The sequence below is a fragment of the Hemiscyllium ocellatum genome, chromosome 2, assembly GCF_020745735.1.
Source record: "Hemiscyllium ocellatum isolate sHemOce1 chromosome 2, sHemOce1.pat.X.cur, whole genome shotgun sequence".
NCBI lineage: Eukaryota > Metazoa > Chordata > Chondrichthyes > Orectolobiformes > Hemiscylliidae > Hemiscyllium > Hemiscyllium ocellatum.
Window position 1 is genome coordinate 148,415,296 of NC_083402.1, and position 104,193 is coordinate 148,519,488.

Genomic DNA, 104,193 nt, shown 5'->3' on the forward strand with positions numbered 1-104,193 from the left:
ACTGAAAAGGAATAATTATTTTGCGGAGTGGATAAAGACTGAGAAAGACTAGTGAAGAGACTGGAATTAACATTGCAAAGAATAAGAGGAGTGGGACAAGTGAGAAGGAGAGAAAGAAAGGGACTTTCACTTTAGAAAACAGTTCTGTAAAGAGACTTCAGATGTAGAAGAAAATATTGATGAGGAAAACCATATCAATAAACTAAAGTCCCATAAGAAAATGTTTAAATTTGCACAGATCTTACTAAATTGACATAGGGAAGAATAAAAGGTATTGAGGTGTTGACAGTCTTAAAGGTGGCTGCATCTCCAAGTCTAGATGAATTACATCCCTGGCTGCTATGGGACGTAGGGAGGAAATTGCAGGGTTACTGACCCAAATTTTTAATTCCTCCCTGACCATGGGGGAGATGCCAAAGGACCAGACAATAACTAATGTGATTCCCATATTTAAGAAGGGTTGTACAGATAGGTCAGTGGTGGGAAACTATTAGAGAAAATTCTAAAAGAAAGCATCTATCTCCACTTGGGAAGGCTTGATAGAGATAGTCAGCGTGGCTTTGTCAGAGGGAGGTCATGCCTAACAAGTTTGATTGAATTTTTTGGGAAGGTGACCAGATATCTAGATGAAAGCAGTGTGGTTACTGTAGTCTATATGGATTTCAGCAATGCCTTTGATAAGATCCCATGAAAGAGACTTATCAAGAAGGCAAATGCACAAAGGATGCAGGGTAATTAAATGAAGTGGATTCAAAATTATCTCAGTTGTAGGAGACAGAAGGTGATGACAGATGGCAGCTTTAGTAACTCCATAGGCATCTGCGCTGGGTCACCTATTACTCGTCATTTATGTAATGCACATATATTCCTATAAATAGATGACCATATGGGGATTGGATTAGTAAGTGTGCAGATGACCCAAAGATTAGTTGGGTGGTTAACAATGAGTTTGATTGTCTTCAGTTATAAGAAGATATAAATGGATGGTTAAATGGGCAGATAAGTAGCTGATGGTATTTTCAGAATGATTAGCCTAACCTTACTTGTGGGTAAGATCTGAGAATCCATCGTGAAGGATGAGTTTTATGAATATTTGGAAAAGTATGGTAAAATAGGGTAAAGTAGGCATAGTTTCATCAAGGGGAGGTCATGTCTGACAACTCTGCTAGAATTCTTTGAGGAAGTAATAAGCAGGTTGGACCAAGGAGAGCCAATAGATGTTATCTATCGAGACTTCAAGAAGACCTTTGTCAAGGTGCTGCACAGGAGGCTACTGAGGAGTAGGGTCCATGGAGTTAGAGGCAAGGTGTTACCATGGATAGAAGCTTGGTTGTCTGGCAAAAAGCAGAGAGTGGGATTAAGGGTCCTTCTCAGGATGGCAGCTGATGACAAGTGGCAAGGCTCAGTGTTGGGACCATAACTTTTCACTTTATACATGAACCATTTAGATAAAGGAACTGAAAGTGTCATGGCTAAGTTTGCAGATGATACAAAGATAGGTAGAGGGACAGGTAGCATTGAGGAGGTGGGGAGGCTGCAGAAGGGGCTTATGCTCGAAACGTCGAATTCTCTATTCCTGAGATGCTGCCTGGCCTGCTGTGCTTTGACCAGCAACACATTTGCAGCTGTGATCTCCAGCATCTGCAGACTTTATTATTTGCAGAAGGATTTGGACAGGTTAGGAGAATGGGCAAAGAAGTGACAGATGGAGTACAACATGGGTAAGTGAGAGATCATGCACTTTGGTAGGAAACATAGAGGCATGGACTATTTTCTAAACGGGGAGAGAATTCAGAAGTCTGAAGTGCAAAGAGACTTGAGAGTTCTAGTCTGGGATTCTTTTAAGGTAAACTTACAGTTTGAATCAGTAGTTTGGAAGGCAAGTGCAATGATGGCATTTATTTTGAGAGAACTTAAATATAAAAGCAGGGACGTACTTCTGAGACTCTATAAGGCTCTGGTCAGACCACAAGTGGAGTATTGTGCACAGTTTTGGGCCCCGTATCTCAGGAAGGATATACTGGCCCTGGAGTGTGTTCAGAGGACGTTTAAGAGAATGGTCCCAGGAATGAAAAACTTAACATATGAGGAATGTTTGAGGACTCTGGATCTATACTTGATGGAGTTTAAAAGGATGAGAGGGGATCTAATTGAAACTTATAGAATACTGAATGACCTGGACAGAGTAGATGTTGGGAAGATTTTTCCATTGGTAGGAGAGACTAGGACCCCAGGGCACAACCAGAGTAAAGGGAAGACCTTTCAGAATGGAGATAAGGAGAAACTTCTTGAGCCAGAGAGTAGTGAATCTATGGAACTCATTGCCACAGAAGGCTGTGGAGGGCAGGTCATTGAGTATATTTAAGACTAAGATAGGCAGGTTCTTGAGTATGAAAGGGACCAGGGTTACTGGGAGAAAGTGGGAGAATAGGGTTTAGAAACGTATCAACCATGATTGAATGGTAGAGCAGACTTGATGGGCTGAATGGCCTAGTTTCTACTCCTATGCTTTATGGTCTTATGGTAATTACCTCTGAAAAGTATGAGGTGATACACTTTGGAAGGAGGAATTTGACAAGGAAGTATTTAGCGAGCAGCATGGCACTATGAAGTTCTGTGCAACAAAGGGTCCTTGGTGTGTTTGTTCATAGATTTCTGAAGGTGGGAGGGTATATTAGTAGGGTGGTAAAAAAGGCATATAGGATATTTCCCTTTATCAATCGATGCATAGATTACACAAGCTCCATACATATGATGGAGTTATATAGACCTTTGGTGAGGCCACAGCTGGAGTACTGTGTATAGTTCAGGTCACCTCATTACAGGGAGGATGTGATTGCACTGGAGAAGAGATTTACCAGGATGCTGCCTTTTTATGATGAAAGGTTGGATCAGCTTTGGCTGTTTTCATTGGAGCAGAAAGACTGAGGGATGATCTGATTGAGATGAACAAGATTAAGGGAGCGTAGACAGAAGGGATAAGGGGCAACAGTTCCCCTTAGTTGAAAGGTCAATAATGAGGGGAAATGGTTTCAAGGTGAGGGAAAGGAGGTTTGGGGGTAATGTGACAAGAAACATTTTTACCCAGAGGGTGGTGATGTTCTGAAATGCACAATCTGAGTGGTATGGGGTGGGTTGCCTCATGTCCTTTAATAGGTACATGGATGTGCACTTGGCAACATCATCCTGAAGAAGGGCTCATGCCCGAAACGTCGATTCTCCTGCTCCTTGGATGCTGCCTGACCTGCTGCGCTTTTCCAGCAACACATTTTCAACATCATAATATTCAAGACCATGGGCCAAAAGATGGTCACTAGGTTTAGGCTGAAGGTCAGCTGTTCCTCACATGTCAATGCAGGCTCAATAGATGTCTTCTGCATTGTATGATTCTGTGATTCTGTGAGCAAAAGGCCCAGGCATGCTGCCTGCTCCAGACCATGAGCTGGGAATGTGTCCCTGAGTGCAAAATATTCAACAACGACAATACTGTGGGTACAACCCAGGGTGCAGCATTGAAGTGCAGAGACGATGTTTAGATGGATTCAAAGTTGTGTTCTGAGGGTTCTTAGAGGTTGGCACATGGATTTGGGGTGCCCATGTGGTCAGTGCCCATGAAGTGTGCCATGAGATGATGCTGCGCTGTGGGGCCTTTTCGATTACACTCCTGTCTTGTGCCTTGTAGATGGTAAACAGGCTCTGGTGAGTCAGGAGGTGAATCGCTCATTGCAGGTTAGATTCCTAGCTTCAAATCTGCCCTTTTAGCTACTGTACTGATATAGCAAGTCCAATACAGTTTCTGGTCAATGGTGACTCCCCAGGATGGTGATTTTGAGGGATTCAGTGATGGTAATGCCAATGAAGGTCAAGGGCTGCTGGTTAGATTGTTTCTGATGGGAGATGGACATGGCCTGGCGTTTGTGCGTTGCGAATGTTACTTGCCACTTGTCAGGCCAAGCCTGGAACTTGGACATGGACTGTTTCAGTGTCTGAGGAACTGCAAACGATGCTGAATATTGTGTAATCATCAACAAACAGAAGCAACTGAAAATGAATGGGCCTAAGATACAACCTGATGAGCTCCTGTCTGGGAGCTGAGCTGACTGACCTCCATCAACAACAACCATCTTTATCTGTACCAGGAATGACTCTAACAGTGGGAGATTTTACCCCTGATACCCACTGATTCCAGTTTATCTCAGGCTCCTTGACAACACACTCAGTCAAATGCTGCCTTGATGTTGAGTGCAATTTGAACCAAGGCTGGAATGAGGTCAGGAGCTGAGTGGCCCTGGTGGAACCCAACATCGGAGTCACTGAGGGGCAGAATGGAGGGGAGAGAGTTGTTGGACTGGGGTCTGATGCAGACAGTTAGCGGCTTGCGAGGCTGTTCAGACCATGTGTGGAAGCCTTCTGTGCTGACCTATTGCGATGTAATGCTTATCTGTAATCTGTTTCTCTGGCTTTAATGTTTATCGTTTTAATTCCTATTTTCTAAGTTCTAAAGTAATGTAACATTTTTTCTTTATTTCTCTATTTGGTATGTAAGGTTCGTACCTCAGTACCTGGCACCTAAGATGGATTTGTAAACTTTTCACCATACTCCTGTACTCGACTCCATGTGGCAATAAATCTAAATCTAATTCTAATTCTGAACAGGTTATTACTGATCGGGTGCTGTTTTGAGAGTACAGTTGGTGACACCTTACACTGCTTTACTGATGATCAGGAGTAGACTAATGGGACGGTAATTAGCTGAGTTGGATTTCTCCTGGTTTTTGTGTATCAGGTATAGCGAGGCGATTGTTGTGTAAACACCAGTGTTGAAACTCACTGGAACAGCTTGGCTAGGGGAGTGGCAAGTCCATTATCCAGCGCCTCCAATGGTTTCTTGCTATCACATGGAGTGAATTGAATGGAATACTAGTAATTGAATTAATGCTGGGGACCACTGGAGCGAGCCATGATGGATCAAACACTTGGCACTTCTGCCTGAAGGTTGCTGCAAATGCTTTGGACTTACTTTCTATACTGAGCAAAAATAAAATCACAGAGGGTTTAGGAAGATTAGAACGAGACAGCTCTGACAAGAAGAGTTGGTGATGGGACCACTGATCACTAGAGGCTGTCACCATTGGAATTGCTGGGAGATGTCATGGGATTTATGGATGTATGGAGGATTGGTGCTCAGGTTCGAAGGTCTGTCCTTGAGACAAGCCGGGGAACAGAACAGGAGGGTGGAAGGGAGAGATTGGAGGGCTTTGCAATGTGCGACCAAGCATACTCTCTCATCACATCTTATCAAAACTTGCTTATTCATTACCAAGCCTGTCCCTAAGGCATCTCTCATGTCTTACTATGTGTCAATCCCAAAACAATTCACCACTCAGCAGATATCCCGGACTCCACTGGCATGCCTTATGCCTATTCCATCTCTAAAAACCTGGAGTGTCCCTGACAAAGACTGGCAGTCTGGAGCTGGCCTGCACTGGGAGGAATTGGTGCCCCGCTTTGTGGGCAGGAACATGAAGCTCCTGCTGGACAAAGTGTCTCTGGCACTCACACTATCTCTGCTGTCTCTGGCACTCACACTCTCTCTGCGCATGTACCTATCTTCCACCAAAGCTCATGTTCTGCCACTCTCAGTATTGCCTGCAGTATCTTCCCTCTCGCTGTCACCCACCCCAACCCTCAACAACACTCACCCTCCATGCCCTCTGTGCTGCATATTCACTGACTCGGGAACACCTCCCCACCTGCAGCACAGTAACACTTGCATCTCTCTTCATACGCCCTTCTTTTCATTTCAGGAGGAAAGCAGCACACAATAGGGCAGAAAGAATCAAGACTTGTGATGTGCTGCCCAGCATCCTTTATGTGGAGACCATCCTGACTCTGCCCCACGTGACTGACGATCCATGTCCCAGTCCTTGGTCTTGTTTCTGGTGAAACAAGGTGCCTGTTGGAGGCAGATGGAGTTCCAGTTGCGGATGTTTGAGATTTTATCCTATCCCAAGCCTCTCATCTATCGTTTATGGGATGTTTCATGGTTTTTGCATCAAATATGTTCGCCAACACAAGCTCCAATAACTTATGTGTCCTAATGCCTCTCTGGATTCTTCTTTTCCTTCTTTTCCTCTGACTCCTTCCCTTCCCCTAATTCACAACCTGTTGCATATTCCCAATACCCTCTGACTATTCCCTCTCTAACACACAACAATCTATGCTGGGAAAGTGACTCAAAGTTTTATCCCTTTCACTCTTACAATGAATTTAACGTTCAACACAGTATCGAGATTTTATCCAGTCACCTTTGCCTTCTTTGGACGGGAATCCCCTCCTTGATCAATGGACCCTGTCACACATCTCTAGTGTTCTCCATTTCATTATGACTACTCTGCCCAATTACCCATTCTTGATCTTGAGAGGGTGAGTTAACATTTTATTTCCTCTGAGACCAGATGAGATTCAGATGTCTTTGTTTAAACCTTCATTCACATATGCTTGGGAACTGCCAATAAAATGGGGAGCTGGAGACAGCACTGATGAAGGATCCTGCCAAAAACATTGACTCTCCTGCTCCTCTGATGTTGCTTGACCTGCTGTGTTTTTCCCAGCTCCATATTTTATCGACTCAGACTTTCCAGCATCTGCAGCCCTCACGATCTCCAAGTTGTATGGGAAATATACGAATCCAAAAATGGTGTACAGCTGATTGCAAACATAAAGATTTCTTTTACAAATTTTTACAGATATCAATCTTCCAATCAAAAGGTTTTACATTTATACACACATCTCACTATATTTTCATATGTACAAGTGACAATAAATTGCTACTCTATTCATGAAACATCTGAGCACCAACACAGTTGACAGCTCTAACTATGTGATCCCTTGCGATAGCGCTATGTTTGGTTTACCAAATTTGAGGTTTCAAATGCCTGCAGATTCAGCTTTTTCTCATTCAATCATGGGACTGGACATCACTGGCTCTGCCAGAATTTGTTGCCTATCTGTAATTGTCCCCTGATGTAGTGTCGAGCTGAAGTCCATTGAACTGCCAGCATTGGGAGAAGGTGTTCCAGGATTTTCATCCATTGTCACATAAAGAATGGTGACGTTTGGGGAAATGTTATCATAAGTGACTGGTTAGCAAGGTTAGATCTCATGGAATACAGGGAGAAATAGTCTGGGGTGGCATGGTGGCTCAGTGGTTAGCACTGCTGCCTCACAGTACCAGAGTTCAATTCCCACATTGGGTGATTGTCGATGTGGAGTTTGCACGTTGCCCCCGTGTCTGCGTGGGTTTCCTCCCACAATCCAAAGATGTGCTGGCCAGGTGAATTGGCCATGCTAATTTGCCCATAAGGTTAAGTGCGTTAGTCAGGGTTAAATATAGGGTAAGGGGGTGGGTTACTCTTCGGATGGTAGGTGTGGACTTATTGGGCCGAAGGGCCTGTTCCATACTGTAGGGAGTTTAATCTAGGCACTTGGATACAGAAGTGGCTCAAAGGTAGAAGACGGAGGGTTATATTCAAACTGCAGGCCTGTGACCAGTGGAGTGTCACAAGGATTGGTGCTGGGTCCACTACTTTTCATCATTTATATAAATGCTTTGGATGTGAGCATAAGGGGCTTAGTTAGTAAGTTTGCAGATGATAGCAAAATTGAGGTGCAGCGGTCAGCGAAGAAGGTTACTTCCGATTACAACAGGATTTTGATCAGATGGGTCAATGGGCTAAGAAATAGCAGATGGAATTTAATTTAGATAAATGTGAGGTGCTGCATTTTGGGAAAGCAAATCTTAGCAGGACTTATACACTTAATGGTAAAGTTCTAGGAAGTTTTGCTGAACAAAGATATCATGGAGTGCAGGTTTATAGCTCCTTGGAAGTAGAGTCACAGGTAGATAGGATAGTGAAGAAGGCATTTGGTATGCTTTCCTTTATTGGTCAGAGTATTGAGTACAGGAGTTGGGAGGTTATGTTGTGGCTGTACAAGACATTGGTTAGGCCATTTTTGGAATATTGCGTGAAATTCTGGTATCCTTCCTATCAGAAGGATGTTGTGAAACTTGAAAAGGTTCAGAAAAGATTTACAAGGATGTTGCCAGGGTTGGAGGATTTGAGCTTTAGGGAGAGGTTGAATAGGCTGGGCCTGTTATCCCTGGAGCGTCAGAGGTTGAGGGGTGACATTATAGAGGTTTATAAAATCACGAGGGGCATGGGTAGGATAGGAAAGACAAAATTTCTTCCCTGGTGTGGGAGAGTCCAGAACGAGAGGGCATAGGTTTAGGGTGAGAGGGGAAAGATATAAAAACCTAAGGGGTGACTTTTTTTATGCAGGAGGTGGTGCGTGTATGGAATGAGCTACCAGAGGAAGTGGTGGAATAGGATACAATTACACTATTTAAAAGTCTTTTGGATGGGTATATGAATAGGAAGGATTTGGAGAGATATGGGCCAGGTGCTGGCAGGTGGGACTAGATTGGGTTAGGATATCTGGTCAGCAATGGATGAGTTGGACTGTAGGGTCTGTTTCCGTGCTGTACGTCTCTATGACTCGATCACTAGACTATTTATCTGGAGGGCCAGGTGATGTTCTGGGAACTCCGGTTTGAATCCCACCATGACAGGTGGTGGAATTTGAATTTAAAAAAATAATCTGGAATTCGGAGTCTAATGTTGCCCATGAAACCATTGTCATAAAAAGCCCATCTGGTTATCAATGCTTTTTAAGGAAGGAAATTTTCTGCCATCTTTACCTAGTCTGGCCTACATGTGACTCCTGTCCCACATCAATGAATTGCCAGAGGGAGGGGTGGAGGCTGGTACAATTACAATGTTTAAAATACATTGTGGAAGGGTTTAGAGGGATATCGGCCAAATGCTGGCATATGGGTCTAGATTAATTTAGATTATCTGAATGGCATGGACGAGTTGGACTGAAGGGTCTGTTTCTGTTCTGTGCTTCTCTAAGACGCGGTGATAGTTGTTGTGGCTTTGGATGGTATTATCCAAGCACTTCAGGTGAATATCTGTAGTGTATCTTGTGGATGGTATTCATTGCTGCTCGTATGTTGGTAGTGGAGGGAGTGACTGTTCGTGGACATTCCAAAATTCATTACAGACGCTGATAGGATGACCCAAACTGTTAAGCTCTGGGTGATGAAGGGGTGAACTGGTTTTTTTATTTAAATCCACCCCTTCCATTACATTGTTTGCAAAAGGTTCATCTAAAAACAAATCCCTTCCCCTTTTAGATACATTTTGCTCAGACCCAAAGGAAATGGCTTTAAAAGGAGCCAATTTTTAACATGGCTTTCTTAAAAAAAATTAACAAGAGACTTATTAACTACTACACGTGACAAAAAAAACACCAATGAAACACACACACAGATTAGAAATAAAAACAAAATTCCAAACTGATAAATGTTAATAAAAAAGGGTGGGTCCGTCTTTGAGTTGTTCATGAAGTGGGTTAGTTAAACAAGGTTACTCACTGGGACAAAAACAAATTACTGGAGAAAGTCAGCAAGTCTGGAAGTATCTGTGGAGAGAAAGCAGGGTTAATATTTTGTATCCAGAACCCTTCTGCACAAGAGTCATTGGACTCAAAACATGAACTCTGCTTTCTCCCCAAGTGCAGATCTGCTGAACTTCTCCAAAATTTGTGCTTTCGTATCAGATCTCCTCCATCCGCAGTTTTAGTTTTGTTCCATTTTGTGGTTATTGGTTGTTGACGGTCGAACAGTGACTTCTTTGGCTAATTGTTTTGTAGATGGATTGAAGCCCCGTTGGTGTTTAATTCCTTTGTTAACTCCTTTATAGAACTTGGTGCAAGGGTCTCCCTTCCATAGTCCTGCTGTACAGAGGGACTAGAGGATAGTCCTTCACCGCCCATTCATGTTTAAACTCAGGACGATATACAAGAGCATTCATTCCTTGAAGTCTACTGCAGCAGAGAGGAAACTGACTTTTTAACCTCAATCTTGGTGCATATCTGGAATGTAAAATGGACATGTCTACAAGAGGTGGCTCTCTGCTGAAAGGAGAGAGATAAGCAGCACCCCCTTATTATCCCTTCTGGTTTAGATTAGATTACTTAGTGTGGAAACAGGCCCTTCGGCCCAACAATCCACACGGACCCGCCAAAGCGCAACCCACCCATTCCCCTACGTTTACCCCTTACCTAATACTACGGGCAATTTAGCATGGCCAATTCACCTGACCCGCACATTTTTGGACTGTGGGAGGAAACCGTAGCACCCGGAGGAAATCCACGCAGACACGGGGAGAACGTGCAAACTCCACACAGTCAGTCAGTCGCCTGAGTCGGGAATTGAACCCGGGTCTCAGGCGCTGTGAGGCAGCAGTGCTAACCACCGTTTAGTCTCTCTTTTTTGAAATTTCCCTGAATGTGTTTTTGGAACTTTCTATTGGGTTCACGTTGGATCTAACCTCAGTGACTGACTGTTTTTCTAGAACAGTCATCCTTAGCAGAACATTATCAAATTAATAGTAAATGAGAAGTCTAAAACACTTACTGATCCATCATAATAGATTCCCAATGAAAGGATCTCACTTCATTTTCTCTTTCAGTACAAAAAGTAAAATGGAACAATTAAAACCAAACATATTTTTATCCTCATATTGAATATATCCTCCATCCTCTGCTCATTAGTTTTTTGCTTTTAATCAGGTCTAAGTTCTGGATTTGCGAGCAGTATTGGGTGATATTTTAAGCTTAAAGTTGAAGGAATAAACTCCAATGGAATAACCAGTTGAGACTTAAACATTTTCACCGAGTGTTGTAGTCTCTTGGTGGAACCCATTGCAGATATACAGCTCAAAGTATTCATCAGCCAGAAGCTTAGCTACTCGATTGTGGAGCAGTGTTTCTGATGTTCGTTCAACTTGTTGGAAAACGTACTCAGTTGGTCTCTCTAAATCGGGACCATCCTGCCTGAACAACCACCCTTATCCCAGTTTCTCTTGCTTTCACGGTTACTTATTTAAATGTTTGGAGCTGTAAGCATAGCCTCAGTTGTTAACATTACTTCTACTTTTCAATAGCAGTTTGATATTGCCTAGTACCACATTCTCAAGAACCTCCTTATTTCCCATTTTGGTATCAGAATAGGGATCTGTGCTGTTGATTCTCCCTGCACAACTCTGGGCAGTATGTATCCTTGACCCACTGTGTCTGAAAGAGGCCACATGGACACAAATGAACATGGTTTCAAAGTGTATTTGGCATGTGCTGCCATGTACAAGATGGGTATCTAGGTACTCAGTGCAATTAGATTAATTGTGCAGCTATCTGGTTCAGCAACCTTTCCAAACAGACTGGCCATTTCAGAGTTGAACTGACATGAATCAATGCTGGCAGATCCTGCCCAGATCATCAAGGTGGGACATTTTCCCTTCTCAGGAAAAGCTGCTGCCTAAGAATGTTACTGTCGTGAGTCATCTCCATTTTTAAAAGCCTTAGCTATGCTCAAAAAAAGTGTCCTAGATATTGTCACAGTCTGGGATTTTCTCTTGAAAATGCTCCCAAAAGGTGTAAATTGAATCAAACTTTTTGTTAGAACCGAAATCAGACAATTGGGTAATTTTATAATCTTAAGTGGTATATAGCTCTACTAAAGTAAAATACACAATACCAAATTTAATCTAGTACAGCTCACAACTATCAAATATCCTGGAATAATCAAGAATAGAATATCCATCAACATTTAAAATCTAACTTAATCTTAAAACTCCAGATTAGCAAGTTACCTTCAGGTGAGGGATGTAATGTATGAGAGTTTGGAAGGATCTTTGATATTTTGCAAAGCAGTTGTCAAAATAACATTTCATGTCAATCCTCTGATTAGAACCCCTCACTTTCAGATCATAACTATTACACATTAATAAAGGAGCTTTCACTTGGTCGTTGTGGTATTTCATAAATCCTTCAATCTTTAAATATTTCTGAGGTTTCAAATTTGTGTCTTTATCAGTGTTGCCTTACTCTGGTTTCTAATATTAGTTAGGAATCCTGGCTCTGATCGGATTGTTCTAATGCTACTCAAATTATAATTTTACCTTCACATCCATCATGTGGAGATGAGTCTTTCCAGCTGTTTTAATATTTCAACCTTTATAGTGTCAGCTGAGCATTAATTGAATAGCACAAGTCTCCATATCCCCCAACTATATCTTTTTCATCTGAGCTACAATTGAGCTTTTCATTGTCAAAACCTTCAGGGATCTTTACCTTTTATATTTTTGTGCATTTATGTATTCTAGTTAGTTACTCATTTCAATCAAGCCAGTTTTTCTCTAATCATTAAATAGATCCTGTAAGTCTCCTGGGCCAGATTTTTCAGGCCTAGCTGATAAACAGACATGGGAAAAGCCTCTCCAAGAGAGAGGATACTGAATTAGGGCAGTGAATTCTGGTTTCTCTCCATCAGCCTGTAAATATAGTGGGCAGCCCTGCACTGGGTAGGTGCATGAGGAATCTAAGTTTTCTAGTACTTCTGCATTGGTGAATAGGTGCCAAATGTGGCCTTCTCACATTTACCTCCAATTCTAAAGTAACAACCCTTGTCCTCCAAATTGGAGGAGTGACAGCCAGTTACCCATTTGTCCATTCAGTAGCAGTAGTCCTTTATTACTAACTCTAGAACCTTTGCTTTTCTCCCTAATCTGGAGTCCGTCCGTTAATTCAGTTGCAGCTTCTTGATTACTCTATATAGGTCATCACTTTTTTTTTTAAAAAAAATGCCTAGTGTTACCAGGAACAACATTCTTCTGGCTGAAAAGGTTCAGGCACTAGTGTTGACTGCTTGTGTTCATAAGCTCTTCAGGAATCCTGAAGGGCTTATGCCTGAAATGTCGAATCTCCTGTTCCTTGGATGCTGCCTGACCTGCTGTGCTTTTCCAGCAACACTTTCAGCTCTGATCTCCAGCATCTGCAGACCTCACTTTCTCCTGCTTGTGTTCATATTTGGGACACTCTTCCTTGGCTACTTTGAGGCGGAAAAGTTACTCCACTCCGGTACCTTCTGCTTTAACTACTGGAGGTTTAGTTCAAAGCCCTCTCAGATGGTGCTTTAAAAACCAAACACCAATTGGATTTACTCAACAGGCTCAGTTCAGGATTGTAACAAGGCCTAAAAAGTGTTACAACCAGGCCCCAGCTGCAAGTTTCAAATTTATATATCTAGATAAAAATGAATATTTCAGGGCATCTTATTGGGGAGGGGAAAAAAACTGAGCAGAGATGACCCAGCTCCCTTTTATTCTCACCATTTTGTCAGTTACAAAGGTCAAACTTATTTTTTTTTCCCCTATTTCCCCTTGTTTGACTTCCCGGCTGTTACTGTGCCTAACATTTTCATTAGGGCCAGAGATAGCTAATGGACAGCCTTTGAAGAGTCAGGGGATGTTACTGACCTCAGAACTCAGTCTCTGATCTGCTTTTGGAACATTGATATAGTATTGGTGTTCCAGGATTAGTGGTGGGGATTCAGTAGCGGGGATTCAGTAGCTGATACCACTGAAAATGAAGCAGCAACTGGTTGTTTACAATGTTCATCTTAGTTGTGGCTTTCGTTTCAATCAAAAGCATACTGACTGCATGAAAAACTCCAGACCAAAGACAGTCACCTTTTCATTGGAATGGGAAAGCTAGAAGTGACATTTGTTGCAACTAACACAGTTGAGACAAGTTTGTAAAATTGCATTTATTTGCCTTTTGGAAAAAAAATTAATCACCCTCAAAGGCTGGGTTCTCAAAATACATGCTCTGCTGAGTCTTCCTCTTCAGGTCTTGCCATTTCAGGTAACCAGCAACAACAGCCATGGTCAAGAGTACTGAAATACAGAAGTGATAAATTAGGCTCCAGTTCAAAAGGAACAGAATAGATTCTCAGTCATATAGCATGGAAACAGACCCTCCAATTCAGTTCATCTATGTTAAACAGATATCCTAAAATAGTCCAGTCCCACCTCTAACTTTTTTCATTTAGCCATCCAGATGCCTTTTAAATCTTGAAGTTGGTCTCTACCACTTTCTCTGGCCACTCATTCCATAGGGAAAAAAGCTACCCCTCAGGTCTCAAATCTTTCCTCTCACATTAACCTATGCCCTTAGTTTTGAATTCCCTTACGCTGGAGGAGAGAGATATTTACCCTATGTCCCTCATGATTTTATAAACCTCAAGGTCACCCCTTGGTCTCTGATGTTCCAGGAAACAGCCTCAACCTATTTAACCTCTCCCTGTAGCTCACATCCTCTACCCTGGCAACATCCTTGGAGATCTTTTCTGAATCCTTTCAAATTTCACAACATCCTTCTGATTGAGGGAGACCAGAATTTCATACAGTATTCAAATAGTGGCCAAACTAATGTCCTCTAGAGCCACAACATAATCTTCAACATCTCTACTTAATGCTGACCAATAAAGGAAAGCACACCAAAATACCTTTACTAATCAATCTACCTGCAACTCTACTTCCAAGGAATTATGAATCTTCACTCAGTCTCTCTTCAGCAAAACTCTCCAGGACTGTACCATTAAGTCCTGCTCTGATTCACCTTTCTAAAGTGCAGCACTTTGCATTTATCCAAATTAAACTCCATCTGCCACTTCTCTGCCCATTGGATCAAGATTCCATTGTACTGAGGTAACCTTCACTGTCTACTACACCTTCAACTTTAGTGTCATCTGCAAACTTATAAACATACCTATGTTCACATCCAAATCACTGAATGACAAAAAGCAGTGATTCTTGTGGCACATCACTAGTCACAGCCCTCCAGTCTGACAAGGCAACCCTCCAGCACCACCCTGGCTACCTTTGAGCCAGTTGCATATCCAAATATGATGCAGAGATGCTGGTGTTGGACTCAGGTGGATAAAGTTAAAAATCACAACACCGGGCTATAGTCTAAGAGGTTTATTCAGGAGTATAGCTTTTGAGAGCTAGTACTTCCAAATATACCTGTTGGGCTGTAGCTTTGATTTTTAACTATCTGAATAACTAGTTCTCCCTGTATTCCATAAGATCCAATCTTGTTAACTAGTCCAGCATGAGGACTCTTGAAGACCTTACTGAAGTCCATAAAAGATCACATCCACTGCTCTGTCTTCAATCTTGTTACTCCAAAGAAGAAAAAAAACAAAAACACCTCTGGTTTGAGGGACAAATTTTCCCCAAAGTCATGTTGGACTATCCTTAAAATCAGTCCTTGCCAGATTTGTCCTCCAGGTGTTTTGACTTCTATCCTTAAGGCAACTATATGACATTCTAAAGATGAGGAGGCTTGTGTGTTTTCCATTTAGAAATACTTACAAATGGCAAGTGCAATCCAACCAGCCACAGAGCCATTCTCTGGTTTGTTGACTTTATCAAGTGTAATGCTTGAATCTCTCCCTACAGAAACAGAATGAAAGCCACATTCCAATTCTTAAATCTAATCCCATTGGGGAAGAAAGCAGCACACGATATTGCTTACATAATGCTAATTGTGGAGTGAGCCAATTACACTAATTTAGTTAACTATTTGGCTTGATATTACAGGTTGCTTTTTTGCATCAGGAGTTAATCACATTACCTCTAGAAGTCTCAGTATGCTGTTCAGTTGATGGGTATTTAATGGTACTGGAGGATAAAGTAGACAGTGTTGCTGTAGATAGATGTACATTTGCTGAGAAAAAAGAAGAGAAAAATATTACCTATTGCATCTTAAACATGCGATTCTAACTTTTTCAAATCCCTATAGTGCAGGGAGTGGGGACATTTGACCCATTGAGTCTGCACCAACCCTCAAGATCATCCCACAGTCCTGAGAAAGTTAGTCATGGAGCACATAGCACAAAGGCCCTCGTTTGTCCAAATTAAACCACTTCATGGAATCACGTGGAAAGACTCAGCTGAGCAGTCTAATATTGCAGGATGAAACAAGCCAACTGGAGGAGAGTGGAGTGATCAGGATACTACATCCTACTTGACTCAATGGAAGCCAGAGCCAGGCCTGAATTTCTGCTCAAAAGCTAGAAATATGTAGACCAGATTCATCCTCCAGGTATTTTGACTTCTATCCTTAAGGCAATCAAAATGGTCATCTTACACATTTGATTTCAATATGATGCTGACATTTCAAGTGCTTTAGTTTGCCATAAAAAATTGAAATAAAGCAAGAATCAAGTAAATCAGATCACATCAGAATGATGGTGGAAACAGCATCCTTCTGTACTGTTGATAGTTACACTACACATACATTTGAAGACTCAGTTTCCAGATTTAGAGTTTTGAACCTCAACCATTTAAAAAAGAGGACATCTTAGAGATTTAAAGGGTGATAGAATTGAGAATTAAGAAAATAAGCCAGAATTCACCTTCAAAAAATGGAGACTAAACTGCACAAATTTGATGGAAATCACAACTTCAGATGAATACAAAAAAAAAGTGCAGCAAATTGTACCAATGTCTGAATATAGCTATCCAAGATATGCTGCTCTATTTACAAAACAGTTATCTGCCTCACCATTTCAATTCAGTGAACTAAAAAAGTTTGTATGTATGGTAGTCGGGAACTAAAAACTCTAGAGTTTTGGTCATTTCAGGCCACTGTGGCCTGGCAACTCACCCTTGTTATATAGTTTGGGTTCAAGACCAACTGCTCACAAAGGCAGATTGAAGAACTGGTTTCAGGCACTTCTGTAGAGCTGTTTTCATATTACATACACAAAACCAGATATAACTAGTCACTGAAATCCACTGATGTTTAACGGTCTCTGCCCAGTGATGTTTATGCTTTGCAGAGTGTCACTCCATGACACTAAGTGTTACCCAAGGATATTACCACCACTTTACATTTTTAATTGTATTGAATTCACTATCCCAATTTCTTGGTGTAGCCTTTACACCATAGTCACTGTTGCACCAACCATTTGAAGGTGTTTGAGAACAAAGTTGATGATTTCAGATCCTAAATTCCCTCACAACTTTTATTGCCCAATGAAAGTTTTACAAAATTTAATAGTAGGTACCACATCTCACTGGATGAAGCCTTTCCAGCCTGTTTAACCCAGTTATGAAAAATTCAAATACTTTATCCACTTCATTTTCAGTGGATTCCCTGTATATTCTAAAGGAGGAATACAAAAAAGCTGGTGCTAGCTATTAAAGATTGATTGAGTTTACCTATTCTACAGTGTTTTCCATTCAGCTCCAGTTCCTTCCCAGATGGACACACACAGGTATATTTTGGTGACTGACTGTTGAACCAAGGTGCAGGGAGACACATGAAGTCACAGCCGCCATTCTTTAAGCTTTTATTACACCAATTTTTACCTAGGAAAAAAGTACAGACCAATTCATGTAGAAATGGAGTCATACTATTTGGATAAAGTAGTGTGAAACCAAGGGAGAGCACAATGAAGGTCTATTAATAAAAAGTATGCTGCCCAGAACAATTCAAGTTGGGTTGGCAAGCTACTGCATGATGAAGAAAGTCTTAAAAAGTACAAACTGTCCACTGAGTGAGGAGAATTTAAAACCACTTCCACTGCCCAGCAAGGCGAGTTCTAGGAAGAGAAAAAGATGAAGGGGCAGAAACTGAAGTATTTTCCTTAAAGGAGCACTTTTGTCAACACTAGGGGAGGTGAGAATGAAGTAGTCCTGAAATTTCTGGATTCCAAAAGTATGTTAATAGAGTAATAGAACTAAACAAGTGGCTGGACGATAAAAAGAATTTGCAAAGACCTGAAACAAGGAGTTGATTTAAGTGTGGGGCTAGGATTTCACTGCAATATAAGAAATAGGAAGAGGTGTAGGCTGTTCAGTCCCTTCCCCACTAAAGAGCATGGCTGATCCAATATTACTCATCCACTTTCCCAAATCTGCCCATAGCCATCAATTCCATGACTAATCAACAACTTACATCATGAAAATACACAAGTTCCCCATAGCTGTGACCAGGACTGTGTAAACACAACCTTCAGATTCCTGAATCTTAAATTGGCATTCCTTTCTTCAGTGACTATGCCCTCTGGTCCCAGACTGTCCCATGCAGGGGCGGACAAATACCTTTGCCTTCACCAAGGCGGCAGAAACCGCTTGACTGTTTCAATGAGAAACTAATTCTAAACTCGAGTAGAGTCCCACGTTGTTTAGCTTTTGCTCACAAGACATTCCTTGTATACCAGGGTTCATCTTAAGTAAACTTTCTCTGAACTACCTCCAATGAAGTGCTAATTTTAAAAAAAGGGCACCAAACATGCTCAGTACTCCAGATGACAAAGCAGGATCAAGAGGCTGCAATGCCTAACTCTCCATCCTCCCCAGAGAGCTTGATTAGATCCATTAAGAAAGAGAGGAGTGCAGATAGGAATTTGTGGGTTGAAATCTATTAATAAAAAAAAACTTACCAGATGGCTGCAACAGTTTATTATAAACAGTGAGGTCACGTGGCTTATGAAGGTTGGAAGCCAACACCTTCACCTCTTCTCCTGTGAACTTATTGGCTCCATAAATGGTTTTGCTTGCTGCATCAGTCCAGAAGACATTGTCCTGGAACAAGATCATTTTCAGCATGGAGACATAATCTAGACATCTCAGTACCTTTCCCGAGTGCATTTCACTTAAATTAATCTTGATCTGTTCTAAATGATTTTCCAATTTTTTTTCCATAGAAGGAATGAAGATGGTAGCCACAAGAGGCCAGTGTTGGACTGGGCTGGACAAAAAAAGTCAAAAGTCACTACACCAGATTTAGTCCAATGGTTTATTTGAAAGAAAATCAAATTTTACCTGAAGCAACAGCACTGAAAGCTTGCAATTTCAAACAAACTTGTTGTACTACAACCTGGTGTTGAGACACTTTGGGTAAAAAGTCAGTGAATTTATAGTATGTTGTTTAAATCCTACAAGGATCAGTCAGCAAGCCTCCATTTCACTAAGTTGAAATGCCTTTAAATAGAATAATATTGGAAAATGTTAATAAAATGGATGGGAAATAAAGCATTACCTCAAATACAGAGACAGCAAAAGGATGAATGAGGAATTCCAATGACCACAACACTGTTCTTCTATCCTGGCCATTCAGACCTACACTTGATATTGTGTGCAACTTTGAATCAACCCAATACAAGCAGCTTTTCACAAGATCTGGGGACAAAGTTCAGGTTAAGCTAGTTGTCAATAAAAGCATCTATGCACTTTCAATCCCCAGTAGAAATATCCTTACCAAGTGCAATGCCATTTGGCCACTGAATCTCTTTGGTCACAAGATGCTGCCGGTCAGCACCATTCATTCCTGCTTTTTCAATCACTGCTGGTTCACCACAGTCTGACCAGTACATAAACCTTCAAAACAAAAACCGTTTTTAAGGAGCTCAAACTTTGACTATTAAATGAAGTTCAAGCAATGAACTGTTAATTCTGCAAGGCAGTTGGGAAGCCTCATGCCATACAATTTTCACAGTAAAGATAAAACAGGTTTAGCCAAACAGTTTCCAGCAAGAACAGATTTTGGCTGAGAACTAGTACATAATTACTAAACTCAAATTTGGGCGATATTCCAGCCAGGCCTGGATTTCTTTTTTCACCATATTCTTAATCTGGCTTCTTTATAAATCAGTCCTTCAGTTAGGACAAAATATATAACGTTTTCCAAAATATCTTGTCCCTCACAGCTACAGGTTCAAAGTCACTCTTGGGTGACTGAAGTTTGCACATTCTCCCAGTGTCTGTGTGGGTTTCCTCCAGGCGCAGTTTCCTCCCACACAGTCAGCCAGAGATATGCTGGCTGGCTGGATTGGCCATGCTAAAATATCCTTATTGTCCAGGGATCATAGACTAGGTGGATCAACCATAGGAAATGCAGGATTACAAAGATAGGGGTGAAGGGGTGGGTTTGGGTAGAATACTGTTCAGATTGACTGAATTCCATGGGCCAAAGTGGCCTGTTCCCACATTGTAAAGATTGTAGGATTTAAGATTTGGGATATGTTTGGGAGTAATTTCTCTTTCCACTCTCCATTGATTACAATAGTCAAAAGGGCAAAAGGCTGGATAAGCAGCTTTAGAATTTACAAGTCCACATGATCATGACAATTCTGTTCAGGAGACAGACATATTCACAAGCTACACATTAAAGAGAGTACAAAGACCAGTACCCAGTAATTGGATCAACTGCAACAGAAGTTGGTTCCCTTAATTCAGTGTCAAAGAGTGTCTTCCTTTTAGTTCCATCGAATGTGGCCACAGATATGGACTTTGAACCCCAATCAGTCCAATAGATATGCTTGTAGATCCAATCCACTGCAATTCCTGCTGGAACATCCACATCTTCAATTTTGGTAATCACAGACGATTGTTCCCCTTCATTCATGGACATACTGGAAGAGAGTTACTGGTTTAGACTCCAATTGTATTAAAAGGGGAAAAACAACTTTGAATTGTCTCATTAAACTCAAGGCATGGCACACTTGGAGTGCATGGTGTCTTAAAAGACATGACTAACTGACCTACTTTGGTGGCCTCTGAAAGCAAAAGTTATTCAGGGCAGTGGATAAACTCCTACTCTTTAATGCCACAATGTTGGTGCCCAAACAGAAAAAGACTGAGTTTTAACTGATTCTGAACAGCAGCACAGCACCCCAGTAAAAGCTAAGATGTATTCAAGTCCTGACAGTTGGATTTGATGTTTATTAGTGGAGTCAAGCTGGTAACTATATCGATGTTCCCAATTTGTACAAAATCAGTGCATTAAGTTATTTGCAGTCATGTAAGAGTCACAGGGTGAAGGCAGCATTTTACATACTGACATTCAGGATCAAAACATGTGTTTGAGTTAGGAGGTTTTGTGGTTGTATAGTGTGCTGGTGAAGCTACTTTTAGAATATCAAATACAATTCTGGTATCCTATAGGAAAGTTGTTAAACTACAGGATGCACTCAAGGCCTAAGGATGTTCCTGGGCCTGGAGAGTTGGAGTCTAAGAAAAGGCTAGGCCACCTTCCATGGAGTACCAGAGGCTGAAGGGTGACCTCAGGAGAGAGACACGCACACAGCATAGAACAAACTGCCAGTGGAAGGGTGTGGTGGGTACAACTGCAAAATTTAAAAGACATGGAGTGCTATACAAATAGCCAGAGTGGAGGATGTGCCAACATTTGACCCATGGGACTAAGTCAGATTTGGATGTTCGGTCAGCCAGTATCCTGCTCCTCAGATGCTGCCTGACCTGCTGTGCTTTTCTATACCACACAACTGATCTCCAACATCTGCAGTCCTCACTTTCTCGTGATGTTTGGATGAGTTTGACAAAAAAAAGAGACTGTCTGTGCTGTATGACTGAGTCCATATTTCTCATGGAAAGCACAGTTTTATCCTTAAACTCAGCCCAGTCTGATCAGTAAACCCCAGGCTATTTAGTAAAAGGAAAACACTGGTGTTACATTCCACGTCTAGTTTTGTTGCTGTAGATCCGAGATAGAGGAAGAAGTGATTTTAAAAAAAAGCTTGCTAGACAAACTCCGCAAGTCTGGAAACATCTATGTTGAGAAAGCAGAGTCAATATAGAGAATGTCCTGAAGGGTCACTGGACTCAGTTGACTCTGTCCAGACCTGCTGAGATGCTCCAACCATGTTTTCAGATTTCCAGCATCTACAGTTTAGTTTTTAAACTAGCTTGTCGTAGGAGATGTGTTTTGAACTGCTGTTTGGCATACTGCATCTCAAACAAGTTTCTTGACTAGTGCCTGAAGACAACTACGTTTCAAATAAGTTTAAAAAAAAACACATTTGCAACAAGTAACCAGCCTTTTACATATAATTGCCCAAAAGTAACAAAATGTTTGATACTCTGCAATGCAGAATAAGTTCAAGGCGACAAGTTACCTAAGAATTGCGTGCTGGCTTGATTCAGTCCAGAAAATTCTGTCTTCAGCAATATCAACATCCAGTGCTACAGCATTTCTCAACTGCATGGCAACCTGGGTGTACTCATAACGATGCAGTCCTAGTTTCCGGATGTCGTGCTGATTTGTGAAGATCAAATAAGGTTCCTCTCCTGTGCCGGGTTTGCAATAGCAAAGTGAATAATCCACAATTTTAAACACAATCACAACAGGCCTTTTTATTTACTGCCAGGAAATCTAGTTTTTCTCAAAAATCAGTAAAATCTTAAAAATGGTCTCTACAAACCTAAATTAGAGTGATGTTGAATATTATAGATCCTATGAAACCATATCCTTTACTCCATCACATTGAACAAATTTATAGCTAATAGGTTATCCCCATCTGGCCTGCAGCCACTTAGCCATTTGGAGGGTTTCATTTATTGCCAATGAATGTTCCCAACTTATTTATTCTTGCTGTTCAGAAGTAAAACACATTCATGCAGCTCGTTTTAAACAATTCTACTGCAAGGATGATCTGTTGCACATTTGATTCTTAAACACCCAGTAATGATTTAGTTTCACTGTCTTCAGGAAAACATTCATTTGCAAACAGCAAAAGTAGATACATCCCTGCTACCATTAAACTGTAGCATGAAATATTTGATTTTCTCCCCCTAAAGGATTTATTGATTTTTGTTGCAAGTATCCTGATTACAATGCTTACTTGATGTTAAACATGAACACAGAGGAAGTTATCCAAAGATGGTGGTGGGAGAAACAACTTTTACAGTCGAGCAGGAGACAGTGAAGATATGGAAATCACTGCAGTGCATTGGTGTTCTGTAGACACTTAAAAATTTATAATTAGATTCTTCTTTAAGGGCTGTGGGTATTAACTGCAAGGTCAGCATTTGTTGTCTAACTTGAGTGGAGTGGCCATTTCAGAAAGTAATTAACAATCAGCTCCATTTGTTGTGGGTCAGTAGACAGGACATAGCAAGGATGTAGATTTCCTTGTTATTTTGGTCTGCATATCGATCACCCTTTTCTATCCGATTTAGATAATGAAACAAATTGATTACATCTTAGAAGCTCCAGCAGCAAGTTAGCTAGGAGCTGGATTAGTAAGATCTCAGTTAAGGATCAGAGGGATTATAGTCACGTTCATTTCAAATTCCACCGAGAACACTCCTCTCAAAAATCAGTCCCTCCAACTGAAGACTAATTACAGGAGATGAGAGTGTGATCCAGAGCAGGCCAAGAAACAGTGGATGATCAGAGACAGGCATTTTAAAACATTTCAGTGTCCAAAAGATGGCTGGGGTAGGGGGCAGCAGTGAAATGCACCAAAATTTACTCAAAGGCAGACTTAACTGGAGGGGGGGGCTGTGTGATCTTGTGCATGAGACTGCATGAAGATACAGGGGGTAATTAGAGGTGGCAAACAGAACAGGGACTTTAACTAGGGAACCAGTTTAAAATAATTGTAACTGTTAAAGAAAATTTGCAGAGTTTGAGACCAACAATTCTTTTAAGAGCAAATTGTGCCGAGTCTTACCTATTGCCTTGCAAATGGAATTAGTCAGGTCCATGTGATATCCAGGATGGCATTCACACTTGTAACTTCCTTCCAAGTTCACACAAATCTGGCTGCACGTTCCAGAATTTTGACATTCATCAACGTCTAAAAGTAAACCAACACATTTAAATTCATGAAGCTTTCATTCAAAAGCAGTTGACAAAAACCATTATAGCACAAGCAGTTCCAACTTGCCTTCACAGGTTCGATCAACCAATCGAAAGCCAACAGGACAGTCACATTCATATCCAATGACAAGATCATGACAGAGATGAGAACAACCTCCATTATTGAGCAAGCATTCATTCACATCTAAAACAAAAACAAAGATTTAGTACTTCACTCCTCAGGATCACTCAGTCCAAATGCTGCTATCATTCTTGCTCCTGCTAAAGAAAAAAAGGATACACTGAGGACTGATGTGTTGTAACTGACTATTTGATTCTTTTGGTTCCTGCATCCAATATGGACATTTACACATTGAGAATTGTACATTGACAAAAAAAAAAAACTGAGTATGGAAGATACTAGACATCTACAATATCAGGGAATGCTCAAAACAGTTCTCACAGCATCTGGAGATGCAATTCTTAGATTTTTCTGTTATGAGACTTTCGTTAACAAAGACCATAATGACAAATTGTGGACCCTTTGAACAACAACTTTCTACTGAACTGGTATTACATTTTTTTTTAAATGCTGATCTTGAACAGATCAACTTTCTAAGCACAGGACTGCAGAGGAACAGTGTTACATTACAGCAGACCAACCTGCAGATGCTGAGTATTGTCACCATATTAAAAATATAATACAAATGCAAAGTGGATTCCCAGATCAAAAGTAACCAGAATAAAATGTTCATTTGATAGATGCTCAATTCAATTAAAAATCATTGAAGAGTGTGTAGTGATTGAGAAGTATCATATATGCCCTGAAATTGGTAGGAACTTATAGTAGGAACAGAGTATCTAATATCCTTTGAACATCTGTATTTCCTCTTCTGGCCCATCACCCAGCCAAATATTAGTTCACATCAGCTACTGCAACTTTCATATCCATGTTCTGAATAGGAGAATTTGAACTTTCAAACTGGATGTAATATTTTGGATACTGCCATTTGGCTTGAAATAAATTAATTCAATCATATTCCATAATATAGGTCTTCTACAATCTGCTTTCTGGTCAGATGCAGAATATGCTGCTCCAAAAAGCAATTCAAACATGCTTCCAATGAAAGGCCATCACCAATCTGATTGCCATTCCTTTAATCAAATTGCAAATAACTTCAAAAAAAAGGACCTAATATATTCTTCATCCATGACGACTGTTCGGAGAGTTGCAAATTCCTGGTCAGTGAGATCTTTCCCAATCATCCCTTCTCTCCACCCAACAAATTCTACATCCTGATCTCCTGAATGAGGAAGTACACAGACTGTTGCAATAATTATGCTTATTTACTTTATACTTACATCCTTCTACTTTAGTTTTGGAAGGGTAGAGTGCAGTTTTGGACCCTGTATCCAAGGAAGGCAATGTTGGTGTTGAGGGGGGGGGGGGGGGGGGGGGGGTCCAGGGATGATTCACAAGAATCAGAGGATAGAGGGCTAGTCACACAAAAGGGGCAGCTGAGGACTCTTTCAATCAATGGAGTGGAGACAAACTTGGAATTACAGGGAGGCCTGGATCAAGTAGATGTGACAACGCTTCCATTAAGAGAGAATAGGATCCAAGGGTATAGCCTCTAACTGGACCTTTTTGAACCAAGAGGAATTTCTTCAGCCAGATTGCAATTAGTTTTACAAATTTACCACAGTGAAGGGCTGTGGAGGCCAAGTCACCGAGTTTATCCACGAGATAGATTCTTGATAACTAAGGGGATTAAGGGTTACAGAGAAGGCAGGTGGTGAAATGGGAATTGAGAAACAATAGGAGCTAGGGCCCTGAGCCAAATGGCCCAATTATGTTCCTCTTATGGTCTTGCTATTCTCAGATGTCATACACCTCAATATACAAAGCCCAATCCTTGTCAGCGAGAAATCTGCAGGATCAATATTTATTCACATGACCACAGCTCATTTACATTAGTACCATTTGTATTTAGATGGAGACCTTACAAAATAGGATTAGGCCATTCAGTACTAATCGCTGATTAGTAGCCTAACTCCATATGCTTACCTTTTCAGTTTTAGGGATGTGGGCCAAAGACATTTTATTTCAGATTTTAGCATTAAAACAGATTTAGCATCCATTGTTTTGTAGGAGGGTGTTCCAAACCTCTTCCATTGTGTGAGAAAGTGTTTCCCAACATCTCTCCTGAATGGTCTGGCCCTCATTCTCCCTAGTTCTAGGATCCCCAATGGAAATAGTTTATTTACCCCATCTTCTCCTGTTAATCTCTTTAGGCACTAACCCAATCATCCTGGAAGCTAAACTAAGAGAAGAGAAAACAAGCCTAATCAATAGACATTCCTCACAATTTAAACCTTCAAGTCCAGATACACTACAATGACAACAAATGTGTCTTGACTGATATATTCAATTGTCCCTTCTTCCCATTCTCACCTTTGTTTTCCATACTATGTCTTGCTGTATGCCTTAATCCATTTCTTTAACAATCCCTTACCCCTCCCGTAAGGAGCTGTACTTCCCTAGCGGTGTTTCAAAACACCAGTCCTAGCATAATGCAGGCTGTTGACCACCCCAATATTACAGATCCCACTCTCCCCAGTCCTGAAGAGTCGAGACTAAGTACTCTCCAGATTTTGTTAGACCTGTGGAAGTATTTCTGCAAAGTGTGTTCATATTCCCAGTGCTAGTGTCAATGCCTCAAGTAACAGATCCAAACTCCTGCCAAACCAATCTTTGAACCACATTCATTATATTCACCCTTTACCAATTTGCACAAGATTTAGGTAGCAGCCCAGAGATTGCCACTTTAAAAACGGCTTTAAAATTTAGCATTTTGCTTCTCAGAACTCTCCTCATTCCTGTTTGAGGAATATGAACATGGCCACAGAACCCTCCCTTGCCACTGCAAATTTTTCCAACTAAAAAACACCCCAAGAGGTCTGTAGGGACTCTGCTGCAGAGAATCAGCCACTTTTCCCACCAATCTCACTCCACTATTTCCTATTGCCCAATCTATTGGCACACTCATTCACGGGATAAGCATTACTGGTTGGACCAGCATTTATTTCCCATCCCTAGTTATCCTCAAGTGATAGCGAGCTGCCTTCTTGAACTGTTGCAGTCCATTCAGTATAGACCCATCTACTATGCCATTCAGGAGGAAGGGGATGGTGTTAGGTTTGGAGGGCAATTTGCAAGTGTTGTTTCCAATATTTGACACTTTTCCCACTTGTAGATGGTAGCAGTCATTTACCAAAACTCCATTTATATAGCATCATTTTGATGGTACACACTCTGTGGAGGGGAACTGAGGGTTTATGGATATGGGCAGGTTGCTTTGTGCTGAACGGTAAGTGCTATTGGAGCCTGTGCTTATCCAGATCAATGGGAAATATACCCACTGATATGGAGGGGCAACTTTTGGAAATGGAACTGGTCTGACTAAAGATCAGAATACAGACAGACTAACGTCACATCTTCAAATGCATTGTCTGAGCAGAGATGTCACTCTTTAAAATCAAATCTCAAGTTACCTTGGGAATGTGACTTGGTAGTTCTGGGATTTACATCAAAAGCTGCAACCCCATTCTAAAAGATGAATGGGGTAACTGCAATCTAGGTTTGTTCAATGTATCACAATTGTGTGACATGATAATGTTTTGCTTTAAATTCTGTGTCCTATGATCCTACCCTCCCATCTACCTGAAGCAGTGCTCTGAAAGCTTGTACTTAGATCTGTTGGACACTAACCTGGTGTCATGTGATTTATAATCCAGCATTGTAGATTGTATATATTTTGGGAGCCAGGAAGTGAGCTTCCTTCTGCCAGCATTGATATGGCTACACTAGTTCAGTCAACAGCAACTCCCTGGAATGGCAGCCAGTTAAAATCAATGCTCCTCACTTCATCTAGACAAGAAAATCAGCTCTTTAAAATTGCACAATTGTTCAACTGCCAATTAATACATTGCTTTAACTAGTACCATGCAGCATTAAGGCCGACTTGTAAAGTTAGCCTGGTCTTACCAGACCATAGGGCTGCTCGGAGATGACCCAGGGTGGTTTAACCAGAGGGTCACCACCCCTCAGAGGGAAGGAGTGGAGTAGGATCCTGCATAGTAACCTCAGCCAGTGCTGGAATTGAACCCATGCTGTTGGCATCATTTAGCACAGCAAACATGATCCAGCAAAAGTATCTCTGTCCTGGTGAACAAGGAATTTATTGGTGCATTCCTTCAGTAATTAGGGATCACTTCTCCCATAGCATCTATCTGGCTCAGTTATTTTAAGATTAAAATGTTACTAATTGGAAATAAACCCCATTGCACATGGGACTGCAGTGGCAAATACCTTGATTTTTGCAACAGTATCCATTGGAATGATGTTTTTAAAGAGTCTGAGCACAAACAGCTTTGGGTCTGACCAGCCTATCCTGAAATGTGCACTAAGCTAGTCCCACCTCCCCTGCACTTGTGACACAAAGTTAGTCCCTTTTGTCCCTTAAAGGCTGTTACTTGGCTCAAGGAGACTGTCGAGGAGAAAAAGTGAGGACTGCAGATGCTGGAGATCAGAGCTGAAAATGTGTTGCTGGAAGAGAGCAGGTCAGGCAGCATCCAAGGAGGAGTCCGAAGAAGGGCTCATGCCTGAAATGTTGATTCTCCTGCTCCTTTGATGCTGCCTGACCTGCGCTTTTCCAGCAACACATTTTCAGCTCAAGGAGCCTGTCCTTGATTTTTTCAAAAAAAAGGGATAATAAACGAGGCTGGGCTCCAATCAATCTGGTTTGGTACAAAGATGAAAGGGATATGGAGAGGCCTTTTGTTTATGTAAAAGATGAGACTTCAGGCCAAAGTGGTCATATTTTCGAAGTGACCTGTATAATGAAAGGGGAGTGGTTAGCTCTCTAGCTAGCTGAGCAGTTTTAGTCCAGTCTTGAATTGATTGACTGTTCAGCAGGGAGCTGTATGAAAGCACTTTCTGCCCTTCAACTTCAACCTGTAAGCATAGGTTTTATTTATACTGGGACTGAGACATCTATTCAGAACAGCATAATTAAATCTAGCCGGATAGGTGGAGTTCTGTATCCTGTTCTTTGTTTTGTTGCATGTTTTTGTGAACTAGTTGGTTTAAAATCAAGTAGACAACCTAGCTAACTCAATCTAGGTAATTTTCACTGCACACTTACCAAAACAAAATTACAAAGTCGTAGTTGGCACTGCCTGCTTAAGAATGTTGAGTGGTCTAGTCTATAATATTTGGCCCATATCCCTCCAAACCTTTCATATTCATGGACTAATCCAACTATCTTTTCAACATTGTAAATGCATCCACTACTTCCTCCATTTATTCCACAGGTCAACCACTAGGAGTTTTGTTCTTTTTAAAAATCTCATCTTAAATATATGTCCTCATTTTGCACTTCCATACTTTAAGAGCAGACCTTGGTCATTCACCTTAGTTATGCCTCACTACTTTATAAATGTAAAAAAAGTCACCCCCCTCAACCTCCTATGCTCTAGTGAGAAGAAGGTTCCAGTCTATTTTTATTGTTGAAACCATCAATTCCTGACAACATCCTGGTAAAATCTTTTCCAAACCCTCACGAGTTAATATCCTTCCTATAACAGGGTAACTAGAACTGCACAGTACTCCAGAACAGGCTGCCTCAATCTCCTGAGGCATTAATGATTATCATACTGAAATTTTCATGTTAGTGCTACACAGTTCTACCTTTGTGGATTGCCTAATTGCTCTAGCTCAATTATAGGCAACTAATTTCAGATAAAGGTAAACAGCATATTGTTCTTTTGCCTTAATAGATTACATCAAGGAGTTAATTGCTCTTATTGGTGTACAGCTTAAATCTATTGTTTATTCAGTAATTGACAGCACAATTCTCCTGGATTACATATTACTAATTTTATATTACAGGATGTTTGTAAACAAAGAAGAAAGTGAGGACTGCAGATGCTGGAGATCAAAGCTTAAAAGTGTGTTGCTGGAAAAGCACAGCAAGTCAGGCAGCAAAGGAACAGGAGAATTGATGTTTCGGGCATAGTCCTTTTTCAGGAATGAGGGTGCGCCAAGTGGGCTAAGATAAAAAGGTAGGGAGGAGGGATGTTGGGAATACGATGGTGGAATTTTTGAAAAGGGAGTAGCATGAAAAGCAGTTAGGAAGCAAATTTAATTTATTTAAAATGAACATTGCTTAACTAAACAAACATGGGGACTTTTTTTTAAAAAAAAAAGAAACGTGTGCATGCTGGCTACCCCCAAATGATTAAACAGTTAGACCACACCATTCAGCCCTTCAAACCTGCTCCAGTGGATCCACAGATACATTAGGAGTTTTAGTGTTACACCATTCCAACTATCCCCCATAAAGCAGCCTGAAATCTCTATTTCCTTTGAAAATGCACAACCATCCCAAACTCAAATCCTGAGGCAAAGTCCACTGCTGGCCATTGTGGGATTTGAACATTATGGATCAGTAGATTACCAGTCTGTCAGTTAGCCCACGAAGGCACACCAAAAAAAAAAGATTTTGTAAATCAGAAATAAAGCCAGAATTTGCCAGGAAAGCTCAGGTCTGGCAGCATGTGAAGAGAAACCAACATTAATGTTTGGAGGAAAGATCACTAGATTCAAAACATTAACTGATTGCTCTCCAGATGCTGCCAGATTTGCTGCGCTTTTTTTTTAGCAAATTGTGGTTTTACTTCCAAGGGCAGTTAAGAGTCAATGTATGGGTCAGGAGTCACATGAATTCCAGAAACATTAGTGGGACTGACACAGAACGAAGAGACAGCCTTAGGACTGAGGTGGAAAATTTCTTCAGAGTGAGTCTGTAGAATTTGCTACCACAGAACACAGTCAGGGTTAAATCATAGAATTTCAGGGAGGAGTTGATATAGCACTTGGGGGCTAAAGGGATGAAAAATAGATTGGAGGTGGGAAGAAACATGCTGAGTTAGATCTTAAAGCCACAAATCATGAAACGAGGCTGAAAGGCCCAGTCCTGCTCCTTTTTCCAGGAGCCTGGGATCCCTGTAGAGACAGGTCTGTCATCGCAGGATGAGCTACATAAATCAGGAGCCAAAAACAGTTAACTTTTATAACTGTTGCTATCAAGTAATAAACTACACTGACAAAGCAAGTGCCTTTTTAAAAGTATAGCAGTGGTCTCCCACCTGATTAGCCACACAGGATATCAACATCAGCATCAAGGAGGAAGAATGAATGAACAGAATATCAACAACAGCACGGGGGTGGGGGAGATCATTTGAAGGCACTATGACACCAGCCCCACCTCAGGGCTATGAGGCCTGGGTTCAAATCCCAGCTGCTCCAAAAACATTTTTAAAAAAAGGAATATTAGGGGCTTGAGATAGCGGTAGTGTCCCTACCTCCAGGCAGAAGGCCCAGGCTCAAGTCCCACTACAATCCCAAATTGATTGATAATAAATTGAAAAAAAAGGAGAGAAGTTATGGCAGCTAGCGATCCCAAAACGTTCCCAGCAGGCAGTTCCCAGAGTGCACTAGAACATGGTTCAAGTCTGACATGCCAAACTCAAGTGCAAGAGGCTTAGGAAAGATTAGAGCCACAAGTCATACAAATATTGTAGGAGCATATTAACAAGTGGGTGTACTTAGAGTTAAAGCAGCAGAACTACTGGATACAACAGCAAGTGCTCAATAAAGGCAACACTTGGTCAAACAACTCAATTAGCTCATTGCCTGGAGACAAAAATTAGAATTCGACCAGTTTAAAATTATACCCTAAGAACAATTCAAACTCCAGTTGAGTTTGTATAGAGTATATTGACAATCTTAAAAGCCAATGACACAATCCAATGCATTGGAGGTATGAAACCAGTGAAAATTGAATAGTTAAGAGAACTGACAAGCCCAAAAGTAAACAGACCGCCTGAAAATAGCTCTTAAATACTTTTTCAATCAGTAACCTGAGACAAAGATCCCTAACACACAGGAAGATCCAAATAGAAGAATGAAAGCTGCCTGGTTGAGATTAGTTTTGTTTTATAAATCTTAATGGAGGGTTTTTAAACCAGATTAAAAAAAAGATAACAGATAGGTTAGAGTAAGGAATAGTAAAGAGTTAATTATTTGTTATACTTTTAACAAAGTAGTTAATTTTTACTTTAAATAGTCCTTGGCCACTTGAAGTTTTATAGATTACTGCACTGGATAAATCTTTGTTTGCTGGTTTTAAATTAAGCAAGAAGGTTTAACCTGGTGTTGTCAAAGGAGTTAAAAAGTGGACTTAAAGGAATAAAATTTCAGAAAGTTTGCTGGAAAAGCTCTGCAGGTGTGGCAGCACTGGAGGAGAGAGAGTGATCAGAGTTAATGCTTCAGGTCCAGTGACTCTTCCTAGGTTTGATATTTTCACCAACTGCAGTTCTTTGTTTATTGAAAAAAATGTTTGAAGTTAGTTGAGCTTTTAGTCCCAAAACACTTACTGCATTTTCCAATGAGTTCATCACTCCAATCCTTGCAATCCTGCTGCTGATTACAGACTTGTGATACATTAATACATTCACCACTTTGACACTTGAAATCCATGGGTCCTGTGCACTCAGCAACTGTCAAAAAAAGTTAAAGCATGAAATTGATACTTGTACAAGTATCAGTGATATTCTAAAAATACAGTTACAAGAGTGTATTCACCTTTCTTGCAGCTGTTTTCGTCACTTCTATCTGGGCAATCACCAATTCCATTACACTGTCTGTGTCCTGGGATACAGCTACCATCACTGCATCTGAAGTGATCAGGTCCACATGTTGGAGGTGCTAACAAAAAAACGTTAATGTAATTAAGAAGTTGGTTTGGGCGTGTTGTGAAAACAGGTGTGCCTACAAATTCTTTCAGAACACTTCTAAAGTGCAATTCATGTTGTAAACATTGTGCTGTTTTCAGTCTGAACAGTTAGCAATATACAAAATTGACTAGCAAATTGTAAAGATGCACTTATGCAGATTTTGTACTATTTAATACTAATTTTGTAGCAGTATCTAGTTTCTAAACCACTAGAATTTAAAAAACCTCAAATGCTAGAAATGTGTGAAAATTGCAAAGGTTTGAGTTAATTTAAAGATTCATTGGATATGGGCATCACTGGCCAGGCCAGCATTTGTTGCCCAGAGGGCAGGAGGGAGTCAGCCACATTACTGTGGGTCTGGAGTCACATGTAGGCCAGACCAGGCAAATAAGAGGCAAATCAGATGGGTTTCCCTTTCAAATTAACCAGACTATTTCCAGATACTATTGAATTCAGATTCCACAATCTGTGGTCGGATTTGAACACAGGTTCCCAGGACATTTGCTAGGTTGCTGGATTCTTGGCCTAGTGATTTCACCTCTGCATGAGAAGGAAAAACCTTTTAAATGGCATACATTTGCAGTCAATAGCATTATTCACTTGACTAATTCCTTCATCCATTCTACTGGTTGAGACTACATTCACTCAACATATCAGTGCTCAGCAAAATTTAGTCTGGTCAAAAAAAAGTGGCCAGAGCATATCCAAAAAACAACCAAAGATACAAAACAGTAAAAAAAAACAGTAATGGCCGGCCAGAGGACTGGCAATTTTACTGGAGCAAGAACCTTAAAATGTTAGTAAATTGGAAAGAAATTTAAAGAGCTTCAGAATAAATAAAAGCAGCTAAAGGAGTGTGGGACTTCCAGAGGAGGCAATGAAAGACTGAGAACACAATGTGGCAGATAATTTAACCCCATATTTTGCTTTCATTTTCATGAAAGACAACAGTAAACATCCCAAAGTTCAGAAGAGCAAGGTGCTAATAGAAAATTTGCCAAATTGCTGTCACTTAACAGCAAGCTTAAAACTAGGGGACATGACACTGAATGAGCACCCCTTTACCATGCAATGTATACACTCCGAGAGGGTAGTGAATGCCTGGAATTCTATATCCCCACAGCATAGTGATAGACCATTGAAGTATTTCCAAAGTGGTAGATCAATTAGAGAGAGTAGCTGCAGACTGAGAAAGGGAGCAGTGCGAAAAGGAATGGGAGTGCTGCCCGAGGATCTTAATCTAAGTTATCTTGTTGCAGTCTGAGGGGGAAAAAATCCCAATGATTTACCTCCTGTATACTCACTTCAGGTATCCCTAAGAGTTGCATCTACATGGCATCTTTCAACTTTTGAAAGCAATGCCAATTTTCACAAATACTGATACTAAGCTATTTTAAAACAAAAATCCACTTGCAGTAATTCTACCTCAGTCTAGTATTGGAAGAGACCAATGGGTAAAAAATGAGGTCTGCAGATGCTGGAGATCACAGCTGCAAATGTGTTGCTGGTCAAAGCACAGCAGGTTAGGCAGCATCTCAGGAATAGAGAATTCGACGTTTCGAGCATAAGCCCTTCATCAGGAATAATGATGAAGGGCTTATGCTCGAAACGTCGAATTCTCTATTCCTGAGATGCTGCCTAACCTGCTGTGCTTTGACCAGCAACACATTTGCAGCTTGGAAGAGACCAACATTGCTTTGGTCTGAAAATCAAACCAATTTTCCTGGCAACAGTCTGAAGGTTGACCTGGACTCAAACAGAGAAAGGCCACTAATTGTGATCTTCTCACTAAACTCCATTATACTTCATGAATGAAATATCTCTAGCTTCATTTGTCAGACCTCCAGCACAGGAAAAAAGCCCTTTGGCTCAGTTTGTGCTGGTCAAAAGTCTAATTGTTCTAATTCCACTTCCCAACACTTGGCCTATAGCCTTGGCATCACAAACACATCTAAATACTCAGTGTTGGAGGTTTCTGCCTCTTCCACCATTAGAGGTGGCAAGTTGTAGATTCTCACTACCCTTTGGTGAAAAAGCTTTTCCTCTTTAAACCTTCTGCCCTTTACCTCAAGTAGGTCCCTGGTCACAGATCCTTCCAGCAAGGGTTAAAAACTTTCTACCCAGCTACCTGACCTATGCCCCTCAACTTCTACACATCCCAAAACACTTCATTTTCTGCAAAAATGGTAATTTAATACCAGGGATTTGAGAATATTCCAAATATGTAGATGGGTGAAGTGTTGATAACCATTGCATCACTGCAAATTAACATGCTGGTGCTGCATTTTCTGTAGATAAAGATAAATTCCATCATACACATTGCATGTAGATCCCAATTGGGCAGCCAATCTGTCCCTTGATTCAGTCATTCTGAGACAGTGGAGTCTATTACAAAATCACCTTCAATATTTGTGGTCTTATAACAGTTCACTTCCTTAACTTTATGACTGAAAATCACTTACGACAATTTACTTCATCACTTCCGTCTTTGCAGTCAACGTCTCCATCACAAAACCATTTCTGGTGAATACATTCACCCGAACCACACCGGTGGTCATTAGGAGCGCAAGTGACAAGTGGAGCTGTTATGCCCCCACATCTGTCTGGGGATTCATCAGACTGATCAGCACAGTCAACATTGTGGTCACACAGCCAACTCAAGGATATACATTCTGAAGAATGACTGCATTGAAACTCATGTGGGCCACAGGAAGTTGGTAGACAGCCTCTTTCATCACTTCCATCGCCACAGTCATTATCACCATTACAGCTAAACTTCTTGGAAATGCATCTGCCATTGGAGCAAGTGAACTCTGTTGGACTGCAGGTAATCTGGCCTGGAGGGTTTAAAAAAAAGACAAAAGCCGCAATAAAAACTTAATCAACTGGAGGCTCCGGAACTATGAAATTAATGTTAAAATCTAAATGACAAATAAGAAAATCTAGCTTAATACCAGCTTAATAGTAGAATGGCTCACTTATCTATATAGTTAAGAGCCTGGATAAAATTTTACACCCATCAAGTTTTGTAATTGAGCTCCAACATAGAACAGGTTACCGTCAGAACAGAAACAGGGACTAGCTTGCATCAACAGGATTTCTATTTCATTAGATAGAGTGGGGGTGGGGTTTTTGGGTAAAAGGTTCGGCAAACCACCTCTATGTAGTGATCCAAGAGGTTATTGATTGGGATCAGTGTCTACCATATTTTAAATATTAAGGATGGGATAGAGACCAAAATAGTCTTAAGGAATCAAAGAATAGGGGAAGCAGGTGGGAAGGTAGATTTGAAGATCAAAATTAATATCTGATTGTATTGAAGCACAGTAGGCTCAAGCTGCTTACCTTCCTAATAGAAATGGGTTAAATAATGTGCCTATCATCTTAGTGGCAGTACACGAGAGGGTTAGCTGACAGTTGAAACAAGGGAGGCATTGTCAGGATGGTGACTTGCAACCAAAAGGAGCACCAAAGATCATTGCTGGTGCCATAAATTTACAGCATAGGAATAGCTTCAAAATCCTGAGACAACATATTCCAAGTCTCCTTAGTAGAAGGAGAACAGACCCTCAGGGAAACTCTCCACCTGCAAGCTTCAAAGGAAGTGAATGCACCACTGCTCAGTTTGTGGATGATAAAAATAAGTGGGAAGGCACTCTTGGAGGAGGATGGCGAGGGAGATATAGAAAACGTTGAGTGAGCAAAAGCTTGACAAATAGAATGTGGGAAAATGTGAGGTTCTCCCTTTGGAATTTTTCTCTCAAATTCATTTATTGCCAGAAAACTATGGAACAAGAGGGATTTGGGAATGAGTCAAAAGATAGCATGGGTTCAGTGAGAAAGTGGAATATTGACCATGTCAAAGGGAATGAATTATAAAATATGGCAGTTTTACTATGACTATATAAAAAAAAGAGGTATTATTCAGTCTAATGAGATGTTGAGCAGTTTTGCTCTCATTCTCCAATGGAGATTGGAGGCAGTCCAGAAGATTTGCTAGGCTCCTTCCTGTTATGGAAGGGCCTGGATTCATTGGAGTTACGAATGAGTGGTGACCTTAATTGAAGCATACAAGTTTTAGGGGGCTGACAGGACAGAAATAAATTGATGCAAGGCCAGATGGCATAATCTCAGCAAGGGATCACTAATGGAGACAGGCGAGGGAGGTATTTCCTGAGGGTAACGAGTCTCTGGAATTCTCCACTGGCAATGATTGCCGAGGCAGGGTCATAGTTTTTTTTATTCACTTATGGGAATCACAGGCTCCATCAGAATTTATGCCTATCTCTAGTTGCGAACTAATGACTCACCACAATCCATGTGCACTCCAGGATTTTGACCCAATGTTATTACAAAAACAGATATTTCCGAATCAGGATGGCGAGTGACTTCGTGGTGGGTGGGGGAACTTGCAGGTGGAGAGTTTCCCAGAGGGTCTGTTGTCCTTCTACTAAAAAGAGACTTGGAATATGTTGTCTCAGGATTTTGATTTTCTGCAGTGCATCTCAATATTGTATTCAAATCACACTCCTAGAGGAGGTAGATAGAAGACTCCCTGAAACTGGTCAGTTGGTGAATTATTGCAATATTCCTAGTCTATGATCACTCTTGTAGCCACTAATGCAACTAGCCCAGTTCAGTTTCTGGTTAATAGTAGCCATTAGCATATTGATAGTGGGGGACAGATGATAATTCAGTGAAATTGTTAGATTCTCATTTTAGATGGTTACTGCTTATATGAATCCCAATGGTCACTTATTAGCCCAAGTCTGGATATTGTCCAGTTCTTGATGCATTTGAACAGACTACTTCAAATGAGTTACAAAATGATATGAACATCTCCACTTGATCTTGGGGAGGGAAGGTCATTGAAACAGATGATTGGGATATAGTGTCCTAGACCCAACCAGAGGGCGGCACGGTGGCACAGTGGTTAGCACTGCTGCCTCACAGCACCTGTAGACCCGGGTTCAATTCCCGACTCAGGCGACTGACTGTGTGGAGTTTGCATGTTCTCCCTGTGTCTGCGTGGGTTTCCTCCGGGTGCTCCGGTTTCCTCCCACAGTCACAAAGATGTGCAGGTCAGGTGAATTGGCCATGCTAAATTGCCCATAGTGTTAGGTAAGGGGTAAATGTAGGGGTATGGGTGGGTTGCGCTTCGGCGGGTCGGTGTGGACTTGTTGGGCCGAAGGGCCTGTTTCCACACTAAGTCTAATCTAATCTAAAAAACTCCTACAAAAGATGCCCTGGAGCAGAGTTGACTGACCAACAACCACAACCATAACCATGTGTGGCCAGGTATCACTCCCATCAGACTTTCCTTCCCAGGGCAGTGGATCATTAGATGACATTTTGCTTTTGGACAGAAGGCAGTGAATATTTTGTACATGTTAAAATCTTACCACAGTTTTCCTCATCAGCACCATCATCACAATCTAGTATACCATTGCACTTCCAGGAAACTGGAATACATCGAAAAGACTCCAAACCACATTTAATTTCTCCAATGGGGCATGCTGTCAGATCTTAAGAGAGAGACTTCATTAGTGCTCAGCTTTCACTAAACTGAGCAACAGTTTAGACCAGATGAAAAAAAAGCTTTTACTATATGCTCTTAATCTTGAAACATAACACTGCACACGATGAGCATAGACAAGGATACAGCAACTCTGGCATTATCCAAATTGCCCCTTGCCCATTTAACTCAAATGAGTGTCCTCACTGTGCTCCTTTTGGTTCGTTCCTGCAGAGGTTATCAAGGTTACCAAGTCTTTGGATTAATAAGCCACCTGCCTAATGGTCACAAGGCTGAAGGGATAAATTGCAGTGACTTGCGATGTCATTCTTAAGATAGTAGATTCAAGTAGTTCTTTGATTTTTTTAAGGGCACCTATGATGCAGTGGTAATGTCCTTGCCTCTGAGCAAGAGGGGCAAGTCCAAGTACCACATGCTCCTGAGATGTCTAACCAGCTTGATTAGAAACACTGTTCTGGGCTTCTACTCTACCCATAGTTTGTTTTTCCACGTTATGCTTAAATTGAGAAAGTTTCTCAACTACTTTTGAAAGCAACAGGACAAAAAAAAAAATTCTCCTCCACCCCCACATAGTTGTCTATCTATTCAAGTTCAGGGGAACAAGGATTAACAAGCTTTTACTCAAACCAGCTCATCTTGAAAACTGGGAGGTGTGGGGACAACTGTGTGCTGTAAGCTACAATAGCAAGTATTATGTAGCACATTTACATTAGGAAGCACTTGAATATTTATCCCCATCTGCCATGACTGACCAAGTTAATGCCAAGCCATAATTTTACAATTGAGCCAGCGCTGATCAAGGAATTGGTTTTAAAGTGTGAATGAAGCATAATTCACTGAAGACACCACAATTGGGTTGCAGGTGGGGAACAAGACAGAGGATATACATGTATCAAGTAAAGGAGGCATTAAGAGAAGGACATTCAATAGTGAAGGAAACAAGCAGGTGTCTTTGCTCCACAGTAAATTCATGTGAGATCAGCTGATTCAGAAGTGAAACAAAAATTACACCTTAGAAAATAACTATTCCAGCCTCCAGTAAATACTTACAGCAAACTCCTTCACTTTCATCTGATCCATCATCACAGTCAGCTACACCATCACATTGCCACCTCGCAGGTATACATTGTCCATCATTGCATTTGACCTCCATTACTCCACAGATTGTTTTGACTAGTCAATAAAAAAAATTTAAATTCAGTTAGTGTACTACTGTCTAGCATTGTTACTAAAGTGGAAATGGTTCTTTACATGAAATTGAAAAAATGGTCATATTGCATTGGGAAGTGCCTTTTAGTCATCAAGACCATTGATAGGAGCAGAAATTAGGCCATTTGTCCCATCAAATCTGCTCTTTCATTCAATCATGGCTGATATTTTCAACCCCAACTTTGTTCCCACCCTCCCCCAGAACCTTTGATCCCCTTGGCAATCAAGAACTTGTTTGAAATGTACTCCATGACCTGACCTCCACAGCCTTCTGTGGCAAATGAATACCACTACTCTGGCTGAAGTTTCTCCTCCTTAGTTCTAAAGGGTCTTGCTTTACTCTGAAGCTCTGCCCTGGGTGCTCGGTCAATGGAAATATCTTGCCAACATCCTCTGTCCAGGTTGAAACTCAGAACACTGATCAGATCCCCCCTCATCCTTCTAAACTCCATCGAGTATAGTCCCGGAGTCAAGTGTTCCTCAATATAACTGGTTTCCTTGTAGGTGCTGCAGCCCGACTTGTCACATTGTCCATGTTTAATTTCTAACATCTACAATACTTCATTTTACACTGTTCTTATACCTGCTCCACAATGATGTCCATCCTTTAGCAACTCCATTCCAGGTGGACACACACAAGTATATTTGGGACTGTAACTGTTGATTTGAGGAGCTGGTAGACACATGTATTTACATCCCCCATTTGTATTTTCCTTGCACCAGTTCTTGCCTAGGAAGAAAGATTAGTTTAAAAAAATTACTAGAAACAAGTGTCCCAGTAACTCAAAGTATTTAAAGAACCAATGACATGTAATATTGTATGCAAAGTAATGTGGAAAAATTCCAATACACTTTCCTCAGTTCATTCTATACATGACAGAAGTCAGTCAGGAGATGGTCATAAGCAATGGTTTTCATTAGGTTTATTACTAAAGGAAAGCACAGATTAAACCAAACTTCAATGTATTTCACCATGTGCTGGCTAAACCAAGATTTCAACAAGTATCACTATCTACAAGTATGATTCAGCTTTAGTGGAGGCTTGAATAGTTTTCACTTAGATATAACTCCAACGCAGACAAATTTCTACTTCAAAAAAGTGTTGGAAACTACAGTGTATGTATACAAATGGACCAAAGAGCTTTGAAGAACTTGGCTATGTATTAAATACTCAAAAGTAAAAGTCAACCATAAATGTAGCTTGTTTAAATGGCTTTTAAAGAAAAATTTAAATGGCAACTTAATACGGTTCAATCTTTGAGTTATATTAATGGGCAGCATGGTGGGACTCTGGGACCTCAGCATTAGCACGGCTGCATCATAGTACCAGGGACCTGTATTCAATTCCAACCTTGGTGACTGAAGTTTGCATGTTTTCCCTGTGCCTGTGATGGTTTCCACCAGGTGCTCTGGTTTCTGTTGACAAGGATGTGCAGGTTAGGTGGATTAGCCATGTTAAATCACCCATAGCATCCACAGATGTGTAGGCTAGGTGGGTTAACCATAATAAAGTGTAGGGATAAAACTGGGGCTTGGGTCTGGAGGGTCTGTGCAGACTCAGCTTAATGGCCTCTTACTGCTTTATGATTCTGTTGTCAGTTTAGAGTAACAGTTCAAAGCCACAAAATATGGGATTGCTAAAATGTGCCGATGTAATTAGTCAAAACATGAAGAATTAACTTCTATTTTATGCCCTCATGTGCAAAGTTTAGTGAGTAATTCAGTGGGTTCATTACACTTTGGTGGATATATCCACCAGAGTTTGGAACAAAAGTGCACAAAATGTTGGATACAATTTATACTCCGAACATTCACTGGTAAATTTGGGCAAATATTATATTGATGAAACTAGCACAAAGTAGAAATCTCCAGTTAAACTTTGTGGAAAGGATTATGAAATTGGCAAATAGTTACTAAGATAAGGGGCAAGGGTAAATTTAGTGATGGGCATGGAGGGGTTTCTGTTTAAATATTCTCAAAGGTAGAGATCAGATTTTTCAAGTAATGAGATGTAGATTTTCCATTAAGAGATCTAAAGCACACTTAACAGATGAGAATAAAAGATTCTCAATCTTTTAAAAAGATAACCTGATCTGAAATGAATCTTGTGCATAACAGTTTACATTGTTGGCTACATAGAACAGTTGGATCTTCTGTAATCACACCGGCACCACTCCCCACCTCTTCCTCCACTACATCAATGACTGCATTGGCACCACCTTGTGCTCCTGCGAGGAGGTTGAGCAATTTATCAACTTCAACACATTCCATCCTGACCTTAAATTTACTTGGACCATCTGACACCTCCCTCCCCGTCCTGAACCTCTCCATTAATGATGACCGACTTCACTGACTTTTTCCAAACAAACCCACCGACTCCCACAGCTACCTGGATTACACCTCTCCCCACCCTATCTCCTGCAAAAAATGCCAACCCGTATTCCCAATTCCTCCACCTCGGCCACATCTGCTCCCAGGAGGACCATTTCCATCACAATACACCAGATGGCCTTCTTTAGAGACTGCAATTTCCCTTCTCATATGGTTAAAGATGCCCTCCAATGAATCTTGTCCACATCCTGCACCTCTGCCCTCAGACTCCACCCCTCCAACCATAATGACAGAATGCCCCTGGTGCTCACCTTCCACCCTACCAACCTTCATAAACCAAATCATCCACCAACATTTCCATCACCTCCAAAAGACTCACCATCAGGGATGTATTTCCACCCCATCCCTTTCCACCTTCTGCCTACCTGGTCAGGTCCACCCCCACAACCCACCCTGGCACCATCCCCTGCCACTGCAGGGATTGCAAAACCTGCACCCACACCACCTCCCTTCACCTCCATCCAAGGCCCTAAAGGAGCCTCCCACATCCAAAGTTTTACCTGCACATCCACCAATAATCATTTATTGTATCCGTTGCAATCTCCTCTACATTGGGGAGACTGGACACCTCCTTAGAGAACATCTCCAGGACACCTGCATCCGTCAGCCACACTGCCCTGTGGCCCAACATTTCAACTCCCCCCTGCCAGTCTGCCGAAGACATGGAGGTCCTGGGCCTCCTTCACCTCCGTTCCCTCACCAAACACCTCATCTTCTGCCTCGGAACACTTCAACACAGTTTCCTCATTTCCCCTTTCCCCACCTCACCCAGTTCCAAACTTCCAGCTCAGTACTGTCCCCATGACCTGTCCTACCTTTTCCACCTATCCACTCCCCCCTCCCCCTATGACCTATCACCTTCAGCCCCTCCCGCACTTACCTATTGTACTCTATGCTGCCTTTCTCTACCCCCACCCTCTAGCTCATCTCTCCACCTTTCAGGCTCTCGGCCTTTATTCCTGATGAAGGGCTTTTGCCCGAAATGTTGATTTCACTGCTCCTTGGATACTAACTGAACTGCTGTGCTCTTCCAGCACCACTAATCCAGAATCCTTTACATTGTACTTGGATTAGATTTAAAATCTGTTTATTCACAAGGGATAGGGATGAGTGTATTCCAAGAGAATCTGTTTAAGTTGCTGTTAAACTCAAATTGACAGTTGTTCAAGCAGACTAGGACAGCCTGAAGCACTATTTACTTCATCTAAACTGTTAAATGATATTTGTACAAAATTTTAAATTTTATTTTCACATGTACCAAGAGAAAAAAAAGCATTGTTTTGTCTACTACACAGGGAAGTCATACCACAGCCACAAACATCAGGATTAGAACAGAATGCAGAATGTAGTGTTATAGCTAAAAGGTACAGAGAAGGATCAACTCTAATGTGAGAAGTCTGTTTGCAAGTCTGATAACAGCAGGGAAACTGTTCATAAGTTTATTCAAACTTTTGTATCTTCTGCCTGATGGGAGAGAGAGAGTATAATTGGAGTGGGAGAGATCTTGGATTACATCGGCTTCTTTTGAGACAGTGGAAAGTACAGACAGGTCAGTGGAAGGCAGGCTGGTTTGGTGATGGACTGGGCTGCACTGAACTCCTTTCACATCTTGGACAGACAAGTTGCCATTCCAAGCTGTGGTGCATCTGGATGCTTTCCAAGGTGTATCTATAATTGGTAAAAATCATTATGGACACATTTTCCTGAGCTTTGAGGAAGTAGCGATATTGTGCGCTTTCTGGACAGTGGATGGACCAGAATAGATTGGTATTTGTTTGGAGCACCTCAGCCCCATTGATATAGATGGGGGTGTCCTCCACTGCTTCCTGAAGTGGATGACCAGCTTTTGTTTTGCTAAAAAATGGGAGGGAGACAGTGGCATGATGTAAAAGACAACAATAAAATCTCTCCTTCCTATACTCCATCTTATTTAAAGTAGATCCATTATGGTGGGGTCATCAGCAAACTCAAAAGAGAGAGAGTTATGCTGCAATTACACCATTTATGGTAAACTGCTCTTACTGAAAGAGTGAACCATAGGACAATTCAAATAATATCCATTGTTGATTAACCATACTAAACATTGAAACTGTCAACTAGTTTCCATCTTAGCCAGGGAATTTCCAACCAGGAAGGCTACAACCTTGAAACTTTGTTTACTAAGGCTGTTCATTTAAAAAGATTGCTAGATATCCTACCTGATGGCTGTGAGAGCTCATGATAGATGATAACATCCCGAACATCCTGGAGATTGGAGATTAAAGTGATCAGATCCTTTCCTGTATATTTATTTGCTCGATAGATGGTGTTATGCTCCCAGCTAGTCCAGAAAATATGATCCTAAAGAGAACAACCATTTTCACAATTCATACTAGGTGCTAGCTAAGAAGGTCGAGTAGGTTAGGTTTATTTTCATTAGAAAAATAAAAAGGAGATGAGGGGGACCTGATTGAGGTTTATAAAATTAAGGGTAGAGAGAGGGTGGATAGAGACCAGCTTTTTCACATTGAAAGAGTGACCTCTTGTTAGTGAATTCTTCACCCTGGGGAAAAAAGGTGAAAAGTGTAAGGGGATACACCCTGCAAGTACTTCATACAGAGGGTGGAGGATGTCTGGAACACATTGCCAGCTGTTGTAGAGGCAGGCATGGTAGATTCATTTAAGATACGTCTGGATAAATGCATGAGTAGGAGGGGAGCAGAGGGATCCAGATGCTTAGCAATTGACCGAACGGTTTAAGACAGTGGATTTGAATCAGCTCAGGCTTGGAGGGCCGAAGGGCCTGTTCCTGGGCTATATATTGTCATACCAAAAGTCAGTCAAAAGCAATTTCACCCACTGGGAGAATATAACAACCACTATTTGCACTGTAGCAGAGGTTATAGGGTAGAATTACTCAATGGGAAACTGAGTTCAGCAATGGAGTCTATTCAAATTTCTACCAGAAGTTTGATTCGGTCAGAAATGCATCTCGAATGGCAAAGAACTTGACTCCAACTGGGGAAGTCATGTACAGGCTTAACCTCCCACAAATACTACTACACCCACCACATATTCCCACAATTTCAGATTGTCAACATCTAACATTTGTAGAAAATTTTACCCCACCATATTTCACCACTCTACCAATTAAAATAGATGGTTATTGTTTAATGCCCAAGGAAAATAGCTAAGTCTATGAACAGTCAAGAGCTTTAATGTTTTATTTTTTCAAAAAAGTTATGGTCACTTTTGTTGTGCACACTTTACTGACTGCCTTGTGTACAGTCACTTGGGTATTAAGCAGATACAAGTTTATTGAAAATGGATGCATGCAATACAAAGGCTTAGTAGTATTTGTGAAATGGCAATTTTCCCCCAAAAGATCGTAAAATGTCACCTTTTCAAGAGGCAAAGAAAATAAACTGGGATATTTAAATACAGCAGCTTCTCATATGCTGTTTCATAGCTTCACCACGTTAGACCTTACCTCAAACACTGAAACACCATACGGATGAGCAAGAAATTCCATTGAGGAAAGCACAGTTTTTCTATCCTCTCCAGTCACATGTACACTTGACAGAACGTGCAGCTTAGAGTCAACCCAATATAGACGGCTTTGTGTGAGATCTAAGGCAAAGTGAAACTGAATAAAGTCATGCTGCAGGAATTTTGGGGGGGTAAAAACAAAATAACCCAAATCCGTTTTCACAAATCCACTCACCAAGTGTAATGGCACTAGGCCATTCAATGTCTCTGGTAACTAACAACTTACGACCAACACCATTCATTCCTGCTTTTTCGATTACTGCTGGTTCACCCCAGTCTGACCAGTACATGTACCTTTCAAGAACAGATGTTTAAAATTAAACTCAAACTGCATTGTTTTGCATTTACAACATGTTATTTGACTGACAAGAAATACCACTGCTGCTCCATTGTCATTTTTGATGTATTTTTTCCTCAAGGCTTGTTGCTGCAATGCAGTAAAGATGGTAACACCAATTTTAGATTCTTACTATCTAGTATGATATTGGTTAGGTGAAGCTCATTTCAATATTGGAATTCAATCATTTGATACTTCTCTATAGCAAACCCACAACTTTCAATTAAGTAGGCACATTGAATTAAGCATTATTCCAATCCTGCATCTAGCTTAAGTCAATGTTTAAGGGACACAGTGCAAAAAATCCTTCTTCCTACAGTTTCCCTCTCGAAAGCAGCTATGTTATCATGATGGAATTCAGCACACAGGTGAAATCCAAGTCAATACACAAAAAAAAGTGAATGGATCCACAATGCCCATAATTATACATGCAAACCTAGAACATCCAGAACAGTTTCAATGTAGGAGCAAAGCAGCCATGTCAGCGAGAACACAAGAAAATAGCCAACTTCAGCATGCATTCAGATGGTCCTTCAGAAACATTGGTTACTTTCACACTTGCTACTACATGAACTAAGTTTTCCAGGTGTCGGTTGAGGACAGTGGAAAATCAAATCACATATTGGGTACATCGGAGTTTTTTTTTGCAAAGCTCCAGGGTCTGGTTGCCTTCAAAGAGGGTTAGTGTTTAATTGTGGTTTCTTCCATGGAGTGTTTATTATATTTATCAGTTACCACAGGGCCTGAACCCTCTAAATTGTTCTGCTCATTTCCAGGTGAAGAGCAGATTCCTTTTGTCACAAGGACAAATAGGTTTTAGAATAATTTTTTTGAAAAACAAATGTTTTGAATATGCAAAGGTCATTAGGGAACAAAGTAACTACAAGAGGTACTGCATGCTTAATCAGTTCAGTAAATTACTGTTATGGGGAGTGGACAGTCTGGTCACTTTGATACTAGAATCTATCAGACTTCATTATCACAACTGATTTGTAACCAGAAATCTGTAGCCAAAAAATACATTTAACTCCTTCAGGAAAATAAAAACAAGTGTTTTGACTTCCAGTTTGCTGTGACAGAATCCCACTGAAGAAATTTCATCTCATTCCTAAAATGACCTTTGGTTGTATATTCCTGTCAAAGCAACCTTCCTACATCTACCATGTAGAAATTAAAAAATTGGAAGCTTCCATAAGCAACATCCTCCAAACTACTCCCTGTCCCAAGCTCTAGTATGTTTGACACCTGAATTGATCCAATCCCTGGTCATAAAGTCAGTCCCACCATCCCAGGAATCAGCCAGGTAACCCTTTGAAATGGTTATGTTCACCATTTGTGTTGCAGACACTTCGTCCCCTGTCTAGGTGACATCCTCAGTGCTTAGAGGCTCCACAGAAGCGCTTGTGATCTTTTCTCAGGCATTTATAGTGGTGTGTCTCTGCCACTTCCAGTTGTCAGTTCCAGCTGTCCACTGCAGTGGCCGGTATAGTGGGTCCAGGTCAATGTTCTTATTGATTCTGGGGATAAGTGCCATGCTTCTAGGAATTCCCTGGCTGTTCTGTTTGGCTCATCCTATAATAGTGTTGTCCCAGTCAAACTCTGGTTGCTTGTCATCTGAGTGTGTGGCTACTAAGAATAGCTGGTCATGTAATGGTGGCTAGTTGGTGTTCATGGATGCGGATTGTTAGCTGTCTTCCTGTTTGTCCTATGTAGTGTTTTGTGCAGTCCTTGCATGGGATTTTGTACACACTGATTTTGCTCATGCTGAGTATCAGGTCTTTTGTCCTGGTGAGTTGTCAGAGAGTGGCTGTTGGTTTGTGCTATTATGAGTCCTAGTGGTCGTAGTAATCTGGCTGTCAGTTCAGAAATGTTCTTGATGTATGGTAGTGTGGCTAGTCCTTTGGATTGTGGCATGTCCTCGTTCCGTTGTCTTTCCCTTAGGCATCTGTTGATGAAATTACAGGGCTATCCTTAGTAGCCACACATGCTGATGACGAGCGACACGAGTTCAACTGGGATAATGCTATTATAGGACAAGCCAAAACAGAACAGCCAGGGAATTCCTAGAGGCATGGCACTCATCCAGATTCAAACAATAAGTACATCAACCTGGACCCAATATACCGGCCACTGCAGCAGAAGGCTGGAACAAACCACTATAAATGCCAGAGGAAAGATCACAGAAGCGCTTCACAGGAGGCTCCCAAGCACTGAGGAGGTCACCTAGACAGGGGACAGAACGTCTGCAACACATTTCCAGCTCGGTGAACAGAACCACAACAACAGGCACTTCTCAAACCTTGAACCCTTTGAAACTCTTCCGTAGCCAGGGCATCCTTCCTCAGGTAAGGAGACCAAAAACCTATTCAATAGTCCAGGTGTGGGCTTACCAAGGTCTGGTACATTGGCAGCAAGACATCCCTGCACCTGTACACTAGGCCTCTCACTATGAAGGCCCAACATTGCATTTGTCTTCACTTATGCACCTGCCTGTTGACTCCCAGTAACTAGCACAAAGGGATACCAGTCTCATTGCACCATTCCCTTCCAATTTACCAAAAATCTTTAAGTCATTGCTGTTATCAGATGACCTTTGACATTCAATTCAGAAGCAACTTGCCAGAAGGCATGACTTCCTGTTTAGTCAAAGTGCATAACCTTACATTTATCCACATTATATTGCATGTCAGTTGTTTGCCTACAAGTCAGTTTCCCTGCTTGCTTCCTTCTGCTCAAGCTATCACCTCCCCCAAGGCTCGAGGGGGTTGTACAGGTTATGGAAGGCTCTTCTGGAGTACTGTCCAGTCCTGGTCACCCTGTTATAGAAAAGGGCATTAGCTAGAGGGGGTTTAAAAGGGATTTACCAAAACATTGCAAGGAATGAAGGTGGAGTTCTAAAGGAGGCTGGGGCTTCCCAGCCTTCATCCCAGAATGAGGGAGGTTGAGGGGTGACCTTTACACAAGTTTACAAAATGAACATTAACTGTCTAGAATGGTTGTTGCCTTTTTCCTAATATGGGAGTTTCAATACTAACAAGCATATTTTCAAGGTGAGGAGTTTAAGACAGGAGGGACAGTTTTTTCTTTTAGAAAACCTGAGGGTGGTTCATATGTGGAATGGACTTCCAGAGAAAGTGGATGCAGAGACAGTTACAACATTTAACAGACACTTGGACAGGTCTAATGACTGGTAAAGATTGGGAGGGATATGGGCCAGGAGCAACAGGTGGAACTAGTTTAGGTCAGGATTATGCTCAGCATGGAATGGTTAGACTGAAGGGTCTATTTCTGCACTGACTCTACACCACTAGTTTTTAAAAGATTCAAATTTTTCAAAGATAGCAAAAATTTGAAGGAATTGTTTTTGGCTGAATCAAGCACCATCCAATTGGTCAGGTTCTTTCACTTCTAATTGCAAGATCGTACAAAGCATGGAGATTTGGGATGTCTAATGATTTGCTCCACCCTCCAAATCATAAGAAACCTTCAGGAATAGATTTAGGCACAATTGACAACCCCAGCTATAGTGGTGAGATAGCCTGAAAAAATTATAGAAATAAATTTGAAGTAAATATCAGGAAAAAACCTCCAGATCAAAAAACTACAAAGTGAAAGCAAAATAAATTTGTTAATACCAAATGCAAACTATGCACATTTGACATTTTGGTAAGTGATCTAAAACCTATCAAATCATGCTTTAATTTGGACTAAACCAAAGTGCATTTTGAATAGGCTACTGGTGTTCTATTCCATTTTAATAGAAAGTTCATACCCCAGCAGAGGATCAACTACGACAGAAGCTGGTTCTCTCAAGTTGCTGTCAAAGAGCGTTTTCCTTCGGATTCCATCAAAGCTTGTAACAGAAATGGTCCGAGCACCCATATCAGTCCAGTAGATGTTGTTGTAGATCCAGTCAACAGCGATGCCTACATGAGTTCTTACATTATTAACAATCCTGGAAATAGTAGCATTGCCAGTTTGTTCATCTATTGGCATACTGTGGAAATATTAAGATGGTTAGAATTAGTTCATTTTAGCCTTCAATAACTTTACCCTTGGTCAAGAGTTTTGTTCACAAATACAGGAGAAAAGGTCAGCAAGTGATTCTGATTTACTGGTAGTGTCCAAATCATTATGTAGACTACAGCATTACCAAGTACTGAAATACAATACATTAAAAAACTGCTTGAAGCACCTTTTATATTAAGCCATTGAATATTGCTTAGAGATTACATTTATGACCAGAGAAAGATTTTAAATTCACTTGCTAAACAAAGTGTTCTCATTTAATACAATTAAAAAATTAGAATAACTATTCAGTGACAAAAATATTACAAGATGGAGGTATTGTGAAAGCATTTTGCCCAATTTAATCTAAAAAAGCTAGTTAGACAATATACTGGATCAATTTCAAAGATTGACAAAAGGAGGATTTAAATTAAAAAATTAAAGTTAGATATTGGAAATGTGAAGCAAATTGCGAGAGAAAATCCAGTCCAGATGCATCAGAGAAGCAGCAATTAAACATTGAAGGGTCACTTGACTCACTTTCCTCCCCCCCCCCCCCCCCATTGCCAGCTGTGCTGGGTTTCTCCAGCAAGTACATTGCTGAAAATGTAAGTTACCTGAAAATTGCCCGCTCTCCCAGGTCAGCCCAGAAGATCATCTGCTGAGAGACATCAGTATCCAGTGCTACAGCATTTCTCAGCTGTGCAACCAACTGCCTGTACTCTTTGTGGTACAACCCCAGTTTTCTGATGTCATGACGATTAGTGAAGATTAAATATGGCTCCTTGCCTATTAGAAGTAATAGATCAATAGAACAGCATTTTTAAAGATAGATTAAAGCTGCTTTTGTCAGTTTCCCCAAGGTATTTAAATGCCCATGGAAAAGTAACTTTGGTAAAAATTAGTGGCCCTGTTAAATCAACCCATTAACTCAGCATTTGGCTGCTCCTGTATAGCACAAAACCTCATCTGTCTCAACACATTTTCACCCAAGACCTGTACAGTACATTGAAAATGGAGTCACAAGTGGACAGGATGGTGAATGCAGCATTTGGCACACTTTCCTTCATTTAACAGAGCACATGAGTATAGGGAGTTGGATACCATGTTCTAACAGAGGACATTAGTGAGGCCTCTTTCAAAATACTGTGTACAATTCTGGTCACCATTGAATGGTGAGGATGTTGGTAAACTTGAGGGTGCAGAAAAAAATCTGCAACAATGTTGGTCAGGGCTGAAGTGTTGGGTTACACAGAGGCTGGGGTAAGTGTCTCATAGACATTGATGGCTACCTCCAATGTGTATCAAAAAAGGAACATCAGTATAGACAGGAGGGAAGACCAGCAAGAACCACAAAACCTTGGAAATTCATGGTATTTCCCTACATGGTGAGGAACAAAAACTGTTGACACCAAAGCCATTACAAGTGTATTAGGATCATTGGGATGAGTGGGTATGCACTGTACTTATTCTAAACAATGGCTCCAGGAAGGGAGGGATTCTCAACTGTCACCAATTATACATTGCCCTCCATGCCTAATTAAAAAGGCTATACTATATCAGGACTGCTGCTTCAAAAGGTTGTATTATATTGCCTGTTGGTTAACAGTAGAGTGGTGCTGGAAGAGCACAGCAGGTCAGGCAGCAGAGCAGTAGGAGAATCAAGGTTTCAGACATGGGTCCTTCATCAGGAATGAGGCTTGTGGTTTGGGGTGGAGATATAAATAGGAGGAAGGTAGCTGAGAAAGCAACTTTTTGCTGTGGCAGGGAATGGGGTGTGGACCTGATGGAGTTGGAGAGAGAACGGTCTTTCCAGAATGCTGATAGGGCTGGGAAGGGAAAGATATCTGTTGGTAGGATCTGTTTGGAAGTGACAGAGGATGATGCGTTGCATGTGGATGTTTGTGAGGTGAAACATGAGAACAGGTGGGGAGGCTCTGTCCTTGTTGCATTGGGAGGGGTGGGGTTCAAGGGTGATGGTACATGAAATGGAGAGGTGCTGGAGGACATTGTCAACCATGTGGGAACAGAAGTTGTGATCATGGAAGAAGGTGGCCATTGGGACTTGGAGGTAGAATTGGTCATCCTGGGAGGAGATGGAGGAATTGGGAATAAGGGATTTTAAAAAGAAAACAAGGTGGGGTGGGTGGAGGTGTAGTCTACATAACTGTAGAGGCTGGTGGGCTTGTAGCATGTCTGTGGTTAGTCGGTCACCGGAGATTGAGATGTCCAGGAAGGGGAAGATTTCCAAGGTGGTCCAGGTGAATTTGAAGTTGGGGTGGAAAAAGTGTTAGTAAAGTTGACGAACTGCTCAATCTCATGGGTGCACAAGGCTGTGCTGATACAGTCCTCAATGTAATGGAGGAACAGGTGTTGGCGGGGGGGGGGGGGGGAGCAAATGGTGGTGCTGCTGCTGGTGTAGCTGCAGGAGATGGACTATTCCACATTGACAAACAGGCAGACATAGCTGGCTCCCATGGCTACCCCTTTGGTTTGGAGAAAGTGGGAGGATTGGAAGGGGAAGTTGTTGAGGGTGAGGACCATTTCAGCCAGGCAGATTGGGTATTGATGGAAGGGTACTGGTTGGAATGGAGAGAGGGGAAGAAATGGAGTGCTTGAGACCTTTGTGGCAGATCGAAGTGTCCAGGGACTGGATGTTCCTGGTGAAGGGGTGGTGCTGGGAGCCAGTAAAGTGAAAATCTTTCATGTGAAGGGCATGATGGTGTCAGGAACATAGGTGGGGAGTTCCTGGACTGAGAGGGACAGGACACAGTGTCAAGGTAGGGAGACACTAGTTTGGTGGGACAGGCACTGGGCAAGACAGGAGTCAACTGGGAAAAATCAGGTTTGTGAATCTTAGGAAGTATAATTGGTGCCTGGAGGAATGACTCATTCTGCCTTAGGACCCTGCAAACAATAAATGTGGATTTCAACAGCTTCCTCATTTTCCCCTCCCCCAATATTATCCCAGCTCCAAGCCTCCAACTCCACACCATCCTCCAGACCTGTTCATCACTCCCCTTTAACCTTCTCCCTCACCCTAAAGCCACCTTCCATTTCTCAGCCCTGACAAGCCTCATTTCTGAAGAGCTTATGCCTAAAACATCAATTCTCCTGCTCTGTGAATGTTGCCTGACCTGCTGTGCTTTTTCAACACCGCACTTGGATCTCCAGCATCTGTTAGTTAACTGATCAGAACTTGAAGTTGAAGCAAAATGAGCCATTAGTTTAGCCTAAAAATCCTCAGAGTGCAAAATGAAGTGAAGCAAGCTCCAGTTTAGTAGCTTGTGGCTATTCTCTGGAAGTTGTGGGAAAGCACTCAAGGCATATTGATTCATTAGGTTCTCTTGGTACTAAAAAGGATTGCCTAAAAACTGAATTCCATTAACCTGCACCATCCAAGAGCCTGCAGAAAACAAGCTGATCAGCAAAAAGAGCTTAGAAAGTACTAAATTTCCATTCCGAGGAAACAAATGCCACTGAAATAATTTAATGCTTTTTGAGCAAAGGGTAACTTTTGAATTCAAGTCTTATCTCCTATTTGGAGATCCCAGGTCTTGATCAAGTTCTGTTGAAAATCAACTGCAATTTAGGTTGTTTAAAATAGACAAGCATGAAGTTGGAATGAAAACAGCATTGATAATTTAAAACAAGCCAAAAACAAACATGCCACCAGGAGCTCAGCACAGTTTTAAATAGAGATTCACAAGCAAATATGCTAGCTCTCAAAAGCAAAATGCTTGTGATTGGTATAGATTGCCTGCGGTCAGTGCATGAACAGGGTTTAGGTGATTAGTTACTGCCCTCCAGTGGCTGTTTGATGGCTTAAAAAACTTCTTCCCTAAAAATGACCAAAATAAAAAAAGAGTATTTCTTTCCTTTGATCCATTAGATTGCCAAAAGGGAACGTTCAGAGATCAGCTAACCCCTTGCCCACTCGACATGACCATTTAAAATTTCAAAGGATCAGCTACTAGACTGGGGTGGTAATGGCTTTCAAAGATTTAAACAAATTAAATCCGGAGTTTCCACGTAGAGGAAATTGTAAACATTATATTGGAGTGTGAGACAGGTCAGATGACAGATCTAAATTCTTCAGATTATGGAAATCTGATATTCAAAATGAATAAATTCTAGTCAAAATAGGATGAGAGTTTGGTTTAAATTTGAAAGGTCAAGCTGAAACAATGGTTTCCCAAAGCTAGTGGGAGTGTCTTAGCCCAAACTATGCATGTTTCATTACTGACAATTTCAGTGGTTGTGGTGTTACAAAGATGCCCTCTATCATTAACAGATTCTTGGCAGAGATTGTGGTTTGATATCTTGCTGTATTTTTACACTGGAGCAGGGAGAGAGAGAGAGAAAACCAGTCTGCTTTCAGCATCAAGTCAGTGACTAAAAATAAACATCTTAAATGTAATGTCATACATTTGATAGTTCTTTGCAGGCTTTTCAAGTGAAAGAATTGTAATGGACCCAAGTGCAGATTAATAGGGTAATTACACACTGCTGAGGGGAATAGAACATTGTCCTTTAAAAGCTGGGTCAGATCCCTGCTGCTCTTTGTGCATTCACTAGTGAGCTGAACGGTGGTCTCGGCACCTTCAGAATGAGCCTCGAGCAATACAGCAAAGGGCTAAAGGGCCTGTTCAATGTTGTGCCACCCTGTGAAATAATTCAAGCCAATCCACCTACACTTTCCAGTCATCCATATGCTTATCCAAGGACAAAGATGATCAGGAGGATTAGATGGGGTAGACAGTGAAAGTCTTTTTTCCTAAGATGACATCAGCTTGTATGAGGGGGCATAACTACAAATTGAAGGGTGATAGATTTAAGACAGATGTCCGAGGCAGGTTCTTTACCCAGAGAGTGGCAAGATGTGGAATGCCCTACCTGCCAATGTAGTTAACTCAACCACATTAGGGAGATTTAAACAATCTTTGGATAAGTGCATGGATGATGGTAGGATAGTGTAGGGGGGAGAAACAAGCTGAGAATAGTTCACAGGCTGGTGCAACAGAGGGCTGAAGGGCTGTTCTGCACATGTTCTATGACTGTTTAAATGCCCCTAATGTGGGAAGGTTAGCCACATTGACAGGCAGAGCATTCCACACCCTCACTACTCTGCATAAAGAACCTGCCTCTGACATCTGGCTTAAATCAATCACCCCTCAATTTGTAGCTATTCCCTTGTACAAGCCAACATCCTACCAAACAAAAAAGGACTCACTGTCCACTATCTAATCCTCTGATCATCTTGGATGTTTCTTAAATCTCCTTAGCTTTCTTTCCAAAGGAGAACAGACCAAAGTCCCTCAGCCTTTCCTCATAAGGCGTTCCTTCCAGACCAACATCCTGGTAAAGTCTCCTCTACACCTTTTCAAGGCGTCCATATCCTTCCTGTAATGGGGTGACCAGAACTGTACACAACAGCATGACATAACAGCTCTGGAACTCAAACCCTTGACCAATGAAACCTAACACTATGCCTTCCTAACAGTACTATCAACCAGGGATGTACATGGACACCAAGATCCCTCTGCACATCCACACTACCAAGAACCTTTTTATTGACCTAGTATTCTGCCTTCCTGTTATTCTTCCCAAAGTGAATCACCTCTTATCTGCATTCAACTCCATTTACCACCTCAGCCCAATTCTGTAGTTTATCCATACCCCTTGCAATATTGCTCAACTGTTCACCACTTTAGTGTCATCTGCAAACTTACAACCCATCCACGTCATTTTTATAAAGTGACAAGCAGCAGCGATCCCAAACAGATTCTTGTGGCACACCATTAGTAACTGGACTCCAGGCCGAATATTTTCCATCACCACTTGCTGCCTTCTTAGAAAGGTAGTTTCAAATCCAAACAGCTAGCTTACCCTCAATCCCATGCCTCTGCATTTTTCTCCAATAGCCTACCATGTGAAACCTTATCAAGGGGCTTTACTGAAGTTCATGCATACCATGTCAACTATCCTACCCTCATCCACATGCTTGATCACCTTCTCAAAAATAGTTCGAGACATGACCTGCTCTTGACCAAGCCATGTTGGCTATCTATCTATCTCCAATCAAATTGTTGCTTGCAAGATCATGAATTTTTATAATCTTTTCCAAAAACTCTTCCTACAGCAGACAAGGCTCACTGGTCTATAATTACTGGGTCATCTCTACTGCCCCTGTTTAAAAAAAGGACATTTGTAATCCTCCAGTCCTCTAGTACTAAACCTGTAGACAATGACAACTCAAAAGATCAAAGCCAAAAGGCTCTAACACCACCTCCCTAGCTTCCCAGAGAATCCTCAGATAAGTTCTGAGCTGGATGGGATTTAACTACTTTCACACCTAGAATTAACATCTTCTTAACCTCAATCCTTTCTAGTCTAAGAACTTGTAGAGAAGACTGAGATACAATATACAATAATCTCTTTTTCCTAAGGGAAAAAAAAAGTGAAATATTCATTTAGCTCCTCTCCAATCTCCACAGGTTCCACAACTTCTCACTTGTCTTTGACTGCCTATTCCTACCAGAATCATCCTTTTATTCCTCATACTCAAAGTTTAGGGTTCTCCTTTATTCTACCTGCTAAAGACTGCTCATGTCCCTTCCTTGCTGTGGAGAAAGTAAGGATTGTCCAGCTTTCCCTAGACTAGAAAGTAGTCTCACTTACTGGAGTAAGTATTATCAAACCACTTCACTCCAGCACAAACATGGGTGAAGTTTCCTTGTGATGGTTAGTTGAAGTATATGGGTGATGGACCAATCTGTCTATCATGCACAAGGCATTGGACATGATCAAAAGCTGAGACACAACATGGACCAATGAAACTTCTTGGGCAAAGTTGAACCCCAAGTTGGGAAACGGGTGGATGGGCACGTGGGAGCTTTCCTGAAAAGAGCATTTCTGTTCAGTTCAATGACTAAATTGAGTGACACTCAGGTGCAAGAAACTTTTTTTTTTAAAATCAAGTCCCTTAAACACATTCAAATTGTATTAAAATGAGGCTAAAGCAGCACATTACCAAGACAGACCCAATACTCTTGTTTGGGCTAGATACTTGCCTACAGCCTTGCAAACTCCACTAGCTGGGTCCATGAGATAGCCAGTGTGACACTTGCACATATAGCTTCCTTCTAAATTGATGCAGGTTTGACTGCAGGTCCCAACATTTTTGCATTCATCAATATCTGCAAATAAAAGCACCAATATCCCTTTAAATGTTATAGAATAAGTCACCATGTCCTTCTAGAATAGAGTTTAACAAACAAGCTTACCTTCACAGTTTTTATCAGTTAATTTGAAGCCAGCAGGACAATCACATTCATAACCAATCATCAGATCCTTACAAAGGTGAGAACAGCCACCATTGTCTTCCAAGCATTCATTCACATCTGGGAGGAAAGAACTTAGACTTTAGCCCTCATCTAAAATAGATGTTTGATTTGAATGAGCTGAGGTTTGACCATTAAATTACAAAAACTAAGCTGACATTTTGCATTACTGAGCTAAACTATTGTAATGAAAACAGTTAAGATCTATTTAGATTTTTCAAATTCAACCCAACCAGACAAGTTTGACAACTGAAGCTGGTAGGACCAGATACTGGGCTCAAGGTTGGAGTATTCGACTACATTTTTATCCTAAAGGAAATGCCCCAAGTCAACACAGGGCTGATTAGAGTTGAAATGTTTTAGATTATGAATCTAGTAACTAAAAACAGATGAGGATAGGGGAAAGAGATCAATATGAGATTAACTAGTGATTCCTATCCTAGTAGGTCCTTTTAGCACACTGACATCTGTGCTTCTGTGTAGAAGTGGAATGCTATTTACACCAACAGGACAGAGTCCTTTAAAAAAAAAAGGGACTGGAATTCTGCTGAAACCACAATGGAGTAGACTGCTATCACCTAGTCCTGTTGTACTTACTCTTCCAGGTCTCCTTTAAAAAGTTATTTCCAAGTCAGGTCATGTTTGATTTTGCAAAGAAAAAGCAAATCTGTGAAGCATCTGCACTGGGGTGTCTGGCAGATTGTGGTACTTCTAGCCTAGGGTCATTTCCCAGAAGCCTACACAATGTCTTGTTGATACCCTTCAAATGGAGTGCAATGAAACTTCACAATATTGGAAGTCTTTCAAAAACGCAATTCAATACAAATTTGCAAGTCAGAAAGTACGTAATCATATTGATGAAAGCTTCATGTTTGTCTTGCAGTCAAGCTGGGCCTGAGAAAATGCAAGATTGATGTGAGCAATATTTTGTACTACTGAAAAAGTATAAGTTGGTTGGAAAATTGACTGATTTCATGTTTCAATCTCCTATTTGGAAAAAAAAAAGGAGCTATCTCCCATATTCCTCAACAGGTGTTCCATGTTACACAATCCATGTTAGCTTCAAGAAAGCCAGAGTGGACCACATAGCTCATGTCCAACGGACGAAGTACATACAGCATGCAGCCTGGCTTCTAGACCATCTCGGCTGAACTCCAACGTCCCTTGGTCTGTGACATAGCCAGTGCTTGCAAGACTCAAATCACGTTAAGTGTTAGTTATGGCTTTGCAGCTAGACAGCATTAACTGAACAATTTAGGTCACAAAGTTTAGAAGAAATTACAATCTGCCAGGCCAGTATCATAGCTCACTTATACTTGTTTAAAGCTAGACAAGCACATACAGGAGGCAAAGGGAGGGAAGACTGCAAATGCTGGAGATCCGAGATGTGCTGGAAAAGCACAGCAGGTCAGGCAGCAGGAAAAGAGAAGTTTTTGGCTTTTGCCCAAAACGTCAATTTTCCTGACCTGCTGTGCTTTTCCAGCACGACTCAGATCTTGATTCATGTGCACTGACCAGGTTCAAGGAAGATGGGGTGGGGGAGGGGAGGGGGGAGGTGTCGCACTGAAAGGAAACAATACTTCCTTGCTACATTTACCCTGGCACCACCTCAAACCAGTTGATTTGCCTGTCAGCCCCCTTCTCATGGGGTGTTCCTTTGAAATGAAAGCATTGATCAGTTCTGGTATACAAGATGAAAGCTTTATCTAAGTTAGAGTTTTGTTTGACTACATGACAATCCAAAAAAAGGTCAACCTAGTTTCTGGCAAATATTCTGATCAGTATATGGCTTTTCATAATTACATCTTCATTAGAAAAATGATTTTAAAACAAACAAGCATTCTGTCAGTGTGCAAAACACTACTGGTTCAAGGGAAGTTTGAAAACCAATATACCAGGACTTTAAAAAAGGTTAGGTGTTTGCAATTTAGTTCTAGTCCCACTATTTGCAAGGGATGAGTTTAAGGAAAACCCAAAATGTGGTAGACCTGGAAAACTGGAAGTTTTTCCCCTTTAAAACAGTACCACTTCAAAATACATCTTGCACAGGCAATCAATCTTAAACTAGATAAGCAGAGGGCAAGACTGATCAATACTTACTACATTTGGATGGTTCATCACTCCAATCTCTGCAGTCATGATGCTGGTCACAAACCTTACTGACATTTATACATTCACCACTGCCACATTTAAATTCAGTGACTCCTGTACACTCTGTAGCTGCAGATGGAAAAAATGAAAATTTTGTAATTTAGAACTTCAGATGATAGGTCATTCCAGTAATACTGAGCATTTACCATTTTGGCAGCCAAATTCATCACTGGCATCAAGACAATCTTTAAGTCCATCACATTTTCGGTCATTAAGGACACAAGCACCATCACTGCATCTGAAGTGATCTGGCCTACATGTGTAGAGAGCTGAAAAAGTTAGAACAGTATATATAGTTTTAAAAATAGAATGGAATACTAAAAGCACACAGTTAACAGTAACGACAGCTCTGCTTCATTTTGAAAGTCTAGTTTCTGGACTTCAGATCAGATTTACAATCTCACCTAGATTTTAAAAAAAAACGGTCCAAACCTCCAGTACCTCTTGCTGCAAGAACTCCCATGTTAAAGAATTTAATCATGAGCAACAAGAAATGGCAGAAAGTTAGTAATGTGCAAAGCTCAGTGATGTGCTTTGGTGATCTATAATCACCATTGAGAGAACAATAGGCAGTTTCAGTGGTCTTAAAAACTAGTTTGAGTTTAAAGTTCTGCTTTAAATTTTTGTTCAATGAACTGGGGGATAAGATGGATAGGTATTGTAATAAGTTATACTCCCTGGGGATCTATACTTTGTTAAAAATGTAATGCCCTAAAATGAGTGGAAAGTTTTACCAGGTTTTAGGCATAATTTGCTGATGGGCGCAGTAAGTTAATGGATTCTAAATCCAGCAGATGGAAAACAAACCAAATCATCCGACATTTCTGCCACCTCCAAAAAAATCCCACCACCAGGGATATTTCCCTCCCCACCCCTTTCTGCCTTCTGCAAAGACTGTTCCCTCTGACTACCTGGTCAGGTCCACACCCCCCTACAACCCACCCTCCCATCCTGGCACCTTCCCCTGCAGGAACTGTAAAACCTGCACCCACACCTCCTCCCTCACCTCCATCCAAGGCCCTAAAGGAGCTTTCCACATCCCAGTTTTACCTGCACATCCACGATAATTTATTGTACCAGTTGCTCCCGATGTGGTCTCCTCTACATTGGGGAGACTGGACACCTCCTACCAGAGCGCTTTAGGGAATATCATCCACAATGCCCCATCGCCCAACATTTCAACTCCCCTTCCCACTCTGCCAAGGACATGGAGGTCCTGGGCCTCCTTCACCGCTGCTCCCTCACCACCAGACGCCTGGAGGAAGAACACCTCATCTTCCACCTCGGAACACTTCAACCCCAGGGCAATGTGGACTTCAACAGTTTCCTCATTTCCCCTTTCCCCACCTCACCCTAGTTCCAAGCTTCCAGCTCAGCACCGTCCCCATGACTTGTCCGGACTTGTCCTACCTGTCTATCTCCTCTTCCACCTAACCACTCCACCCTCTCCTCCCTGACCTATCACCTTCATCCCCTCCCCCACTCACCCATTGTACTCTATGCCACTTTCTCCACACCCCCACCCTCCTCTAGCTTATCTCTCCACACTTCAGGCTCTCTGCCTTCATTCCTGAAGGGCTTTTGTCCAAAACATCAATTTCGCTGCACCTTGGATGCTGCCTGAACTGCTGTGCTCTTTCAGCATCACTGATCCAGAATCTGGTTTCCAGCATCTGCAGTCATTGCTTTTACCTCCACAACCACAAATAGCTCACTGTAAAATGGTGAATGAAGTTACCTACAAAAACTGGCCTGAAAGCAATAGCCTCTGGAGCAATGGAAAAGGAGGAACTACTTAGTAACAGTCTCAAGGCAGAGATCAAATGGTGATAAAAAAAGATGTCAAGATACTTCTGTCAAGCAGTTATTTGATTAGTATCTCAGGTCACCAAGTTAGTAAATCTTGGTGATCATCACTTATTCCCACCACCTGCCCCAAAGTTACAGCACAATAGGACAAGAGAGTTGTCCATGCAGATGAGATTGGAGTACTCACAACAGTTGACTTCATCACTTCCATCTTTGCAGTCAATGTCACCATCACAGTACCACCGACTATGGATACATTCACCTGAGCCACACTGAATTGTATGGGGAGGACAGGTCATTGGAGGATGGATATGTCCACAGTGGTCTGGTGATTCATCAGATTGGTCAGCACAATCAGCATTTGTATCACACACCCAACTCCAGGGAATGCATTCTGAACTATTGCAGTGAAATTCATGTGGGCCACAGGAAGTTGGTGCACAGTCTTTCTCATCACTTCCATCACCACAGTCATCTGCACCATTGCAGACAAATGTCATTGAAACACATCTACCAGTGGAGCAGGTAAATTCAGTTAGATCACAAGTAACAGAACCTGGAAAAAAACAAAATGGTTCAGATTGCTTCAACTGGACTAAATTTTAACTAGATAAATCTATTGGAAGGACACTTGATTGAATACTCATGGAAACATTACATTGCTGACTAAGGCTGCTTAAATAGTATATACACATGTACATTCACTACCTTGGAATTTTAGTTTGATTAGCAAAGTTAGATTTACAGTATTTGCCTCAATTTCAAAAACTATTTGAAATGATAGAGCCAGCAATTAAAAAAAACAGCTGAGCAGTCAATTCTCTGGTTTATTTTGTGCTCCCATTCCAAAGGGATCAGAATTGACCCAAGGTTGATGGATGCTTCAGCAAGCCAGATTTAAAAGTCCATTTGTCCTATAAAGTTAGAAAAGTGAGAATTCACATTCCCTTTCCATCTCTAAGTAAATAAAATTTGGATGGACATAGGAGGTATACTAAGTCTGCAAATGACACCAAAATTGGAGGAGGTTACCTCAGTACAATGATATCTTTATCAAATAGACCAGGTATTAGTGGATAAAATTCAGTTTTGACAAATTTGAGGTGCTGCATTTCGGAAAGACAAAAATCAGAGCAGGACTTGTACACTTAATGATAAGCCCCTGGGGAAAGTGTTGCTGAAAAACAAAGCCCTTGGATGCAGGTTCATTGTTCCTTGAAAATAGTGACAGGTAGATAGGATAGTGAATGTGTTTAGTATGCTTTCTTATAGTGGATGCTCTGGCCAATAAAGGAGTTGAGGGGTCATGTTATGGCTGTACAGGACATCAGTTCAGCCACTGTAGTGCGTGAAATTCCAGTCTCCTGCCTATCAAAAAGGATGTGAAACTTCAAAGGGTTCAGAAAAGATTTACCAGGATGTAGCCAGGTTTGGAGGATTTGAACTAAAGGAGAAACTGAATAGGCTGGGGCTATTTTCCCTGGAGCAAAACCAGAGGGGTGACTGTAGAGGTTTATAAAATTAGGGGCATGGAAGGAGTAAAATAGACACCTAGGGGGGTGGGCTTGGAGGAGAGGGGGAGGTCAGAACTAGAGGGCATAGGTTTTAGATTGGGGAAGATAAACAACTTAAGTTAAGTTTTTCCATGTAGAGGTGGCACATGTATGGAATGAGCTGCCAGGAGGAAGTGGAGAGGCTGGTACAAACATTTCTTAAAAATTTGTGAATAGGAAGGGTTGAAGGATATGGGCCAAGTGGGATCAGATTAGGATATATGGTGGATATTGAAGAGTTGGACCCAAGAGTCTGTTTCTGTGTTGTACATTTATAAATGATCAAGTACTTTCCAGCTTTTACAAAGCAATGAATGCAACCAGCTTGTATAAATCCTTTACTTTCACTGCTGTCTCCCAGGCCCTGTTACATTTCAGCTTTCCAAAAATTTGACCACACCTGGAGCACCAAGATTCGAGCCCCACACCAGGACATTAGCCAGGGAGAAAATCGTGTAGTTTCATCAGAATGATACCTAGACTTCAGCAACTAAATTGCTAGATTAAAATCTAGCGTTTGTTCCTAGCTTCTGCAGTTCAGGGTTACCTTTGCCTGCTTGAGGAAGCTGGAGCAATTTTTTTTTAAAATTAAACTGGACTTACCACAATCCTCCTCATCACCACCATTGTCACAGTCCTTTTCACCATCACATCTCCAAGAGACAGGAATGCATTGGGATGATTCCGGGCCACAGCTTATTTCATGGAGTTGGCACATTTTCACATCTGAAAAAAAAACACTAGGTCATAAGAATTTAGACAAATCAAAAATACCAAAGGGATTTGAAAAGCAAAAATCACAGCAAAAGCCAAGCTTCTGGTGCAGATTGTTATCAAAGTGCCATTACCAACAAAGGCAACATCTTGGAAGACCCATCAAGATTTGATAGATTACTGTTGGCCTCATTTCTACACAGATAGGATTCTGACCTGGACAGTAAACAAATTAAGTTGCAATCCAAAAAACAATGAACAGTTGCAGCGGAGATCAAACTGCTGGAGAAGCCAAGGGAAAGCAGAAGTTGTCCCTGGACTCAAAACATTTACTGTGCTCCCTCCAGAGGCCGTCAGACCTGCAGAGTTTTTCTAGCAATTTGATTTGAAAACTTTGATTCATAAATACTGGAAGTTATAACTCAGTTTGGCAAGTCTCAATCTGACAGCTGACTGACCCAGATATTGAACTTAGTCATTTGAAAGCTCTACATTGCAGTATGTCACCTGCCGTAACAAAGTTAATGTTACGTTATATAGGTGTGCCAAATTCTGCATTCATTTAGCAGAAATAAAAAAAGTTGAAGTCTAATGCTTTGAGGCAATTCATTAAGCAAAACAAAAAACCAGAAGAGCCAAGACTGTACAGGTGATTCTTCTACAAGATGGTTGTTTTGTGCAATCCCACGTAGAAAAATCATGCTTTAGAAAAACACTTGTGTTAACAATGTAAAGCACATTTCAGTCAACATATTAGAAGTTCACTTTATAAAGAACATTCCCAGTCAATTGGGTTAGTGATTGTTCTGATAAAACATCTTTCATCTAATAATCTGTAGAAAACGTATTCCCATTACCGAGATGAATTAAATGCAATCACTCCATTCAGAAACCATGGATACTTACGACATATTCCAGGGCTTTCATCAGATCCATATTTACAGTCAGCATTACCATCACATAACCATCGTCCAGGGATGCATTTCCCACTTGGGCACATAAACTCCGATGGCTTACAGGTCACATTACCTAACAATTATAAACCAGAGTCTTAAAAACTTAGAGCACAACCAGGCTACCAGAAGCAAATTTATGATAAACAGATCAAGCAAGTTTGCAGAAAACTCCTGTTGCTGTTGCTTTGCTAGAAGCTGCTAGCAATGTTTTTGCCATCTTTGGTAAAAGCTGGATCAAGGATCTGGTCTACAGAAGGATTCTACATAAAGTAAAAAGTCATGCTAAATACTTCGACTGAGACAAAGTCAAGTCTCCCAAGAAGGTGCAAACTGAAGACGTACAATGTTTGAAAGTTTCTTACTGAGCTTCAACATTTTATTTATTCCATCAATTCATTAGAACTGTCCACAGATTGCGACCAGGATTTTGATTAAGAAATGAGAGTAGACTTCTGAATGAGTTAATGTTTTCTGAATGAGCTATTTATACCATGTCACTTGTCCTCCAGGCCATATATTTCTTCCTTCAAAAGAATTCTGCAAAATTACATGTACCTGTTTTACAGTACCACCCATCCTCTAGTATCATTCCAGGTGGACATATGCAGGTAGATCTCTTGGAAAAGCTGCTAACTTGAGGAGCAGGTACACACATGTATTCACAACTTCTTTTTTTAATATCTACATCACACCAGTTCCTTCCTGCAGATGAAAAAAGTTTAAAGTCAAGAGATGTAAAATTGAATGTTAATCAATGTAGACTACAAACTTAAACAACCACTTGTCACAAATTCAATGAATATCCCCAAAACAGGGGACAAGTGAACTAGATGAGCTCTGCAGCAATGATAAATTTTCCAGATTTAACAATTGAAATTTAAACAATTGCTGCAGGAGATTTCAACCCATGCCATTAGCGATAGTCCATGTCTGGATTGCTCATCAACTCATTACTGCTATGCCACAAGCTTTGGTCCCTCATGGAAACTATTTCAATAGAGGCAGTTTAAAGAAGGTTTAAAATGGATAGCCCCTAGTTTTGAGACTCTAATCACTGGGAGTTAAGAATGAGGGTCAATGATCTCATTGAAACATAATTGGATTCTTAGGGGCATTGACTGGGTAAATGCTGAGGTTTCCCCTCATGGGACCTGAGGGTGCAGTCTCAGAACAAAGGGGTGTCAAACTAAGACTGTGAAACACCAATTCCTTCAAGGAGCTGTCTTTGAAACTGGGATCCCACATCTGTGGCAGGTTCTCTGTTTACATTCAAGGCAGAATTAAACTCAAAATCAGGAGGGGGACAAAAGCTATGGAAAATGCAGGAAGTGGACATAGGAGTACGAGATCTGCATGATCCTGTCAATTAGTGGATTAGGCTGGAGGAGCTGAATGGCCTCCTGCTCCTTACCTTCATGAAAAGGTTTTATAACTTGTGTTGCATTGACAACTTCCATTGGAGAGATGCTGGCGATATTGTTGCATTCTCTCCACAACAATAGTAAAATAGCACCAAAAACCAATGAACAGTGCCCATTCTTCCTGTCCCATGATTCTTGGAGACACTGGTTAAGCTTTACAAAATTAGGTCAACAAAGCAAAAGCCAAAAGTCTAGTCTAGATATTAAAAGAGGAAAACAGCTTTTATACAAAACTCATCTCTACAAAGACAGCCAAATCTTACCCGATGGCTGCACCAACTCATGATAAATAATGAAATCTCTAGGTCCATTCAGATTAGAAACCAGAGTTACAAGATTTCCTCCAGTGAACTTGTTGGCTTCATGAATAGCTTCATTTTCATCATCAATCCAGAAGACACTATCCTGAAACAGAAATAATTTCTGCTCATTAACCAAAGTCATTCTAATGACTTTTGCCCTCTGCTCCACCCCATAAAGTTGGGCAAGATGGGGGAAGTTGAAACCCTTGTGCAGTTGGTTGATATTTTACATCAAAAGTCATTGTAGGTTCAATTGCTTTTGAAGATGAAAAGTATCTGCAGAATCCCAAATAATCTGAGGTCTAGCATCAGTGGGTCTGGGTGAAGGACCCTACTGTTGCAGTGCACGTAGCAGCAATATGGTGTGGGAGGGGGGGGGGGGGGTGTGGGTGTGGAAATGGAGGTCCTCCAGTTGTTCCTCCAACCTGGTGAGGCACCAGCGAGTTCACGTCCCATTGCAGGGGGATTGAAAGTGCAATGGTCGAGTGCCATTATCAACTGGCCCATCAACCCAGTTTGGGGGTATTCCCAGGTTTGAATCCTGTGGCGGTGGATGGTGGAATTAAAATTTAGTCAGAAACCTGGAGTTCAGAATCTAAAAAATTTAATGAGTGCACTTTTCCTTCATTCAATGCTGTACTGAGCTTTGCAAACACCGCTGTGATGAAGTTTTGACGTTAGCTTCTGTCTGAATTCTGTAAACATTCAACATGACCTCGGTGATAGTCAAACTCCGTGAAAGCTGAAGATATGTCGAGGACCAGAGGATGAGGGGATAACTGGAGTTTCCCCCAGTCTTTGGGCTCGAGAGTGAGATAAGGAACACTAAGGCAAGCATCTGTACAATGTTTCAATACTCTTTGCATTGAGGCATCTGGCTTAATGAGTCAATCCTGCAGGATTTAAGAGTAAGAGATCCTTTCTTTGCTCTTGCTAACAATTGAGAGTCAAGTAGATTTAATTTCCACTACAGGGGAATCCCCCTCTGATTTATTCACGTCCTTTTAATGGAAGGAAATGGATTCTCAGTCATTCCAGCTGCATCCTTTACCTGGTCTGGCCTACATGTGACTGCAAACCCACAGCAGGCTGGTTGACTCTACACTGCACCCCCTGGCAAATGAGTGGGGAGAAACTTACTTGGAGACAGGGTACAGGTTGAAATTGCTGAGTGAATTGCTCCAGGTGAAGGCTGTACCAAGGATCAATTACAAAAAAAAAGGGACAACTCGCTGCTGACCAATAGTAAAAGAAATGAGGTGGGGGGGGGGGGGGGGGTAAGGGGTGTGGGTGTGACCTTGAGCTATTTAAGCAGCAGCTACATTTACTACACCTTTTTGCTAGGGGGATCAGAGGCTGTAACAAAAGTTGGGTCACAATAAAAGGTTACCTAAACTTAGTCTCTCATTCCCCATGAGAGACTGATTAGCAAGGTTAGATCATACTGAATACAAAGGAGAACTAACTGTTTGGATACAGAACTGGCTCAAAAGCTAGAAGACAGAGGGTGGTGGTGGAGGGTTGTTATTCAGACTGGAGGCCTGTGACCAGTGGAGTGCCACTAGGATCAGTGCTGGGTTCTCTACTTTTCATCACTTGCATAAATGATTTGGATGCGAGCACAAGAGGTACAGTTAGTAAGTTTGCAGATGACACCAAAATTGGAGGTGTAGTGGACAGTGAAGAGGGTTACCTCAGATTACAACAGGATCTGGACAAGATGGGTCAATGGACTGAGAAGTGGCAGATGGAGTTTAATTCAGATAAATGTAAGATGCTGCATTTTGGGAAAGCAAATCTTAGCAGGACTTATCCACTTAATGGTAAGGTCCTAGGGAGTGTTGCTGAACAAAGACGTTGGAGTACAGGTTCATAGCTCTTTGAAAGTGGAGTTGCAGGTAGATAGGATAGTGAAGGCAGTGTTTGGTATGACCAATAAAGGAAAGCAGAGTATTGAGTACAGGAGTTGGGAGGTCATGCTGCGGCTGTACAGGACATTTAGGCCACTGTTGGAATATTGCATGCAATTCTAGTCTCCTTCCTATTGGAAGGATGTTGTGAAACTTGAAAGGGTTCAGAAAAGATTTACAAGGATGTTGCCAGGGTTGGAAGATCTGAGCTACAGGAGGGGCTGTTTTCCCTGGAGCAGAGGCTAAGGGGTGACCTTCAGACAGACAGAGACAGACAGAGACAGACAGAGACAGACAGAGACAGACAGAGACAGACAGAGACAGACAGAGACAGACAGAGACAGACAGAGACAGACAGAGACAGACAGAGACAGACAGAGACAGACAGAGACAGACAGAGACAGACAGAGACAGACAGAGACAGACAGACTTTTCCCTGGGGTCAGGGAGTCCAGAACTAGAGGGCATAGGTTTAGGGTGAGAGGGGAAAGATATAAGACCTAAGGGGCAGCTTTTCTTTTTAAATATACACACAGTGGTATGTGTATGGAATGAGCTGCCAGATGAGGAGGAGTCTGGTACAATTGCAACATTTAAGAGGCATTTGGAGGTATAGGAATAGGAAGGGATTGGAGGGATATGGGCCAGGTGCTGGCAGGTGGGATTAGATTGGGTTGGGATATCTGGTTGACATGGACCGAGGGGTCTGTTTCCATGCTGTACATCTCTATGACGACTCCACGACTCAGTAGAGATATAGGGAACAGATGGCAGAGAGACATTGCATCCAACTGAATAGGGGTTTCAGTTCCACACAAAGGAGGAACTGCAGATATCAGTTAGCCTGAAAGCAAGAGGGTCAAAACATTTTTGAACTAGGATATTACTTCATAGGATTCTAAGTATCAAGCAACTGCAGCTTTGTGCATATCCCAGGTAAAAATGAAACTTTCCACAATTGCTGCACACTTTCTAGAATTATAACAAACATCTTGTTTTATGGATCTAAGTAAACCTGTTGTGCTTCATGTTATAGTATTACCTCCCTGGATAGGAGAGGTCATGAGAAGGTGGAAATTCACCACAATGGACATACCAGTTCCTCACGTTCAGTATTCAACATTCTGCAGGCAAGGTGTGGGGTCTTTTAAAGATGCATTTTTAAACATTTCATCTCACCTGAAATACTGAAACAGCAAATGAATGAGCAAGGAATTCTTTTGACTGCAGGACTATCCTTCTATCCTGACCATTGAGATCAATACTTGACAACATGTGCAGCTTGGAGTCAATCCAATAGAGGCGGCTTTTCACGAGATCTAGAGGCAACAAAAACACTTGTTCAGTGCCTTCAATAACCAACCTTGAACAAGGTTTCAAGGGGAGTTATCACAAACCAAGTGCAATTCCATTTGGCTGCTGAATCCCTCCAGTGACAAGGAGCTGTCGACCCACTCCATTCATTCCGGATTTTTCTATCTTTGCTGGCTCACCACAGTCTGACCAGTAAACAAACCTTAAAAAAGACAAAAATAAAGACTGATGCAACCGGTGTTGGAGTTTTAATCATTGTACCGGGATACAACTGACTCACTAAAAAGCAATTCCTCCAATTTGAATACAAGTACGTTGGGGCTAGACATCATTGCAGACTGAACACAAGTCAACTAGTGAAAGTTCATTTCTTCATGGGATGCAGGTATGAATGAGTCCATTTATTTCCCATCCCTAATTTCCTTCAAAGTTGTGGTGAAGCAGTGACAGGAGCTCAGGAGTTTGACCAAGTGACTAAGCAACAGTTGTAATATTCCATTTGATTAACAAAAAATTTCTGCACAAGCTAAATTTAGAAGGATGCAAGTACAACCTCAAAGCCCAACTTTATAATCAGACAAAGATATGTAGAGAAGAGAGTGTGTTGGAGGAAGGCTGCATAAGGATTAGACAGGCTAGGACAGAATGGGCAAGTGCCAGATCGAATAGTGTGGGGAAGTGTGAGGTTATGCACTTTGCTGGGAAGAATAGAGACTACTTCTTCATAGCATGCCTTCCTACCTGCTATCTGAACCAGCAAGTGTATTCTAGACTATTGAAATGAATGCTAACATTTCAAGGGCAGAAAATGCATACTATTAAGGTTGTACTAGTCAAACCACATTTGGAACACAAATCAGCTTTGGGCACTGTACCTTAAGGATATGCTGACCTTGGAAGGGTTCCAAAGAAAGTTTAAAAGAATGATCTAGGGATGAAGGGCCTGTCACATGAGGAAAGGTTGCGTTTTGAATCATAGGGGTTGTGGAATTCATTGAGACAATACTAAATGGGCCTGGATGTGGAGAGTTTTCCACTGAAGGCATTGCCTGTGAAGGGACAACCCTTCGGAAGGGAAATGAGGACTTTCATTTGCCAGAGGCTGGTTAACCTGTGGAACTTATTGCCATTTGGAAGCCAAGTCATTACTAATTAAAAAAACTGTCCTAAATGTAGTCAAAGTGGAATCAAGGGTGAAGCTGGGAGGAGAACAGAAGTCGAGGCACATAGTCATCATCCAATGGTGGAGCAGAGTCAGTGGACCAAATGGCTTAATTCTGTTCCTATCTCATGGCAATTACATGTTTGGGAGAACATACCCAACTCCTGGCTTATGGAAGCCTGTAGATTTTCCAATGTTCATTATGTCCAACTGTACCACTTCCCATTTACATTCTTCAATTTCACATCAAAGCAGTATATCCAATAGTTTTTAAGTGTGCACGTGCATGAAGTTTGAAGAGTTAAGTTTAACATTGGAACTAGTTTGATAGATTAGCATTTACTGTGATTACCATGAGAACATTTGGTATAAAAAGTGAAATTTTAAGTCCAGTGCCAAATAAACTGAAACAATAACTAAAACTGAAGTAATACTGTACCCAGATAATGGATCAACTTCTATAGATGCTGGCTCTTTTAGGTCAGTGTTAAACAGAACGGTTCTTCTGGTTCCGTCAAGTGTTGCAACAGATATAGCTTTAGTACTCCGATCAGTCCAGTAGATGTGTTTGTAAATCCAGTCAACAGCAATCCCCACAGGGGTGTCGAGATCTTGGACTACCACAGATGGGCCAGCTTGGTCTTGCAATCCATTAATGGACATGCTAAAACAGGATGATAGGATTAGTTACCTTTAGCTGTCACTTCATCTTTATACAACAGAAATGAAATTGAAGACTTATAATAGTAAAACCTCAAAACCTCAAGCAACTTATGACAGTGTCAGTATTTTCAAGGTTACCATAGAAGCAGGTCTTCAAAAGCAAAATATTTAACTGCCACAGCAAATTAACAAGCCTTTGAGTTAGGATTTTAACAAAGTAGTCCAAGTTAGTTTTAGACTTAAATTCTTGCAGTGCTTCACCTGAAAATTGCCTGGTGTCCCACATCAGCCCAATAAATTCTTTGTTCAGCAATGTCAGCATCCAATGCTACAGCATTTCTCAACCGTACAGCCACCTGAGAATACTCATGGTGATGTAGTCCTAGTTTCCGGATGTCATGTCGATTAGTGAAGATCAAATAAGGTTCTTTCCCTACGTTAGCAAGAAACAGGTTAGAAAGCAAAACGCCAGTGAACTTCATTTAGGAAGAGAGGTCAACAATGTAGAAAGGTGGGTTTTCAAAAAGAAACTAAAATTAAGACTTCAGCTGACAAGCCTGGCAGCCATATTAAACAGTGTGCTGGACAGAGGACAAACATTTCAAGTGGCTCCAGGGCTTTTTGGGGGGAGGGGGGGCGCTGATTGAAAGTGGGACAGCTTGAAGAGATCTGATTGACTATACAAAAAACTGTGCCAGAGTTGCATGTGGGAGATGCTACATCAAAAAGCATCTAACAGGAGGACAGAGATTTAAAGCGATTTGTGGATTTTTTTTTAAAAAAAAAAGTTTTTCTAAAAAGAAGAATGAGTCATTAAGGTTTGAAATGCACTGTGTGGAAGGGGGAGGTAGAGGCAGATTCAAGAATCAGGCATTAGTGTATTGATTTTTTTTTTAAAAAACACGCACCCAAGGCTGTGAATAAAGTGGGAACTTGCTTGACTCTTCAAATGAGCAGCACGACCTACAGTAATCAAGACAAGGGCCCAATAGCCACCTTCTACACCATCACTACCTTTACCGAGGTGTTGGAGACAACATGAGGGAGTGTTAATGGAACACTGGAAAGGAGTGGAAATCACAGTAGTAATCTTAAAATGAGAGCAGAATTAAAGTTGACCAATCACCTATTCTTGCTCAATTGTAATGTCACCATATTTCAAATGCAACTTGAGATTTATATTTGAGGGAAGTGAGGTCAGTGTCTCCAGATCATAAATCTAAAGATACCTCAATGACAAAATTTACACTGACTAGCACAGATCCAACACAAAAGCTTAGCTGGTTACAGTGAAGTTTTCAGGGTCCAAGAAATGAAGCTTCCAAATAGGCAGAAACTTGGGTGGGCCAAAGAGTTTGAAAGTTTCTAATTTAAACAGTGGGTTGTACTTGCCAACTGCCTTGCAAATCCCATTAGCTGGATCCATATGATATCCTTGGTGGCATTCACACTTGTAGCTACCTTCCAAATTGATGCAAATTTGACTGCAGGTTTCAGGAATTTGACATTCGTCGATATCTGGACAAAAGTAGTTTAATGAGTTTTGCTTCAATCTTTAAAGGTGATCTCATTCTACATTAGCTGGATTTTGGAACTTACCTATGCAAGTCTGCTTAGACAGTTTAAAGCCTGCAGGACATTCACATTTGTAACCAATGATAAGATCAGTGCAGTTGTGAGAGCAGCCCCCATTATTCAGTAAACATTCATTCACATCTGAAAAGAAGAAATCCAGATGTCAATGCCTCCACTTGTTCAACCTTACTCCCAACAGTCATGCTGCTAGAATGCAACTGATTAATGGGAAAACGTCAAGGCATGTGCCTTTTTAAAAAAAAAGTGTTGACAGTAACAATTACACCAAAGCATAGTTTCTAAAGCATGATTTTTTTCAATAATGGTGATGGTTGCATTCTTGTGCAGCCCCACATTACAGAAGAATTATTACATGGCTAATGTTTATAGATATTCAAATCTTTAAGTTTTATATGCAAAAGTAAATCTGAGTTCCATTGTTCAAGGAGGAACAACTTGCTTAATTAACCAATGTTTTAGTTGGGATCTTAAAAATTGAGAGCACATAAATGCTTAGAGGAGCATCTGAGTGCTATTTAAATAACCTAGGAACAAAATTATACACTGGCCTTTTCTTTGAGCTCAGGCTAGTTTAAAAAAAAGCACAGCATGCCCAAAAATCATTCAGCTAAAGAATCGTCAATCTAATCCAAGTCAGGGACAGCTTGAATTGCTCAAACTGATTTCCCAGACAGAAATTAGATAACCTGAAAATTTGAACTTCAGGGATCAACTCTAGACAAGAGAGTGTAGGATAGTGTGCCAGATCAGCACCAGACATACCCAAAAAAGGGAGATGGCAACCTGATGAGGTTACCAAACAGACTGCTTGTGCTATTGGAGGTACAAATGCACTCAGTGGGCTAAATGATGAACTGATCAAAATCTAAGCTCTGCAGTCTAGTCGTTGAAAGTAGACAATTAAAAATACTAACAGGAGGTGACTCCACAAGTTATTCATAAAGATGGGGCAAGTCCAGCATTGGTGCAAAGGTCAGACTAAAACAGGTGTCTCTGCACCTTCACCACATTTCCCAGCAAAGACAAGACAATGGTACAGCAGCCAAATCTAAAATAAGTCAGCAATTCCAAAAACTAGCAAACCTGCTGGGCACCAAAAAGAAACAAAGTGCAGTTTGGGGGAAAGTAAAATTCTCCATTTAAGCTAGTATTAGCATTAAAAAGGCAACTTAGATAGCAAATCAGTACACAAGTCTATGGTATCACTTCCCCAAGGAATTCCTGAGTCCTGGCTAATTGATAAGTTTTTTTTGGTGAGTAAACTGACCACATTTACAAAGTGTGCAAATGGCTAAAATGGTTTAATCAACTTAAAAGAAAACAGTGCAAGGCTGAGACCAAAAGGAGGCAGCCAGTACAAGTTAGATCACAAATCAGATTAGAAATTAGCAATTATGTTCACAAAACCAGAACTCCAAGGATGAATTCATGATCACCAGTTAAACACTTACTGCATCCTTTAATGGGCTCATCACTCCAGTCCTGGCAGTCTTGATGTTGGTTACACACTAAAGATATGTTTATGCATTCACCACTTTGGCATTTGAAGTCATTGAATCCTGTACACTCTAATGCAGAAAAAGGAGAGAGAGTGAAACAATAAGAGGTCTGAAGCCTGAAACATGGACTGTTCCTGTAGCCAGATACTATAAAACCTACCACTCTCACAGTTGGCCTCATCACTTCCATCAGTACAGTCCCAAACTCCATTACACTTTATGTTTCCAGGAAGACAAATACCATCACAGTGGAAAGTGTCTGGTTTACAGACTAGAGGAGCTAAAAACAAAGACAATGTTCCTTGTTTTACTACAGAAATATTTTCAGTATGAATGCTGATTTGTCCAAGCATTAAATACATTTCTGGCAGTAAATTTACCAAATTTACTTGACAATGAGATTTTGTTTTGAAGGCACCAATAGCCTTAGTTATTTTCACACAAGCTATCCTGACCAAGAGATCAGTTGAAGTCCCTCCCCCTCCATTTGCACAAGGAACTCAAATGCAGAATGGCAACTCATTTGACAAGCTGTACTTGCTGAATTCTCCAACACAGATAGGATATCCCTAAAATCCTGATGTAGCAATCTGTATAAAAGAAGTTTTAAATAAATTGTGAAGCAATTCCAATTGTCCATTTAAAAATGGAGTCACATGAGAATGAAATGCTGATCTACAGATCCCCAGTTGAAGCCACGCTTGAACTCTAGTTGAACAACAATTTGGATCAGCTGAGGATGTTGATCGAAAACTTAAAAAGCACCCTCCAGTTTGGCATGAAGTGAGCTAATTAAGAGCCAAATATTTGATGCAGAACTAAACTCAACTTTAGGCTACTGTATTATCCAATCACAAGGGATAAACTCAGATTTCTCCAGTTTCTTCATTTCCCCTCCCCCCACCTTGTCTCAGTCAAATCCCTCGAACTCAGCACCACCTTCCTAACCTGCAATTTTCTTCCTCACCTCTGCCCCCACCCCAGCTTATCACCCTCACCTTAACCTCCTTCCACCTATTGCATTTCTAATGCCCCTCCCCCAAGTCCCTCCTCCCTACCTTTTATCTTAGTCTGCTGGACAAACCTTCCTCATTCCTGAAGGGCTAATGCCCAAAACGTCTACTCTCCTGTTCCTTGGATGCTGCCTGACCTGCTGCGCTTTTCCAGGAACACTTTCAGCTCTGATCTCCAGCATCTGCAGTCCTCATTTTTTTCCTACTGTATTATACAGTACAGTATCCAAGACTGATAACTGGAAGTGTGCAGATAGTGCCAAACTCCAGTTGAAAAGGTGAATCAGTGTCATTATTAGAGTATAATCTTGATGGCTCTAACTTCAATGCACACCTTAAGCAAAACTTCAATGAGGTTGAGATGGCAGAGACCCCCAATCTAACTCTTTGCAGTGATTTGGATTTCAAAAACTGGTCAATGGCATGAAAATTTAACTCCGGTTTTGGACAAGAGGAACAAATGCATTATACACGAATAGATTTAGTCTAGGTAACTGCTCAGTTAGTTGGAGATTTAATGAATTTGAGAGAAAGGGGAATTACTCCATTGCATTAGTGTAATAACCAACTCCTTTCAGATTTAAAATAACTATCATTGGGAACAAAATCAGAGCCAAAACACCAGCAAGAAAAACACTGACTAGAGATGGTAGAAATCTAAAGCCACCCAAAGATTTGTAAAAACGAAAATCAGACTGCAGGAAAAAAAAAGTGTCTTGAGATCACAAAATGGTGAACGAAGGAAGTCCGTTCTCAAGTTACAATCTCCCTTCAATCAATCGTTATTCTTCGTTGAGATGCGCACACACACACAAAGTGTAAAGGGCAAAACTGATAACTTACGACAATTTATTTCATCACTGCCATCCTTACAATCTGTATCACCATCACAGTACCATTTACTGTGAATGCATTCACCAGAGCGACACTGAATGTCATCAGGAGAGCAAGTTGCAGGAGGAAGAGTGATGTGTTTACAGTGGTCTGGAGATTCATCAGACTGGTCAGCACAGTCAGCATGGCCATCACACATCCAACCCAGGGGAATACATTTAGAATCATTGCAATGAAACTCCTGTGGGTGACAGATAGATGGAGCACAGTTTCTTTCATCACTTCCATCATTGCAGTCATAATCCCCATTGCAGACAAAGGCTCGGGAAACACATCTACCATTGGAACAAGTAAACTCTCCTGGACTGCAAGTGAGGTTACCTGGGGGGGGGGGAGAAAAAAAAAAGTATTTATACTGACTTCATAATCAATGCATAACCATTGGGTATAGTGTATTGCAATCTCCAAGTTTAGTACATGTTGGACCAACGATTCCTTACAAGACTCATTAGGTTATGTAAAAATTACTAGCTCAAGTTAAGAATTTTAATTCTTAATCAATAGTCCCTTCTCTTCCAAACAAACAATCTACAAAAACAACCCTGGCCCACCTCAATCTAGGTAATGAAACCAATTGTTTGGTGACTGAAGTCCAGTGAGGGAGGAGAAAGATGCTCAAGTGGCAAACATAAAGCTCTTAGCCACCCTCAGTCTATTGGAGCAGGGATGTGGGAAGGGGGAATCCATGCTCACATCCTAGAGAAATGTTTGGAACAAACTTGCCCTGGATCTAGTGCAAGGTGATTTCAGCTATTTCCTCAAGTGTTGGACTTAATCAAATGGCTCTGAATTCTGAATAGAAGGGCAAGTGTTCTGCACACCCATGCAGACTAGTGCACCCCAGTGACAATGCACTAAGCAGTTCAGGCAAACGGACCCAGATCCTGCATCAGGTAGTGGGTGAGCAGCACTGGTGAGAAAAAAAAAGGTGCTGAGAGCTACTGCTATGGGATGTCATCTCCCCACGGGCAGGGGATGGGAAGTATGAAACAGAGGGCCACTAGTGAAAGTGGAAGTCAGAGCCAAGGATCCCTGACTAAAAGTCAAGGATTTCAGGGAAGAGAGAAATGAAAAGGAGGGTTGGGGGTCAGAAATCAAAAGTTAGTCTCAGCAACTAATTTATTCCAAGTGTTGATTTCAGCCTGTTCATTTCACTTTTTGGAAAGGAATAGAAAGAGACTAATTTCATTAAAACACCTTTTAAAAACAGATCTACTTTGTACGATGCATTTGTTTTTCTAAGATCACATTTCCTAATGTGGAAACAGGTCCTTCGGCCCAACAAATCCATAGACCCTCTGAAGAGTAACCCACCCAGACTCAGCTCCCTCTGCCTAATGCATCTAACACTATGGCCAATCCATATGGCTGGCAATCCTTTGTATTGTGGGAGGAAACTAGAGTACCCAGGATACCCACACAGACACTGAGAACAGGCAAATCCCACACAGACAGAGTCAGAGGCTGGAATCTAACCTGGGCCCCAGATGCTGGAGGAGTGCGCCAACCACTGAGCCATGTGCTGCCCATTAAAATGGAAGTTCTCTTCCCCTCCCCTCCCACCCCCCGATCTTAAATCTCATTATGTACATCTTTGTTTATGAGCAGTACAGGCAGATCATAGTAAGCAAAGCTTTTCACTGTACTTTGGTACACATGACAATGAATCCCATAAAATCAGTTCTGGGACAATGTTCACTCATTTGCAGAGTGTGGACACAAATTAAAAATCTAATTGTCACATTGTTGACCTACCACAATTCTCTTCATCACTGCCAGTATTACAGTCCTTTTCCCCATCACATTTCCAAGTCTCAGGAATACACTGAAGGGAGCCGGGGCCACAGCTAATTTCATTCATATGACAGATACTGGTGTCTAAAAAAAAGATCAATTTTAAGAACAGTTATATCATAAATTTTCAAACATGCAGATTAGGCACATCAATATAAAAAGATTTACTAATGATGGGACAAAAACAAGTATTCGTATGTAGAGGTCAGATTTGCATTCCAACACATTGACAAGCCCATTTTTCCAGCAAAAAAAAAACGCAGACAATTCCAGTCATGTAATGTTGATACTACTTGTTTCAAAAGAACATTGGGAAGTATAACTGGTGGTGTTTGACAGGTAGTATTACCAGCTGGGGGAAGAGAACATGTCAAGTTGGTTTGAGAAGATTTGTAGCTCAGGTTGGGGTTCTGGTAGCTTGCTCACTGAGCTGGACTGTTTGTTTTGAAGGAACTTTTCAGCTTAACGAGCAAACTTACAAAAGATAGTAAGCAGGCAAATCAGTGTTTCATACAGTACTGAGCAGGTTCAGTTTTAGTTTCCATTGATCTCATAAGAGTAAAGAAATTTATAAATGACAAATAAAATTCCTTCTTAATTTAAAACCCTAAGTTAGAGATGACATTTGAGCAAAAAAAAAAACACTTAGCATCCATCTTTTCATCTATTTCAATATGGCAGTGAAAAATTTAATTCAGTTGCTGCATTCATTAGCAAAGTGTAGCACTCAGGTTACAAACAGTTCAAAAGAGATTGTGTTGTACTGTAGAAACCACCCCTTATTTCCACTTCAATTGAGCACTGGTAAAAAGGAAGCCACGGACAACCCATAAGTACTTAAGGAATCAGATAGCAGCAATGAATGAGAACAATTCAAAAGTGACATTTAAAAACTAAATTCATTAAATATTGTACAATTAAGATTAAGCAGACTAGTGTCTAAAATTGAAGTCAGATGCAGTGAAATGTTATAATAGTTTGTAGTGAAATTTGATTAAATCATTAGTGTTTCACCTTCACAATTGAAGGTATCACCACCCAAGTGGTGCAAGAACAATACACTAAGTACAAGATACTTACGACATATGTCAGAGGCTTCGTCAGATCCATCTTCACAATCAGCCATGCCATCACACTGCCATTTACTGGGCACACATTGTCCATCATGACAGATGAAATCTGATGCTTGACAGGTAGTATTACCAGCTGGGGGAAGAGAACATGTCAAGCTCTATTCAGATGGCTACAAATTGTGTACGGCTGTACATCTTAACCAGCAGTGTGACAACACTGCTCTTTTAATGAAGTTTATTCCCCCTCAGGAGAAAGACCAAAAAGTCTGGGGTTAAGTGTTTTTAGGACCAGTTTGATTATAGCTAACATACTGCCTCAAGCTAAAGGCTAAGTGCAAAAGTATTTTAAACAGTGGAAGGGGTGCAGCCAGTCCTCCCAGGTCATCTTTTCTTTGGCCTGGCTATACACAAAGCAGGAGAAAGTGAGGACTACAGACACTGGAGACTACCAATGGAGTGTGGTGCTGGAAAAACACAGCCGGTCAGGCAACATCCAAAGAGCAGGATAGTCATTCCTGATGAAGGGCTTTTGCTCAAAACGTCAACTCTCCTGACCGGCAGTGCTTTTTTCCCCAAGCACCCAACACTATTCACAAAGCAGCCAGGCAGTTGAAACAGCTGGTGGATCCAAAGAAGCAGGGAGCCCGACAGCTCTCCTGTAAGCCCTGGTGTTTGATGTTACCTTTTGTACCAAGGGATTTTTAAAATGGAGATTGTTTCAAGTATTTGGAATAACATTACATTGGGATGATCTGTTGGAATTTCAGATAGGTTATTTGGTATTCCATTCTCTCATTTCCCATTTTGTTTAAAAACACTTACAAGACTGCTGAATGAAAATGCTTTGACCAGCTGCATCTCTCCTGGCATACCCATGTTGTTACACTTGCTCTAAACTAGCAAAGTTGGTCTGGGCCATTTCTTGGCAATGAGGGGGTCTGGCCATAAACACCAAGTCAAAAAAAAAATTGACCTTAAACTGAACTGAACTTTCCAACCCTCCTAATACAGACTTCAGCTTGCCTCAAAAAGAATTTTTTTCTGCTTTACCAAGATGAGACTTTCCAAATGTGGAGTTTGAAATTTGTTAGTTTTAGTATTGGGTAGATTGTCAAAGAGAAGTGCTTGGCTTTAAATAACCAGCTGAATACACAAGTAACCCATTTAGAGGAGATAGAAGTAGAAGGGATGAGTTTAAAACAGGTAGTTACTTAGCTGGAGAAATTGGGAGGAGAGATAATTAACTCAAACCAGAAGCCCAGAGCAGATGGTTGACAAACAGAGGGCAGGTAAGTCAATCCTGGTTTGATTGGGATGGATAGTCTTTACTATTGCCTAGTTTGAAACTAATGTAGAATTTACAGCAGGCTTGCCTCATTACAGAAAGTATCAAGCAAATTTGTTTGCATTAAAAATAAACTAGCACAGGATTTATTGTTAGGTGGTTTCAGGTTTTGCAGATGTGGGCAACATTTGTTACCCATCCTTAATTACCCTAAAACAGTAGCTTATTGCCCTGACTTTGCTGACCATAATCACTCACTGGGTCTGGAGTCCCATGGAGACAGACCAGGCAAGGATAGCAGATTGAATCTTTCAAACAGATAGTGAGTGGATAGGTTTTTGTAGGAAGTGGTAGTTTCATGTTACTGAGGTTAGCTTGATATCCCTAAAATTTGTCAAATTAGGGATTCCAAATGCACATTGGTGTTACTGCTACAAGTTGTATCTTCAGACAGCTAATTAAACCAGATGTCATGTCTTGTGTTATCATGTAATTAGATTGAGGACTATTTTAGGAATAATGCTGGATATTAGCCTCTATATGCAGATGTTCTTTTGCTTTCACACTGCTACTCATGCCTAGTAAGGCATCATTCCATGACATCCTACGTTTTCAGACACTGAAAAAACCCTCAAAACAAACATGCAGGGAAAGTACAAAAAAAAGATTGTTAGTGGGATAAGCTGAATTCTAGCATTAGATCAAGTTTGTAGGATGTCAGCCATTTGGCCCACTGAAACGGATCTCAATCTTCAGCTTTTCCCCATAAAGTTTAATCAGCATGGGGTTTAAGGTTAAAAATCTCAGCCTTTAAAGTTTACTCAGCCCCTACAGTCCTTGGTGGTAAGGAATTCCAGATTCACCACCCTTCAGAAATTCATCCTCACTGATGTCAAATGGTTGGCCCTTGATCATCAATTCTCCTACATTTCTCCCCCCCCCCCCCACCTCAGTCATCTCAAAAAATCTTGTACATTTCAATTTAAAAAAAAAATCAGTCTTTTAGATAGTAGTCATAAGACAATACCTCTAACCAGGCTGGAACATTTTGGACTGTCATCGGTGCCGGTAAAATTTTCATTTGATTAAAAAAGGGACCAAAAGCTTTTCACAATTCATGTAATTTTTCACAAGTTCCCATTTTTAAATACTCTACTCAAAAGGTAGAAACATTCCACCTGCATTTATTACCCTAAACTTGGACGCTAGCTTTTACACAACTCCTAAAGCCCTCTGTGTAGCGGTCTGCAATCTTCCATCATTTAAAACAGTCAGCTTCTCTTCCTCCTGCCAAAGTGCACATTGCCCCACATTAAGTAATCTAAAAGCTGTCAGATGGAATATAATGTGGAAACAGGCCCTTCAACCCAAGTCCACACTGACCCTCTGAAGACCAACCCACCCAGACCCATTCCCCTATAAGCACCCCACACTACAGGCAATTTAGCATGGCCAATTCACCCAACCTGCACATCTTTGGACTGTGGGAGGAAACCCACAGACATGGAGGATGTGCAAACACCACAGACAGTTGTTTGAGGCAGGAAATGAACCAGGGTGCCTGGTGCTGAGAGGCAGCAGTGCTAGCCACTGAATTGCCCACGATATGTTGAGGAGTAATGGTAGACATCCTCTACTTCCCCACCCATTGTTTGGTGCCACCCTTATTTCCAGTTCTAGTCAGATTTATTTCTACCAGAGAAAAACAAACAAGACCACTATTTACCCAGTTCACACAATCCTCCATCCTTTAGTTTCATCCCAGTTGGACACAAGCAGGTGTACCTTGGCAATTGATTGATCGGTGGACCAGGAAGGCAGAGGTACCTACAGGCTCCACTTTCCAATTTCTCATTGCACCAGTTTTTACCTATCGAGACAATAATTTTCAATTCCGTAATAAGGCCACAACTGTTTCGATAAAAAAAAAAGGCTAAAAAAAAACTTTAGTCTATTGAATACAATATCTAAAAGGCTAGAAAGTGTCATTTTGCATTGTAAGTGGTTGCTAGTCAGATTCACATTGTGCACCAATTTGAAATGTCAAACAGGTAGAAGGAAAGCTCACTAGAAGCAAAGACAATTGGAGAAACCCAGCAGCATCTGTGGAGGGAAAGCAGGGTTAACCTGGAGAGTAGTGACCCTTCTTTACAGTTGGAGGAATTTCTGAAGCATCACTGGACATGGAGTTAAGTTTTCCTCCCACTGCCAGACCTGCTGAGTTTCTCCAAAAATGTTTTGTTTTTGACTTTCAACAAATGCAACTGGTTTTAAAATATGCATTAGATTCAGTAGATACAAGTTCTGAGCAGCAGATACAAGGCTAGTTCATATCGACAGCATTAACCAAACTTGGTCTTCAGTTATTGACAGTTTAAAATTACATCTTACAGTTCTACAACAAATACAGAGTCATAATACTAAACTCCAAAAAAAATCAAAGAGCAACATTAGATTCCCTACCAGATGGTTGTATTAAATCATGATAAATAATGACATCATGAGGTTGAAGAAGATTAGAAACTAAAGTCATGACATCTGTGCCTGTATATTTGTTGGCTCCAAAAATGGCTTCATTTCTTTCATCAGACCAGAATACATGATCCTGAAATAAGCAACAAAAATAAACTTCATACCCTCATGACAAAAACTTTGATCTGTTCTGCTAGGTGTTGTATATTAATATACAATAGGCAATAATACCCAATATGGTTTAGAGCAGCTCAGATGTCCCAGGATTGGCAGAAATAAAAGCAGGTGGGAGTTCACAACATTGATATTCTGGAGGTACATCTCATATCTGCCTGGAAAATTTCGATACAAATTCCAAGTCACTGCCAGGAAAATGGCAATTCCCTACCTCTCCATTCTGCTTTTCAACCCCAACAGCATCAGGAACATTGTTTCAACTAAAGCTACACATTAAAGGCTACTGCTCTAAAGCATTGATGGGTGGAGAACAAACAAACATTCCAAGGGAGGGAGGAAGGGAGGAAGGGAGGAAGGGAGGAAGGGAGGAAGGGAGGAAGGGAGGAAGGGAGGAAGGGAGGAAGGGAGGAAGGGAGGAAGGGAGGAAGGGAGGAAGGGAGGAAGGGAGGAAGGGAGGAAGGGAGGAAGGGAGGAAGGGAGGAAGGGAGGAAGGGAGGAAGGGAGGAAGGGAGGAAGGGAGGAAGGGAGGAAGGGAGGAAGGGAGGAAGGGAGGAAGGGAGGAAGGGAGGAAGGGAGGAAGGGAGGAAGGGAGGAAGGGAGGAAGGGAGGAAGGGAGGAAGGGAGGAAGGGAGGGTCAAAGGATTGCAGGAGAGGTAAACCCTTCTGACCTTCTTAAGGCTAGTCTCTAAAAAACAAAAACAGATTCCAGCTCCAAGTGACCCCTGATTCAGGCCATTATTATACATGTGGGTATGGCTGGGGACTACTCCAGGGTCTTGTTTGACCTGACCGATTTAGAGTGCCAGCTCATTTCCTGCACTCACCAAGTTACTAAGTCATTGTGAGCACTGACAAGACATTGATCCCAGAAATCTGGTCTTGTCCACCCTTTCCACATACGGAGATTTAGAGGCATGTCTAGCTTCGCATTCACACCACTATCATAACTGATACCTTTTTCCAAATGCAGTGCTCAAGAGTCAGGTACCACTTAAATTCCTTTTGTAAAAAACTGCTTAAAGGCCAAACAGTAGATAAACTGAAATGATGGATGTTAAAGGTTTCGCATTTGTGAAAATTGCAAGAGCTGGCTTTTTAGAACAGTTGAATGCTAAAAATTATAGGTTATGCAAAATACTATTTGGCCATTATTCTTCATAATGGAGCTTAAAAGAGGGAAACCAATAGCTGTACAACATTTCATATAGCGAAGTCAACATCAACATGCTTAAAAGGAAAAACTATTTTCACTTCAATGGCTCGAGCTGAGCTATTACATGAATGAGGTTTGTTGACCTAAAGCTTTGCTCATGATACAACTGCATTGCTTTCCAAGAGATTGATTGAATCATCATTAGAGAACCAATGTCCACTAGTGTGCTTCAGAACAATCCCTGTATCACCAAAGTATGGTGATAATCTAGAAACAGTAATCAGTGGTTTTGAATCTTAGACCTTGGTCAAAAAAAGGTGACATTACCTCAAATAAGGTGACAGCAAAAGGATGAGCAAGGAACTCCTGTGAATAAAGCACTGTTCTTTGGTCTTGTCCATTAACGTCCACACTGGACAACGTGTGAAGTTTTGAGTCAACCCAGTACAGGCGGCTGTTCACAAGATCTGTGAATGAAATTGAAGGATTAGCAGCTAACTCCTATTTGGAAATATAGTCATTTATCAGCCAGCCCACTTACCAAGTGCGATACCATTTGGTGACTCAATATTGCTGGTAACCAGAAGCTGCCTATTGATGCCATTCATTCCTGCTTTCTCTATAGAGGATGGCTCACCCACATCTGACCAATACATGAACCTTTGAATGACAGGCATCATTTAGTCAATTAACATTTGATCTAGTCATGAATAAAGTTTATAAAACCTCATTGTATTTTTCAGCAGCTTTATGATTAAGCTTAAAGAGTTCAACCTGGATAAACAGTGATACATTTTGGAAGGTCAAACTCAAATGCTGAATATAGGATTTAAAATCAGGATTTTTGGTAGTGTGGAGGAACAAAGGGATCTGGGTGTGCAAGTACATAGATCCCTCAAAGTCCCTGGTGAGACCACACTTGGAATATTATGTCCATTTCTGGTCACCCTATGGGCAAGGGCAACAATAGCCAGAGACTTTTCCCCAGGGCAGGATTGACTGGTACAAGGAGTCAGCTTGAAGATATCAGGAGGGTATAAAAGGGAGATGTCAGAGGTAGGTTCTTTAAGCAGAGGAGTTGTGAATACATTGAATGTGTTGCCAGCTGGTGGTGGAAGCAGTCATTAGGGACATTTAAGCGATTGCTGGACATACACATGGATAACTGAGTGGAGGAGTGCATAGGTTAATTTTGCACCAAGATTAAATCTTGGCACAACATAGTGGGCCAAAAAAGGGCCTGTTGTGTGCTGCACTTCATGTTATACTGATTTAGAGATGAACTCTTGGTCGAACAAAAAAAAAACCACAATTTCAAAATGAGAGAAAAAAAAATGTCATAGTTATTTCAAAACCAGGAAGTGTTTATTCATTTAAGCCTAAACATTAAAATGCATTCAGGCAACCCAATGCCAATTTTAGGTCTGCGTTTATGAAACGTTCCATAAAATTGTGGAAATCAGAGAATATTCCCAATTAGATTTGATCTAAATTTAACTCCAGTAAATAACTGAAAATACTGAAGTGGTTCTAAAGACTTTATACAAGCCTCATGACCACATTCCTTTACATTAAAATGTCAACTGTGACAAGGATTTGTTCTTGAATTACTTTGTAGAAATATTGGTCTTTAGATCAACTTCAAAACCTCCAGCATTTGATACAAATCAAGGGAGGTTTTTCTAAAAAAAAAGAGTTGAAGTGGCCACAGTGAAACTTCAAATCAAAAAGTAGAATTAGAAAATTTCATAATTCAAACACTAGTTCCACCGTGTAAATTCACATATGCATCACTAACAATTTTGGCAAGAGGCTAGTATTGTTAAAATGTTCTGTAGGAGTTAGTGTTCAGATTACATGGAGCCCCACCATCAGTTTGGTACAAAGACTGAATGAGTTTACCCTCAAATTCAAAAAAAAGTGATATAATGACTCACTGTTTTACAGGAAACAAGTTAACAAACTCTGTCTATTACTATCATGTAAGACAACCTTGTCAGCCAACAGTTTTAGATGAACTCCAGTTTTCCAACTTTTAACCACTGAAAATTAGACTCAAGGGAATTGTGATTAGTTGCAGTAAACTTGTAACAGAATACCAGGTTTGTCTTCAACAGTACATCTCCATTTCCCATGACTTCAAACGTCACTCACCCACTCAAAAACAAGACCCTCCATGGATTTGATCAGAACCTGTACATCGTTCCAGTGGGGAAAAGAAAAAGTTTACCCAGTTAATGGATCAACTGCCACCGAAGCTGGTTCTCTCAGGTCAGTATCGAACAGAGTCTTCCTTGAAGTTCCATCAAAGGTAGCCACAGAGATCATTCTGGTACCACGATCAGTCCAGTAAACATGCTTGTAGATCCAGTCCACAGCAATCCCCATAGGAACACTTACATTCTCAATAACTCTAGTGACACCAGTTTTGCTTCTCTCTTCAGAGATGAAGGAACTAAGGAAAGGAAAGGAGGTTGTCAAACTTGGCAAGAGTTTCTAAGGACTACCATTAAAAATGTGCCCTCTTAAATCTTTGGTTTAAGAAAAGTGAACTGCAGTGATGAAAAGGTCTCGAGTTTTAAAGAAAATTGAGTAAACAGACTAATATCAAATACTTATACTATAATTGCTGAAATGCTGTCAGGTAAAGATGAAAATATATGCTGTTAAATTATTCATGAAGCCAAATTAAAGAGGACAAACTGCTCTGGAATACCTAAAAGCAGCAATGACCATCTGAAAAGGGTTTCTGAAAAAAAAATACCTGCTGTAGCGATTAGTATTACTACCAAGATTCATTACCTGAAGATTGCTTGCTGACCCAAGTCAACCCAAAAGATTTGCTGTTCTGAAATGTCAACATCCAATGCCACTACATTTCTCAGCTGGTCAACTACTTGGGTATACTCTTGGTGATAGAGCCCCATCTTCCGAATATCATGACGATTAGTAAAGATCAGATAAGGCTCTTTGTCTAGGAAAGAGAATAGACAAGGATGAAACTCAAAACACCTGAAAGAAAAAAAATTCAAAACAGCAATGTTCATATTGAATGACTTTGTGCAATCCAAGCTGAACTTCAGCTTTAAACTAGAAATAAAAATTCACAGCCATACAAAAATGTGCAAAGATCTACATTTGTAGTTTTCCCTTCAGCTTCTGCATGCCTCAGCTCTGTCCACAATGCAAAGATCAACACCTTTAGTTTTCAAGTAGGTCAACTTCACAGGATTATAAGTCTGCACTAGTCAGTAAATAGGTAATGGTTTGTATCCCAACAGGATACAAAATACTTCCAGCCAATTGAGTTTAAGCAAAACTGCCTCCACTTAATGGGCACCACCATGCCTCCTTCAGTCCCAGACTGAAGTGTAATTTGTTAGTCCAAATTTGATACCTTGTACAATTCTAAGTGTGCCCATTTAAATCCTGACAGTTGTATTGCTCACATCTGAAGCTAACAGGTTTCCTCAACAGACTTCAGCTCAAGTAGCTCCTCAGAAGGCTGTTGTGGCTTGGACAGGGATTGATGCATCTTTATCCATAGGGGAGGCCAAAGAATAGCCTATGTTCCTTTCAAATGGGCAACAGGGACAAAGTTATGGACAGTCAGTCAGTCATTGCTATAGAGAGGTTAAGGACATTTGGAATTAAAGTTTACCCACATTTGGAAAAGAATGACTTTAGGAATAATCAGTATGATTTCATGTAGTTGTCTCAAACTTTGAGACTAAGGCAGTGGATGGTGTCCACATGGACTTTAGTAAAGAATTTGACAAGATCCTTGATGGTGGGCTGGTCCAAAAGTTGACATCACATGGGATCATGGCAAGTTACTAAGTTGGTACAAAAAGGCTTGGTCATAGATTGGGATAACTGGGGAAAGGGGTGATTTACTGACTGGAGGTTTATGATCCATGGTGTTCTGCAAGGATCTGTGCTGGGACCTGTTTGTAACAAACTATTTGGATGAAAATGCAATTGATCAATTACTAAGTTGCAGATGAAGAATTGGTGGAGTGGTGGATAATGAGGAAGGTCATAAGACTACAGTCTATTAGTTCAATTCGGAAGCTGGGCAGAGAAATGGCAGAAATTTTGGGATGTCAAATGAGGGGATAATATATAAGTGGCTGGACCCCTATTCAGGAGGGATCATAGGGTACATGTCCCCAACTCCTTGAAAGTGGCAATAAGTGAATAAAGTGATAAAGACAACATACAGCAAGCTTGCCATCATTGGTCAGAGTTGCAGCAAGTGTGGTGCTGGAAATACACAGCTGGTCAGGCAGCATCCAAGGAACAGAACAGAACAGACATTGAGCATGAGTTAGTCATCAGGAATCTGCTAGAGAGCTTGGGCTCAAGACAGACTCTGCTCCTTGGATGCTGCCTGACCAGTTATGCTTTTCCAACACCACACTGATCTCTAACATTTGCTGTTCTCATTTTCTCCTCCTTCATTGGTCAGGGCATGGAGTATAGAAGTGAGAGACATGTTGCAGCTATATGACTCCAGATAGGCCACACTACAGGAGGAAAGAGGCAGGATTTGGAGAGGGTCCAAAATAGTTTACTAGGATATTGCCTGGATTTGAGGGCATCAGCTGTAGAGGAAAAATTGGATTAAAATGCAAGTGTGTGTGTGTGTGTGTAAAAAAACAACAAGAGGGGCAACTGGATAGTATACAAATTGGAGGGGCATGGAAAGGTTAGGTAGTCTTTCTTCAGGGTGGAAATGTCAAATACTAGGAGGTATGGGTTAAAACTTGATGGGGAATGTTTAGGAGATTGAGGCAAAGCAGATATTTGATATCATGTTTAAGGTGCATGCACAGAGGCAAAAAAGAGGATTCAGCCCTGGTGCAGGTATAGGGTTAATTTAGAATGTTACAGCAGACATTGGGCCTGTTCCTATGCTGTACTGTTCATCCAAGTGTTAGACTGCTAACTCTAACATGTAAAGAGTGTCAGCTTCAAATTAGCCCTTTTACTTTTCCATAAGGAGGGAGAGACTGGGCCAGTGATAATACAACAGCACGGTCCATTATTGACCGCTGCAAGTTACAAAGGCATCCTGTGAATTCCCAATCTGCTATTCATGAGTAATGGGGTAAGTTACACTCTTGACAATGTAGAGTTAGGCAGAAAGTTGGATTCTTTATTTATTTAAAAATCACTCCGGATGGAGGAAGTCACTAACTAGGCAGTATTTATTGTCCATCCCCAACTCCAGAGGGCAGTTAAAAGTTAATCCACATTGCTATGGGTCTGGAGTCAGATGTAGGACAGACCAGGTAAGGATGGCAGCTTCTTTCCCTGGAAGGAGGGACTTTGGTAAGGAAGATGGTTTGTTTGGACAATTGACAGTGAATTAATGGCCATTAGACTCCCAATTCCAGATTTTTATTGCATTGTAATTCTAGAATCTGTCATAGCAGAATCTAAACCCAGGTCCCCCAGAACATGACCTGGGTTTTTGGATTGCAATTGATCAATACCACCACTAGGTGGTGGCCTCCCCTAATTACAGATCAGGTGTATGTATTTGAACTTTTGATTGGTCAAAAACCTTTTGCATCAATACAACTCGGCTCAAACCTGTTTGCTACAAGAGAGAGTTACCATACCTGTCAATCTTGACCCTTTTTGAAATCTCACTGGAGATCAGAACAGAGCAATCTGCATACTGCCCAGAACTAACACTGGTAAGCAAGTCACTTAAAACATTTTACTTGCCTCCAACTGCCCTGCAGCTTTGATTAGTTGTATCCAAGCGATATCCTGCTAAGCATTCACATTTAAAGCTTCCATTTGTATTAATACAAGTTTGACTGCAGACGCCGATATCTTGACATTCATCAATATCTGAAAAAAAACCAAGAATACTTGTGAATGAGGCAAAGACTTTGATGTCTTTTTCTAGCTGATTAGATCTAGAGAACTGGAATTAAGAATGCAGTGGTTATGCTGCAGCTGTGCAAAAGAGTGAGATGCCACTTTGAGTGTGACAGCAGATCTGGACACCACATCTCAGGAAGGCTACATTGGCCTTGACAGAACAATAACTTTACAGAATGAAATAAAGTATCAGAGGTTAAGTTTGGAGGAGAGAGAGATTGTACAAATAAGGCCTTCCTTCCTCCCTCCCTTCAGATTAAGATGAAGGAACGATGCAATTAATATCTTGGAAGACAAGCCAAGACAGTAGATAAACTTTTCATTGATTAGGGATTCTCAAAACAGGGCCATATCAGAGACCAAAGGGCCAGATGATTCAGGAGAGAGACACATTCTACACACAAGGTAGTGATGTTCAGAACTCTTCATTTGTGGTTATGGAATCCGTTCTGTTTTTAAAAAACTGAAGGCAAGTAATTTGTATTTGTTAAATTCATGGGGTGAGCACATTGCTGGGTACACCAACATACAATTGCCCAGAAAGGCAGGAAAGTCAGTCACCTTGCTGTGGGTCTGGAATCACAGACTGGACGAGACATGGATGGCTAATTCCTTCTCTAAAGAGGGAATGGCAAACCAGATTGGTTTCCATTTCTATTTGCTAAGGTATGGCATACATCCTTCTCAAATCAGACAAGGTGCTTCAACTGTTGGCTAGGGAGATCCAAGACCTGACCAAGTGAAGGATATAGGTTTCTGGGAGGGGATTGTTAGGGGCACTACTAGGTTTGTTTCTTAGGGCGGTAGTCAGTTTACTCAAGCAAATAAAAAACTGTCCAAGCTACCTATGCAAGTAGCTATTTTATGTCCCACAGCCACTAAAGGATCTTGACTGACAATACACAGCATCTTACTAATGTACCTATTGTTTGTGGTTGTTGCAGTAAACTTTTGGGTCAGTTATGATCCGATGTGGAAGATTAATGGCAATTAAAGGCACCCTTTAAGGCATCATTGATTTTGCTATTGCTTGCTACTTTAGCATATCTAATACACCGCAGTCATAAATGACTAGTTAATTACACTTTCATAAATCAATCTATATTGAGCAAATCAATACAAAATTACCTGCACATGTTTTTCTATCGACCAACTCAAAGCCAGGAGGGCAGATACACTCATAACCAATGGCCAGATCTCTGCAGATGTAGGAGCAGCCTCCATTGTTAACTTGGCACTCATTTAGGTCTGCAGCAAAAAAAAAACAGCTTTATCTTCTAGACTCAAATCATTGGTTCCAAATTTAACGATGTATATACGGGTTTAAGGATCCCAAATACTGAGGGGAACCACCTTCAGTCCTGAACTGAGTGTAGACTTACAGGTAGGCAGGGTGAAGGTAGAGTTTGGTATCTTGCCTTCACTGAGTATAGGAGCTAGAAGTCACGTTTCACTGTACAGGAGATTGGCATGGCCACTTAGAATACTGCATACAATTCTGGATCACCCTTTGAAAAAGATAAGGCTTGGTGTACAGAAAAGACTTCAGGTGGCTGTGATTGGAGGGTTTGAGTTATAAGGAGGGGCCGAACAGGCTAGTGCTTTCCTTCCCCCAACTCCACCCTCCCAGGGAGCATTGGAGGCTGAGGGCTGACCTTACTGAAGTTTACATCTGCACTTCTCTGACTGTTATAGAGTGAATAGCAAAGTCTTTCCTTGGATAGGAGAGTCCAAAACTAGAGGGCACAGGTTTGAGGGGAGATTTAAAACAAGGGACCTGAGGGGCAACTTTGAGGACAGTACACATATACAAGATGAGCAGCAAGTGGAGGTGGGTACAATTACAGCATTTCAAAAAAGGTATCTGGATGGCTAATGTTGAAGGGTGAGGGACATGGGGCAAATGTAACTAGATCAGTTTAGGATATGGTCAGCAGTTGGTCTGAAGGGTCTACGACCACACTGCCTGCTACAAGTACACAAACTACAAAAATGGTTTTCTCCTAGTAAGAGAACCTTTTACAGGTTTAAAAAGGTAGTACACTTCTATACAGGTTAGCTATGAGCAGGAGCAATCCTGTGCTTTTAACAATTACAAGCAAGCTAGTTAACCAATTAATGCACTGAAATCTTGTCAATTAAAGTGCTTGCAAGTATACAGACTGAGCAGGTTACATGGATTTTGCTACCCTTTGTCCTGCATGTTAAAGTGTTTGTTACAACCATCCACTACATTTCTCCCTGTTTGACTAACAAGCAGGTTGATTTGTTGACTGGTTTTAAGCCACTTACTTGCAGCCTCCCTCTCACTCACCCCTGTCTTAAGTGTTTTCTCCACTACCCTCCCCTATCACACACAGGCTTCCTAGCAATTTGCTCAGTCTCTTACACAACTTCACTGCTCCAACTAGGTGGTTTCTTTCCTGCATTAAAATGACCATGCAGCACCAGAAAGATACAGGAAGAGGGGATGATGGCAACACCTTACTAACTGAGGGACGCAACTGTTGATTCAAAAATCAACCTCTGAAGAGGCCTCAACATTACCACTCAACAATGGTAACTCAGTCACATTAAAATCATCGCTCTGGAGGAAAGAATGATACTATCCAGAAGTGGATAGTGTAAATTCCATACAAATATCAGTCTCATCTGAAGTGGGTTATGGAAGTGCCAGATTAATTCATTACAAGTCACCCACTTATTAAAAACCAGGAAGTTACTCACTAACTGAGGCAGTGGTGTGCAAGCCAAAAATGTACATGAAGGGAGCTTGAAATTACCAAGCCCAAAAAAAACTCAGGCACTTTACCAAAACCTTAAAAACAGTGTGCAAAAACTAAGGGGAAAAGTTGCAGTATAACAAAAAGGGCAAGAGAAGGGGTGAAGGGGGTATGGGGGAAGGAAGAAGCTAACTAGCTGAAGCCACACTGCCAACAGGGAGCAGAAGAGTCCAAAAGGCAAAAAAGGAAACGTGAACATTTTTTGTCAAGCAAAAATATATGCAGGGTGGGGAGGGAGGCATCAAGTCCTCACAGCAATCAATTTGAGGAAGTTGTTGAGGAGTGGGGAGCTGAAAGTCAAACTAGTGAGAACAGAAATGGGAGATTTAGTGCACAAACAAAGCACTTGATGAACTGAAGAAAGGATGGGAAACTGACCAAACTGATGGATTGTGGCAGGTGCAGATGGTGGAAGGCAATTTAAACAGAGGGATCTTGTGGCAGTGTTCTTATGTCTGAGCCAGATAGCTCAATACAAATCCCAGCTGCTTCAGAGGTTTTATAACCTGATCAAAAATAACTACCACATTTGCAGGGTTTCTTGTGGTAAAGGGGCAATGTCTGTACCTCCAGACCAGGAGGCTCAGGTTCAAGTCCTACCTGCTCCAGAGTATTTAACATCTGAACAATTAGATTAGAAAATATCCAATTACAGCAATGAAACATGGGAATATTTCAGAACTCAGTTTGAGTCATTCTGGCTATAGAACATTTAGAAAAAGTCCTTACGACAGTATTTGAGGGGCTCATCACTCCAGTCCTTGCAATCTTGATGTCGATCACACACTTGGGTTAGAGATATACATTGTCCATTTTGGCATTTGAAGTCATCAGGTCCTGTGCATTCTGAAGGTAAACAAACCAGGTCAGCACCTTAGAATGGAGATGGAGAATTAACAGTGGACTCAATACTTACCATTCTTACAGTTCAACTCATCACTGCCATCAATGCAGTCTGGAAATCCATCACATTGGCGGCTTTCTGGAATGCAGCTTCCATTATCACAAGGAAGATAATCTGGTCGACATGTTATAGGAGCTTTAAACAAAAGCAAACATCCATTTGTCAGTTCATTGGCACTCTACCCATTAAAAGAATGTAACAGCTTTAATATTTATGAAAATAAACTTAGCCTGCCAGAATCAGAATGAACCAGCCTAAATTAGAACCTCATTTCCAGGTAGTCAAGCTCAGTATCTTGCTAATACCGATTTAATTCTATTTTAGGTTCAAAAATAAATTCAAACAGCAGGCCCAGTTGACAAGTGCTGGCTCATTGCAAATTAAATTTAGCGTATCATAATTATTTATATGCACATACCAAGCCAATGCTATTACAAATCTTGGAAAGTTGAAGGATACTGGCTACAAACAGCCAGAGTGTTACATTTTCATAGAACTACAAAGCTGCATGACAAGTCCAGTCTGTTGCATTGGGGAATGAAGCATGCTGGGTGGGGATGGGGTGGGGGGGGAAAGGAAGGGAAAGAGGTATGTTGGTTTTAAACATAAGATATTGCAGTGTGGCAAGTTCTTGGTTCCCTTATCTAACACCAATTCTATTCAGCTCACTGGAAAGAACTAAACTTCAAACACCTGCCACATGAAGTGAAGTTATTGCAGAAAGACAGGCAGGGAGCAAGAGCATAAGTGGTGTCAGGAGATCGGGAAACAATAGGCAGTGGTCATTCAAGGAGGTAAGGGGCAAATGTGTGCCACAGTTCAATGCTGAAGCTTCAGCTGTTTACAACAACTTGGATGATAAGTACAGTTGCCAATTATCCTGAAGATGGTGGGAAGTATAACTGTACAAAAGATACATGGAGGTTACAAAAAAGGTGTGTGAGCCAAGATATAGTACACAGTTGGATAACATGAAATTGCTGAGAGCGCAGTTTAAAACTAATGAGGGATTACAGGGCTCAATCCATTGAAATTTGGCTGTGCTTATGGAGGTGATCACAAGTGTTTTGTATTTGTGATTAAACAAAAAAGTAGGATTTTTGTTCCTATAAAGGACACTGGTGAGGCTACATCTGGCATGGCATTAGAGGAAGGAGACTTAGTAGTGGTTTTAAAAAGTTGAAATAATACTCAAAATTAAAGAGGAATTGCTGTGTCTGATACAATCAAGAGCAACAGACAAAATTACTATCTTCCATGTTCAATCTAAAAGGGGTCATGACATTTACTAGAGGGGATTGATATTACCTTCTGGAAGGATCACTTAAAGAGTCAGGGGCTCAGTCATTTACAATTAGGTAAAGTTTCTGGGTAGTCTTTGAAGTGGACTTCCTGCAGAGTGGATGAATGCAGAACACAAATACTTAAAAGCAGAGGAGATAGACAAGCCCCCTGAACCTGCTGCAATGCTTGGTCAAACATCCAATACCATTTTTGGCATGCCCTGGAATGGATCAACACCCTCCTGTGACCCACCATCCATCCTTGGAACGTACTAGTGTAAACACAGTACCTCATTTCCCCAGCTCCACAGATTCCACCCTTTGTCCTTGAGTGAACCTGCCCTTTCCCTAGCTATCCTCTTGCTTATGTGTAAAATAGGATTAAGGGAAATCCTAAACTGTGCCAGACATTTTTGCCAAAAGCTTAAAGGATTAGCTTGTGGCTCGGCCACATTAACCTTCATTAAAAGTGGATTGTTTCTTAGATTACTTAGTGTGGAAACAGGCCCTTCGGCCCAACAAGTCCACACTGACCCGCTGAAGCGAAACCCACCCATACCCCTACATTTACCCCTTACCTAACACTATGGGCAATTTAGCATGGCCAATTCACCTGACCCGCACTTTTTTTTTGGAGTGTGGGAGGAAACCGGAGCACCCGGAGGAAACTCACGCAGACACGGGGAGAACGTGCAAACTCCACACACACAGTCAGTCGCCTGAGTCGGGAATTGAACCCGGTTCTCTGGCACTGTGAGGCAGCAGTGCTAACCACTGTGCCGCCCTAAGAAGTTAAAAATATAAGTAGTCTTATTGTTCAAAATCTCATTGAAGGAGAGAATCTAGATGTTAAAGTTTCTAAATCAGACTAAACTGGGATGGAAACTGATCACCAGATTAGTCCAAAATAATCTGAAGTGCTAGATGCCATCTATATTAAAGTAAGTGGACAGAATGTCAGCAGTATAGACAAATTCAGCTTGGAGCAGAAAACAAGCAAAGATTGAGAAATGTTCCTTAAATTACCCTTAAATGAAGGCTTGCCATACACTTCCACTGGGTAGTGGAAGCAAGATAATGACTTCTTTAACTGCATAGTTCATTTTCAAGTGCAGAATGCATGCAGATTAACTTCCTATTTATACACTAGCTTTCACATTCTGCTGGTATTTCACTAAGATTCTGTTCAGAACTAAAGTCATTGAGAAAAACAATGGCATCCTAAACAGGTTTACACAAACTAATTGGAGTGTCAACAATCCACACCATTTTATAGCACAGCTAACCAAAACCTGAAGCTTTCTACCCTAAAAGTAAAGATAGAACAAAAAGTTGTAGAAACTCAGCAAGCCTTGCATCATCTGGAGAGAACAAAATTTCAGGACCAGTCACCTTTGATTCACATTTGCAGTTTCAGATTTCCAGTATCTGCGGTTTGTTTTAAAACAGAAGTCTGACCACTTACGACAGTTAACTTCATCACTTCCATCTTGACAATCAGCATCACCATCACAGTACCATCGACTATGGACACATTCACCAGAGCCACAATGGATCTCATCAGGAGTGCAAGTCACGGGAGGAAGGGGATGCCCACAGAGAACTGGAGATTCATCTGATTGATCACTACAATCAATGTTAGAGTCACAAACCCAGTGTGAAGAGATACATTCAGAATTGTTACACTGAAATTCATGTGGCCCACAGGAGATTGATGTACAGTTCTCCTCATCACTTCCATCACCACAATCATCTTCACCATTACAAACAAATGCCATGGAAATACATCTAGCACTGGCACAGGCAAATTCTTCTGTGCTGCAAGTAAGGTTGCCTGGACATGAAAAAAAGGGAGTCAGTCAGTCAACAATTCACATTTATCTAAAATGACATGCTATAAATCTAACCCAAATCTGTTACAATCTTGTATACATTTAGGCACAAAAATGCTAAAAGACAGACTACTTCCTAACTGGGGCTATTCACAAGAGGAAAGATTTCAAATTTGTAAACCTGAAATAATGCAGTGTTATTAGATCACATTCAGACGGTTCAAAGTTTGAGATCACCAGATGTTAAAAAGGTAGGAAAAAAGCTCCAAATTTGGTATACGTTAGGGCAAAGTCATTGTTCAGCTGATGTATTACATAAAACACCATAACGTAAGTGTCAAGATCAAAAGGAAAAAAGTTTTAGGTGGGTAAAAAGAAATCTACTTACCACAATCATCTTCATCTTTGCCAGTATCACAATCCTCCACTCCATCACATTTCCAATCAACTGGAATACATTCAAGGGACCCAGGGCCACAGCTTACCTCACTGAAAGCACAGAGGCTCATATCTAGGAAGAGCACATTGAAGCAAGCATCTTTACATTTGTAGAAACTTCGCAATTGTGGACAGTAAATTTAAAAAAAGAGAAAGGTCAGCAAGGTCCACTGAGTAATGTGGAGGCAAATAGCCAGTAGCAAGCTTTGCAACTTCAGCATTTTAAATTGCCTGCTAATGCTGAAACCCAGTATTTGAGATTAGGTCCTCCACTCTTCCTCAATGTTGTAGGATCAGTGGGTGAAGTAAAACTTACTACACCTCTAGTTGAGGTGACTCAAGGTCAATGAACACTTTGATGCTACACTACAGCAGTTGTTGCACAAGTATAGCAGCCAGTTTGCATACAGCAAGTTCTGATAAACAGCAATGAGAAATACCCTGAAAGAGAAGGGACAAATATTGCCTTCAGACATCATGATAGTTCACCAGCTTATCCTGAAGATTACGGTCAGATCTTCCACACCCATTGAGGGAGAGGCAGGCCATCTGTCTGACATGCTATCCAAAAAGAATTAAGAGCATAAACTCAGGACAATTACCTATCTCTACTCTGAATGGGCAGGGGAAAGAGGAGGACATATTCAGAATAGTTTATTCAGAAGTTCTTTCCAAAAATCTACCCTCTGGCTCAAGAGTTTCATTCCTTTTAGTTTGATGGCATTAACATCTATTTACCAGAAAAAAGTGTTCAAAACAATTCTTGCTTTATGTCTTGGTTTAAACTCTACATTAATTGAGCAGCCCATTACTTGGTACACAACTCAAACATTGGAGAGATTGAGACTTTTAAATCTTTGTGCTCATCAGGATAATCTTAAAAGGGGGACATCTTCAGAAAGATGGGCTACTTTGGGAAAACCAGAAGAATTATACAAAAACAAAACAAAGGACATCATTCCAAAAATACTGGACATCAAAAGGGATATAAAGAAGAAAATACATAGCTACTAGAGATGGAAATTAATGGAGCTAAACTAAATTCCCCAGACCAGCTGGGTTGCAGAGGATTTTTAAGTTAGCTGCAGATGGAAGCCCCAGACAGAATTTGGTAACCACCAACATGACACCCATATACTCAAGAAGGGAGAGAACAGACAGCTATAGGCCAGCTCACTTAACATCTGTCTCCAGGAAAATGCTAGAGTTTATTATAGAAAAGAACATCCAAGAGTGTACTCAAATCAAGTGGAGTCAACAGGGCTTCAGGGAAAATACATGACAAGTTTTAGTTTTTTTTTGAAGGGGTAAATATCAGGACAGAGGGGAAGGAATAGGTGCAAAATTTGAATTACTTCTTAATGCCACAGCATAAAGTGGAGTTTTCCCCCTGGGTTTTAGAGATAGGGACAGGTACTGAGCAATCTATAAGATAAGCAACTTAAAAAGCCTTGGGTGTTTAAAAACAAATTGAAGACAGTGAATCTCTCCCAATTCTACTTGGAAATGGTTTGATGTTCTTCCACTGGGATTGGAGATCTGCAATGAGAGAAACAGAATCGGTTTTTCCCTTTGTTACATCCACTATCATGTTCTCTTCCCTTCCCCCATTTCAGCAGGGCTGTTCTTTCCTGTTTGGCACTTAAACACCATTGATGAAGGACTTTGTCTAAAACAGATTCCCTTGCTCCTCTGATGCTGCCTGACCTGCTGTGCTTCTCCAGCACCACACTTGACTCTAATCTGCAATCCTTACTTTCTCCCACTTAAACACTGTTCGGCCATTCTGACATGCAGCTAAATCCTCAACCAACACTAACCCTTCATCCTCCACTTACTAATGCTACATCCCCCACTGATGAACAGAGTCAACATTAGCTTATTCTCACCAAAGGATGCTGCCTGACCCACTGATTCCTGGCATTTATTTTTTAATTTGCCTTTTGCTAGGGGGTGTTTATGGGATATTAACACATTAGAATGTTAATTATTGGAATATTTAGACTACTACTAAACTTAAGTTCTTTTATTGTATTTTAAAGTGTTTGAATGAAGTGCTTTACTTAATTTTGAATAGTTGACCAATTGAATTGTATCTGGAATGTAGCACCTTTCAAAACAAAAACTTTGGTCTAGCTACTTTAACATTGAGGGGGGGTGTGGTCTGGACCATAATACCATGTTTGAAAAAAAAGGTGCAACAATGCTACTTAGAATAAAAGCCAAGGTTGGGATGGGAGGGGAGGGGAGGGCTAGGACTGGCATGGAGAAATTGACTGACTAAAACAATTTTCAGGATGGCAACTTTTAACTAGAGAAGAAGAAGTGTCATTGTCAGCCAATATTGCAGACACTGCATTAAAGTGTTGTAGCTTGGATAAGTGGAGTGAGCATACTTTGACAAAATAGGTACAAAAACAACAGATGATTTTGGCAGATTAATCAAGGATTCTGGGTAATCCAAGATGGAGGATAGGAAAAATGGTGGCCTTAAGAGCTGACTTAGTATTTTAGGTGTTGAAGGTGGTGGTTTCTTGAATTTAAGTGATTACTGTATTAACTGTTGCATTGTTTTGGAACTTTGAGAAAAGGATCAAAACAACAGCATTTAAAAAAGGAGATACAAAAGTTGGGACTACATGGTTAGCCAAAGAAATCGACACTGCTGACAGACAGCGGTGAATCTGCACAGCTGCTGCCTTTGTTTTGAGTTCAATTATCTCTGGATATTAGACATTAAAGAACAAAGTGAAATGCTGCCAGAGGTAGGGGCGCTAATACAAACAAGCAATCTCAAATGGGTATATGAACAGGAAGGTTTAAGAGGGATATGGGCCAAATGCTGGCACATTTTTTTGCTTAAAGTCAATTTATGTTGGAAAATTGCAGGGGAGATTAAACAGACTTAATTTCAGAATGAATGGAATAAGAGATAGGGATATTTTGCTAAAGAATAAAATATTTAGGTTACAGCTGGATGTATTGAACTGTTCAGTCCCCTTATGCAAAGGCAAGATGTTAACATTGAAGGCAATCTAGAGGGGAATACAAATTTATTCCCAGGTATGGAGGGGATTGGCTTAGCTTAAAGAAATGGTCTGTACTCAGTTAAGAGCTGACTCTTCTGAAAGAGCTTTAGAGTGTAGATGCAGAAGTTTATTTTCCCTTAAGGTTTATGCTTAAAACTACCATAAGTCTCAGTAACTGGTTGACCATTTAAGATAGAAAAAAAAAAGGACTGCAGATGCTAGAGATCAGAGCTGAAAAGTGTGTTGCTGGAAAAGCACAGGTCAGGCAGCATCCAAGGAGCAGGAGAATCAATGTTTTGGGCATAAGCACTTCAGGAATGAGGAGGGTGTGCCAAGCAGGCTAAGATAAAAAGGTATGAGGGGGGACTTGGGGGGAGGGGCATTGGTAATATGATAGGTGGAAGGAGATTAAGGCGAGGGTGATAGGCCAGAGTGGGGGTGGAGGTGGAGGGGTAAGGAAGATGATTGCAGGTCAAGAAGGCGGTGCTGAGTCTGAGGGTTGGGACTGAGATAACGTGTGGTGGGGGTGTGGAGGGGAAATTAGAAAGCTGGAGAAATCTGCATTTATTCATCGCCAGACCATGGCAACACGACGCCTGGAGGAAGAGTGCCTCATCCTTCACCTAGGAACCCTCCAACCACAAAGGATGAATGCAGATTTCTCCAGCTTCCTCATTTCCCCTCCCCCCACCTTTTCAGTCCTAACCCTCAGACTCAGCACCGCCTTCTTGACCTGCAATCTTCTTCCTGACCTCTCTGGCCCATCACCCTCACCTTAAACCTCCTTCCAACTATTGCATTCCAACATCCCCTCCCCCAAGTCCCTCCTCCCTACCTTTTATCTTAGCCTGCTTGGCACACCCACCTCATTCCTGAAGGGCATAAGCCCTTCAATTCTCCTGCTCCTTGGATGCTGCCTGACCTGCTGTACTTTTCCAGCAACACTTTTCAGCTCATTCAAGATGGGAGCTTCAGGGATCATGAAACTGAAATTTGTTTACTGCAGAGGATCGCAAAGGCTGCCATTAAAAAGGAATATTCAAGGCAGAAATAGACTTTTAAATATCTAATCAAATTAATCCAGGACATTAGCATTGATTATTCAGATCAGCATCTCATTGATGGTGCAGATTCAAGTGGGAAGTCTACATCTTACCCTGGAAAAAAAAGGCAAAGCTTCAAGTTTAAAAACAGTTAACTGTAGTATGAAGCAGATTTCTTTAACAGCTACCCAGGTGGCACTTCAACCATCAGGATGCTGCAGAAAAGGGGTGGTACCCACCACAATTCAGACATTAGTGTTACTGCAGCACCAGAATGCAGGCTGTTCAGTGATTATGCAAGATGCCACATTTCTTCTGTAGTTTGTAAAAGGTAAAGTAAGCCAGAGTCTGGAAAATGCAAAAAAAGGTAGTTTTGCTCTTATGCAGCACCAATCCTCCATGGTAAGGATCAGAAGTGGTTTTATAGTGTGATCAGTTGTGCTTGTAATGTGGCTCATTCACACAAGTAGGACTATTCACATGTTCTCTACAAAATGAGATCTTCAACATTATGATCTTCATTCAGACAGACATCTTGTGGAGCCCATAGTTCATGATGCCTTCTCCATGATCTCGATTAGTTGGATGTTTGTTTTGTAGAGTGAAAAAACCAGAATGTCAGCAACATATTTTCAAGCGTTGTTTCATATACTGTATACAAACATATCTTAGAGGAGAGTACCTGGACTAGGTACCAGACAGAAACTGAAATGGCTGGTTGGTGAGGTGGATGGCTAGTGCTCATTATTTAGGCAGTTTGGACTCAAGGAGAGAAAGCAAACAATGAGGTATTGCAGTTAGTGTGTCTAAGTGACTCACTAGCCAGACAAAAACCACTACCATTTTGTTCGAGCTCCAAGAAAGGAATTCTAATATCTACTGAACTAACAAACTAGCTATCCAAAAGTAAGTGATGCTAAACAAATTTGTCATCTTAAAATAAAGGGAGAATTATGAAAACCCCTAAAGAAAACTGTGGATGCTATAAGTCAAAAAACAGATTGCTGGAAAACTCAGCAGAACTGGAGAGAGAAAAATCAGTTACTATTTCAGGTCCAGTGACCCTTCCTTCAGAAAGGATGATTCCTTTGTAATGATCATACAGACTAAAGTGTTACCTTAACCATTCAAGACAGCAAGATCAAAACCACCTTGAGCTTGAGTGGTTATCCAATGCAATGTGGCTATTCTTGTGCAGTAACAAAAAAAAATGCAACAGCAAATACTTACAACATTCTGCTGGGATTTCATCAGATCCATCCTCACAGTCAGCATGGCCATCACATTTCAGTCTGAGGGGGAGGCATTGTCCATCAGGACACACAAAGGCTGTTGCTCCACACATTGTGTCACCTACCAAAGAATAGTCAATATTTTAATTAGGCTTTATTTTAAAGTTAAGAAAAATCACAGGATTTAAACAGTCATGAACGTCTGCTCAGAGGTAATATGGCGACTGAATACATGTACCTGCAAGTGCTGTATTCGACCGACCAACCCAACCACCCCGTGGCTCAACAATTCAACTCCCCCTCCCACTCCACTAAGGACATGCAGGTCCTTGGACTCCATCGCCAGACCATAACATGACAGTTGGAGGAAGAGCGCTTCATCTTCTGCCTAGGAACTCTCCAACCACAAGGGATGAACTCATTTCTCCAGTTTCCTCATTTCCCCTCCCCCCCCCCCCCCCCCCCCCTCCACCTGGTCTCAGTCCCAACCCTTGAACTCAGCACCACCTTCCTAACCTGCAATCTTCTTCCTGACCTCTCCGCCCCCACCCTGGCCTATCACCCTCCCCTTGACCTCCTTCCACCTATCACATCTCCTTCACCCCTCCCCCAAGTCCCTCCTCCCTACCTTTTATCTTAGCCCACTGGACACTTTCCTCATTCCTGAAGGGCTCATGCCCGAAACGTCAAATTTACTGTTCCTTGGATGCTGCCTGACCTGCTGCGCTTTTCCAGCAACATATAAAATCAGCCTATTTAGAGATCTCACCTGGAACTGGAGTCTCTGGTTCAGAGGTACCGAGACTATCGTGAGAGCCCTACACTGCCTGAACAAGCAGCATTAGGCAACCCATACACATTACATAGCATGAGCAAGGCTAATGCAGAGGTGGAATACTTAGTTGCTGAACTTGTATTTACTAGAACATTAAGCTCCTCAGTTGGTGCTAAACAATACTTCACCCATATTCATAACCCAGAACATTAGTGTTTAACATGCAGGTATTAAAATTTGAATCTGAAAGTAATTTTAAAAGACAGAAGTTGAACAGGGAAGAAAATACAGGATTCACCAATTCAGGTGCACAAGTCTATAAAAGTGACAGGTCTTTGGGCAAGTTTTTGAAATGATTGTGACATTAAATTAAAACGTTTAGGAGCAGCCCAAATCTTCTGTAAAAAAGATTTTTTAAAAATGCCTCATTTTTTGGTTTTGTTCATTGGATGGGTTGCTGGCTGGGATTGCATGTCTGTAATTGTCCTGGAGACAATAGTAAGCTGCCATTGTAAGCCAATACGTGCTCGAGTGCAGCAAACACGTTAGATTGTTGTTAGGAAGGGGGTTACAATCCTGGTATTCAACAGGGAAAGAATAACATAGATAGCCAAACTGGAGGGCATGTGGTCTGGAGGGGAACCTTTTAGGTATTTGCATTCATTCACTGCCAGAGATCTTTCAGAGGCAAAAGCTGTAGCTTTGGAAGGACAAAAAAAAAGGGAGCCTAGGTTAGTCACTGTCTTGTGGATGGTACACTGCTGCTACTGAAGGGAATGAATATTGATGAATGTACAGACGGATACTTTGTCCTGGATTCTCAAGCTTACTTTGTCAAAAGCTACACCAAAGTGTATATCCACTCTAGACACCTACCTTGTGCATGTTGGGTAGGCATTAAAGTGTCAGGAGTCAGGATATTTTCCTCCATATTCTTAGTCTTTGACCTGCTCTTGTAAACATCGTCCACTTCTGTTTTAGTTCAATGGCAATCCCCAAAGAGGTCAGTGAGGGATGCAATGATAGTGTCACTGAATGTAAAGGGAGATTCCTGTTTGGAAAAAATGTCAACTGTCCAGCATTTGGTGTGACTATCATTTGCCAGGTGGTTCAGTCCAAGCCTAGGTGTTGTCAAGTCATGCTGCATTATGGACAAGGGTTAATTTCCAGTATTCAAAATGAGTCTTGAATGTTTACTATTATAACTAGGAGAAAGTGAGGACTGGAGATCAGAGCTGAAAGTGTGTTGCTGTAAGAGCACA

The 104,193-nt window shown here is 41.1% G+C and overlaps 2 protein-coding genes across 2 annotated transcripts; both read right to left on the reverse strand.

Moving 5' to 3' along the window:
* Nucleotides 1-13,755: 13,755 nt before the first annotated feature.
* Nucleotides 13,756-39,744, reverse strand: LOC132826278 (very low-density lipoprotein receptor-like). The gene is made up of 17 exons (XM_060842050.1): nt 39,534-39,744; nt 39,035-39,157; nt 37,851-37,973; nt 34,911-35,285; nt 32,297-32,419; nt 32,089-32,211; nt 23,675-23,791; nt 23,459-23,584; nt 21,899-22,070; nt 20,174-20,395; nt 19,243-19,361; nt 19,024-19,163; nt 18,425-18,566; nt 17,199-17,348; nt 15,607-15,699; nt 15,345-15,425; nt 13,756-13,862 (listed from the first exon to the last, which is right to left on the reverse strand). Exons 1-17 carry the CDS (start codon nt 39,742-39,744, stop codon nt 13,756-13,758), a joined length of 2,547 nt encoding a protein of 848 aa, XP_060698033.1.
* A 15-nt stretch (nt 39,745-39,759) lies between these two features.
* On the reverse strand, nt 39,760-103,862 carry LOC132826282 (prolow-density lipoprotein receptor-related protein 1-like). Its single transcript, XM_060842063.1, has 40 exons — nt 103,808-103,862; nt 102,155-102,277; nt 96,803-96,925; nt 96,048-96,416; nt 93,312-93,434; nt 93,125-93,268; nt 90,741-90,860; nt 89,451-89,579; nt 86,514-86,685; nt 85,942-86,166; nt 84,253-84,371; nt 84,039-84,178; nt 82,373-82,514; nt 81,636-81,779; nt 78,632-78,757; nt 77,513-77,635; nt 75,707-76,078; nt 74,011-74,130; nt 73,803-73,919; nt 72,355-72,471; nt 72,148-72,273; nt 71,017-71,188; nt 70,532-70,756; nt 69,014-69,132; nt 68,796-68,935; nt 65,668-65,809; nt 64,539-64,685; nt 63,934-64,056; nt 62,917-63,039; nt 60,948-61,316; nt 59,098-59,220; nt 58,901-59,020; nt 56,744-56,860; nt 56,531-56,656; nt 50,075-50,246; nt 49,222-49,446; nt 45,288-45,406; nt 45,054-45,193; nt 43,783-43,924; nt 39,760-39,923 (listed from the first exon to the last, which is right to left on the reverse strand). The coding sequence occupies exons 1-40, from the start codon at nt 103,860-103,862 to the stop codon at nt 39,760-39,762; spliced, it is 6,237 nt and encodes a 2,078-aa protein (XP_060698046.1).
* Between the last annotated feature and the right edge of the window lie 331 nt (nt 103,863-104,193).

Excerpts from the sequence above, each read along its gene's own strand:
- LOC132826278 (XM_060842050.1), bottom strand. The coding sequence starts at position 39,744 with ATGTTAGAAATTAAACATGGACAATGTGACAAGTCGGGCTGCAGCACC. Across the intron at positions 35,286-37,850 it reads TGCTGATGAGGAAAACTGTG|GCCAGATTACCTGCAGTCCA; the intron begins GTAAGATTTTAA and ends TAAACCCTCCAG. Across the intron at positions 23,585-23,674 it reads GGTTGATCGAACCTGTGAAG|ACGTTGATGAATGTCAAAAT; the intron begins GCAAGTTGGAAC and ends GTTTACTTTTAG.
- LOC132826282 (XM_060842063.1), bottom strand. The coding sequence starts at position 103,862 with ATGGAGGAAAATATCCTGACTCCTGACACTTTAATGCCTACCCAACAT. Across the intron at positions 84,372-85,941 it reads GCAGTTGATCCATTAACTGG|GTTCATGTATTGGTCAGATG; the intron begins GTAAACTTTTTC and ends TGTCATTCAAAG. Across the intron at positions 77,636-78,631 it reads CGAAGCCTCTGACATATGTC|ACACCAGTATCTGTCATATG; the intron begins GTAAGTATCTTG and ends TCTTTTTTTTAG.